The sequence below is a fragment of the Rhinolophus hipposideros genome (assembly GCF_964194185.1).
Source record: "Rhinolophus hipposideros genome assembly, chromosome: 18".
In the NCBI taxonomy this organism is placed as follows: Eukaryota; Metazoa; Chordata; class Mammalia; order Chiroptera; family Rhinolophidae; genus Rhinolophus; species Rhinolophus hipposideros.
In genome coordinates, this window is record NC_138064.1 from 14,958,506 (window position 1) to 15,101,926 (window position 143,421).

Consider the following 143,421-nt stretch of genomic DNA (forward strand, 5'->3'; position numbering starts at 1 on the left):
AAGTACATGTATCAACTTGGACAGGTCTCAAAGACATCATACTAGTAAAAAAGAAATCCATAGAAAACCAACAGATCAGTATGATTCCATTTACATATGTTTCAAATACATGGAAAACTTGTTTTAAAAAGCCGGAGAATAATAAGCACAAAATCATGATCATGGTTACTCTGGGAGTTAAGAGCGGCATGTAGTAGCAATGTATTTCTTAATTTAGGTGGGTAGATATGTAGACATTCATTTTAATGCGAAGCTTTATAACTCACATATATTATGAACTTGTATTTTAACTTTTTTTTTTAAAAGTTCGTCAATGAAGAAAAAATAAAACCACTACCTTACTTGGAGTCCCACGGCGTTTCTCTCAGGTGGCGCTCCCACGCACATCTGTGATGGCACAAATTTTTACGGCCCCAGTTTCTCCTCTTCAGTGTGCCAGGACACTCTTCTGTGGGTGCTTTTCTCTAGGGATATGCAGTAGGGCTCAGTCAAAAGGGTATTCTGCCTTTATGAGTATTTGTGTTTGTTTTCTTAATATAAGAATGTAATATCATGCCAAAATGATCTGGACACCTCTTCTCACAAACGTTACTCTACCTATCACCCCACAAGGCAGAAGATGGGTTTGTTTTGATATTTTGCAAAGAAGAGATGGAAACACAAAACAATCCTAATCCTACCGCCCAACTGTTACAGTCACTCTGCTTCCTTCAGGCGACTTCTGTTCTGTTTACCCCCAAAGGTCCCATCATGCCCTTCCTTTTGCCTCCACAAACCACCCACAAGTTCTTTTGGAAGTTGGAGAGCTATGAATATTAAATTAAAAAAAGAAAAAACAATAAGGTAATGGCACCTCTGGGATTCAAGCCCAACTCTCCTGATTACAGGTTCCGTAACTAAATTTCCTCTAAATGGGATTTAAATCCATATGTGCTGTTCATGATACAACAACCAGCAAGATGAGAGCTGGGGAGGGAGGCTGGAAGAGCACTCACTTGCAATAATGGGATCTACAAAAGGCCACGGACACCTAGCCACCGGCCCCTCTTTGCAGCCACCCAGGGCTTCTCTTCGCATTATTTATTTATTTCTAAGACTTGCGGGTGGGAGAGGAAAGAGAGGAAGAAAAGGAAGTGATTTTTCTTCTTAATAGGTTTGCTCTTCTCGCTCTGGGTGGAACACACTCCCTAATGTCCCCTCCCCTCCAAACTGCTTCCTTCCATTGTAAATAATTCAGACAAAATAAAATAATCATGTGCTGGTAATTACCACCTCCCCCTACCCCCAAAACGAACGATCACTGCAAGGCTGCCCTCCTGGACATTGTGGTGGCCAGTAATGGGGCCCGTGCTGGTGGCAGGCTGGGGCTGGATGTGGGGGGCATCCGCAGAAGAGGCAGGAGGGCTCGGGGTCGTTATTCCTGAGCAGAAGGGCTATGCAGTGAGCCGCTGTGCTTCTGTGGAAATGGCTGGCATCCAGCTAAGGGGCCTGGAAGCAGCACAAATTTAGAATGGCTGCTCTAAACTAAATTTTCCTTATTTTTCATTCAAATTTCCATCTGTGTGCATGAGAATAAAGCTTTTATGAGAGGCTCCAAGGCACTTCCCCACACCCCTCAACAAAAGAATATGCCCTTTCTCCCAGCTTCACCTTTTCATAGAATTTTTATTTAATGGGTTTATTTGTTTCTTCATGTAAACACCTTGCTTACCTATGTGGGCCTCATTAACAAGAATCTTTAGGGGAAGAATAAGTGCCCCTTCTACTTCAGAACTTCAGTAAAGTTCAGGCGGAGATGGCACGTTACAATATGAAAATGAACATTCTCGAACTCCAAGTACAAAGCAGTAGCCACTCACCAAAAACATCTCCCCAGGAGAATGGTGTGTGTGAGCAATGGGATAAGGGCTGTGTGGCGGAAGGCATCTCATTTGGACACTAGTAATCACTAGGAAATCACTAGAGGAAATATTTGCTTAATAATAGTGCTTTGCCAAAAAAAAAAAAAAAGTCTCTGCACTCCTCATCTTCATGGAGAATTAAAGGAGCAGTAAGCAAGAATTTCAAAAACAGTACAGACAGGCCTGATCCCAGCTTGTTATTGGTATTCGCACGTGGCCTTCAAAGAAAAAGCTGGGCAAAAGAGACTGAACTCATCAACATGTGACAAAATCCTGGCTCTTTTCTTCTTGCTCTCATTCACTCCTCTGAACTGGTGGGGAAAGCCTTGTGGAGGACAGGGAAGTCACCTTCAAAGCTCCTTTCTCAGGGTCCAGGGTGACAGAGGCTGCCAAGCTATCAATCTGACCTGCCCCATGTGGCAGACATTAGTCACCTGTGGCTATTTACACTTAAACTAATTCACTGAAAGTAAAGTTTACAATTCCGTTCCTGAGTCATACTGGCACATTTCAAATACTCAGCAACCACGCGTGGCTACTGGTTGCCACACTGGACAGTGCAGACATAGAACATTTCCATCATCTAGAAAGTTCTATTGGACAAGTTTCCTCTAATGTCAATACACTGTAGAAAATAGGAAGTCTTTCAAAAGGGAAGGAACAGGTTCTCTAGCCCTCGGTTACTTCCACATTTGGTGCAACTGTTCAAATAAGTAAATAGCCATAGGAAACAGGTGCAACACCCAGTGTTTTAAAAATCCTGTTTTTACCCTAGTGAACCTTAAGAGATGATAGCAGGGAATTTTCCAGTGATTTTACATGGATCCCGTAATTGGGTTTATTTCCCTTTTCTATTTGATGTTCTTCATTGCTAACATAGAGAAGTTTTCAGAGAGAGAAAAAAGAGCATATTCTGGGTGAAATCATTTTTCTTTTCTTATTCCAAAAAGAGAGGAGGAGTGATTGCAATAATCATATGAAATGTTTGCATTCAAATATTGCAAAACACACTATGTGGAATAAATTCCAAGCTACCAGCCTTTCATGAAAAGGTAAGATGTGGTTATCATCCCATTGTATTTTGCACCTAAGAGGGGACTAGCTTCAGCCCTCAGATATTCTGTTCCCCACCTTCCATCCGGGGCCAGGCACTGTAGCTGGCTCTGGGGCTTATGAATGACCCAGAAGGCATCAACCTCACTATCAACTTCCTCACGAGGAAGTGGGAAGTAAAACAGTAGGAGGCCCTGCAAAGGCTCTCAGGGGGGCAAGGGGATGAGCCTAGAGGAAATCTTAATGCCCTGTGGCAACTCACTGGCTGTGTTTCCAGATATAAATAATTCTGACTTCATATTCTTTAAATGCCAAATTTAAATAATACAAATATTAGGATACTGAAAAACACCGGTGTGTTTTACTTTAAAAATCACACAGAATATAGAATAGGGGTTTACTGTCCTTAGCATTACCATCACCAGGGGGAAAAGAGGCATTCACATTTTGTATACTTTGAGTACAAGCAGAATTTCAAAAGACTCCTTCTGACATTGAAAATCTTGCACATTTCTATCAAATGTTATTAATCCTTTATAAGAAACTCTGATATCTGGCATGACTGGGGTCCACCTTGATTTTCAACCTCAGTACTGTACTCCAGACATTTTCAATCATTTATTTATTCATCCATTCTTTATTCCTTTGTTCATCCACACATATTTTTCCTTTCAACAAAATCACACCAACCATCTGCTATATATACGTAAGGCACTGAGTGTGATACTGTGGGAGATTCAAAGATGCATCAGAAACCTCCTCAGCTAGCATGCTAGATAAGACATTCATTCGTTTGTTCATTCATTCATTTTCCCAACCAGTATTTACACTAAGGATTGCTATTTGCCAGGCAGTCACAATGCTAGAATCTCATAAAACTTCTTTTCAGGTTTTTGCAGTCACAAAGGAGAGAGAAACAAGCACAGTTACTATAGTAAAGATGGTGACAATTTGTAAAAGAAGGACAGGCAAAGAAAGTGATTAGGGGTTTAGAAGCAGGGGAGCCACTTCCTGCTGGGAGATCAGGGCGGCTTCCTGGAAGAGGTGGCATTTGAGCTGCATCTTAGAATAGAAAGGCACTGGAGGTGTGCAAACTCAGGAAGACAGAGAAAAAGAGGGACTGGGTTTGGAGAACCCGGGGTATCCCAACTAAGCTGGACGGATTAAAGGGAAGTGAGGGAAGAAAAGGCTGAAAAGGCAGGTCACAGGGGTGAAAGAGGACCTGAATGTCATCGACTGGGCCAGAAACGTACCATCCTAATGGCATCCTGTTTAATAGTGGAATGCAGACTCCAACACCTGCCTTTAGCCATGAAGGCGGCCATTTTATCCTTACTTGTAAATACTTAGGAGCCTCTGTATTTGGTGCTCCATGTTATGGGAAGTATTTGTGTCATCGGTTATAATGCTGGAACCACTGACACCAGAATCCATTTACATTCTCAGTTCCTCTCTGTGGGGACAAAGCCCCAAAAAAAGCAGTTTCCAGGCTCTCGGCCTCACATAGAAAGATGCTGGCTCGGGTAGTAAATGGCCATCAACTGTGATCAGATGGCCATCAGCTGTGGCTAGTTGGCCGTCAGCTGTAACCCGTAAGCCATTGGCCACTAATATAACTGCCGTGGCTATGCTAGCAGAAAAAGAAATGGGGGCTAGCGAGAAGATGGTGGCTGGCAAGCTCGAACTGCTGTTAAGACGGTGGGTTGCAGATTATGTAGATCCTGCTTCCTGTATCTCCAGCCCAGCCGCCAGCGAGAATATATTGGTTTGACTTCTCTATCTATGGCTCCGTGGGTGTTCCTTTTTGGCCTCACCATGTCCTGCGTTCTTATGTGGGGAGCGGGAACAGAGACCCCGCCTGCCGCCCTGCACAACACTCTCCTTTTCCTAAATTTCACCTGATAGTTCAATTTATCTTCTGAGTGATAGATCATTTACAAAAGCCACACAATTACCCCAGGAAAGTGAAGGAAAGGATTCATCCTTGAAGAGCAGAGATTTGTCGGCTGGGTAGTGGGAGGAACCCTGAACTTGAAGCCAGAAGACAAGTTAGGTCTGACTCTGCCATTTAGCATCAGGGACATTGGGCAAAACACATACACGCTCCGACCCTCCATCTCTTATCTTCCTGAAAAATGGGGTGGGATTATTGATCTCCACCCTCACTCAGCTACAGAATACTGGGAACACAGAAGCTGTTATTACATTTATATAAGAGTTTGAATAGTTGGTATTCATTCATCAGCTGACAAAAATAAATCCAGAATAACTTCTTTGTGAATAATGTCCTCTTTCTCTTCAAAGTGCCAATTTTCTTTCTAATTTAAACCTACTATTTCTTTAGAAATAGTTTATATCCATACTGAAATTATTTCTTCTGCTTTTTTTTTGTTGTTTTTTTTTTTCCTTCTTAGCTTTGGAGTCTTTGTTATTTAATTTTGGAGAAAGCAAAGGATTTATTTTGTGATTCAAACTTTGAAACTGATCATGAATTCCTTGTATTCCTACTATGTGCTTAAACCATATTCCTGGCCAGGGAGGATACAGAATTATTGGATGTGGGCTCAGACTGCAAAGACATTACAATCTAATTAGTTACTTAATTTATGTTGTTACATTATATATGCAGTTAGAAAATCAAAATAAAAGAACAACTAAAAGTTCAACTGTAATTGAAACCACATGTGCTTTAGGGCATTAAAAACATACAGAACTCACCTAAGACAGGAACAGAAGGGGAACGTTTCCTTCACTTGGCAGGTTTTGATAAGTCCTGACAAGTAGGTAGGATTTGAATGGAAGACAAGAGAGGAAAGGCATCTGGGCCCTGAGAAGGCAAGATGATGGTTACAAGCAGTATGTGACCACGAGCCAACAAGAACAGAGGCCAGATCTAGTGGATAGAAGATGTTGGAAAATCAAGGGAAACAAGGCTGGGTCAGATTAGGAAAGATTCAGAAGTCTAGCTGCATTGAATAGATGCCTTTTGATAATTTAAACTACTCTGGGTCACACGTAACTCACTGCAATGGGTAGAAAATAAGTAAGATATTCTCTCTGCATCAAGATATTAATAGTCTGGGGCAGAGGACTAAGTCTCCTGACACACAACTACTTATATCCACTGATTTGGGAGAGCCAACGAACCTTCTGGGGAAACCCAAAAAAACAAATCAACAAGCTAGAACTGTTTTTGCAAGTGCTGGTCAGGCAATTTTGGATGCACCCTGAGAGGAGAAGCTAGTTCACAGAGAAGGATGGCGAGATCACAGGACAGAACTCACTGGGTGGGATGGGGTCTGGCAAGGCGAGCCAGGCTGTGAAGAAGGCCTGAGAGCCAGCTATGACTGGTGATCGTGGATAACTGGAGGTGCCTGGTGCCTGTAGCCACCTGAGCCAGCTAACCTGATGGTGTTAACATACCTGTGTAGGAACTGAGAGGGGGGCCTCAATACATTTCTTTAAGACCTCGGTGCCCAAGGAACAATGTTGTAAGACCCCGCTCTCACTGTAACATAATGGAGGGAGCACTTTTACTTCCAGGAGACCACCAAGCAGGCACCGCACCCATGAAAACTGATCATTCGGTGGGGACAAGGCAATCATTTGCTACCTGCACTTAAGAAAGGGAAGAGGGCTCTGCAGAGCAGGTCAGAAGGAGCCATGTGGTAGAGATAACAAAGATCAAAAGAATTATGGCTGATTAGCTATATTATCAAAAACATGTAATTTATCCTCCCAGCCTCCATGGGAGGAGTGTAGCTCCCCTTGGCTTTGGCCATGGCCAAGTGAATTTCTTTGACCCACTGGATGTTAGACAGGACCCGGGCTAAGCTTTAATTGTGCTTGTGTGATGGGGTTTGCCCTCTTGTGCTTCAGTCATCACCTTGAGAAGATTACGTCCCAGTTAGTCTTTTGGTCCAAGTAGGAACAGTCTCAGACCTGCAGGATGAAGCAGAGTCAACCCCAGTCAGCCTGAAGATATATGAGAATTAAATGACATATTATCATTACACAAACTGGGGTCGTCCTTAGTGAGTGCACCTATCAATAACACCGTAACCCTATTGTGTTATCACAACAATAAGAAATTGTGAAGACGGCCCCTCTGCCCCCACAAAATGTTGTTTGGTTTTTTTCCCATTGAACAGACTAGTTTACTACAGCTTTGGCCAAAATGAAACACAACTGTGGCAGAAGCTTCTGGAGCTCATGCAATAGTTTTTCCTTTGGGTGCCTCATTCCTTTTTCATGTAACTTTTTATTTTAAAATAAAGTTAGACTTGCAGAAAAGCTGCAAAACTAGTACAGACAGTTCCCTTGATGCTAACATGTATTTTGATTTCACAGTGTTTCTATTAATGTCCTCTTTCTGTTCTCGGATCCAATCCAGAATTCCACAACGTTTGTCTCCTTAGTCTCTTCAAATCCATGACAATTCCTTGGTTTTCCTTGACATTCATGCCCTTGGCACTTTTTAAGATCACTACTGAGCTATTTTTCAGAATGGGTTTGTCTGATTTTTTTTTTTCATAATTGGAGTGATGTTATGCATTTTTAGTAAGAATACAACAAAAATAATGTGTCCTTCTCGGTGCATCATGGGGGCAGGAAAGTAGAAGGAGCTGTCTTACTACCAGTCATGTGAACTTTGATGACGTGGTTAAGGGAGTAGCTGCTGGGTTTCACTACCGTAAAGTTACTGTGTTTCCTTTGTAATTAATGAACACCTTGAGAAAGATACTTTGAGATTATACACATATCCTGTTTTCTCCTCAAAGCTTTACCCACTGATTTTAGCATCCATCAGTGGCTCCTGCTTGTAACAATGACAGCTGCTGCATTTGCCAAATCGTAGCTCACCCACCTGAAACGGGAGGGAAGCAGCTAATGAACCGTCCTCTCACTTCTCAACCTCAGCCTGACCAAGAATGAGATTTGAACGAAGTGTGCAAAGGGGTAAGAAAGGTCCCGTTCCTGAAAGTAAAGAGTCTCAGCCACAATTTCTGGGCTGCTTTGCGGAGTCCACAGAGCAGCAGTTGACAGATCTTGCTTAGAAGATAAAGAGAACAACCAGGGAGCACAACCAACTTCCATGCTAATCAGGGTGAAGAAAGCCGTGCCACAGAACAGAAAACCACAGGACTCGGTTTAACACAACCAGGGACTAAGTTATTTAGCCGGTTACCTTGTTTTCCACTCATCATTAGAGTCACACAAAAACAGCCTCCTTGGGTGCTACCCCACAAGCAGAATCCCAGACAACATGCTCATTTTCAATAACTCTTCCCCTTTATCTCACTCTGCCTGATGCCTAATAAGCTGATTGCTATTTACTTTGGACCAACAGCTAATCTGTTAATGATTGATTTTAAATTTTTACAGTCATTTGTCTCTGGCAGGACCTGAGACTGCAAAAGGCGGTCTTTTCTTACCTGATGAATTGGCTTTTTCTTTTAAAAGGAAGAAAGAAAGAAAGAAGGAAGGAAGGAAGGAAGGAAGGAAGGAAGGAAGGAAGGAAGGAAGGAAGGAAGGAAGGAAGGAAGGGAAGGAGAAAAAGAAAGATTTAAGTCAAAAGTCTTCATGCTTGCCTTCTACTGACAGCTGACATTCAATGAGAAATTTTCTTTCAACAAAGGAAATGGCAATTCTTCTTTTAAAATTCATCTGCCTTTGAAATTGTCAGCAAATAATAAAAGTGGACATTTGGCTAATGCTGGCATAGGATAAAGACTCTTTTCCATATGAAGCAAATTGTAATTGTACTATAAATTCACAGAGCCTAAAATTCTCAATTAACAAAATTGATGCTCATGGCCCTACTGGAATGGGACATCTAACGCCAATGGCATCACTCTCCTTTAGAACAATCTAAATTGCACACCACATGATGTGTGTAATTTTTGTAGGACATATGCAGAAAAGTAAATTTTGCTTTCCATGAAAAACAGAGATGTTGAATAGACAATAGTTAGTTATTTTAATTAGTACCACCCAGCAGCCCTCTGCAATTTAAGCACTGCTTCCAAAAATGGAGCCGTGGATAACTACTGTGTTCCGAAAAGTAGAGGGAGCGCCATGCATGACAGCACTGTGTGCATTTATAAACACTGCTTCCTTCACAAAGTTAAGCTTGCCTCAGAGACACCATCTCTAATTTTGTAAATAAAAATGATCCCCAAGGCTAGCATTGCCATCAAATAGTTATTAAAACGCACCCCAAGACCTCTCATCTCAAACTAGAATTAAATCCATCCAAGTGTCGCTGAAAGATGAGAGTGATTTAACACGTGAACCAGCACTTCTAGGAAGAGGAAAGAGAGGGCACTGATCTCAAGTGATGTTTTGGTATCTATAAGCAGTGGCAGGTCTTCCTGGAGAGCCAGTGTTATAAATTAACAGGTTCGACATCTTGCAGAACCTCTAAAAGGAAAGGCTAAACTGTTTGAAGGATAAAAGCCCTCACCTTATTAATATTTTAGATCCTGCAAGACGTGGAGGCTCCATCTGCTGTCAGCAATACCTGAGAAAGAATCAAGGCAGCTGGGGGACAGAAACCGCGGCCTCTCAAATGGTCTGCTGACCTTCCTGAGAGGCAGATATCATGTGACAGCGATTGCCTATCTCAGCAGACATGCTGGAAACAGGAGAAAGTGTTAAATATCACCAGGTAGACAGTGATGAATTGATATGCTGAACAATCGAACGCTTCAGTAATCAGCCTAAGGATCTGATATCAACAACATTTTTCAGTTTTGTCCAAATTCATTGAAAGGTGTGCTTTAGCAAGTTCACTTCTCATTGGCAAGACCTTTCATCTTGATGCTGCTTTTCTGATTGGATTCTGTGTTATCATGGGTTTGGGTGGCTCTGTGCACAGGAAGCCCATGGAGATTGTTCACTCGTGAAAGAAGGCTCATCGAGAAGGCCTAGATGAGCACAAATATAAATGGCTTTTACTCCAACATTAATTAAAAACTGTAAAATATCTATCAAAATGGTTATTTACAAAGAATTATTAAAGCTATGGTATATGAACACGCATCAGGTACTGGGTTCTAACAGCAGAGCAAACCTGAAATATTGAAATGTTGCCCTCTATTTTGCAGTAGGAAGCTTCTATAACTATAATTCTAACTATAGAACTCTAATTAATGTCTACATGGCTTCAGATTATTTCATTAAATGTTTGGAATATTTATATTATCCGAAGACAATCGCTATCCATTACAATAAAGAAATTCTTTAAAATAACTTTTTAAACTGCTACTGATATGCTTTTCTTTTTGTGAGACACATTAAGTCATACAATTTACCTTCAGATTTCATTCATCTCTATAGCAGTGCTCCATAAAATTCTTTAACTCAAAAACATCTTTTGGTCTTGGTACAGATGTAACTAGACTGAGGTCACTCCCTCCTTTGAGATTTAAAGAAAAACTGACTCAAGTGTCCATCCCAAATCTTGTGGGAAGTCCAATGCTCTCCCTTCAGTTTCTGAGAATTCCTGAGAGCTTATATTTTCAAAGTCACTTCTCTTTCCCTCTCCAATGACTTCTTTGGGCTAGATTCTTGATCTCACTGTCTCTCATCTCTTATGGGTGCCCCGTGCCAACTTAGATTTTGAAGCTAACCCCTTTGACTTGGTTTCTGTCAAAACACCACTCAAAGATTATTCATGTTGAGCAGACTGTCTATTTCATTAAAGTCTCTCACCAGGTCCATCACTTTCCACCACCTTGCTTTCTCCCTTTCTTCATCCTTCTCCCCTCTTCTTTTTCCTCTGCTCTCCCCCATTTCCAAATTCCTGCCAACTTCTTCCAGAGAGCAATTTTCTGTCTCCTAGTCTAGCTCCAGACTGTCCCGGCTATCTCCTGAGGGCCTTATCTTCATAGACAAATGCTTCCATTAAAGTGGTAGACAGTCTCCTCCCTGAAAGGAATTCCTGGCTAGCTCTTAAAATAACAGATTTTTCCTCTAGGCTGCTCATATATTACAAGAAAGATCTGACTCATTCCTGCAAACATTCAGGAAAAGAAACACAAAGGACAGCTAATTCTGTGATAAGTACCATAGGAAAACATGGAAGGTCTACAATAGATAGGAATATTGAATCTGAATTTGGGGGCACTATACTTGAGGGCAGGGCTTGAGGGGATTCTGCTTTCAAATTCACCCTGAAAAGGTTCAGAGAAAGGGCTGATTCATAGATAGCCAGGAAGCCATGCTGAGCTGGGAATAAGCCTTCATCCCAATCTCTTCCTAAGACTTTAAACTGCTGGCTTTTCCCAGAAGTTCAATGTGGGGGTGCCATATGGTGCTTTGTGTGTGGCTGACTTCCTCTTGCAGACTAAGCTAGAACCTAAAATGAGACAGTCTCTCCTGCTTGAATGTGTAGAAAGAATTTCAGGAACTGACAAGAAGTCACCTGCTTTCCCTTCACTCCCAGGCTAAATATGGGAGCTACAGCAACTCTCCAAGACCCATAAGGTTCAGGCCACTCAAAACTATACGGATAATAACGTAGCATCTAACCCACATGCCCAAATTAGAGCAACAGCCTTACAGAGTGTTAAAGTCCCATATCCATGAACACAAATAAAGGATGATTCAATCCACTGGCAAATGCAGACACATTCTAACACCTCTACTGGGATAATTCATGCAGAAGAATTTCACTTAAAAATACCTAACTAGGTTGCTAGTCAATGCATTTGTTTTTTCTGGCTCTCGTGACAAAGTAATGATGAGTTCTAAACAGATTTAAAAAAAAAAAAGGAAGAAGAAACAGTAAGTCAATTAGGTTTAGCACTGAACAAGAATTTTCATCTTAGTTCAATGCTGGAAGTATATACTCAATGTCTACTATGTTTAACTCAGTGAGAGACAAAAGTGAGAATATTCATCATCGGTATCCATTGGAATTAAATTATTGCAAACTGCTTGAGAGGAACTGAGTAGTTAATTTTACTAAAATCTATTGCTACCCATAGAAACATACCCAGCTACAATATGGCTGCTCTATCAAAATTTTGCATGGACAAAATTTTACCATGCACTGAGGAAAGTGTTCATTTCAAGGGACCTGGAAAGAAAGTGACTTGCAATTGGTCAAACATTGCCCTTTAAATCACAAGATATATGAAGTGATCTATTTATATTCACATATTCAACATATGATAATAAGTAGCAAACATTTTTATACTTACTATAAGCCATAAGAACTGTATACATACTAACTCATGTATTCATAACACTAAAAGGTAATTACTATGATATTATACTATTATTCCATTTTACAAATGGGGAAACCAAGACATGGAGAGATTATGTAATTCACCAGAGGTCACACAGATAACAAATAGTCCAAGTAGGATTTGAATGCAGGAAGTCTGGCTGCCCAGGCTTTGACACTGGGCTTCTGGGCCATGTAGAGCTTCCATGTGGGCCCACAACTGACCCTCAGCAACTTCACAGGAAAGCTGGCTTCCTGTGACCTGATTATCACTAACTAGTTGAGGTTTGAGGACACAAGAACACCTCACAAATCCAACCTCACTGCAGGGAGGGCAATGGCTGAATTAAAGGTATTTGCATCTAAAATACAAAGTGTTTCAGAATGTGCTGGCTTGATTAATTCCAAATTCATATAGCACCTTTAACCATAAGCCATGAAGTGCATTGAGTATAGGTTCCAGGGACCTGCTTAAATCAACAAATTAATATTATTTGCATAGGAGGTTCCATATGCCAGAATAGTAAAAACAGTTTGTTAACACATTCTCTATACTCCTCCTAACTTGGACTATTCATTTTCTTTTCAAACCATTTCTCCGTTGAAAATACAAGGAGAAATCCTAGCCAGGACAAGTGAACTAGCGCACTTTGAATTAACAGTGGCTGCATTAGTGAGATTATACTGTAACAATAACGTTGGGTCTGACTCTCTAACCTAATCCATGAGACATTGCAACACTGCAAAATATATGTTATTCTACTTCATCTTGCGTTTATGCACCCTGTTTGACATAGCCAGTTGGCAACCCTAAACATATCTGTACTTGAATCAGGCAGTTGGGTAGGGTACACTCCTCCAATTCTCAAAATGTAATTCTCTCTTCATTTATTATCCCCAGCCCTTAATTTGCATATGACATAAACACTTACTAGTTCATGCATTTGTTTAATTAATTTTTGCTTAATCATTCTTTTTTTTCCCTAAGACTCCAAAGAGTAGGTGTTATCCAACACAGTTGGCTGCCCTGTGTTTTTCCTCTTGCCAAAGACCAAAATCTGTTCAAATATCTACCCCTCCTACCCGTAACTCAGTGAGCCAAGCTAGTGCATGCAAGTGAGCAAATGTCAGCTGGAGGGTTTCCAAAGAAAGGCAGCTGAAGGGTTTCTGGGTTTCCGTGTGAAAAAATATAAAAGGAAAAAAGAGTCTTTCTCCATTTCTGTTGGATGTTACTATGTCAAGATGTGACGCCTGAACTGCAGCAGCCATTTAGGACTATGAGATCAGCTAGCCTGAAAATGACCAAGCAGAAAGATGAAAAGGATCTGGGCCAGGCATGACATCAGTGAGCCACTAAATTAATCACAGAAACCCTCTACTTCCAAATTTCTAGTGGTAGGAAATGAGAGATGTCCTCACTGATTTAGCAGGTTGAGTCAGGGCTTTCTGTTGTGCAGAGCTGAAACATGACTGTATAATTCCCCTTAATTAATTTGTTCGACACGTGTTAATTGAGCATCCACTGTCCCCAGGCATTGTTCTATAACTTGGGGATAGAGCAATAAATAAGATAGACACGTCCCTGCCTTTATGGACATATGTTCAATGGGAAATTCACTTTGTGCAAGGCCTTATACACTTACACAGCGCAGAGTGGGAAGAGAGAAGACATCTGATGCTGGAAGGAAGGGAGCAAAGGCATATCTATTACGCATCAGAGCACTTTCAAAAGCCGGATCATCTAGTCATCACCACTGCATGGCGATGTTGGTGTTATGGCCCCATTTTATAGATGCAGATGCTGGAGTTCAGAGGTCATAAGTGGCAGAACCAGGAGAAGAATCCAGATCTTCAACACTAATCAGAGTCTTTCTGCTCTCCTGATACATTAAACCAGCAAGGTAGTGAGAGGGTGGACGGTGCAGCAGAACTAGACCCACCACATCCTGGTGGGCCGGCATGTGGCCGAGTCATGGATACGCGTGTCCTACCTGGGCCATTGTGTGCCCTGTGAGGACTGTAAACAGGACAAGGCAGTAAAATTCAGGACAATCCCGAACAGATGGGCATCTGGCAATGGTGAGATAAACAATCAGAGCTTTTGATGAGTTGGTGACAGTGCAGGAAGGAGTGGAGATCAGTGATCTGAAGGGTCTGTGATTTCCTGGCCTGTCGGCTCTGATCCCGGCTGCCCTGCAAGGGATGTAGAAGATAAACCACCCTCTGTAGAAGATAAACACAAACAGCTCCTAGATCACAGATAGGCTGTAAAAAGGGGGACTGGGAGGGAAGGGAGAAGAACTGTGTGTTTTGTAATAATAATGCATAAAGGAATCCTTCCAAAAATTTCTATTTGGGGTGCGATTGAGTGACATGCGAATGATGGTGACTTCCATTTATTGAGCATCTGATACATGCCGGGGAGTACACTAAGTCCTTTCTCTGTAGGATCATATTATGAAATTAATTCTATTGTTATCCTTGATTTTACAGATGAGGAAACCAAGGTACAGAGCATTTTAGTAATTTGTCAAAGGTCTCAGAACAAACAAAGGGCAGAACTGGGATGTGAGCCAAGTCTGTCTTGTAATTAGTGTTCTACACTCCTCTCTACGAGGGTTTATGGAGTTTGCAGGCCCTGCACGCTTGCGTTCTCCACTCAGATCCAGGACAGTGCTTCCCAGGCTATCCAGAGCGAAGGACTGGTTTGTTGGCTTGTTTGTGTGTTTTGTCTAATCTCCCATGGACTGAAACAGAGTTCTAATATGCCTACAGAGGACCACCATACAGAGTCCTAACGGAACCCACAGCCTAATAACCAAACCCACTCAAATTCCACTAAGTCCATCCTCTGACTGTTTCTCAGATGGTGTAGCAATGTCAAATCACTACAAAGGATTTAGTTCTAAACCCTCCCTCTTGGTTTCTGTGTCTCCCTCATTGTGGACCAGCAGAGAACAGTTCACAGACAGGCAACGGTCCACAAACCACACTGTACCCAGCACTGACCTAGGACACTTAGCCTGCAGCCCCCAGATCCTGAAAAAGTAAGAGGGCCATTTAACAATGATGAGTGTTTATATGTACAAGCACACAAGCACATCTCAGAGACGGAAAGCCAACTTTAAAAATCCAAATGAAAAAGGAAAAGAAAGGAAACAAGGACATTGAGAAAAAGTCAGTTCACAGACCTAGAAGCATCGTTCGTATTATAAACTGTTAAGATGCAATTATCTTTTTATAGGAGAACAGCAAAATAATTCTGGTGAAGCCAGTGAGTGGAGGGACACAATCATTGGAGGGATAGATATAATGTGAAAAACAGGATCGACATACACAATCATATATCCGGTATGATTCCGTCTCTAACACATCAAAATCTTCTATCAAAACGGGACTTTATAAACTATCTTGTCCTTAGTTGTAATTTGGTAGATGATTTTGGCTGGTGGCTAGCATCAAGTTTTTCCTTAGCATTCTTATTAATACCTCCTGAACTTATTTTAAGAAAGCTATTGTAAACTCATTCTTACTAGTATAAATGACTGATAAACTCTTAACATTTCCCAGGGAGCATTTGCCTTTTAATAGGACACATAGTTAGCTAAAAGGAATTAATTGTCAGATTTCAATCCGCTATGCAATAGGAATATTACTTTGAAATCAGGCAACAGATGAAGCAGACCAGAATCCCTGACATTAGATGTCACATGCCTCACAAGCTTGGTTCCAGCTCTTCACCTTCCAAAAGAAAAAACAAGAGTCCTTGCCTACACCCATAAACCATGAGACCAAAAATATAGATGGCTGCCTTGGTCACCCATTAGGAGGTATATATTTGAGCGCTTTTGAATTATTTAGGATTAAAAATTCGTCTACTTCTTGAAACAGTTTGAAACACTAATGAAAATTTAAACAATTCAATTTTTAAAAAACAGGATAAAAATAGTTTAGAATATCCAAAAGATAGATATAAAGATATTATAGAGCGAAGAATTCAATTTACATTTTCCTCCCAGGGCACAGCATTATTTTTACTCCACAAAAATGTACTGATTGATTGTATCTCCCACAGCACTTCCCACAGTAGGTGTTCAAAATGAACAAATTTAATCAAAGAGCATCAACTTCAAGGTTTAATTATTTTTTCCTAAAGGAAACTTGTGGAAATCAATCAATAAATTATGAAGTATTTGGGAAATTCCAAAGCAACAGCATATTCTGGTAAGCGTTTGTTTTTCCGCTAAGCCATTTAAAGCATCCCAGACCTGAAATACATTTTGTGTTATCACTTTATAATGTATTTAGAACTCAGCAGACTCCCCTTTCCTTCACCTCACCATCAGATGATCCACATAGGTCAAATTTAGTGTCAAGCAAATTAAAAGTGTTATTTTATTATCCAAAGTAATTGTTTCAGTATTAAAAGACCATTATGCTGAATCGGTTATGTTGGTGATTATGCCATTAAGTCTGTGGAGCTAACTATTGGTTTAGCTGAGTGCCCATGCTTGTGAAAGCCTTCTTTAAGCTCTCCAGTATGTGGCAAATCATTCTTAACTGGGCACTCCAAATGGTCTGTGTATCTCAGATGTATTTTCCTAAGCCATTAACACATTGCAGCCCCTCCCCCAATTCTCCAAGAGACCATTACTTAACAGTTGTAAGAAGAAAGAACCAGGCACACCATGGTGCTGAGGCTGGGGCGAAACCTTTCAGCAGCGTTGGTGCTCAGATGCAGACACTTATTGGGTGAGATTTCTCATTCACCTCCAATATGCTATCACGGGAAGGGAGGGTGAGCAGGGAAGGCTATCAGAATAATGCTTTTTTATCAAGAGCATGTTTTTTAAATCTGCTGAATACAAATACGTTTTTGAAAGCCTCAAGGAATCTCAGCCTTGTAAGGAATTTTGAAATGAACTGTTTAGCCTGTCCTCAAACAGTTCCCATATCTGAGGATTCACAGAGCACTAAGCCCCACGTTAGGGGATTCAAGTTTCATCGCTGATGCTTACACATCCTTGCCAAGGTTTCCTATTTCACAGATGGGAAAAGAAGCTGAGAGGAAAATGTACCCAAAGCCTCATAGCAACCTGGAAGTCACATCAAAGATCTACATGGGTTTGTCACCAAAACACAGGCTCCTATTGCATAGCGACTCCCTAAAACACAGAAAGCCAGCTCCAAGCTTACATTCTATGCCAGAGAGCAGCTTGTTTAAGCACATCCCTAAAAGCCATATAGTTAATCGTAAAACCAATAAAACCTTGTGAAATACCCGGACACAAACTTTAAAAGAAACAGGCGAAATCTAGTTGTGATACACCCACGCAGAAGGATATTCAAACAAAGGCTTGAACAATTGGGAAATCATGTCTCCTTCTCCCACAAGACTCAGAATTGTGAAGCCAATTCGCCTCCCAAATTAATCTATAAATTACGTGCAACTCTAACGGAAATCCCAGCAAGATCTTCTCTGAAACTTTGAAAAATGATCCTAAAGTTCATCTGGAAGAATAAACATTCAATTATAGCCAGGAAAATTCTAAAAATGAATAGTAAGGAGATACTAAAATGTGTGGTCCTGGCACAAAAATGCGGAGTGATCAAATGACCATGGTAGAGCCTAGAAAATATATATGGACATTTAGTATCTAGTAGAAGTAGCATTTTATATCAGTGGGAATAAGATAAATTATTAAAGAAATGATATTGAAAAAAACTAGCTAGCCATTTGGAAAGAATAAATAGAGCTGGATCCCAGCCTCATTCTTTAATACTGAGTTAAATTCCAGAGGGTTCAACAATTTAAACGTAAAAATTGGAACTATAAAAGTAATAGGGGGGAAAAGATGAAGATTGTTATTATCCAGGGGAAATGGCAGTCTTTCTCATATCAAAAGTCAAAGGCCATAAATAAAAAGGGGAAAATCTGATAAATTTTATTTCATAAAAAATGTAAAACCCCATCATTATTTTAAAAAGGCAAATGGCAAACAGAAAAATATTTGCAACATATTGATTATTAAAGAGTTAATATCACTAGTCTAAAAATGATACATAAAATACTTTCTTTTTGATATTTTTTCAACACTGATTTGTTTATCATGAGCATAGACCATTTTATACTGAGCAAAACAATAAAGCTGGTTTTATTTTTAAAAATAAGTATTTGTTTAACCATGCCTATTTCCTCTAGCATGTAACTTCCAACCTTTAAAGGAACCAACCAGTAACTTTAGATCACACTATTGCAACCCCTAACCACAGGGGTTCTCAAAGTTGGCTACACTTAAAAATCATCCTGGGAGGTTTTATTGCTGATTTCAGGGGTAAAGGAATTTGCCTTTAAAATTTAACAAGCATCTTGATGTGTCTCCACTGCTCACCTCGCTTTGAAAACTATTGTAGTAGCATATCCAATCACAGAACATTTTAATCTCCTAAAATGTACACTGGAAGACGATCTCTCACTTTACCAGGAGTGGTAGAAATATCCAGTGCTTCTTACAGCAGCTACACTGGCCATTGAAGAACTACTTTCTCTGTTTCATAGCTTTGGTGGCCCCTTAAGATCTGACGTTAAAATGTTGGCGCCATATGAAACTTATTATCTGGGTTTTATCCTCAAGATCTCTTAGATTTTACGCCAGGAAAACAATCCTGGGTATGACACTGAATTCTCAGCCGCCCCTGGATGTTGAAGTTTGGGGACTCTGTCTTCTGCAGTTAAATTATCTTACGGAATTTAACCTTCTGTGTGGGGTCTGAATTTCATTTACTGAAGATGCCAAATATGTTTTCGAAGGCGGAAAAAAATTCTGATTCCTTATTAGAACTTTTCTGCTTTATCCTGACAATCTGATTTTCTCATAAATATGGAATTAGCTTTGCAAGTTTCTACAGGTTCTTCTTTTCCTCCTCAGTTTTCACTTCATTGTTAGGAGCTTCACAGGCTTTAAGTATTGAGACGCTAGTATAGTTCACTAGGTATGTGTGACTTATTCAAAGTTATCTTGTTGGATTAGAAATTAAACATTTCAAGACAATTGATGACATGTCTAGATGTAAATATAGTCTGCTTTAAGAGGCCTTAGAAATTGATCAGTTTTTCTGCTTTTCTTTCATTTTTTTTTTCTTTTTTCAACTCTTAGTGACAGGTAGTCCTAACTTAGTGATGGTAGGACCTACCTACCATCTACATGTTTAAACTTGCAGTCATTTCTCTATTCATATGTACGTAGGTGTTCTCATACTAGATAAAAACAATCCTGTCACCTTTTTATTGTTTAACATTGGGTCATTCCTTCCTTCTTCACTCATTATTTGATCAATTCTTGTTGAGCACCTAGATATAGTCTCCTTACTTTGCTACATCATAAGCGCATAAGAATTTTTGGACACGAATTCAGAGTGATATCATTTTGTTCTTTCCAGAGCTTCCCTAAGAAGGAACCAAACTTCAGAATCACAACATAGCTCCAGAAATATCAACTTGTGAAGTTATTCTCAATAATCTTGGTAAATGGCCATGAAAAAATTTTAGGATGATGGCTTACCAATCAGGGACTAACAACTAGCATTACTTTCATCTGTTGTTCATGGGCCCCAGATGGGTACTTTTGGACCTCCTGTTCTTCACTGGTGTAAAAGTACGTAAGGTTCCTGATATCCAATGATTATGTGACAGTTGCTCTACCTCCGACTAGTAAAGGGACACACTCTTTCACAGTGACCATTCTTCCAAAAAGATCTTTACTCTCCTTCTTGAATCTGGGAGTGCATCATTGATGAAAGAGTCTGCTGCCTGAACAAGGAGTGCCTGTCCACAAAATGCTGACGGTGATTTGGGATTGCCACCTACTCACCCAAGCAGTAAGAATTCTCTCTTCATACTCTCAACAACCTTGTATTGCTGTTTGAGTTCTGAGAAAATTAGAGATGTATTCTCAGTGTCCAGACCTTGCTCCATGCCAATGAAAATATCAAATTTGGTTCTATCAGGAGTTCCTCTTGGAGGTCGTTACCATGGATTCCACATGAGATAGTCTCACAGGAAGCTATTCTGGAAATCCCCAATATCGACATGTGTGGCAGATGGCTCGACTCTGTGAGGTTTCAGCAGGGCCTCTCGGACCTCTTGTTTTCATTTGTAAAATTCAAGACTCTGGACAGTGACCAATAAGGCTGGCAAGACATCCTTCTTCAATAATTCAGTAATTTCACCAAACTCCCTGGTCTTAGGCCAGTCACTGCTCACAAGAGATGCTATTGTGACATGTGTTTAATGCTATGGGGAGTCAGCTTATCTTTATTTTTGTTTGCTTCTAGATAGCCTCAAATACAACTTGGAAAACACTGAGCCTAAAAATTGGGGGAATTACATAAAGTTCATCTATATGTCAGCACAGACTAAACCAAGTCCCTCATTCTTCGGGGCAAGAGGGGCTAGGTAATAATTCTCAGAATATTTGTGTCAGCTTGAAGGGAAGTCTCTAATCAATAGGCCACAGAGTTCTCTGTGTCTTTAGACATTGCCTCAGTCATAATGTTTCCCTCTGCAACAGATGAGGACATGGATGGCATGCTTATCAATCCAATGAAATTCATTCAGTGTGTAAATCCCAAGAAATGGGACACTTGACATCCAACTCTGCAAATACTTCAGTGAAACCATTTAAGCGGTGTCTGTGCAACTTTCAGTGAAGACAGGATTTAGTTGCATATGAAAAGTAATTATCAAAAGATTTATAGTACCTGCTGTTGTTTTGTTTTCTTCTTCATTCTCATTAGGGTTTGTTTGTATGTGTGTGTGTTTGTTTTTCTTTTGGCCAAAAAACTAGTTCAGTCTTTGGAATCACAGTAAGTGGCCAAGGTAGTTAGTTCAGGCAAATTTTAACCAGCGATTTACTACCATCTTCAAGGAACACCCCAACGTCTCACACAGTGCTCCTTGGCATCCAGAAAAGAAGATAAGGTCCTTACAGGCAAGTTCAAGTCCTGCAGCTTACACACCATAAAATTTTAGAGCTGATAAAAATATGATCTTGCCTAGATAAATATCCCATTTTACAGACGAGGCATTTTAACACTATAGGATTGCCACGGCTACCAAATACCCCACTACAATTCAGATAGCCTGAATGAGAACCACACTCCTTCCCTATATCTCACTTCCTTTATGCTCCAGGACACCTAACTCAATGCCTCCTCAGAAGTAGGTGGGGCCTCCCCTTCTGCTCCCCTTCCTCCCAACACACACCCCTGTGAGCCATTCATACCAGAATCCCCACAAAGCTCCACTCCATTCATTGTGGTTTCCTCTGTCTGGCAGTCCTTCCTTGTTGGTCTGGAAATTATTCCCTAATCACCTTCCAAGATCCAGCTCAAATATCAAACTTTGGGGAAACTATTTACTCCATCATGGTTAGTTGCTCATTGTTTACTTTGCTGTATTATGTGAATTTTCAGACTGATTTACATCTCTCTGTCTCTCCCACTGGGAGCTGGTGGGAACAAGGATTAAATGTCAGCCATCACGAATCCCCAGCTTCAGGTAAAGCTAGGTATATAGTGGACAATCAACAGCCAAATTAAAACAAGCAAATAAATAGCAGTAACACACACACACACACACACACACACACACACACACACACACACATTAGGTGAGGCCCATTCCATAATTCTGCGGAAGCCACGAAGATAGACAAAGTTTTACTCTCAGGGGGCTTACAATCCAGTGGAGAAGTCACTTCTAACTTCCCCCAAAATATTTGCTGACAGATAAATTAAAAGGGTCTTATTCCAATTCTCCCATATTGATATGCTATTACCAAATTCAACTACTCTCAGTGTGGAGCAATCATGTTGTATCAGGACTAACAAGATGTCCTACTTTGTAGCCTGACTGCTACTCTTCACTGCATTTATCATAGCCCCCAGCGCTGGCCTTTCACCATAAAGCTGTGCAGGGAACCTGGGGGAAGATTCCCTCATACACATTAGAAGTATCCTCCATGCTAGAATGCGGTGCTGGCCTGGAGTGGGAAAACAGCCACGCATAATGTTAGCTGGATACTAACTAGTTGGAGTACAAGGCAGTACAATCACTGTGCTTATCAACTTGGCAACACGTGTCAACATTTCCAGTGTACATCCGTTGGTCCCAGCATTTCCACTGCTAAAAATGTATCTATGAACATATGGGGACAAATTTGCAAATCTGTAAGGATATTCATTGCAGTGATGGTTGAAAAAGCATAAATGTAAAAATTGTTACATCTACCATGTTTCCCCAAAAATAAGACCTAGCTGGACAATCAGCTCTAATGTGTCTTTTGGAGCAAAAATTAATACAAGACCCGGTCTTATTTTACTATAAGACCAGGTGTAATGTAATGTAATGTAATGTAATGTAATGTAATGTAATATAACATAATATAACATAACATAACATAACATAACATAATATAATATAATATAATATAGAATACTGGGTCTTATATTAATTTTTGCTACAAAACATGCATTAGGGCTGATTTTCCAGCTAAGTCTTATTTTTGGGGAAACAGAATATACCCTGGAATTCCTAATTATTTACAAAGTATGCAAGAGATCTAAATGTGTTGAAAAGGAAAGGTGTTCAATATATTATGAATTCAAAATACAAGGCATTGAAGAGTAACTTTTGGTATTAACCCATTTGTGTAAGCAGAGAATAGATACATATATTTATATATGTATAAAAGTTACTGAAAGAATATATAAAAATATTAACAGAAATTATAATGATAGAAGGCATAAAACAGAGGAAAGGATGGGAGAATTCTATTTTTTATTTCATACACTTTCTCAGTGTTTGAATTATTTTACTATTGAATATATTACTTTTATGATTTCCAAGTGTCTTCCGTCTTCTTGCCACCTTCCTGTTTTATCTATTTCGGGTTCACCAACTAGGTTTTCTCAGGACTGAGGTTATTTATTCCATAGTAACTCTCCCTCAAACTCACATGCATCTCCCAAACTTATTTTCCTCAAACCACTTTTTAACTTTAAATATGACCTTTCCGAGGTTTTTAGCTTGTTATTAACCAGATGAAACCATCACTACATTGGACCTCCCCCAATCCAGGTATAGAATTACAAAACGTGCAAAAAAAAAAAAAAAGCTAACTCCATTGAGTCAGTGAAACCATCGACAAACATTAGCAACGCCACACTCTCATGTTGCAGGAGGTCGAAGACCCATGAACTCTGCACGGGGCATCACAACGGGACTTAACTGGGGCAGTTCTGGTTCTGCCATTAGGACCATGAGCACTCCAATCTCAACGAAAGTGCCTAAGACACCGTCATTATCCCCGGATCATTGCCACGATAGACCCAAACAACTCCAGTCTATCGTGTCAATGTGTATTTAGGGAGTCTTTAACGCACGGATCATTGGCGAGCTGCGCCATAAAAGCCCTGTAGGAGCGGTGGCCGTGTGTGGAGTCAATGCACGCCCAGGGACTCCCCCCTGTCTGCATCATTTGCAGCGCATCGTGTCAATGCACACTCCGGGAGCCCTTACTCCGCCGCCTGTGCATGCTCAGGAACAATACACCAAAAATACTTATGAGATAGTTGTTACAGTGCATACACAGTATTCACTTTTCTAAACGGCATGCCAGGAAGTTTAGTGTGCGACAAATAACTCCTAAAAGGCACAAAACTCTCCTAGAGGCCCAACATCACACACAGACGGTTGGGCCATGGAATTGTGGCACAACTGTGGCGAGAGAGTGGGTCTTTCTTTACAGCGAACAACAAAGAGAAAGGAACAGCCAGCTCGTGCAATCTAAGCCTCCGTTCCTACTCAGTGTTGTCAAGGTTTCCAATATAATCCCAATTATTTCCTAATTATTTTCTGGGGCATTTGATGCTTTAGATCCAAGAACCTTTCTTCTTCCCTTGCCCTGTTCCAAAGCACCTGCAGAGTAAGGTGAGAGGGTGAGAGGAAAGTTCCTTGTGTGTTCAGCCTCTAAACCAGCACCGTCCAATAGAAACGTGAGCTGCGCATGCGCATGTCATTTTAAATGTACTACGTAGCCACATTTTTTTAGAAGGGGAAAAAACTTAGACTTAATAGATTTTAATAATATCTTTTCTTTCACCCAATATATCCAAAATATTATCATTTCCATAGCCAGTCAATATTTTTAAATGATTAGTGAAGCAGCTTACACCCTGTTTTCAGTCTTCACAATCCAGTCTGTATTTTACACTTAGCACATCTCAATAAGAATTAGCCACATTTCAGGTGCTCAAGGGCCATATTGTGCCCAAGTGGCTGCCCCAGTGGACAGCACAGCTACAGAGGCCTAGGAAAATGAATCCTGGTAGTTTAAATGCTGGCTGTCGTTTGTCACCTATCTCAAAGCAGGTGTGTGTCTAGCTTTCCACTTCATTTCCTAACCAGACCTGCACTTGCCAAACAGACTTTTCTTAACCGCCTGAGTGGGTGGATACGTTTTGGGTTTTGTCATCACAAATATGCATTCAGACTGGGAGGAAAGCTTCGGGCAAGGTGAATGTGTCAGTCTTGGGTCTTCTTTCTTGGAGATGGACATGAAGAGGAGAGCCAGGGCCTGCTGGGGGAAGGGAAAGGGCGGGAATGGCACGCGTGAGGGTGGTGGCCTCGCCGCCACTAACTCTTCCCCAAATGTGCTGTCAACCGAGCAGCTGGGGCGTCTGGGGTGTGTGGGGTCCCGGGCAGTCAGCCCGGGTAGGGTCGCTGGTATCTGATGCGCTTTCCCTGAGACACAAAGGAGGGGGTGCGAGGAGAGAGACAGACAAAGACGCGGGCGGTGGGGGTGGGGAGGAAGAGAGCGATGGCGACGGGCGGAGAGCGGGGAGCGGAGCCCCGGCAGACAAAGCGCTCTTGGCCGCCAGGAGGAAACGGGGCGCCGCGCGCTCATCCGGGGCTCGCGGGCGGGCGGGGGACAGGACCAACCGGGTGGCTCTAGGTATTTGAATGTCAGGCTCTGCCACACTCGGGGCGCCGCTGACAACTTCATTACCTCCGCGTTTAAAAATGACTGCTGGCGAATGCAAATGGCTTGCCCGTCTCAGCCGCCTGCCTCCGCTCTGCCGCGGGCTGGGGCGGTGGCCCCGGGAGCCGGGAGCCCCCGACTTAATGAACGGCCCGCGGCCCCTCCCCCCGCGGCCCCTCCCCCGCGGCCCCTCCCCCCGCGGCCCCTCCCCCCGTGGCCCCTCCCCGCGCCCCTCCCCCCGCGCCCCTGCACAGCTGGGACCCAGAGCCGGGCCGGACCCGAGGGGACCCGGGTTTGAGAACAGAAATGCGGGTAGCGGTGGCTGAGAACTGAGGATCTGCTAAGATTTGCTCGTGAATGTTAAGCAAATGCCTGGTCTGTGAACTATCATCTAATTAACGTGTGGACATGCCAGGGAAATCGAGTATACCGTGGGGAGGATTCGTCACCTTGAACCCTGATGGAAGAGGGTGAACTCCACTGGTCCCATGGTGATTAAATTGGACGACAGCATCCCTAGCGCCCCACTTGCGGCTACTCAGCAAGAGGTGACGGTGTGTGCAGCGCCCTGCTTCCCAGGCCTTCCGGTCCAGCTGCCACCAGGACCAGGTGCCACGCTGTGCAGAACTCCCCTCCCAAATTCCCGGCCTAGATGCGCAATCCACGCGGAACAGAGGCAAGTCGTGTGCAAAAGGAGTCCTTACAGAGCCTCTCCTTCCTTTGGCATAGAAAAAGAAGACTTCTCTCACTCCCTGGGAAGAAGTCACCTCCTGCCTTGTGACAGCACCGGTTATTATTACATGTGACCTCCACGCGAGCTCCTCAAGGACGGGAGCTAGATCACTTTCATTAATAATAACAACTGCAGGAGGAACAACAATACTAGTAAACATTTACTGAAGGCTTTTTATGCGCCAACCGTTAGGCCAACTGCTTTACCCAGATGATTTTTGCCACAACAATCCTATCGTTCTCCTGGAAACTGAGGTTTAGCGAAGCCTTGCAAGGGGCTCAAGGTAACACAGTTAGGAAGGGGTGGAGCACAGATGAGAAAGCAGGCCTGCCTCCCTCCAGAGCCTGAGCTCAACCGCTATGCAATATTTCCTTTCTGGCCTTCCCTGCAGTTTACAGGGCTGTCCCACACTCTCTTTTTCCCTCCCTCCTAACCTCCAAGCCATTCCTTCCTCTCCTTTGTGACCCAAGGGTAAATCCTAAATAGAGTAAATGTGTTGATCAACCCCTTCTTTTGTCCAGGGCTTGCTTCAGAAGAGAGTATCTGACCACTCCTGGCCAACACCATGCAAGGGGACATCTGCTGGGGGGTTCTGGGAAGTGCTTCCCTGCTCTAAAACAAAAGACACACAGAAGCGATTCCCATTTCTTCTGCTGGATGATATCTTGGCGCTGTGTGTGGTTTGACGGTGTTCACCACCTGGTAATCGTGAAGGAGCCAGCCAGCAAAGCTACTCTTCGAGGACCTAGATTTACAGGATTTAGTACTCTTAATGAGAGGGCTAAAGTTTAGGCAATTCTCGTTTTAGTCTATCTCTACCAGTAGGGAAATCATGATGCCTCGTGTTTAGCCACGGTAACATTTAAGGTTAATTCCCTTTGGGTATAAAAGAAACTATAAAGAAATAAGCAAATGAAAAATTCCAGAAATTTGAAAAACTCTAGCTATATCTCTTCCCTGCTCTGTTTCCTTTTCTTCATCAGTAAAATGACAGAAGAGGATCTGCTCCAGGCACTTAAAATGGAACCTCACACTTGCAATTTCTCTTTCTGGGCACTCACCTCCAACCTCATTCAGTCTCAAGGTTGTAAGCCGCTTTTCCCCAACTCTCTTTTCCATCAAAACGTCTCTGCCAACACAGGCAAGGCCCCTCTTCCCTCCTAGAGCATTAGCCCCTCCATCTAACTGTCGTGCCTGCTAACATCTGGGTGTCTGAACTTGACTGCCTTCGATAACCTTGTTTTCTGGCCTTCACATAGTCTCTCTAGAGAACTTGCATCTGGTTTTGAACGTTTGGGAAAACAATGGCTGCTTAACCAATCAGTAGTTTCCCTTAGCAACTGTTTTAAAACATAGACTCCAAATTAGAACGGAAATTTGATTTTTACTGTTTCATTAAAATCATGCACATTTTTCATTAAAATATGCAAAAAAAAAGCTATATAAAACACATACTACATGCTTTAACAATTCACCCAGAATCAATAAGTGGTGACCAGCTCAAGTATCTCTAATTTTCCCACCACTGAGGAAAGGAAGCCCAAAGTCCTCAGCAAGACATTCAGGACCACCCACAGTCTACCCAACCAATTCCAGCCTTATCTGCCTACCATGATATATCCCCAAAACATACTGTTTACACTTCAAACTCTCTAGAATGCCCTTGAACCCCATCTCCAACTGTTCAAATACCACTGATCCTTCCAGGTCCTTCCAGGTCTCTTCCAAAAAGCCTTTCCCATTCCTCATGTTTAGTGACACAAAATGTTGAGTGACCTAATATTTGTTTTCAGTTATATTTAGCAATGTTATACCCAGTATTCTTAAAATAATGCACATGTCCAAATAGCAGAGGACTTAAATATCATCATGCAAACAAGTAAAATGAGTGATAAATATTATCAGCAAAATGTATAACCCTCACTCCCAACATAAGGATTATCTGTTCTCTTAGATGTAATAAAACAAAGCTTCTTACACTTCTTGTTTTTGTTAGGATAACTTTGATGAAAGTAATAGAAAATCTGTCTCTACTAGCTTAAACAAGGAAAATACAGTCTCTCATGTAGGAAGTCTCAAGATAGCAGGTGTTGAGGTTGATTAATTCAGTGGCTCAATAATGTTTAATACTGTCAAGGACCCAGTTTCTTCTCAACTTTCTACTCTGCCATTCTCAGCTTGTTGAACGTGTGCTTAGCTAGTTCTCAAGGTTTCAAAATGGCTGCCATTGTTCCAGGCATTACTGGAAGACATGAAAAGTCCAGCCATAAAATTGGCTCTTCTTACCTTAAACTTCTTAAGAATGGGAGAATTAAGAAGACCCCCACCTCTGAAGATCTTTTCTCATATTTCACTAGCCAGAACTAGGTCACATGCCTATCTCTAAACTTTCACTGGCAAGGGAGATGAGTTGACCATCACTGGTAATTAATCAGGATTTACCCCTGAGTTTTATTGGGGGTGGGAAGAAAGGCAGGGGATAGGACAGGCAATATCAAAACAAAAGCTGAATTTCAGCCAGTCTCTCAGTCATCTATCTCTTCCTATATACCCTGTTTCCCCGAAAATAAGACCTAGCCGGACAATCAGCTCTAATGCCTCTTTTGGAGCAAAAATTAATATAAGACCCAGTATTATATTATATTATATTACATTACATTACATTACATTATATTATATTATATTATTATTATAAGACCAGGTTCTTTATTATAGTAAAATAAGACGAGGTCTTATATTAATTTTTCTCCAAATGACACATTAGAGTTGATTGTCCGGCTAGGTCTTATTTTCGGGGAAACGTGGTAGAAACCATCCCAAAACTAACTGGTTTAAAAAAATAATTTATTCTTCTCAAGAATCTGGACTTGGAGCAGAAAGGTGTGATTCCCCAGAAAGAAGGGAAGATTGTTGGGTAGGCAGATAAAAGTATCTCTCTACAACTTATGATGGTTTAGAGTTTAAAAGTAAAAAATAGTCACTTTTAGATTATTTTTGTATCGGTTCTTTCTAAAAAAATGGTATATATGGCTTTAATCAATAGTAAATTGATTGGCTGAATTCAACTGGTAATTTTCTTAGTGGGTGGTAAAATCATAATTGCTTTTGCTTTTTTTTTCACTAATTAGCCATAGTATGGATTCCCCCTGGAGGTTTCCTTTAACAATATTTATGCTTGACTGAATTCAGCCATTTTTACCTTAAATTCTGTCTCTTTTTTTTTTTTTTTTACTTTTTAATTACAATTGACATTCAATATTATATTAGTTTCAGGTGTATAGCATAATGGTTAGACATTTATACAACTTACAAAGTGATCCATATAAGTCTAATACCTCCTTGACATCATATATAGTTATTATAATATTATTGACTATATATTCTATGCTGTACTTTACATCCCCATGACTACCGACTTTGTAACTACCAATTTGTACTTCTTAATCCCTTCACCTTTTCCACCCAGCATCCTAACCCCCCTCCCCAATGGCAACCATCAGTTTGTTCTCTGTATCTATGAATTTGTTTCCATTTTGTTTGTTCATTTATTTTGTTTTTTGGATTCCACATATAAGTGAAATCCTGTGGTATTTTGTCTTTCTCTGTCTGACTTATTTCACAAAGCATAATACCCTCTAGATCCATTCATGTTGTTGCAGATGGCAAGATTTCATTCTTTTATAGCTGAGTATTTTCCACTGTACATATGTACCACCTCTTCTTTATTCACCTATTGATAAGCACTTACATTGCTTTGATATCTTGGCTATTGTAAATAATGCTGCAATGAACATAATATGCATATGTCTTTTGAATTAGTGTTTTAGGTTTCTTTGGATAAATACCCAGAAGTGGAATTACTGGGTCCTTCTCTGTCTCTTGTTCTATCCTGTGTTTTAAAGTCTATTTTGTCTGGTATAAGTATTGCTACCACAGCTTTTTGTTGTTGTTTCTATTTGCATGAAATATCTTTTTCCATCCCTTTACTTTCAGTCTGTGTGTGTCTTTCAACCTGAAGTGGGTCTCTTGTAGGCAGCATATGTATGGGTCTTGTTTTCTCACCCATTCAGCCACCCTATGTCTTTTGATTGGAGTACTTAATCCATTTTTATTTAAAGTAATTATTGATAGAGAGAAGAACAAGACTGGAGACCAGCCAAGATACTATTATGTTTTACTTTATTTGCATGCTGATCACTTTTCCTTTTAACTATAATCTTAACACTTAAAATTAAATGTTTTCCTCATATGTAAAAAGCACTTATGTATCAATAAGAAAATAATCACACCAATAGCAAAGCATGAATAAGCAATTCAAAAAGAGGAAGTACAGATATCTGCTCAGGACGGCAGAGTAAGTAAACCCTGTGCTCACCTCCTCTCAGAGCCACATCAATGACAACTAAACCACAGAACAATCATCATTGAGAATCATCTGAAGTCTAGCTGAACTGAAGCCCTACAACTACAGACACAGAGAAGAAGTCACCTCTATTGGTAAGAAGGGTAGAGATGCAGAACGGACTGGTCCCACATCCGTGTGTGACCGTTAAAAATTGGGAGGGATATCTCAACTGTGGAGGGACCCCAAGGAGTGAGGGGTCCCAGCCCCACCCCAACCCAGGGTTCCAGTGCTGGAGAGAGGACTCCTCATAATTTCTGGCTGTGAAAACCAGCAGAGATGGTGACTGAGTGAAACTGAGGATAGCTACTCTCCCAGGTGCCCCTCTTAAAGGGACTGTGCACAGACTCACTTGCAGATGGACTCACTTACTCTGAGCTCCAGTACTGGGGCAGCAACAGCTGGAAAGTTGCTGGGGACATTCGGGGAGGAACTGAATTGTCTAGTTTCAGGGTGAAGGCTGAAGGGGCAGTTTTCTCCCAGATGGGGGAGCTGACAGAAGCCACTGTTTCTTTGTTGAGCCCTCCCCTTCCCTGCGTGCAGACACAGGTCAAAGCTATATCTGAGAGGCTATATCTGAAGCTTTCATTTGCCCCACCCTAACGGTTCCATGAGACCATGCCCCACCCAATTTGGGGGCATACCCTAGCTGCTTTCAGTGGCTTTTCTGTATAAATGGCCTGCCTTAGCTCATGCTGCAAACTTTCCTAAAATCTCTCAAAGGTTCACAAAACCCAAACAAGCAGCATCTGGCTTCCATGTGCTCCATACCTCTGGCGAAGCAGCCCTATGCCTGGCAATAGCAACAGCCAGCCTTGGTTCATGGCTTGGCCTCTCAAGGCACCTCCAAACACAGTGTGGGTGGTGGCCACCTCTGGATTGTTTTGTGGCTCATGTCAGGTGACCCCTGGCAGGGCATAGATTGTGAGTGAACTTGGCCTGCAGCGGGTCCCCTCCCTAGAGGCCCTGGGGCTGGTAAGCCCAGTGGCCAACTTGGGACTGGGCCAAAGCATCACCCGGCCACCTCCAAAGACCACACAACCAAAGGGCAAACTGGGCAGGCACCAGGGTCCCACTAAAGCAAACCCTGCTCTGTATGGTCAACCCCTATACAACAGCTCCTCCACTTTAATCACAGCCAGTCTTCACAACCAATAGCCTGAGAGTCAGTCTCTCCCACTGACATGCATAGAGCAATAAAGCCCGAACTACCACAAGAGGACACACACAACCAACACAAGGGACACATCTGGAGACCTGGCTCTAGTGACCAGGGAGAATGCACCACTAGTTCCCACAGGACACCTACTAAATAAGTCCACTCTACCATGACCAGGAGGCATAACAGCCCTACATAGAAGCAAACACAGGGAGGCAGCCAAAATGGGGAGACAAAGAAATATTTCCCAAATAAAAGGACAGAACAAAGATCCAGAAAAAGAACTAAACAAAATGTAGACAAACAATCTACCAGACACAGAGTTCCAAACACTGGTTATAAGGATGCCCAGTGATCTCAGGGAGAACTTCAACAAAGAGATAGGAAACATAAAAATGCAGATAGAAAACATAAAAAAGAACTAGTCAGAAATATAAAGACTACAATAACTGAAATGAAGAACACATTAGAGGGAAACAACAGTAGATTAGATGAAGAAAAAAACTTAATCAGAGATTTAGAAGATAAGGTAGTAGAAAACTTCCAATCCAAACAGCAAAAAGAAAAAGGAATCCAAAAAAATGAGGATAGTTTAAGGGGTCTCTAGGACAACATCAAGTGTACCGACACTCACATCATAGGGCTACCAGAAGGAGAAGAGAGCAAGGAATTGAAAACCTATTTGAAGAAATAATGACTTTCCTAACCTGAAGAAGAAAATAGGTCTACAAGCCCAGGAAGCATAGAAAGTCCCAAACAAGATGAACCAAAAGAGGCCCTCACCAAGACACATCACAATTAAAATGCCAAAGGTTAAAGACAATATTAAAAGCAGCAATAGAAAAGCAATTAGTTACCTACAAGGGAGCTCCCATAAGATTGTCAGCTGATTTCTCAAGAGAAACTTTGCAAACCAGAAGGGATTGACAGGAAATATTCAAAGTGATGAAAAGTGAGGACCTACAACCAAGATTACTCTACCCAGCAAAGCTATCATTTGGAATAGAAGGACAGATAAAGACCTTCCCAGACAAGAAAAAGCTAAAGGGGTTCATCACCACGAAACCAGTATTACAAGGAATGTTAGAGGGACTTCTTTCAGACAAAAAAAAACACAAAAAGATAAAAAATATGAATAATAAAATGGACATAACTGCATATCTATAAACAATTACTTTAAATGTAAATGGATTAAATGTTCCAATCAAAAGACATAGATGGGCTGAATAGGTAAGAAAAGAAGACCCTTACATATGTTGTCTACAAGAGACCCACTTCAGATCAAAAGACACACACAGGCTAAAAATAAAGGGATGGGAAAAAAAGATATTTCATGAAAATGGAAATTAAAAAAAAAAACTGATAGCAATACTTATATCAGACAAAATAGACTTTAAAACAAAGACTGTAACAAGTGACAAAGAAGGACCCAGTAATCCCACTTCAGGGTATCTATCTGAAGAAACCCAAAACGCTACTTGGGGGGACATGAGCATCCATATGTTCATTATAGCATTATTTACTATGGCCAACAGGTGAAGACGGCCTGGGTGTCCATTGATGGAGGAATGAATAAAGAGGAGGTGGTACATATATACAATGGAATATTGCTCGGCCATGGAAGGGAATGGGCTCTCACCATCTGTGGCAGCATGGATGGGCCTAATGAGTCTTGTGTTGAGTGAAATGTGTCAGACAGCAAAAGACAGACGCAATGTGATTTTGCTCATACGTGGAATCTGAAGAACAAAAAAAATAGAAAAAATGAATGATAGGTATGTGGGTATTGCCATTTTATTATTCATTTTTTTTTTATCTTTTCTTCTTCTTCTCCTTCTCCTTCATCAAGACTCTCACATTTCTCATAAAACTGGTTTGGTGGTGATGAATTCTTTTACCTTTTTCTTGTCTGGGATGCCCTAAATTCTTTAGTTTGTATATATCTGAGAATTAAGGTCAGGGAAATAGTAAATAATTCCTTTGATTTAGCAAATAATTTGATAACTGAATTATTCACCATCAGAATATTACCCTTTTAAAAACCTGTAAATCACAGAAGCTTTTGAGGATAAAGTTATTAAATAACCATTCCCCTCTTTTAACAAAGGCAGGTAGGAAAATTGCAAAATACATTCTGTTTTGTAATGTCACTTCCTCATCCTAAATAAGCCTTCTACTTCTCTTTTAACTTTTATATATGTAAGGCTGAAAGTTCTTAAGTGGTGGCACTCGTTAGATTCATATCATTTACTAAAATAATACATGGGCTTCCTTTTGTGATTATATCTTCCTCTTCTATTAAATGTATAACTGTCTGTATAACAATACCCAGTCAGATGATTAATGTTCATACAATAATACTACCTCTCTCCCCCCCTTTTTTCAAGAAGCTTATAGAAGTGCTTGCACAAAATCTAATGTAGTTCAATATCAGCTCTGTGAATCATAAACCACCAAAGCCAGAATTACAGCCCTCTAATTTGATAAGTGAAGAAAGTGAGGCTCTAGAATTTAGAGAACTTTCTGGAAGTTTCCAGGCTAGTTAGTGGTATTGTGGGATTTCATTATCTTATTTTTGGGTTGATTGCCATTTACACCACACAATGCTATTAATGATTAACATTAAGGACAGAACTAAATCTAACCGGTTATCAAGTCAAATTCTTTAATACAGAGTGGTGTCACCTACTCAGCCAGGTCTCTGCAGCGGCAGGGCTCACACTATCTCCTTAGGAAAAGAGATCATGTCCTCTAACCTCCAGCCCATCATATCCAGAGTTCCCACCTAGTACCACATGCCATCAGGTCCCATTCACAGGTACATGAGTTCTCCTCAAGTCTATTTCTTTAATTGTCCTAGTGGCCCAGGCAAACCCAGGGTACAAGGAACATAGTTGAGAAGGTGCTTTTCTCCTCCACTCCCACACAGCTAGTGAAGGAAGGGGGAAATGGAAGAGTGCAGCTGATAAAGCATTGCTTGCCATCTTTTCCTCATCAGTGAATTTAAAGCCAAATTTTAAGATTAGAATCTGACTGTTCAATCATACAAGTAGGTTTTTCCTTTCCAAACATTAATTGAATTTTCCCCATTAAACACTTGTTTGTATTTAGAAATCCTAGGGCCTGTATTTTTTTCAATATGGAATTATTCCATTTGTAGCATTCATTCAAACCCACAAGTCATTTGTTCAAATCATACATTTCAAGACAGGAAAAAAGAAAATGTGTTCTAATTCACTAATATTTTGAAACAATTAAAGCACAACTAAGAAAATGTAACCTAACTTCCCCTCTTCATCCCCCTTTTTCTCCTTCTCCTCTTCTTCATCTCTGACCAACAATTGCTATAATCCACACTAATGAGGTAGATTGTGTTAAGAATTTTCTTCGCTTACCATTTCTCATTATTAATAAATTTTACACTGACAACTATAAAGTGAACATTTTGGATTTATGCACCTAACCTAATTACATATGCTGCATGTACGCATTTCATTATTTACTTGACAGATTCATTCCTTGATATCATAAATAATTAAACAAGAATCAAATATTAACAATCAGATGCATGTTAATTCTCCTCGAATCTGTAGAAACAAACTGTATTTTTATCTTCAGTTCAACAAGCACTGATTAAAATTTCTTCATTAGGCAAATTTCATAAGCAAAGTTCTTGATCTACTTTTCTTACTTTCACTGAGAATTAAACCTGGAGCAAATTATTCCAGGATTCATTCCTGGGGGGAGAAAAAAATGAATATAACAGTATTTCTAACAAGACTTTGCATTCGTAATCTTTCTCAAGCACTGCTGTATCTTATATATGAAACATTAATCTGTATGTTTGTTAGGAATTTTCAAATATGGTTTTTATTATAAACTAGGAGCCAGCACCATATTGGTTGCTGGTAGTCTATTTCCAGAGCTTCTTGTCTAGGAAGATGATGGTTTTAACCAAACAATTATTTTATAACTTTTTTAAAGAATAATTTCCAGGCACTATGGAGCATTCTCGAATTATATTTATTGGGGCTGAAAATTTACCCAGAGGTCAATGTTCCTTTTTCTGCTTTAATGAGCTAGGTTTACACTTTTTTATTCATGTATATCAACATCTTCATTGATCAAACTATTCTCACATTTTATCAAATTTGCTTTGGTAGAGCACATCATACAATTTCATCATTTAAAAAATATTAAAGATTCATAGATAGCCACATTATTCATAATACAAGATTAATGCCAGGCTGACAGGTTTTTGTAAAGATCTGACTCTTTTTTTTTCTAAGTGCATATACCATATCTATGAGAAATGTACCTCTGATGTTGCATATTGATTACTCCCTTCTCTTCTCTTCTAATGCTAAAGAGAGAATATTATGGAATGATTGTCAGGGTTAGTGTGTCTCTGACCTACACATGTACTATTAATAATTTATGAGCTGACTTGAAATACAGCACCAAGAAACCAACTGAGGACCACTGCTGCTGCCTGGAATGACATATACTCTGGGTTGACAGCATGTGCCCTGTGATTTTGAGGTCTGTTATTAAAATACATAGAGAGACACACATGCTCTATGTGCCAGAGCTAACTAAATGGAAGGAAGCCATGCTTCTTTGTTAGCAATTTCAAATAGCTACATTTATCTCTTGGTATCCTATACTTTCCATGACATGAGATTTCCTTTTTAAATCATTTAATCCAGTTGTCAAGTGAACTCGTAGTGTCTATAAACATCAGAGAATCTAAATGCAGATAATATGGAGATAAATAAAGCACACAATTAGGTATTTCTTCTTGTTTCCCCTATCCCTTCACACCCAGAGGCTGTCTGGTGTGTATCCTTCCAGATGGTTCTATGCTCATACAAAGATAGAAGACGTGGGGAGAGAGAGTTCCCCCACCCTCAAAAAATGGTATCACACTTGCTATACGGAGCTGCAACTTGCTTTTTTCATTCAGTAATATATCAAAGACATTCTCTATATCAGCACATACATTTGCAGCTCATTTTTAAAACAACAATATAGTATTCGATTTTATAGAGGTACCATGGCTCATTTATCCATTCCCTTATTAATTGATTGTTAAGCTATCTCAGAGTTTTCACAATTAAAAAACAATGCCACATACACTGAACATATATGCTGTGCACTCGCTCAACCATTTCACCAGATAGATTTCACTAATATAGTCCTAGAATTAGAATTGCTAGGTCAGTGACTGATTTTTTGCAATTCCTTGATCCATTAATTAGGCAAGAATCAATAAATATTCATAGTAAGGGTTTAAACAGTGTAACATTTCATTAATAGATTTGCTCATAACACTTAAGTACATTTTTTAAAGTATACTTTTAAAACTTCAATAATGTAGAGTGATCTAGGAAAAGATTATCTAAAGTTTTAGTTACATTAATTTCATGTGTGAGTAGCTTCATCCAAAAGCAAACTAAAGTCTAAATTGCTTCTAATGGCTTAGCAATATGTCACCAAGCCACATGTCGGTAAATATTATTTTTAACAACAATGTCCAAAGTAGCCCGTTTTCATTTTAGCATGCTACAAATAACTACCTTTTAAAAGTGTGTTTATAGAGCTCGACAACTGTTAAACCACTGGATGCTTTTCAAAACGTATTCAAAATTTTTTATGTCTGAAAACACTTCATCGAGGAAATCTAATTAAAAACAATGTATGTTTATTTGAAACCATCACAAGTGAGTATATTTGTAAAATTCTTTGCTTTCCACCTAAATTGTTTGAAACCTTGAAGCTTAATGGTTACCTAGTGTGTCTGTCATGTTCTATTATGTGAAATGGAATATGCTTTCAGCAAAGATGCCTTGTATCCGATGACAGGCACTTCCTGTCTGCTAGGGTTCATAAAAATTGGAAGATTGATCATTTCATGTAGAGATTTTCTTTAGCAGGAAGATAAAGGGAAACCTTGTTATGCCAAATGACTTACTAGTCAAAAGTAGCCGGGACATTGAAAACTGGAAACTAGTTAATGGTTTGTAACAAGTCAGAAATAAAGATGTTGAACCAAGAAAATGACATTAAGCAGCACCGGTTACAAGAGAAAAGAACAGCCTGTCAGCATCAGGCGAGGACTGTGGTGACAGGTAGACAATAAAATGGGATGACACCAGTTCCTCTCGCTGGGGGTGTTTTCAACAGCTTTCTCTTGGGAGTTTCCATGTATTTCCTTTGTAGGAAACCTTCCCTCTAAAAATGGCAGCAGACCTTTTGGAGGTCTTATTAAAATTCTCCTTCTGTGTTATAAAGTATGTTGTATAAGACAGATGGCAATACCCGAACAGTGAATTCTTCATTGTATAAAGGAAAGTGGGGACAACAGTATAAAGGAAAGTGGGGAGCTACCAGTAAGGTAGCTCCATGGCTGACATCTCCCAGTAATATTGCACAGCAGGCATCATGCAACAGGAAATAAGTCAGAGGGGAAAATCAGTCCACCATCCCACCTAAAATGGCAGACAGCATGAGTCCAAACGGAAGCAATATGGCACATAATGAATATATCATATTCAGATTGGTACCCATTATATCTACAAATGAATTTCATATACTATTTTAAACCTCCACAGTGTATAGTCCAACTGCACATTAGAATGAACACTGTTTTCATTTTTAAGAGACATATTCTTTCATTCATTTCTCCACCACATAACTGCAGCTGTAGCAGTGTACCTTTACCTACCTCATTATAGACTATAAAGGCTATGCCATAAAGAATTGAAAGAAAGCAAAGAACCCAACTATTGCTCAATGAGTTCTTTAATACCAATGATTTCAAAAAAAAAAAGAATCCATTTTATCTGAAATAATGCTATAACTGTTTTTTACTTAACCCTGTTCTAATGTAAAGTTATTTCATATATGTCTATTTAAAGTGTTATAATACCACTAAACTAATTTCCAATAGAGTAATAGCTGTTAGAACAATCTTCTAAACCATTTCTCTCTTTTTTATTCTATTCCCAACATATTTCAGGTTGTACGACAAAATAAACATTTTCATAAACTTTTTCAGCTAAATTTTTTTTTCTATTACTGGCATTGCAACCAGAGTGAGGTCTATATTTTCCACACTGCGGTTCTACATGTAAAATTATTTCTGATATAGATTAGCTGTCCTTTAGTGAGCTATGAAAGACAAAAATCTGGGGCCGGCCTGGTGGCTCAGGTGGTTGGAGCGCCATGCTCCTAACGCCCGCCGGCGAGAGCTGCCGTGACTCCTACACAACTAGACTGAGAAATAACGGCTTGAACCGGAGTGGGGCGGGGAAGGAGGAGGAGGTGGAAGAAGGGGGAAAATAAAAAATAAAAAACGACAAAAATCTTAGCCTCTTTAAGCCAGTTTTGCTTGACAGCATGCACACATTTACATGAAATAAAAAGCAAATATTTGTTGTTTTCATACCAGCTGTCAACACAAACTTGGGTTGTTTAGAACCTGTTCAGACAACCAGAATTGGCATTTACTACATGACATATAATAAAAGGTCAACAATAGGTAAAATCAAAGATTATTTAAAAAGAAGTGAAGAGTTGACAGGCATTTTTGGGACTCAAGGTGATCGTGATATGCTGTGAATTACATGGTACATTGACAATTAAAACTTCATTGTTTATTCATTTGATTGTTTGTTTAAGAAAGCAGGGGCTTAATTTTAGTTGCTTACTTACCAGAGTATTAACTTTGGATCCGCAGTACTGAAAGGTATAAGAAAATACTGTTTGTTACCCTAAGAAGTTTCCAATTAAGGTTGATTTTCAGCCCTTTTCTCCAGGGAACTTTCTAATAGCTGTTAGGGGTATATTCTGGAGTCAGGCAAGCTGAGAATCCCTGATGTTACCATCCCCTAATCAGGGCCACTGAGCCACCACTTCCAGTTGCCCAAGAAAGTCACGCTTCTGCTTTAAGAAACTGGTGGTTCCTGGATATGCAGGAGCCGTGGTTCACCAAAAGATGCTTTTAGGGGCAAATTTACTTTCCTCCTGCCTTTAGGATTTGTGCTATCACAGCTTCCCTGGGGAAGGCCTCAATCCTGAGGGCAAATTTCACCTGCCACCAGACACACTCTGTTCTGAAGCCACAAGGACAGAACTTGTTCTGCTTCCTGTGGACAGCGTCCCATCTGCTGAACACACGTTTTAATAAGTAAACTCTATTTCCAGGCAAATACCTATTGGTATTAACAAGAAAATAGCATCTCTACAAGATTCTCTGAAAAGAAATCCTGTCAGTGCCACTCATTCTACCTTCAAAGACAAGTCCCTGTAATTACTTTCTCCTCTTCATTTCCTTGTCTGGATAAAGCAACAAGATCGAGAGAGCCTATCCATTTCCCCCAGATACCTTCCAAAATGTGCGTAGGCTTTTCAGGCTGGGATCAGAAATTTCATTATCTGTGTTTGTATTAGTAATTCACTGCACAAAGAGAACAGGGGGCAGAGGAGGAGAGCAAGCAAGGAAGCAAACATCAGACAGACAATTGTATATATGCAAATGCTTGCAAATTTCTGCCAGCATCTCCCTATCTATAACCAAGCAACATGGAAGCCTATTCATCCCTCAGCTTCTTTGCTGCCAAAGACGGGTGTAGTTTTGAGGGAAAATATTCAGAAAATGTTAAATTTTCAACCACCGAGAGTAAATCTAACTCAAAACTTGCATAAAAGCCAAATTTGTAAATAGAATCAGTGATTTTTCTAGCAAGACTCGAGATATGCAACCTCCAGGCTACAGAAGGTGAAAAACAAGATGCCCTGGGAGGGGGTGGGGGAAGGGAATGGTTGCAAGCAGCTCTCCAGCCCAACTGTCAGAGGACTGAAATGTTGCATCTTGGTTTCAGGGTTGTGTATTCCCATAATACACAGGAAGGGGCAGGAAGAGGCATGGAAAACCAGAAACAGGCATTATGAAAAAAATGCACCAAATTCAAATTCAGAAATACAAAGTGCTCAAATGAATATGCATGGTGTTTGAAAATGACAGCAAGAAGCATGCATTTTGTTTTGTCTTGAAATCAATTATTCCTGAATAATAATAATGCTACGGAAATTTTCATGACACTCTTTATTCTTATATATGTACTCTATATTCTTCTACTCCCTGCAAATCAGTAATAATGGTAATAATTCACACATATATATGCCTTTCACATACAGCAATTCAGCTCATCAAAATTATGCTTTGAGGTAGAGTCAGTATTATGCCCATTTTACAGGTAAAGAAACCAAGACTCAGATGTTCCGAGAGTTACCCCAGTTTACATCACTAACAAATGGCAGGACTGGCACTGCAACTCTCATAATTGACTGAATTCCAGGTGCTACTACATCACGCTGCTGAACGAAACTACCAAGGACAATTCACTCCAGGTGTAATGGTCTTGGCCATTTTTGATCTCTCAGCAACATCTGACCCTGCTGCCCACAGCTGCCTTCTTGAAACCCTCAGCTTTCTATATTCTTGGGGATTGCTGACTCGCCTTCTGCCTCTGAGGCTTTCTCAGTTTCCTCCAGGATCTCCTCTTCTTTGGCCTTCTGTCCACCCTACTCTATCATTTATCATTGCCATCAGTGAGCAATCTCATCCACTTCTAGTCCTTCATTTATTCATTCAACAAATATCTTTTGATCACCTCCTAGGCACGTGGCATTCACGTGAACAACAGCGATCTCCCTGCACAAAACGGGGTGCAGAGGAGACGGATAAAAACAAACAGATAACTAAAACAGACATAGGTGGTAAGCGCCATGGAGAATATAATGCAGGAAAGAAGGGGAAGGAGGGAGGGGGTAAGGGAGTCGAGAGGGGATTCATTTTGAGTCAAGGAAGGCCTCACCGGTATGACATTGGTGCAAAGATGACTGTTGTCAATTTTCCTCTTGGAGGATTTCCAAATATAGGAATTGAATGCAACAATGCAAATGTATCTTTGACCTCTCTCCTGATTCCAACCCCATATTTACACCTCTGAGCATATCGTCTCTCCCTGTACCCACAACCCAAAGTCATCATTGCCACACTTGAACTCATCCTCTCCTCCACTCCCTTCTGCACCTCTTCCTGTACTCACTACTCTGGTTAACAGCACTGCCGCCCTTTATGTCACACAACTATGCACTCAGTCAAAACACATGTGAGGGGCATCTTCAAACCAAATGCACTGTTCTAGGTGCTAAGAAATACACTGGCCCATAAGAGGCATTTTCTCCTTAAAAGAGAAAGTATTAAGAATTTAGAAACAGACCTGTGTTCAATTCCAACTCTTCCATTAATTAACAGTAGGCTCATCTATACAGTGGGGGATAATTGTCCCTACCTCATATTAATGTTATAGGAATTTAATGCAACAATGCCAGTAAAGTGAGCAAGTGAGTGAATAAGTGAAGAAACCAGTGAATGATGTGTTTACTGCAGTGCTTGAGATGGGCCGTATCTATCAGATTTGCAGTATGTCATCAAGGCCCATCCTTTTGTCTCTCATCCTCAGGCAGGCATTCCCCTTCCAGTAGCAAGATGGATTCCCAGAGTTCCAGCCTTGCATCCTATCCCAACCGCCCCAGAAGAGGAAAGAGAGTTTCTTTTCTCAACAGTTGCACAAGGCATTAGTTCTGATAGAGTCATGTGCCCACTCCTGAACCAATCACTTGGGCCAGGAAAATACCATTGCTCTGATTGGCTTAGGCTTAGGTTATAGCCACATTCTGGGCATGGAGGTTGGATCAGCTCCACTGAGAACTGACAATGAAAAGGGCTGGCCTCTGAGGAAAATCAAGAGATTTGCAGGAAGAGAACGTACAGTGGGCAGGTAAACAGTGGATGTTCACTACTCTCAACTATGGCACCTCATTCGTTCAGTCTCATGTTACTCGTATTACGGTTAGCTATTTTCATTTGTATCTGCCCTCAGATTGAGAGCCCCTGAGAACAAGGATTATATGTTTATCATTGTATCCCATGGAGGACCTAGGACAATCCTCTGAATATAGTACATGCTCAATAAATGTTTCTCGACATGAATTAATTCATTAAGCTAGTTTAAACTAGTTCTTTTTTCTTTGCTCATTTGAAGTTCTGTGGTGTCTTCTTTTTTTAATTACATGAAAATACATAAAGTCTCAAACATACACCTTTTAACACCTTAAAAGACAAGATTCCAATAGCAGAAGCAGATAGACTTTCTTCATAATTTATACATATATCGACTGTCCTCTAAAATCATTTTCTCAGCTATGTTTACACAGGTGAGAAAAAGAGCATGACTTTGGGTCAGCCTTCTAAGCTACTTCATTTTGCTGTTCTGTTTTGGTTGAGCAAATGTTGAATTTGTTGAAAATTCAAGTGCATAAGACTTACTATACGTAGCCTTTCCCAAGGTATCATTATGTAGTTGTCATCTCTGGATTTTACTGCAGTGTAAAAATGTTCTTAGTCTTTCCATGAGTAATTTAATTTCAATCCCTATGGCCTTTTTCAAGGACCCCTCTCAAGTCCTATCATCTCAAATGTGGCATTCTCTCCTCCTTCCCAGACACACCGCTGCCTAGCCAGAGACTTTACCCAGCCTTGTTTGCAGCCAGATGTGGCCACGTGACTGAATTTTTACCAAGTGATGTAGTTATGTATGCAACTTCCAGATCATCTTCTTAAAGAGGTCTGGGATTTGACTTAAAGTAACCCAGGAAAGGGGGAGGGCCTACTGGGAGATATAAATGGTACACATTTGACCAGATGGAGACAACTTTAAGTTGAGTGACAGGCATAGGGGGATGTATTATACTACATTATCCCTACCTTTGTGTATGTTTGAAATTTTATATTGAAAAATAAATTAAATGGTGCTCACCCCTTTCTTCTTTCTGGCTGGAAATACGAATTATGAGAACAATCTGGAAAGCACATGTTGAGGATGGCAGAGCCACGCCACCAGCCTGGATCCCTGAATGACTTCCTGACATAGGGCTTGTTCACCTGCTTTGGAGAGTTACTGAAAGAGAGGTTGATTTCTCCCTCATTTGATCCACTCTTTGTTATACAAAGTCTGACAATTAAGTTCGTGAACTCATCCTAGAAGAAGTGCTACATACCTCATTGCTGAATATCACTATAGTCACCTTCGAAGTCCTCCCCTTGGGAAGCTATTCACCAATGCCAGCGCCTAGTCCACCCTTCAAAGCAATTTTGGAACTCTTTCTGGAATGGCCATCAGAGCTGTCTTTGTATTACCCTTGATGTCCTGAATGTCATCCAAATGTATTCCTTTCAATATTTCCTTTATCTTCAGGTAAAGAAAGAAGTCATTGGGGGCCAGATCAGGCGAGTAGGGAGGGTGTTCCCATACAGTTATTTGTTTTTTAGCTAAAAACTCCCTCACAGACAGTGCCGTGTGAGCTGGTGCATTGTCATGATGCAAGAGCCGTGAATTGTTGGCGAAAAGTTCAGGTCGTCTAACTTTTTCATGCAGCCTTTTCAGCACTTCCAAATACCCGAAAATAAGACCTAGCTGGACCATCGGCTCTACTGCGTCTTTTGGAGCAAAAATTAATATAAGACCTGGTATTATATTAACTATATTGTATGATATTGATTATATTATATTATTATATTATATTAATTATATTATATTATATAAGACCCGGTCTTATATTACATTAAATAAGACTGGGTCTTATATTGATTTTTGCTCCAAAAGACAAGACGCATTAGAGCTGATGGTCCAGCTAGGTCTTATTTTCAGGGAAATACGGTAGTAAACTTGGTTAACTGTCCAGTTGGTACAAACTCACCATGAATAATCCCTCTGATATCAAAATATGTTAGCAACATCACTGCAACAAGTTCTGGAACTTAATTGTCTCACCTCATAGTTAGTGTTCTCTTTATAATTCCAGCTCCTCGTTTACATACACTCTGTTTCAAAACAGTCTCCTTTACTCTAACAGACAGTATCACATCACCTGCCTTCACCATTCCTTGACTTTTTTTTGGCTGTTTTATAGGTCAGCACAGTGTCAGAAGCAACAAGTGTTTACTATGGTTACATTTTTTTTGTTCCTCTAGAGGTCAAGCTGAACCACAGGCTACACAAATACCTAGACTGCACCAAATTCAATTGCTCACAGTACAACTTACTGTCAAAAACCCTTACGAAAACGTCACCTTTGAGTTTGGAGGTCTACTATTTAATATAGTACTGGACAAACCTGATTCAGAAAAGAACCATAAGAAAGTTTTAGGGGTTAAAACTGGATTCTTTTGGTGTTTTTTCCGGAGACCTTAGTAAAGCTTTGTTACTCTTCAATTACTTTTTAAAAGTCAGACTGGGCTTCAGCTTTGTATGGGGTTCTGTGACATAGCAGCATAGGTTTGGAGAAAACACTAACCCGTCCTCACCGTCAACTATTTCAACTTAATCACCAACCTGTATTTATAGAGCGACATACTAAGCACAGTGCCTTAGCAGAAACAAGTTGAGCAAAAGAAATATTTCACCAAAATTTTTGTGAACTGTTTCAACGAATGGTCTCTTTGCTCAATGAAAAGAGTAATCTTGAGCAAAGCAGTTATTGATGGCCACAGAGACCTCACGCATGGACAATCACATTACCATTTGGAGGTCTACCACCGGAGAGAAACAGGAAAGGAGGCACTGTGGCAGAAGGTTCCTGTTCGCCCTCAGGACGATCCAAGTTACCCATTCAAGAAGACAAACATCTGTTACCTATTACCATTCTCTAAACTTTTCTGCCACTTCTCCTGTTTAAAGAAGGGTCTGGAGGCCCTTTGTGCACCTTGTGGCAGTAATTCAGCATTGACTCTAGAATGTGCTCCAGTTAAACTGTGGACTGGTGCTGGGTGGTGGGGGGTCAGAGAGGAAATGCAGTCCTTGCTCTCCAGGGGATACTGCCTGAAGAGAGAGACAGACAGATGGGTGACCAATCATGCAGGGGCATGAGTGCTGCCAGTAAAGCATGCAGGGACATGAGGTTTGTCATGCCACACAAACACTGTGAAAGGGCACCTGACTTGTAGTGGGCGTGGTCAGAGTGGGCATCAGCTCAGAGGAGACATTTCATCAGAATAACTAGCAGGAATTAGTCAAGTCAGAAAGCATTGAGAGGGGGAAAGGAAAAGACCCTTCCAAGCAGAGGGAACATGAGTGATTTTGTTAGCACATCACTCCTGCCCTCATCTTGTGAATGAAGAAGCGAACTCCAAAAGGTGGAGCGCATTCCCCAGATCACTCATCTTTTAAGCAGTGGACTGTTAGCACCATACTCCTGACTCTTTACAGAACCTGGTCTCTAAAGGGGAATCCTTCTCACTTAGTGAATCCACGCTTTCCTTGAACCCTGGCCTCAAGTTGAATGTAAATGTCCCTTAATCATTCTGGGAATGAATCCTAAGTATTATAGATTCAAAAGATTATAGAATTTTAGAGTCTCTTCTTTGAATCAGTTTAAGAAAACTGTATGTAGTACCCCCAACACACACACACACACACACTTAGGCATATGAAAGGCACTGAGAAGGCCGGTGGAAAATTAATGTGAAACTCTGTTCAACCCAATGTATCTGAAATGTAATTGACCATGGAAACCTCTACCCACCCTCCCTTTCTTTAGTAACACTTATTAACACCTTTAAAGACATTCTGTATTCAATCTTTTCACTGGACTGATGAGGAAACTGCAGTACAGGGAGGGTGAGAGCCGTCTTTTGGTTTGTGCTAGTGGCAGAGCCAGACCCAATTCATCAGACTTCCTTCCAGTCAACACTCTCTCCAGGAAATCACGCTTCAATATGTCCATTCTATAACTCTAATATATAAACAGTACACAGAGCATGAGTTGATAACCTTGTAATTGTCAACTTACAAATTACCCTTTTAAAAAAATACAAAGAAATCCCTAGGTGAGAGCTGAGATCGTGTATACAAATTTGAAGTGTGTTTATACACACTATTAATCGCCCTTGTCATGGTTTATACTAGTTAACCAAGTCTTGCTGATATCAATTGTTTATCTTCACAGCCTTCCCACTGAAATAATAATACCAATAACAACTACTAGCCCTCTTTTTGCTCTCAAAGTGAAGGATAACATTAATATATCGATGCAAATTTCTAGTGTTTATCTTCATGCATTCAGTTAAATGGAATCAAAGCTGAAGAAATCACTTGTTAACAAGATAATCACAAAACAAATCTTTGTACCAAGTTTTTCATTGCAAGATCAAATTCCATAATCGCTAACTAAAAAGAAAATTCTTTCCTTTGGAATTTGGTTGGAATCAATTCAGGAAAAAAAGAAAAAGGAGGTAGGAAGTGGAAATTTCCAACCCTTCAGGATTGGACATCTTTTTGTTTTTGCAAAGATTTATATAACAATAGTATTTGTTATATTAAAATTTTAAGTTATGTTTGAGTGGAAATTTTTAAAAGGTAATATACAAATTAAACACCATTTCAGGAGCAGTCAACTTTGAAGAGTATTTCTTAATAATAACATGTTAGGAAAAGTCAGTGAGCTTTCTGCCTGAAAAGTTAAATGTTCAGTGTTTGTGTTCTGCATTTGTTACCAAAGCCTTATCAGCAGAAAGAGGCAAATGATACCCTGAAAGTGTTTTAAACGTGCAACTTTGCTTATCCGCCTGTATTAATGATCCTTACTGCAGTTGTTATATTAACCTTATCACACAGCACAGCAATAGGGGAAAACTATTGTGAAAGAAAGAAAAAGAAAAAGCATTTAGTTTAATCTTGTGACCATTTTTTTCAACCTAGCAATTTTCTGATTGTCAGTGGTGGTGAGGGGAGGGGGATGAATGTTAGATTTTTACTGGGTTTTCTTAAAATCTCAAAGAACAAACTAGACATTTCTAAATGGGTAATTCATTAAACATCACATACCACGAAGAGGACACAGATTAGATTATAGATGAAATGCTCATTATGTGAGTTCTGGAATTAGTGGGGTCCACAGAGGACCTCTCACCAGGAGACAGTAAGTGGCATCTGAGAAAGCCAGTCTCTCCTGCAAGGCTCTGAATTGCTCATTTGTGGCTATGACATTACAAGAAATACCATTTGCCCCTCCTATGACTTCTATTTCCTTCTTCATTCAGTTTCCTTGTACACAAAGAGGAAATTCAAAGGCTCAGTCGTTTAATCCCTTTTCACTTTGACAACAATACCAAACCTGACCCTGAGACCCTTCTACCTTCCCATTCTCTCAAGGTGCTTGAGAAACCACCTAACTTTAAGGTTGAAATTAATGTTTTCAACTGCAAATTCTTGAGCTCAATATACATACTAGTAGAACGAGCACGAATGAGCCCCTTCGGCTCCTTCAGCCAGGTAATATGCTTTTTCCTTTTTTTCCTCTTTTCTTTTTTTTTCATTATGCCTTTAATGCAGAGCAGGGCTACTGATTACAAAGAGGCAGTTTGACTCCAGCAATAGGTCTTCTTCACTAATCCTCACTGTCATGGAAATTCCAGCTGCTACAAGAATAAGAGGCTCAATCCATATTTGCCAGCTCTAATATGAAATCTGTCAGAGCCCAAATTAATGAGTTCCAAATTCCTTACATCACGATAACAGGTTAAGACTGGTCAATTAATTACATAAATCCTTCCCGATTCATTGTGCGTTTGCAGCACAGATTGTCTTACATTACTCCATGACACAAGGCCTTTTGGCTCCTGTTGTTCCGCAGAAAGGCCCCATTTAAGGGGAGGCTGCCTGCCACGGCGAAATGTTAAATGTCACACGTTAAATTTGCACTTTTCTGTAATTGCTTTTGTTAAAAAAAAATTAAATTAAAGCACAGGGCTCCCAGTACACCACTATGCAGAGCGCTGGAATTGTACTGAATGGATCTCAGGGTAGACAAGTCCCTATCTTGCATCTCTAAGGGTTTACACAGTCTCCTCTGTACCTGGGCGGCCAGGAGGCAGCAGAAACGACCCAGAACATGCATTTTTTGTGAAAATAAATCAAGCTTCCCCAAGCAGCAAAAATATATATTCAGGAAATTCTTTTCTTTATGAAAGGATTAAAATCGGATTCTTCACATTGCCAGTTTTCCTTTTACCAATGAAAGTGTTAGCTATACAAAACACTGTTGACCTAACCTTCTTTTCAGGTACATATACGGTACGTGTGTGTGTTATACATGTGCAAGGATGTTGCTGATGGCTTTGCTATTTGGATTTGTAACTGGTACACACCTCCAGAGGGAGAATAATTGAGGATTAAGATCTCCAAGGACATTAAAAATCATCCTGGCCAAGCCTTTTCCCTTTTAAAACATCAAAATGCGCTTGGAATCACAGCTTGTTAGAACAATTGTAGACCTAGAACTACAGGCTCCCAGACTCCTAGCGCAGTCTCTCTTCACTCCACTACAGCTACTGTGGACCGGCCTTTGTACTTAGGTGCTCTGTATGGAATGGAACCGGTCCTGGTACGTTTCCTGCACCACCTTATTGCCGGCTGGGGCTTCTGAGACTACGTGAGCGAGCAGATGAAGCTCCGAAGCGCAGAGTGAAATCTATGCGGGTCGTAGGTTCTTTCCACTTGGAAGCCTCCCCACCCATCCCTCCAACGCGCCGCCGCTAGCCAGACCCGGGCCGAGGCGGCAGGCGCTCGCCGCGCTGGCCTCGCAGCGCCCTCCTCTGTCCTCCCGCGGCGTTGCACCCGGGATGCCACCAGCCGCACACTTCTTTTCTATTTCCCAGGGCAATGAAAGCTCGGCTCCCGACCCCAGGCCCAGAGGGGTCCCCATCCTCTACACACACATCATAAACCCTGGCCTGGGGCCGTCTCCCGACCCGGAGGCACGCACTTCCCTGCAGCCCAGTCCCGCCACCAGGTGCGACTGTGCCCTCCCTCCCCAGACCGAAGGGAGCGGGTGAACACGACGGCACGTCCTCCTGGCGTATTTTAGGGTCCTGCAGAGACGAGAGGGGAAAGGGGTTAACACGTGTGTGCGGTGCGTGCGCACAGAAAACATTTGGGACACGTGGGTTTCGCCCAGACCCGCTGGTACCCCGAGACGCTCGCGGGGACCTCCAGGCCTCAGCCACAACCAGGACCGAGCGGCGGTTCGTCACCCGTCTCGGGTGGGATGGCGGGGCCGGGGGTAGCAGCGGCCGCACGAGCATCTACAGAACAAAGACTCGGGCCCGCTCTAGACGGGGAGAGGCCGCCGCCGCCTCCCTCAGCCCCCGCGCGCCGGACCCCGACCCAGCGGCCCTGGAAACCCACCCGGGCGGCGGGGCCCCAGCTCCACGCGCGCGCACCCATCGGGGTCCCGGGAAACGATGCACCCGGTGGCCTGCGGTGGAGCGTCACCGGTAATGCCAAGCTCTCTCCCGCACCAAACCAGCCGTCCCAGGCCCCTCTGCATTATGTTTTATTATTATTTGTCTAGGAGCCAGAGTTGTCATTTGAACGCTGGGAGGGGGCCTCCCGCGCCCCTGTGTGGAGCAGGCTGGGCCGTAAATCGCTGCCTTTTTGCGGTTGTTGTTCCCCCTCGCCACTCGCCGCCCCCTCCACCCGGTGTTTTTTTTTTTTTTCTTTCCTGCTCAGTTGCTATGGGTTACCAGGGCGGTTGCCATGGGTTACAGGACCGAGGCCGGCTGGCGAGCTACCTGCCACCCAGTCGCCGCCGCTGGCGGCGGAGCGGAGCGGCCCGGGAGGGAGGAGGCGGGAGCGCGCGTGTGCGGGACGCGGCGCGGGGGGTGGGGGTGCGCGAGCGGCGGAGGCGCCGCAGCCAACAGGCAGCCGAGGGGGCACCGCGGGGGCGCCCCCGCCGGTAGGGTGGGGGGCAAAGCTATAAAGAAGGCCCAGAGGTAAGAAACTAGCAAAAACACAACCACAAGTTATGCCCGTGCTGTGCCTCTAGCAGCAAAGACAAGCGGTGTGGGGTTTTGGATGAATCTACTCTTCTCGTCGGGGGAGAAAGGGTATTTTCCTTTTTAGCATAAGTCATTTTAATAGTGTCTTTAGACCAGAGTTTAAATTCAGCAGAAAATTGTAGCTTTTTTTATTTTCCCCTCTTTTCCTGTGTATCTTTTGAAAAGAAAAGTCTTGGGAATTTAGGAGAAAGAGGAAAGGGTCATTAACTACCAGTTTGCTCAGCTAAAGAAAATTTAGTGTCCAATGCACTGTTCATGATCTAGAAAAGTTTCCAGGAAGAGTTAACAGCCATTGTGTCTGACTTAAAGGGACTCGTTTGTGACATGCATATGGCAAAGAAGAGAGCCAAATCCTTTGTAAATATTTCAAATTTTAAAGAAATTGTTGCTTATTTACATCCTTCTAGAAATTTTTAACTCCACTCTATTAAAATGTATTTTCTTATGACCTTTATTTGCAAAGAATTGTATCTATGCTTTGAATGTCAAATTGCAATAACTAATTTCAGACAGCACTTTGTATTTGAAAATGTGTTTATATATACTAAAGTAACAAAAGGTCTATGTTCCAAACAAAAGCAGAAAATTGTATTGAAATAAATTTTCCTCCACTGAAAAGATGCTGCATTGTATTCATAGGATAGGATACCAACAAAGTAATTTAAATATTAAGAGGGAAACTATTTAGAAACAGAATAATCTTTTGTTTTGTTACTTTTGTCTTAAAATTTTTGAGGCCTTTTGTGAAGAAGTCTTCCTTTATAGCTGAAATACTGAAAACCTCATTTGTACCACAGTAGTCAATAATGATGAATCCTTAAGGCACCAAAGAAACATAAATTGAGTTCAAAACAACATTCAATTTATTGTTATAATGTAATTGTGGCTAGGCTAAAGAATTTGTTTAAATTCTTAATAGCCATAAAAAAAATTTAAGGTTTTTGCATATCTCTTGTTTGTATTTAATTATTCAATAAAATGTGAACTCGGCTTGAAAAGCTCCTGCAAGATACTTAATATGTTAAGGGACATAACCACTTAAAGATAAACATTTGTTAGTCCTTAGTAAATTTTTAAAACGTGAAATTTTAACCAGAATTTAAATCACCTTTTTCCAAGTGAGACTTTAAAAGAAGCCCTAAGTAACAGGTTGTTGACTTTCATTGTTGACACCTTTGGGTTATGTATATATATATAAAACAAGTTCTCAAACAAAACACATAAACTGGCTTTATGGGTGAATAGTTTACACTTTCAGAATTAGCCAGGGAAATACAGTTTTGATGTACGTAAATCGTAAAAGACCCAAGATTAGAATTCTTTAAGTTACATTAAAAACAGTTTTAAATAAACATCTATTCTATTTAGTTTAGTTACTTAAGTAATTATTTTCTTTTCCTAAAGAAAGCTTTATAAACATATGCCAAAGAAAAATAAGAGACTTGAACAAAGCAAGAAAGCCACTGGGGGTTGAAGTTCATCTAAATATCTCCGCTGCTGGGTATCAGTTTTAACAAGCCAGTGCTTAGATTTCAAAACAACCAAACCAAGGCTAAAAGCCTCAAAAGTGTACAATTAGAATGAATATTAAAACAAATTTTACCAAAGTTCTTCATTAAAAATTACCAATCATTCAAATACACTGAATTTAAATCTAAGTCAGAAGAAATATGGTCTCTTGTATAAAATAAGTGATCCAACAAACTAAAGTTGACTTTTTCATGTTTAATGTGAAAGCAATGATCTCATGAAGTTTACATACCATATAGTATCAGGCATTACTTAATATCCATTTTGATGCCTGTTACATCATATAAAAATAATATGACAATCGGTGGCATATTGCATGCTTTTCAAAAGTGCTGGAAAACAATGTGAAATTCAAATACATGCTGCCAAGGAGTGGGGGAGCACTCTTAAATGACTATATGGCAAACTTTACATGTTAACAAGATAAAAAAGAAACTGCTAAATCTTTTGTTTTCTGTATTAAAATAATGAGTCCTAGATGATAAAGTAATAAGATCCTGCATACATTAAATCAAAATATTTGCAAATGTTCAATAATGTCTTAGACCAAACAAAAAACAAGAAAATAGATTACGGAAATCATTCTTATTCTAAATTTAATTTTTTTCTGTTGCTTCTTAGTTACAAGCATTTCAAAGACTTTTTAAAACTCCTAGTTAAAATAAAATGAGATACCATTTAATTAAAGCAACAAGTTATCCCAGTTATGTAAAAATGTCTTCCTGTTAGTTTCAGAGATATTTTGTACCATTCAACAAGGAAGAAACTTTGTAATTATCTCAAGAAAATGGTACCTCATCTGACATTTGAAGTTCAATGTAGTTTACCCAAGACATTTTTCAATTTGGGCCACTAAAAAAAAAAAGAAGAAAAAAAAAAGATTTTATTAAATTATACCAATTTTCCGGCAGATGCCTATAAAGAAAGGGCTTTTTAAAAATGAATAATTAATTCTGAAATTAGCAAGCTGATATCCTTTTTTAAATTATGGGAATACTTATTGGTAAAATTAAATTTATTAATTTTTATAAGATGCTACTTCTAACTTAAAGAGAAGTAACAAGTAACCACCACTGACACTGAAAGTTATCTAGTGATAAGGAACTGCACATTTAGTCAGAAAAATAAATCATTAACCTATAATTCTAATTACGCAATGATAATGAAAACAAATTATTTGTTTCCTGGAAACCATATGTTAAAGCTGATTTGGAACAATGAAACTGTATTTCTGAATCTACATATTGCAAGTATAAGCAAAATTACTAGCATGATTTCTGTTTTCTCTAAGATGTAAACATTATTTTAACATGTCTCTATTCATAAGATACATTTCCCATCTAAGTGTAAAGTACAATACCGAAAAGGTTAAACATTCTTAAAATATTTCAAACACCCAAAAGCAAAGTGTTTTCCCAGTGCAGGGGAGGTACCCACAAAATACCAGCCGCATGTCTGAACGAAGCAGTCTGGTCTCCACTGTCAGTCTTAGTGGTGAAGCTCATACACGCTGTGTTTACAGTACCACTGCCCCACTGAGCCAAGAAGAAATGCTCTATCTGGATTGTAAACGCTACCTATTTACCTATCTTTTCAAATTCAATAAAACCAACTAGGCTTTTTTAAACATATACATTATTTCATTTGAGGGCAGGGTCTTGTTTTACCAATAATGTTTGCCTATAAAGGAGTGTTGCATTCACAGGCTTTTAGCTTTTTACAGAAGCTTAGCCAAAATAAGACAACATAAAAACACTACTAATAAACAACCCAACATCTTGAAATATTTAAATACCTAATGTCATGACAATGAGCGTTAGATAAGAATATATCATTAGCAAGCTTTCTTCACGATGACTGGACATAATTTGCTATTCCTAAGATAGTAACATTAGAATTATTTTTCAGGATTCCTGTGGAGCTGTGCTCATTTTACATCCATGTGAACTGCTGTCATCACTACTATGTCCAAACCCGGAGGATGAACTGGAAAAGAAGAGAGGGGGAAAATAATAAAAAGAGGAAATTGGTTTTCACAACACACTCAAAGCCTGAGTAACAGAGGAGAACTTTAATTATCTCCAGTCACAAAGAGAGACAGGAAATTTGGACTTTTAATTAGCCATTTGGAGTGCAGTTGGATATTTTTTTAGCTAGATAATTTAAAAGCGAATAATTCAAGTCTGACTAAATGAAAGTCACATAATCAGAATGCAGATAATTGAATTTCTACTGCATTCATTAATTCAGTGTGGAGGTGTGTGTGAAGACTACTATGATGAGCTGTCACAGCTCAATAAAATCTCAGTCAATTAATTTTTTCATTATCTTAGTATTACATCAACAAAAAAGTGAAGTGTGTGTATCTATCCATATGCATGCATATGAGCACTATGTGTTATATAAATCCATATAGTGTAAATCGTAATGCAAGGAAATACCTTTCCGAATCATAATCTATATCATTTTCTTTTTTTCCTTCTTCATTTTCTTCAGGGAAACGTCTGTACATCAAGGCAAACTTGTGAATTGCTTCTTCTACAGAGTACCTAGTCTGCCCAGAAACACATGCCTCGATGTCTTCTGAATTCAGATGGCTCTGTAAGAAGAGGTGAAGGCTGCTATCTGAAAGTAAAAGTGCATTCTGTAGGACCCTGTGCAAGAGAAGAAAAGGAAAATAATAGGTGAACGGGGATGGGTAGGAGAGAGAAAAACACTAGAAATGTGCCACCAAAGTAATTCCTCTACTATGGCAAACTTTGCATCAATTATGGACTCTGCCTATTAAAGGGATGAAAGCATATATTAACTTTTACTCAATTATTTGGAAATTTAGGTGAGTAAAAACATGAAGCTAATAGTTAAGAACATCTGTTAAAAGAATAACTTCAAGGACATTTCTTCAATTTAACCATCTGTTATGATCATGTGGATTAATTATGGAAATATTTTGCTTATGTAGTCATAGAAATTTATTCTACTTAAAAAAAATTGACGTGCCATCAAGCATGTCAATTCTGTGATCTTTATTGGCTAGACTGTCAGGAAACATCAAAACTTTCAACTACTATTAAAAATTCTATAAAAAGTCAATACGTTTCTTTATTGGGGGAAAAAAACTTTACAAGTACACTTATATACAAGTTTACAAGGGCTCAGTTGAGAGGTGGCTCTTTTTGAATACCTAAGATTGACTAGAAATTTCTCCAAATCTCCCGTGCCACTGTGTAATTCTATGTTGTTAAAATGAGCCGCCAAATAAAATTGCTCCAGCCAATATTACCATATATATAATTAAAATATAATTTTGTGATAAGTACATACTAGCCTTCCACATTCAAGATACAAGTTTACAAAGAGAGGACAGATTTCAACTAGTGCCTCAGAACTACAGGGAGGAGTAAAAAACTACCCTGAAGCAAAATCTACAAATGTGCAAATTCATATTATCGGTGAATGTGTTTTTTTCTGAAATGCATGTCTTAGAACAAGAAATTAAGTCAGATTACACCTTTACATATAAACAAAAACTTTTTACCTTTTTAGCAAACCGTTTTTTGTATGATAATTTAGTCTCTATTAATAGTTCAATAATAATATAACAAGATACTAAGACCAGATATAGGAGACAAAAACTAAAACACTTAAACCCAAGTATAATTTTGCCCGACATGGGATTTTTCATATAGAGAGCTAAGAAAAATAGATTATGTATTTCAGACTAAATGAACCTTATGTTATGTTCTGCATTTTTAACAAGTAATTAGAAAAGTAAATCTCTTTGAGCCATTCATATCAATTTACTTAATCCAAGGTAATTAGAATATTTCCTTTCTTCAAAATAAAACAATTATTTTTTTTTTCAAGAAGGCAAACGTCTAAAAATGCACAGTAGCCACACCAAAATCTAGCTGTCCCTTTTGTTTCAATAGGCTTACAAATGTAGTTTGAGAAAATATTCTTTACTGGCCTACACAAAAGGAAAAGTAAAACCTTTGGGCTTTTTACAAGGCAAAATCTCAAGCACAGCAGCTGAATACTTCCTGTCCCTCCATGCTGTGTGCCCTGGGTTCTCCAAGATGACCATATCACATGATAAAGATTAATTTACCAAACACAAGTAGTAAATTCCTGTTACTACCCTTTGAGATTTATTTTCTACATTTATGAATGTTTACCACTCTTGTTTTAAATACTTCAAAATCAAGACAAGATTTATATGGCAACAACCCATTAATATTAACTTGCATTCGCTGTGAAGTCTGAACGGAGTGTTTCCTGTGTCCTTCTGTCAGTGGTTTCCTGCCAGCCACGGTACACGTAACTGTTCATAGGATTATACTTACTGCTTTGTTTCTGTTGGAAATGTGTTTTATTTTCTTTATAAAATAATGGGTGATCTTTACAATTGATTTTAGATGGTTCAAGGCATTACACCACAAAAGTAATGAGTACTAATGCCAATGATATTGGACACAAATTCATTTTAGCTTTATTTCATGTCTAAAGCAATTCTACTGAGCCTTGAACTGCTCACGCACTGTTATTAACTTGCTAGTAACCTAACACATGGGTACAGCAAACAAAAGTGATCAGAGTCCAGGGTGATCGGGACCTCAAGGCTACTGTCTTTTTTTCTTGAGCTATAATTCAATTTCCAATTTTACTGTACATTAGACTCATTATTTCCCAGTGTTTTCCGCTCAATACTGCCATCTGGAGGACACACAGGTGAAAAGCGAAAGGGAGCCCGACACACCCAGCTCACAATTCTAGAGTGGGAGAGAGAGGTGTCTGGGGAGGGAACATCTGACACCCACACAGGCCTGCAGTTCAAAAACAGTCTATCTATTTAGGCACAGTGCTGGTGTTTTGAGTTCCCTGGGTCTGGCTGGCTAAATTGATGCCACCGTGCTCATAATGGGTATGAGTTCTAAATAAGCAAAAAATGATTTTTAATGTATTTGATTTTTATTTTTAGTCAGAGATTTCATGCTAAAATTAAAAGTAAAAAATTTTTAGAATGTTTTCCCATCTGCTTCAGTGAGCATAACTAGTTCATTTGAAGTAATATCTGGTTTAATATATACCAGAAAGGGCTGTGACTGCCACCGTCATCATATCAAATCCTATTTTTACCTGAGTCATATTTGTGCCACATTTCCCACAAACAAACCTAATAGCAGTACATCAACTTCAAACTTAATATAAAGAGTACTTTGTAAAGCAGTCAATAAAATGTCATCTTTATAAGCCTCCATAAAAATAAATGTATACAATTTTCAAGCCTTTATAAAAGGAACAAAAAACAGCCTCTAGAATTTTAAAGGAATTTGTGAAAGGATATTTACAACATGAGTCAAAAATTATTCCTTTCCCCATAACAACTTTAAACAAAGCAAAACCTGCTTATCACTTGAATTGGATACAGTTGAAAATCTGGTTTTCCTCCGCATGATTTTATTAGGTGTATTATATATCGGTTCGGTTGAAAACAATATATAGCTATGCAAAAACATTTAACCTAACGAAGGACGCTCTGGGTCTACTGTACCTAATATAATGATATATATACACATCTGTATAGCATGTGGAAGGTTAGCAGTTTGATATAAGTAGGAAAAAATTAATTCAGTTTGTTTACCTCTTACCATGAGAAAAAAATAAAACCCACAAATCTTCATTAAAGACATTCATGAACTGTGCTATGGTGCCCTCTATTGAACATAAAGACAGAAAAATGTGTGTGTGTGTGAGTGTGTGTGTGTAAAATTAGCTATTGTGTCTCCATGATATCCTTTTGTATAAAATACCCATAATATTCCTTAAATTTTTAAGAAATACAAAACCGTAATACAAAAGTCTACACTGTAAGGTAAATGTAGTTATATTAATGAGATGAATTCAATAAAGCAGGAAAGCTGGCTCCCATTTGTGATGTCAATCAAACGTAAAAAAATTAGTAGGGATGCCATATTCATAGTTGGGAGTCTTATCAACGGAGTTAATAATTTTAGTCTGTAACTTTTCTTTTCCATAACTACTAGAAGAAGTGATTTATAATTTATAATTAGGTGGAAAAACCCAAAAGGGAGATTATAGCCAAGACTGAGGGAAAACGAATATATTTGAAAAATCTCACAATCATACTGACTAAATTTAACTAATATTTAAGATTTCTGCTAATTATTAACTATATTAATCCCAGGAACTTTCTATAATTTCCTTGTCTATAAAATTAAGATACCCCACTCCCAATATTATTGTAAGTATTGAGATAAAACATGTAAAAATATAGCAAGTATTCAATAAATTATTCTTTTTAGCACCTAGTCAAAGAAACAACTCTCTAATTCCTCTATGAAGATTGGCCTGGATATGTGCTTTGCTATTAAATATACATTATTTCACAAATGACCTTAAAATGAAAAAGGGTTTTATTTATATTACATACACGTATACTCAGAGACAGCAACATTTTGTTTTCAAAGGGTTGAACATACCAAGTGTTCTCGGTTCATAACTTCAAAATTTAAATAAAACCCAGAATTTTAAAATTCATGCTAAAAATCTACCACACAAGCATATTTCATATTTAATATCGTGGTGTCTTTCCTCTCAAGTTCCTAAAGTGCTCTGCAAACAAGGTACTTATTTGTACCTACAGTGGCCCTACTTAATGGGTGACCAATGACCTCCGGAGATATCAAGTTCGGGTAAGGACACAGTGCGGAGATGGGCAAGTTGTATGTCGCTTCCAGTTCCCCCAAGTGGGCTTGGGTTGGGGAGACACCAAGGGCACCAACCACATGGAAGGTTGCTACGGCTACACAAACCAGACAAGGGACGAGAGAGCCATGTCTCAGAATCTGAGAGACACAGAAAGGAGAGTGGGGACGCTCAAGAGGGACCACAGTATTCAGGTTATTCAGGTGAGGCCTGAATCCAACCATTGGGTATTGGACTCCTAGCCTCCTTCAGGTTCAAACCACACGAAAGCACCACCAGCTTGGAGACTAATGTTCATATAACGTAGTGGAACAAGTGACGTCACGAAAGAACTTGGTGTCTAGTCTATGAGTTGACTGCTGGAGAACCCAGATGCAAGTTTAATGAATCTAGCCATCCCCTGATAGACATTTAATGCTTCCCCACTAGAATGGAAGCTTCCCGAAGACAAGGATTTGTGTCCATTTTGTGCAGTCCTGTATCCCCGGTACCCAGCCTGGCCCAACGCAGTCACTTAATAAATAGGTTTTCCTTTCTGATGCACCATTTGAACGACACGTCCACTCAGCAGGTGGGCAATGCATGGGTAACATTACTGCACTCTTTATTAGCAAACCAAGCCTCAAGGAATTAAGTTACTTTTCCATGGTTGTATAACCAGAAAAAAACCAGGAGCCAAGATTTCTGGGAGACCTAGACCTCAGCTTCTCAAGCTCCTGATCCAGGATACTTTCCACTATGACATCTGCATCAAATTCAGTCAGCAAACAGCCAAACAACACAGTATGCAAAAATAACTGAATGCAAGCATAACATCACAGTGGCCGAGTGACACTCAAATCACTAATTTGGTAGGATCAGCTGTGGAAGGAAAGGTGTTCAAAACAATGAAGTAATTGCTGGTCAAAAACACATGCCCTGTGCTTAACTAGCAATATAAATACAGAGACACATGCTACCCTTTGACCTCAAATAAGGAGACCTCTGTACAGAAGTGGCTCCCCAGTGCTGATGGGAACTGCGGGATTTGGCGTCCCTCACAAGCCCTCACTGGCAGTTGCCAGTCTGCAGCTTCCCCGAGAAGCTTCTAGAACAACAGGACACTGCAAACTTGGACGGCAGGGACCACATCTTAATGGACAGGCCATCAGCCACCGGGGTCTCTTCCAGACAACAATTAAAATTGGAGCTGTCCCCAAAAGGAAAGGGCAGAAAAATGTTGCCCAGGTCTTTGTTCTGCCATGCCTGTGATACCCAAGAGAACACACTGTCATGTTTTCCAGGACTTGGCTCAGTTACTCTGTTCTTCTGGTCTCGTGTCATTTTTATTCCCCTGGCTTCTTTTTCTTTTCTGGCCCTCCCTCAAGTTACAATCTTGCATGTTTCTGTATGTCTCCTTTACCCCATTCAAAGGAAAGGCACTATATCAATCTAATAGAAATAAATAATAATATTCATGTGCATATTTAATACCCATACCCTTTAAGAGTGAGCCGTATGGAGAGAAGGCAGTATATTATTTCAGGCTAGCAATAAGATACCATGTAGTGAACTCAAAATGAGATTACTTCAGGTCCTGAAGCTAGAAGGGAAAGAAAGAGTTCAGGTAACTGAGTTCTGCCACTAACTAGAAGTCATACGACTCAGCCTATTTTCTTACCTATAATATAGGAAGTTAGAAAAATTAGCTCAAATATATTTCATTTCTAAGTGCATTAAACAAATAATGGCCAATACTTAGATAGCACAAATTATATTCTAGACTTGTGAGTGCTTTACAGTTGTTGACTCATTTAATCCTCTCAACAACTTTAGAAAGTAGGTACTAGTATTATTAACCCCATTTTACAGATAGGAAAACAAAGGCACAGAGGAGGTAAAAGACTTGCCCAATCACCAGTTCATAAGTAACAGGACCAGGATTTGAGCCCAGGAAATCTGGCCTCAGGGTCTACGTGCAGACCAATCTGCTATCCCATGGGAAGGGTATTCCAGAGTGGAAAAAAAGAGAAATTATAGTAGTGTGAATACAAGTCGCTTTAAGTGCAGTACGTACCTTCACCAAGTAATCCAGAGTTAATCACCCACTGAGACTATCAAATGCCAATAAATACTCCCTCATAAACATTCCCTCCAAAGAGGAGAGTTAACCGATTCATTTAGAGAAGCCCAGAAGGGCATCAGCAGCCCACCGCAGAGCTGATTTTCATCTGTCAATCCTACATGTTGTAAATAAGGACAGTTTTTAAGAAGTGCCTTTTTTAATGGGGCACAGCTGTTTCCTGGAAATTTTTACTTGGGTCAGCTAAACTCCCTAGCAATGTGGCTCTGCTTTACAGCTTAAGGGACCGTGTATTTATTATCTGAACTCAATTAGTTCATTGTTCTCTTACTAGGTGTGGTCTCGAATATGCACCCCGTGATGTGAGCCACAAGATGGCGCTCTAATATAGGAAATGAACTAACGAAATTAGCGCTGGAGCAGATCATTAGCGTTTCAGTAACAGTAAGGGTCTACCCCGCCTGATCATAGGACACTCAGTTCTTGCAAAGCATTTTTCTAGCATCTCCTGTGTGGTCACAAGAGTTTCGGCACACTTACTTTCTGAGGAAATCTTCCAAACCCTGGCGCCGTTGATCTACATGCTGGCGATTGTTCATGTTGAAAAATAGGTTTTTAGATGGAAGTTCCGGCAGTTGTCTAATTATTAGGAAAGAAAAAAAAGTTTTTTATAAATTGCAATCAAGAAGAATGCCCATAAAATCCTTCATAATTTATATGCCTATAAATCTTATGCCTATCAAACGTCTAAATATTGAATATAATAATGAAGTTTCCTCAATAGAGTCTTTTAAAGCACTTACACCAGCAATGCGTTACTTTGGAGTCTCTGCCTCAGCCATACAAATTCTCTGTATCTTCTTCGTACACAGGATGTTTTCATGGTAAAACACATGCTATTGGTCTGTTTAGAGAAAAGACAAATATAAGCCTCACTTGAGGAAAAAATGCTTTTCTTCTAGCTACAATTCACTATATGCCCCCCAAATATTTTTAAATAGGACTTCAAAAACCAAAAATACATTTGTATTTATGCCAGACTCAAATCTTGCACGTAACCCACCACTAGAACAGCCCTGAAGACAGCTGGGATGGCACTGAGTTGGCAGGGGGCAAGGCGAGACCCAGACATTCACTGAGTCCGGAAGTAGCCTCCTGCTCACCTCTTAGCACTGCTTTCAAAGACAAATCACAAAAATGAAACAAATTCTGAAGCATAAATGACCAATAAGAACTCAGGGTCATCCGTTGTATTTTAACACCTTTCATCTGTCCATGCAGGTGGAGGAGCCTTTGGGGATTAGACACAGCATCTCCTGGCCCCTGACATGAGATCAAGGGAAACCATATGTCCTCGAAACAGCCATCACTACAGATCACACAAATCACCGGGAATCCTGAAATCACTTTTAAACTAGAGAACAGCATCTCCCTTCTTTATGAGATGTGTGAGGGAGTGTGATCAGAGTGAGAGAGGCATGTGGTACATAGGAACAAGTATCCGCATGGAGACCCAAATTCCAGTCCTGGCTCTGCTATAGGACAAGTCACTTAAACTCCAGTTTCCTGAATGGTTAAAATGGGGACGAAATAGTACACACCTAATTCACTGGATGGGTGTGAGGACTGATAAACACTTGGCAAATGTTATCTACATACTAACACTGTTATTAGTTACTCATGTTGGTTTCCTTCCAGCTACCCTATGGCAGACATGGGGCTTCCTAAGCAAAACAGCAATGCTTTTCCTTTGGGTAACAAGAGACTGGCAAATATTTGTCTACTAGTTTTGTACGGTCTTTATTCTTTGTTCATTTCAAATCTGTATTTCACCTTTCCATTGACAAATGAGACATTTTTTTGACCCCAAGATTTATATTATTTCAAAAATTATTATTATTTCACCATTTAATAAGCACCCAGCAGTTGTTTTCCTTGGGAAATATAGTGATTACGTGTATTAGTTCTTAAACTGTTCCCATGAAATGTATGGCACAGTTTCTGGTATTCCTCAGAAAACCTCAGGGTGCAGAAAGGTGAAGAGACTTGTCCCCAAAGTAGCTAGTGGTCCACATCCCATCACCTTTGATGATATGGTAGCAAAATGTGTTGGACGGAGGTTTATGGCACAATAACATTCTGTGCGTGGATTTCAAAGCACACCAGGGCCTCCCTCTAAGGTGATCCTTGGGGACTAAGAGAGCAGGTCATTTGCAGCAGAATTAGTGTCCTAATGAGGCTTGGGCAGGTGTCCTCTCAGTGCTCCCTCCTAAGAGGGTACCAGGTCCCTGCAGGGACTCCAACAGCTCGGGTACAGAATGGGGCTGTTTCAACTCCCTTTCACTTATGTGTATTTCTCTGTTCAGAATCACTGTAGATGTCAATACTGGAGTTCCATCTGGTACCCACACCAGACAAAGGTCTTTCTATAAGTCCTTCACTTGCAGGACAAGGTCAGAATATATATGAGGGACTTCCCACCTCTATAGTCTAGTTTAAAACTACAAGTAAATGCTAATGTTTCAGAGTCACCTGAAATCATTTCCCTTGAGGTTAATTTAAATGAGTCAAACACCAGCTTCTCTACCTGCAAAGCTCCATGGGTATAGCATCCAAGGGAGGCCCACTGGAACTCTCCAGTCCCCCCATCCATTCGCAATCATAGAACAACAGGTGGGAGCCTCTTCAGGATCAGACTACACTGAGATCACTAAGTTATTAGTTCCTCTCAATCTATTTGCTTGTTTCTACATCTACCAAGCCAAGAAGATTTAGTCATTGTCAATGTATTAGCATTTAAACGCCAAAACGCCAAATAATATTTGTGGAACCCATCATTTCTGGCTCAAGGTGGACAGGTCTGAATTCACATCATGTTATTTATATAGCAGAGGAAAATCCACGCTTTCATTAACTCCCTGAGGATAATTAAATTTCATATCATCAAGTATGTGACATGAACCCAAACTTTTTTGAGCAAGTTAAAAGGCAGCTAAACAATTTCATTTCACTTTCAAATGCTTAGCCTTATATACTCATGTTGTAATGTTTGACACAGAATGCGTATCTGGTATGACTTTATGAGTAAAACCAAAACAAAATCAAAATACAAGGCATATCTAGGCAATGGCTTCCAACACAACCTCAAAAAAGCAGTTCTGAGTTTCTACTTTATTTTGTAAATAGGAAAACTTGAAAGAAAATAGGGAAGGAAGGAGAAAAAAACAAGTTTTATGGCTGGTGATTTGGTGTCCAATATACCAATGTAGATACTTACCATAGAAAGATTAAAGGTGGCTAAATTTTACTTCACTCATGCTATGTAGTTTCAGATAAAACCTGAGCCTGTTTCTATGCTCCCAAGAAAAGTCTGGACTAAATCAGAGGGGGATATGACGATCTTTCTGATCAGGGCCAAAAAACTCTTAATGTGTGGGCCAAATCCGGCCCGCCACTTATCTTCACAAATAAAGTTTTATTGGAACACAATTGCACTCATTCATTTATGTATTGTTTATGGCTGCTTTCACCCTATAAGAGCAGAACTGAGTAGTTTCAAAAGAGACTGTATGGCCCAAGAGCTGAAGACATTTACTCCCTGGCCCTTCACAGAAAAAGTTGTCTGACGCTCCTTCAAGATGATCAGAGAAGGCCACACACCACACGCCATTGTTTAAGAGATCATGATACAGTATTATGTCCAAATAAAGTACATCATTTCTGGTTATTCACTTATGTTAATTACTCAGAATCTAGACTAAGGCAAAATAATTGCACACATTCATTTCCTACTTTCTTATTCTACATATAAAACACTGCACATATCTTCTCTAGAAAACTCCTCAGAAAACTTAAGGTTTATCAGGTAATACCTGATTACCCAGAAATATGCTATCAAGGTCATAAAGAAATACCATTAGTGAGGTATAAATATTCTTTAACTGTGAATTTTAGACAGAGTCACATCTTCATACATGAAGGCAATAAACATTAAAATATTAATTTAACAAAGGTACAGTAAGGAACTCAAATAAGTAATTTTTCTACTTTAGGAACCATCTTACTACTTCAAGATACAAGTACGAGTTGTAATCATTAAAATTCAATTCTTTGAATTAGGAAAACTTCACAAATTTCAAGTCTATCACAGTATCCATCAAACATATGCTACTAAAAATTACTATGATTTCTATAACTATTGACTGCATACTTACATGAATACATATCTCATAGTCGATGTAAGAATGCCAAAAGTCCTCCTTCTGAATCCTAGGATCTCGAACCCAGACACTTACAAATTCCTGTAAGGGCATTACGAACAAAGAAATATGTCTCAGAATTACAAGTATGGCTGGAGAGAACTGAGAGAAATGATTACACTAGAACAAAACTGAAATGAGTTTTGTGATCCCTTAAAAAACAAGAAGTTAATGAATCAGGCACCAATAGGAAGTCCAACAACAACAAAAAAAAAGCCACTTTTGCCACAAATGGAATTTTCAAAATAATGTAAAACCAAGCTGGGTTTTGGAGAGTTTCACAGGTCATGTGAAAATAACAAAAAAGTATACTCTAAAACAGATTTTTAAATTTTCAATCATAAAAAATTACATTTGTATTTTTCCCGAATTTTAAAAGTGGTCATTTCTTACTTTCTTCACCTCTCTAAATTAAAACTACAGGCTCTGCCTGATAAATCACTTCCTAGAACACAAATGAAAACGAGTGGCAAAGGTCAGGTGAAAAGCAAGCAATGAAAGTTGAAAAGGACCTACTGCATGTATTCACCCCAGTGTCATGAGATAAGCTTAGTTTAAACATATGATAACGTGTACAATAAAGTATCATATAAAGTAAAACAATATATTTTAAAATATAATTTATTCACTTGGTGATTAAAATTTGCTAATTGAATTTACTTTTAAATACTTTACCTTTTTGTTTAAACAAGGGGGGGGGGCTTCAAGACTGAAATTTTAGCAATTTCTTACTCTCTTACTTTGGCACATCTGACAGGCAGGCTGTAAATACTCTACACAGAGCAGAAGAAAGACTGGGGGGTTTTCTGGACAGAGCACGTCCATTCTATTATGTAGATAAAATGTGAATTTTCAGTGCAGAGGACTTAAAGAAAGGAGAAAAAATAGACCACATCCCCTGAAAATAGTTTTTGCCACTTACCAAGTTCACTTTCTATAACAACATATGCTTTGTTCTTGCATTGGAGACCACCCCCCCAATCCCCTGCTTGCCCTCAGTAGGTATTATGAGTTACTGTTCCAAGAAAGGCTTACATTTTTAAAAAATCTTTTCATTATGTACTCTGAAAGTCAGTTAGAAGACAGAGAGACAATAAAAACAAAATAAAAATACAGCAAAGTTCTAAATATTTTGGCTATTATGTCTCAAAAGCACTTTCTAAATTATAAGAGGTCTAGTGTGACTGCATCAGAGATAAAGTAGATCCTGCCCAGAGATGGAAACTGAAACAAAACCCGGCACCCACACCTCAGCCACGTGCGTGTGTGTGTGTGTGTGTGTGTGTGTGTGTGTGAGAGAGAGAGAGAGAGAGAGAGAGAGAGAGAGAGAGAGAGAGAGAGAGAGACTCATTTTCCTGGAGTCTTTTCCACACACCCACAGTTCTCAGAAGGAATGAATCAATCATCAATGAATCAGTGAACAGGACAAATAGGTTAGAAACAGGAGAGAAGAACACAGTCCAAAGAAGACCACATTTATCCCTCCAAATACTCCACACATTCGCGGCTGCATTCTGACTTTCATGGACCCTGGGTACTTCTGCTTTCATACGCCCTTTCCTTTACCAAAAAAAAAAAAAAATATATATATATATATATGTGTTATATATATATATAAAATATATATTTATATATGTAATATAAATATTTATATATGAATATATAACTACTATATCTTAAAACTTTTTCTTGGACCCAAAAGTTTATTGTAGTTTTCTGATTTAAAAAATATATATATTTCTTGGACCCAAAAGTTTATTATAGTTTTCTGATTTGAAAATATATATATATTTCCATGGGCCTGTAAACGCAGTGTGGGCCCTGGGCATTGTGCCTAATGGAGAGGTCCACCCAGCCTCCAACCCCAGCAAGGTGGAACGTTGCCAACAACCGAGAAGGTTATTCTGCCACACTTTGAGCCAGAAGGCTCCTAGTCATCATATCACATGTAAGCCACGCTCCCTCACAGGGGACTGGCAGTTCCACTTTTCCACTGGACAGACAGAAGTTCTTCAACATACCAAACAAGGAAAGGAAATATTTCCAACAGCTCAATATTCCAGATTAACAGAAGACATGCACCTGTTGTTGAAATAGTGGGCCTTTGCACAGATTAAACAAAAATGAAAAGACAAGAAAACACATTTGTCAACCTGCTACAAACAAAGGATTTTAAAAAAGTGTCTCTGAACTAAAACTATAAAATCCACAGTTACTATAGCATCACATACCCCCTGACCACTCAACACATTATTAATCAACAATGATAGTAATGAAAAATAGTTCTGGAAAAAAATAACAAAACAAAAAAACAAGACATCTTTTCTCCCAAAGTGTTTGCTACTACCCAATTGTTAACATATAAGCTTTGAGTGACATGTCCCTTTTCATGGAAAGAACACTCACATTATGGTCATAAAATTAGGGGAAAATTCTGGCTCACCCACTTCTTAAATTAAGAATTTATGCATTTGACAAGATACAACATCCATTTATGATTAAAACACTTAATAAAATAGGTATAGAAGGAAAATACCTTAACATAATAAAGGCCATAGATGACAAGCCCTCAGCTAATCTCATAATTAATGGTGAAAAACTGAAGCCCTTTGCTCTACGTTCAGGAACACGACAGGGCTGTCCCCATCACCTCTGCTTTTCAACATAGTGTTGGAAGTCCTTGCCAGAGCAATCAGGCAAGAGAAATAAATAAAAGGCATCCAAATTGGGAATGAAGAAGTTAAATTATCACTCTTTGCAGATGACATGATGCTACATATAGAAAATCCTAAAGACTCCACCAAAAAGCTATTAGAAACAATCAACGAATACAGTAAAGTTGCTGGCTACAAAATCAACATACAAAAGTCCATTGAGTTCCTATATACTAACAATGAAATCTCAGAAAAAGAAATACAAAAAACAATTCCTTTTGCAATTGCAGCAAAAAGAATAAAATACCTAGGAATAAACTTAACCAAGGATGTGGAGGACTTATATGCTGAAAACTATAAGACATTTTTGAAAGAAATTGAAGAAGACACAAAGAAATGGAAAGACATTCCGTGCTCATGAATTGGAAGAATCAACATACTTAAAATGGCCATATTACCCAAAGCAATATATAGATTTAATGCAATCCCCATCAAAAAACCAATGGCATTTTTTAAAGAAATAGAACAAAAAATCATCAGATTTGTTTGGAACCACAAAAGACCCCGAAAAGCCAAAGCAATCTTAAGAAAAAAGAACAATACTGGAGGTATCACACTCCCTGACTTTAGCTTGTACTACAGGGCTACCATAATCAAAAAAGCATGGTATTGGCAGAAAAACAGACACATAGACCAATGGAATAGAATTGAAAATCCAGAAATAAAACCACATAAATATGGACAGATAATTTTTGACAAAGAAGCTAAAAACATACAATGGAGGAAAGACAGACTCTTCAATAAATGGTGCTGGCAGAATTGGATAGCCACGTGCAAAAGAATGAAACTGAATTGTTATCTGTCACCATGTACCAAAATTAATTCAAAATGGATCAAAGACTTAAGCATAAGACCTGCCACAATAAACTGCACAGAAGAAAACATTGGTACTAAACTTATGGACCTTGGGTTCAAAGAGCATTTTATGAATTTGACTCCAAAGGCAATGGAAGTAAAAGCTAAAATAAATGAATGGCACTACATGAAACTTAAAAGCTTCTGCACAGCAAAAGAAACCATCGACAAAATAAAGAGGCAACCAACTGAATGGGAGAAGATTTTTGCAAACAGTGCCTCTGACAAGGGGCTAATATCCAAAATATACAAGGAACTCATGCAACTCAACAACAAAAAAACAAACAACCCAATTGAAAAATGGGCAGAGGACCTGAACAGACATTTCTCCAAACAGGACATACAAATGGCAAATAGACATGAAAAAATGCTCAACATCACTAATCATCAGAGAAATGCAAATAAAAAACACAATGAGATATCACCTCACCCCAGTCAGAATGGCTATCATCAACAAGACAAATAGTAACAAGTGTTGGAGAGGCTGTGGAGAAAAAGGAATGCTCATACACTGTTGGTGAGAATGCAGACTGGTGCAGCTATTATGGAAGGCAGTGTAGAGGTTCCTCAAAAAATTATGAATAGAATTACCGTATGACCCAGCAATCCCTCTCCTGGGTATCTACCCAAAAAATCTGAAAACATTTATACATAAAGACACGTGTGCTCAAATGTTCATTGCAGCTTTGTTTACGGTGGCCAAGACATGGAAACAACCAAAATGTCCTTCGATAAATGAATGGACAAAGAAGTTGTGGTATATATACACAATGGAATACTATTCGACAGTAAGAAAAGATGACATAGGAACATTTGTGACAACATGGATGGATCTTGAGAGTATGATGCTAAGTGAAATAAGTCAGACAGAAAAAGCAGAGAACCATATGATTTCACTGACATGTGGTATATAAACCAAAAACAACAAAAGAACAAGACAAACAAATGAGAAACAAAAACTCATAGACACAGGCAATAGTTTAGTGGTTACCAGAGGGTAAAGGGAGTGGGGGGAGGGAGATGAGGATAAAGGGGATCAAATATATGGTGATGGAAGGAGAACTGACTCTGGGTGGTGAACACACAATGGGATTTATAGATGATGTAATACAGAATTGTACACCTGAAATCTATGTAATTTTACTAACAATTGTCACCCCAAATAAATTTAAAAAAAAAAGAATTTATTCACTGAACCTCTATTTCTACATCCGGAAAACGGGAATAATGCCTGTCCAATCTATCTCATCTATTTATTAGGAAGATCAAATTATAAAAGACGGATGAAAACACTGAGAAGTTTTTTATTAAGTGCTACATGAATGTATTTTTTTTTTAGAAAGGGAAATGCTTATGAACCCAAAGCACTGAGGTCTTCTCACAGACATTGGCAATAAGCAATTAAAAAAAGTTAAACCAACTGTATACCTTTTTTTAAAGTACAAATCTTTCATTTAAAAACCAGGTAGCAAACACTCTAACACTAATTTTTCAGTGAAAGGCAGAGGGACCTAAAAAAAATCTCATAGTACTTGCTCAGAGCAAGCCCTTCCTAATATTTGGAAAAGGAATGGACAGCTTAACGACAAATTTGTAAAGAATGTCTTCATGGCAATGGGTTGGCATTTTCAGACGGTACCCTTATTATTACTCATTAAGTCTAATCTTTAATCTTCTTAGGGAAGGGTATACTGAATATACTAAAACCATTCTGGGGGGAAAATGTCTTCTAAGAGCACAGCATCGCTCACCACACTAATTAGAAAGCACCCGGTTTCCCATTTAAAAAAATAAAACACACAACAATGCATTTTAAATGCACACTCAAAATTAACTATGGTGCTAAGACTCCAAATATTTTTTTTTCAATCCTGAAAATCTTTAACTTGTTTGGAGTGCAAAAGCTCACTAATTCTCTTGTGGAGGGTAAACTTTCTTCCTCCTCATTCTCGTAACTGCTGCTGTGGCCCTGAGAGCTGTCCCCGCTGCTATTCTTCACACCCTGTTGCATGTCCAGGGTGACCTCATCCTAACATATGGTCTCAGGCGCCCAGCATGAGCTGATGATTCCCTTTCCAGCCCAGCCCAGGCCTCTCTGCACGTATCCAGCCTCTTGCCTACACGGCTGTACTGGGAAGTCCCACGAGCCCACACCCTTCCCACACCATCCTGCTCCCATCTCATCCTCAACATCCAAAGCCAGAAATCCAGTTACCCCAGACTTCTGCAATGCACCTCCCAAATCCACACTGACCAAGTCCTCCAGACTCACCCTCCTTTGAACCCACACTCTGGTCCTTCTGGTTCAAGGGCCGCTTGCACTTCATGCAAGAGCTGCGAGCAACCAATGCAATGCATCCCCTACACTAAGACAAGAATGGCTCCAAAGCACACAGCTGATGGTATCATTTTCCTGCTGAAAATCCTTCAAAACCTGCCCTGTAACCTTCGAGATCAAGTTCAAACTCCTTACCTAGTACAACAGGTCCTTTCACGATTTTCACTCCCCTTACCTCCAAAGGCTACGCTTAGGTCCCCATAAACAACATATCATCTCATACCTCCATGCCTTCGAACGAGCTGCTCTCTGCCCGTACTGCTGTCCCCACCCCACTTTCGGCTTTTTTCTTCATCATCGTCGTCATCTTTATTTTCTGCTAACTCCAATTCACGTTTCAAAATGCATCTCAGTCTCTGGAAAACCTTCTGGAATGCCTCTGGACATCCTCAGATTCATGCAGGCTGGTTTCCAAGTCTGACCGTCCTCTGAGCTCCTGGTGCCTCTGGGCAGACCTTGGGTACCGTCCCCACTCACCACACATTACCGTACTGTAATTCCCTGTAGGTCTCCTTCATCAGATGCCAAGCAACTTGAGCGTAACTTAGGCTGCCTTGTACAACTTGAGTGCCTGGCACATTGAAGGCATTCTATTAATATTGCTTGATGAATAAATGAGTGCCTGAAGAAATGAATGAATAAATTGCCTTCAGGAAAGAAACGAGATCAAACTTCAGCTGAAAGAGAAACCTCATCCACTTGGGTTCTGGGACTCCATGAATTAATAATGATAAGTTATTTAGCAGCTAGTCTAAAGTTTATCTTAATTTAACAAACCCCTTCCTCTAAGTGTGTGCCAATTAACAGCACACGGCTACAAGCACAATGTTTAAGATCTATGAGAACAAACTGTTTGCAAGCACCCTAAGGAACTCCAGAAGCACCTATTTACATAGAAATAATTGAAAATCATTCTGATAGCTTCAATAACTGGGGTCCCCAAAGACTTGTACCTCACAACAATTTGTTTGCCACATTGGAGTTAAAATATATGCTTGAAAGTAATAAAAGTACACTTATTTTAAAATATTCTATAATTCAGATGGGCCTCCCCTCCCCCACCCCGCAATTACTAGGAATTAGTGACGTTTCACCAGACTTCCAGCTACAAATAGTACACCCAGGAACCAGCGCTCACCTACAGTCTCCTAATTAGACACATCTCTCACAATGGTGCCCCCCATCCTTCAAAGGAATGTTGACAGCCTGTCAGCCACAGAGGACAGCTCCGAGTTCCATACCTAGAATCATATGGATTTCCTATGAAAATTGCCTCAGCAGCAGCAGTTACTCAATTTAATAACCTTATTAAACACTTTAATGACTTCTTGGGCCTAATGACTATATCTAGTATGAAGGAAGAAGCCGGGCAGAGTAGAATTAAAAATTTAATCTAACGGATCCCTACAGTTCTCCATGTGAAAGCAGGCTTCTGAAGAGAGACTGCAAGACTCATTGCAAATCTTCCTGTGTTCTCTTAACAATAATCCCTCTTTGATTTCAACATATTGTTCCCCCCACCCACCACCGGTTCAACCTTGATCGGCTTATCCCTCTACCTTGTCTTTTTTCCCTTAGCCCAGCTACAAGATGAAGTTAACAATACAAATAACTGTATTGGACAAGGCACTGACACATGCCACGTACTGCGGTAAGTGTTTTACACACGTTTTCTTCTCATCTTTACAACAATCCTCAGAGGTCAGTAATACTACCATCCCATTTTACAGGTAAGAGAAATAAGGCTTCTAAAACTTAAGCAACTGGCCTGAAGTCCAATGGCTAATAGGGTGAGCTAGGTTTCAAACTCAGTCTGCCCTGCTCCAAAGCCTGTGCTTTCAAACATGTTCTATCTAGTGGTTCTTTTAGGTCATTTCCAATTTCACTGTAAGTCCATATTTTTGAGGGGGGAAAAAATACCATCTTTGCGACTAGCTAAAATATCAGTTGAAAAAGCATGTTCTTCTGAAGCTCTGTCCTGAAAGGCTCTGTATTTTATTTTTCTACTTCTAGCACCAAGCAGAATATTAGCACATAGTAAGTGCTCATGAAATATCTGAAAATTCATTTGATTGCCAAGAAGCTTCAAAAACAAAAAATGCACAGGTTCTGTACGCTGAAAATTATCAGATGCTGTTGAAAGAAACCCAAGAAGCATATACTTTTTTGTCTATGTCTATAGAATATAATGTCTATACTGTGTTCATATACCGGAAGACTCAACAGAGTAAAGAGACAAATTCTCCCCAAACTGATCTACAGGCTTTAATGTAAGTCCTGTAAAAAGCTCACTAAGAGTTTTTTGAAGAATAGATGAGCTTATTGTATAATTTACATGCAAAGGGAAAGACCCTAGAATAGTCCAAACAATTTTGACGAAGAATAAAGTGGGAAGAATCCCTCTCGCTGATGAGAAGGCTTACTATATAACCACAGTAATCAAAAGAGTTTGGTATTAGTGGAGGTACAGAGATCAATGGAACAGAATAGAAAACCCAGAATGAGACCTATACACAAATGCCCAACAAAACAAAACAAAAAAATGCCCAACTGATTATTGACAAAGGTGTGAAAACAATTCAGTGGAGGACGGACAGCCTTTTCAACAAGTGTTCTGGATCAATTGGACATCCACCACCAAAAGAAGAACCCCAACCGACACCTTGCACCTTATACAAAAATTCACTCAAAGCGGATCAGACTTACATGTAAACATAAAATTTTAAAATCATATGAGAAGAAAATCTTTGGGACCTAGTACTAGACGAAGAGTTCTTGGACTTGATACCAAAAGGACAATCCACATAAGAAAGAAGTGATACACTGGACCTCACCAAAACTAAAACCCTTCGCTTTGCAAAAGAACCTGTGAAGAAGTTGAAAAGATGAATTACAGACTGGAAAAAAATATTTGCAAATCACATATCCCTCAGAGGACTTGTATCTAGAATATACAAAGAATATACAAAGAACTGCCACAAGTCAATAGTTTTAAAAGCAAAGAACACAATTAGAAAATAGGCAAAACATACAAAGTGGCATTTTACCAAGGAGGACAGACAGATAGCAAACAAGCACACGAAAATATGTTCAACATTGTTAGCCATTAGGGAAGTGCAAATTAACACAACAGTGGTATATCACTGCAGCTATCAGCTTCTAGTGATGTTACCAGTATACTTTAGCCCTTTTGATAGGTGTGTTTTTAAAAATTTCCACTGTAGTCTAGCTTTAATCTTTATAGTACAATAAACATGAACTATGTGCTAATCATAAAAATATTTACTCAGATTACAAAAAGAGAAGTAGAGACAAAAGCTAATAAAGCAGACTCTCTAGGGGTTAGTATTCATTTTTCATAGCCTTGAGAATTTTCTATCACCAAAATGAAAACTTGTTTCCTTTTGTGCTCACTTTCTCAGGACTTATTTTTCCTCTTCTAAAGTAGTGTTTTACATGTTTATGTAAACTGGAGATTCATTCATTCAATTAAAATGTACTGAGCATCAACTCTGTGGCACCATTCTACACAGCCAATGCTTACACAATTTAACCAATGTCTTATTTACCAGGCTTCCATTCAGGACTCAAACACAACAATCTCAAAACTAAAATTTCACCTGTTTTACACACTACATTCTTTACAAATAACAAGCATGAAAGGCAGAAGGAATGTATCAAGTAACTCTCCCTTATTTCCCAGTAATAGTTATGACAACCTATAAGGGCTGTTACTTGCCCCTTTATAGCTTCAGGTGTATTTAATGCCATGAGCTGATAGGTTTGAATGTGGATTTTTAAGAAAGTTTTTGTTACTTCAGCATAAACAACTGTCGATGAGACTCAGCTAAATCTGCCTTTTACATGACTTATAATAGTTCATAACGTTGCAAGTTTCTTTACACAAGTAGTGTTGGAAATTAAGAAGCTACCTTTTTGTATCACATAATACATCAGGAAAAGTGCAATGGAAAAACTCATCTCTTACAACAAGAAATAACTGCTAGCCCGTGTTAAACTGCACCACAAGGACATAATCAGCAAAATCCTGAATGTGAAATCCTCTACAGGACAAAAGATGCAGCTTCTTCAACAAATACATTGCAAAGCGGGGAAAAGGTAGAATAAGAGACTTTAAGCAACATATTGAGATGCAATGTGTGGTTCTCATTTGAATGATGATTAGAACAACCAGATATATAAATTTTTTTCAGCATAATCAGGGAAACTTGAATACTGGCTGAATATTTGATGGTATGAAGGAATAATGGTAATTGTGTTAATAATGTTAATTATTTAAGGTGTGGTTTGTTTCCAGGAAGGGTCAACTGCTAGAAATGCATCTGAAATATTTACAGATGAAAGTAGACACTGTCTAGAATTTGTTTCAGAATACTTCACTGTGTGGTGGCAGGAGGAAATGGGTGGGGGTGGGGATATAGCTTGGTCACGCATTAATGTTTTAATTGTTGAAAGCTTAGGTACATAAGGGTTCATTAAATTATTCTCTCTACTTTGTGCATGTTTAAAATTTCATAATGAAAAGCTAAAACCAGAAAAAGTAAAAGAAACGCTGGGAGGAAAGGAGGAAAAGAGGAAGGAAGGTCATCCCAAGCAGACTGCTTTATAAAAAGGGACAAATGTAGCACTTGAAAGTGAAAGTAAGTCAGAAAAGAGACTCTAAAAATGTTAACCATTTGTTTAACATGTATTGACACCAGTAACATAATGCTATCCTAATACTTACCTACCTTTAAAAAATAAGCTTTTTTCATTATAAAAATAAAACATATGTACTTAAAAATAGATGTAGAGACACATATAGATATAGTATAAATATAGATATACAGATATAAAAATTTTATATATAGATGAGTACACCAAGAAAATGAAGTTGCCCTCCTACGGGGCTCCCAGTTTTTTGTCCACCTAGTCAGGACTTTTATATATATTTTATATTATATATAATTGGCATATATATAATTTTTAACACAAATGGGAGTATATTCTATAAATACTGTTTTAAACCTGCTTTATTCACTCCATAATGTTTTAGAAATCTTTATATTTCAGCAGATACAATTTAATGTTATTTGTTTTAAAAGTTTATTTTAGAACAGTTTTGGCTACACAGAAAAATTATGAAAATAGTAGAGAATTCCCATATATCCCGCACCTAGTTTCCCCTATTATTATATCACATCAGATAGGCAGGAAGGAAAAGAAGAAGGAAGAATGACAAATTTAGTTCTCTGGAGTGGGAGAGTATTTGTCTTGTCTTGTCACTTCCCTTCAAAATCCCCAGCATCACAGGACACCAGGTGGATGCCTTGCTTATGGGATATTCTTTAATGATATTCATTGGTTGCAGCCTGGTTAGTTTCCAATCAGTTTCCCAATATCAAAAACCATGCTTTCCGAGAGCAAGCCCAAAATATTAGCATCAGTCAGCATAAGCACACCTCGAACGTGTAAATGTTAAGCTTAGAGCCAGCACATCTAAAACAGCAGCACATCTCCCACTGCCCATCTCTCCCTGGGGGGCCTTGTCCCCTCTCTCAGTGGCAGGGTCCTCACGGTGTCTGGAGCTCTCCCAGGCCCCTTGGGTCTACTCCACTCAGGGTATCCCTGCCATGAAGCTGATGGATTCATTGTCACTAAAGTGTCAATAACTGATAGGTGCCATTATATCCAGTATGAGGATTAACATTTCTTTTTTTTCAGGCCAGATGGATTGTTAAGATATATTTTTTTATTAGTTTCAGGTGCACAAGACAAGGTAATAACATTTTGAAGGAGAAAAAACCCTTATCCAAAAGATCTGAGTCTCTAAGGGTAGAATTCGGCCATCGCACTGCAGGAGAGCAGGGGAGACACACACACACAAGAGGGGGTTTCAGCCCACCCTATCTGACACGTGACACAGGTAGGACCCTCCCATTTACATTGAGAGAGCCCTGGCCAGAAGAACAAACCCACTGCCTTTTTGGGGCTAGAATGTCGGACTCCATGAAACAGACCATCCTGCCTCCCAAGAGGAAACGGCTCATTCACACGTCACAGAAGACTAGTTCAACGTGGCTGGAAGAAACAACGGTCTTCAGTAATGCAGAAAAAATCAAACTGCTTATTCTGGGCATTAGAATACACAAAGAACAAAAATGCCTGACTCCACAAAAGACACTGTCAGAAACGTGTTTCCTGTCACAGCCACCTGCCTTTTCATTAGGGTTCTGGGTTCTGTCTCATTAAACAGAAGGGTTGATTCAGTTGGGTCCATCTAATTATTCTTATTAAAATATGTAACCATAATATTTTAATTGTAAATTAAAGTTGCATGCATGAATGAATCTGAATTCATTTTAATTTTACAATGGCCCACTGCCAAGGCCATTTTTATAGGGAAGATCCATCAGCTTGGATACTGCTCTCCTGGGAATTCAAACCAATGTGCAAATGGAACATGTTTAAGTAACAAGGGATACTCGCACTCCCTGTTCTCCTCTCCCCAGATTTATTAGAGTAATAAAGCTATTTTAAGAAGAGAGACTGCATTTGATTGTCACCCCCCAAATCTTTAAATAAAAAACAAATTTACCCAACTTCTAGGCTGCCACTACCAGTGAAGGTGGAACTGAGATGTCCCTCTTGGGCCATTTGAATTTTGAACAAGGAATAGTAAATAGGTCTCAATCCAGGTGCCACCCTCAGGATTAATTAGTAATATCGGCTGTGGCGCCGTATGCTTACACACACACACTGTCACCTTGGTCTAGAGTCTAGAACAATTGGTGACATTGCATGCAGCCTTTCCATGTGCAATTAGGTGGGACCCGCATTATTTTCCACTAAACAACAACCAGCCACGAGGATATTTAAAGGCTCAGCCAAAACCTCCTCCACTTCTAACTGGCATTGAGGACCGGGTGCTGCTGGGGTAGGTGGTGAGATAAAAACACCTTTTATAATTGAGGCTTTAGGAAAACTTTGAATTCTAAGCTGCAGCCTGATGAGTAAGGAGGAGTTAGCCAGTCAGTGTGGTGGGAGGGCTGGGGGAAGAGAGATTATTCCAGGCAGTGGGAAAAACATCTGTGAAAACCGAGGGGCCCAGATTGCAGAGCATTCAAGACTCGGAAATAAGCTCCCAAATGAGGAGTAAAAAGGATGCTGGAGTTGGGGAGGGGCAGAAGATGAGCCTGGAGAAGGAAGCAGGGTCAGATCTTAAAGGATCTTAGAAACCACATCTAGGAGTTTGACTTTGTTCTAAGAGCAATCTGTTAGGAGCCCAGGGATCATTCTGGCCTCCTGTAGGAAATGGATTGATACATGATGAACAATAGTATATTACCATACATCCAAAATCTAGTCTTGTTATTTCTCGCTGAGAGGCTAACGGAAACTTGTGAACATTATATCTCTTTCTCCCTACAGCATTTTTTTCCTTTTCCACTGAAGGACTTTCCAGTTTAAAATTCCTTAATGTTATAATATTATTACATAACTATTTATAATAAAGGACTTTTGCAAGATCGATAAAATGCTTTCTTTATGTCATTTGTTAAAATTGGGGTCTAGTTTTTATTAATTGAAATGAGTTTATAATAAAAATCAAGTGATTAAACCAACCAAGCAAAAAAAAAAAAAATCCTCTAATTAGAAAAAAGTCTTTGTGGTGTGGCTTTCATTGGTACTTTCTTCCCCCCAAGAGAACAACTTTTAAAATGTGCCTTTGGAACACGAGAATGGCATGACCCCACTCCCATGGCACAGCCTGCCCAGTGGTCGGGCCCATGCAGGTGTGTAGAGAAGAATTTACCTCAGGGAGGTCTGGCCTCTGCCCTTGGCTCCCGGGACGTGCTCTCTAGACCCCTGACAGGAGTCTCTCTGTTTGCCTGGCTTTGGCCACTAGACAGTCTAACAATGTGAATATGGTGGGGACTTAGGGCCACACTGTATCAGTTGTAACTTCTGGAGGAATTGGAGACTGAAGGTGTTAGCTCGACCCCAAGAGGAGTGGAGACTAAAGGTCAGCCACACAGTAAAAATTGAGCCCCAATAAAAACTCTGGACACCAAGGCTCAGGTGAGCTTCCCTGTGTGCACGGTCACACATCAACACCAAGAAGGTAACTCCACGGGAGAGGACAAGCAGAGGCTCCACATGTGGACCCCTCCCCAACTTTGTTTGCCCTACGTGTCTCTTCCTTGGACTGTTTCTAATTGGTATCATTTCCCTGTAAAAAACTGTAACCGTGAGGATAATAGCTCTCAGTGAGCTCTGTCTTTCCTGTGAATTCTCAAAACTGAGGATGGTTCTGGGAATCCTGGAACTTATCATTGGTGTCAGAGTGAGGGCAGTCATACAGGGACTTGCAGTTTGGCCAACTTCACAGAGAAGGTATTTCCTGAAGCTAGCAGCTTGGTCCCAGTATTTTTTAGCAAAGGGACAGAGAAAAAGTATATCTGGTCTTGGTATTGTGTTGTTACCTTGTGGGGAGGGCGGGTAGCTAACTGGAAAAGGGACACAAGTGCCTTCTGGGGTGCTGAAAACATCTATATATACACCTTAATCCAAGTGGTGGTTATACAGTATACATAAGAGAAAACCCACTGAGCTGTACACATAAGATCAGGGCATTTTATGCATTTTACTGTCTCCAATACATTATACCCAATTCTAAAAAGTATAAAAAAAAACCAACAAACGAAAACACTGTCTTTGAAAATGGGGGAGCCCAGCCTGTAATTAAAGGGTAGAAGTGGGCTGGACTACTGAGGAGGACCTGAACCCAAAGTCAGGGCTAAAAGAAAAGATATGAAATCTAGCAAAGAAGTTTCTGGAAGGATTCTCTAAAATAGATTGTTTACTGCTTTAAACTTGGACAGGCCATGTGGCCATGTGGCTGTGTGTGTGCGCGGACGTGCCTGCTCCCTACAAAGGCCCGAGTGCCTCTGGTTCAGCTTCAGTAGGCTCACCTAGTGACGATATGTGTGGTACAACAGGAGGCAGGGGAGGACCAATGCATACTTCTGAGGGACGGCCACTCAGCCAGGAGTTGGCATGGTGATGGCCTATCCTCCCAGTCAGACAGAAGTACAGGAAGCTGGGATGGGAGGTCTGAGAGGCCACATTGGATTTGGAAGGGACAGCCTTCCCTAATTATGTGACACCAAGCCAAGAGATCCAAGAGGCGACAAGCTGGGCAAAACTGAAACTAATGGCAGACAGTTTCCCTGGGTTGGTACCAGAACTGTCTGCCAGTTCTGAGGAAACCAAGAAAGCCAGCCAGAGGGAGACTGTCTAAAGCGAAGGGTGGGAGGTAGCGTCTGGGAGAATTCTGAGTCATGGAAAAAAATGCTTTTATAAGCCGTGGGTGGGAGTGAGCTGAAAGACAGCTCAGACACTGGAATCAAAGACCGAGGGCCACGGACGCAGCCCTGCTGGGGAGTGAGGCAGTGGGTGCAGGAGGGTGGGTGTTTTGTTCATGCGTAAGCCCTCCTCTACGATGCCCTCCAGTATCTGGACTCCACCACAGATTTATGGTTAGTGAATAAAGAACTAACCGGCAGTGAGTCAAAATGCAGAGACTATTTATTTTTGGATTTGTGATAACATACCTCTTTCTGTTGTTCTGGAAACATCTTATTTTTCAGGACACGATCAATCTGAAAAATAAGACACCAACACTCAGTGATGTGAAAACTCCATCCTGGAGCACGTGAGCCTCTCATGACCTCCCCCACAACTCTCCCTCCCCCCGGAGGGAGCCTGCCCATCTGCAGTCTCTGGAAGGGAACCCTCCGTGACTCCCTCCCTCCTGTCCCCTGCTGACCAGACCAAGGTGAGCATCGGGCCACACTGAGGATGGGGAGTTTGGGACATGGTAGGTCCAAGGCAGGTGGGTGATGGGAGGCCCTCCAAGTGGAAGGCCAGGAAGAGTCCGGCTGGAGCTGCAGCCTTGGTGAATGAATCAGAGGAGGGTGGAGATGTGGGGGCGCAGCGGGGCCCTGAGGAGCAGCGGGGCATGCCCGGCATAGAGGGAGAGAATGGAAAAGACCCCACAGAGACCTACCACTGAGAATAGCCCTGCCAGCTTGATCAGCAGCCCAACCTTTCAAGGAACGGGTCACTCTTGCGACATTTAAACTACTCCAGAATTCGGGTAAGAGATGCTGGAGCCTCAAAGGGACCTGCCTTCTGACCTTCCGGTCAGTGCAGTCAGCCAAGCAGCTGATTCCAGGCCCTGCACGTCCTGGGGTTGTCTACTGTTCTTTAAACCCCCATTTGTTACAAAAGCTCGTTGAAGTAACATCTGCTCCCTGCCAAATTAAAATAAAAATTAAATCCCCTGACTATATGCACGCATATGTATTCCTACCACTGAAAGGTAGCTATGGCTGCGTGGTCACTATTTTCCATTATTTTGATAATATTAAGTCTGACCACGTTTTCCAGGTAATTATTATCATCCTTAAATATTTCCTGAGTCTCTACTAACATCCTTGGAAGTGGAAGGAATATGTGGAAGCAAGAACACTAGCTCTGGCCTCCCGTCCCACATGGTGTCGGAAGGAGGAAAGGAGCTCCTGCAGAAGGCGAGAGAAGCACCCACGAGCAGCAGGTGGGCTTCCAAGGGGAAGGAAGTTCCTTTCACCTTGAGTGAGCAGGAGGACCCACAGAGAAGGCAGGGGAGAACGGGGAACCTCACTGTTCACAAAAAGAAGAGGAACAGGTATGGCAATGGCATGCACAGAGGATGGAAGAAAGTACGATGGACCGTCCAGAGACAGTGACCAGGTCAGCTCAGCTGAGGGAAAGGGCTCCTGGAGGGTGGCGTGGGTTGAACTGTTGCACCGGAAAGTCTTGAGCCTGTGAATGTGATCTTATTTCAAAAAGAGGTCTTTGCAGGTAGGTGGGCCCTGAATCCAACGACGAGTGTCCTTCTAAGGAACAGAAGAGGAGAAGACACCCACCACACACAGAGAGGCCCTGTGAAGATGGAGGCAGAGACTGGAATCACACAGCCACAAGCCAAGGACCCCTGGAGCCACCAGAAGCTGGAAGAGGCAGGAGGGACACCCCCCCTAGAGCCTCCAGAGGGCGCACAGTCCTGCCGACACCTTTATCTCAGACCTCAAAATCACGACAGAATACATTTCGGTTGTTTAAAGCCACGAAGTTTGTAGTAATTTCTAATGGCAGCCATAGGGAATTAATACAGAGGTTTGTGGGGATTAGACTGGAAAGATCAGCTGGGGTTGTAACTGAAGAGTGAGGAATTCATTCATTCAAAATATTTATGGAGCTCCTACTATGCGCTATCTGCCGGACAAGAAGTGGGACATACAGTGATGTGCAGAGCCGACTCAGAGCTTATGAGATGACTACATAATTATAACGTGGAAATGATAGGAAAGGAAAGGAAAGGACACCCAGAAGGACTGAATGGGGGTGGGGGGGAGTGCTGGCCGGGAAGGCTCTACTGAGAAAGTGTCACTTAAGCTAAGGCCTAGTGTGATTTCACCAGGAATGCAGAAGGAGAAAGACACTCTAAGCAGAGGGGCTGGCATGTGCAAAGGGGCAGAGTCTGGCAGGAGCAGCAGCTCAAGAGTTCGAATTATTGACGGGATTCCTGAGTCAAATGAAAGTCAGGCTGAGGTGGCCTCCACCTCAGGATCTGGCCGTGTTCCCTGCACACACCACGCTGCTCTGCACAGCTAAACCTCTGCCCGGTGGGGCCTCTATCCTCATGCCTCCCGCCTCGCACATTTCCTGCAAACTCCCACTCCTCTTCCACAATTCTGCTCAGAAACCAGTTCCCTGCTTTCCCCTCCTTACACAGCGCGTGGTACAGGCAGTCCCGTAACGGAACCTCACTGCATCACAGTATTTGCATGCTCTGTCTCCCCAACTGATTGAATGTCTCCCTCAGAGCATATCTGTCTTTCCTTGTGTAATTAAACTTCACAACCACCTGCTGAGCAAGACTGGCATGTCCGCACTGTACACAACTTAAGAAAACAGAAGTGAAAGGATTAAGTTGCCCAAGGTCATATAGCGAGAGAACTCAAGTCCAGTTTCAACTCAAGCCAGTCTGCTTTTCAACCCTGTCCCTTCTCTTGCCCAAGGCTGCCTCCATGACTGTGTGATATGAACCAATACTTCAAAGTCTGGGTCTTAATTCTCCCCAGCAGGCTTGGGGTTTTCCCAGCCAGGCAGGACTCTGCAATTCCGAAAGGGTGTTGGCCACCCTCAGATGCCTCAGACCAAGCCAAATGGTGAAAGAAGGAAACTGAAAAGTTTAAACCAAAACATCGCAGAGAACCACATGGTCAACCTTTAGTATCTTAAATCTGGATAGCAGGATGTGACGGGTGGTTGAAAGGGGAAAGACTTCCATTTTTTACACCACGTATATCCATATTGTTTGAATTTTTCCAGTTAACACGAACTATTTGTATACTTTATGAAGTAACAATTATCTAAAATAAACATCATAATTCTACCAGAAGAAATAGTGACTAACAAATTATGGGAGATTTTGATTTCATGTAAATTAAAAAGCAGATTCAAATGTATGACAAGATGCTGCTTTATAACACAACATAAAATGCTGTCTGGTACTGGACCTTGCCATGGTATTTACTGATGGGGAGAAGGAAACGAAACATAGCACAACAGTGTGCTTTGAGGTAAAAGGTCAGCTGTCCACAACTGGACAAAACAAAGCTGCTAATCAGAAATCGCCGCCTGAGCAAAACTATCCCCACCTAGTGCATTGTAAAGTTTTAGATTTGTTTAAGATTTTCAAATTTCCCAGCCTAGCCCACGTGTCTGGGAGAGTTCTTACCTCACTGATAGGTTTTTATGCCAACAAGTATGGAAATCTGCCCCCAGGTGACCATCAACAAAGCTGTCCTTGGAGCATTTTCTGTCCCCACCCCCATCGGGGAACCACAGCACACCCTGCAATCCCCTCTCCCTCCCATTCACCTTCCTCCCAAGAATTATTAAATCTCACAACCATTCCAAACGACAGGGTTAACTTCTGAAACGTGTAGTTCAAGTTAGGGTTGAGTGTCCACAGATGACAGGTATATGCGTTGTCCCAGCACTGGAACACATGGCACGCATGCCTTCACAGCCCTGAGAGTATGATCTGCCAAAACCAGAAACTTGAAGAGAAAGCTGCCTCCATTTTCCGCTTTGGAATATTTTTTTTTCTATAACATACAAAATGTTATAACCTAACAACGAAGTTAGAATTCTGTAGAGCTGGGGTTGGCAAATTTTTTCTATAAAGGGCCCGGTGGCAGATATTTGAGGCTCTGCATGTCACACAGTGTCTGTTGCAACTCTTGAAGTCTGTAATTTGTAGTGAGAAAGCACCCACAGATGATACGTGACCAAATGAACATGGCTGTGCTCCAGTAAAACATTATCTACAAAAACAGGAGGTGGTGGTGGTGGTGGTGGTGGTGGTGGTGGTGGTGGTGGTGGTGGTGGTGGTGGTGGTTCACAGACCCTACCTATGGGGGAACCAACTATTTTGTGTTTTCAATTCTACATCTTAATAAAGCCCGTTCTTAGATCCTACCAGGAAAAAACCTTTGCAATGCTAAACTTCATCTGCACCTATGGGCGGTCTCCTCTCTGACAAGCAAACTACTGACCCAGAGTTTGTAGACTACACATGTGGGGGCAGTGGATTATATACTTTCCCAGCAGTGAAATCAGGAATAACGAGTATGGTTTGTTTCACTCTTTAAAATGAAAATGAAGAAGGGGGCTGTTAAGTAGCACGGTGTGGGGATTTCCTACCATCCCCTGTCAAAGGCTGATTAACCCAACAAACTTGTTAATCATGAAAAGAGAGCTGAATTTATGTCAAAGCCACAAAGACATTCTAAACAGAATGAAACTGGTTTTATAAAACATCTAGTTATTGACCCACGGTAGTAATATTTAATTCCATAAACCAAACACACATGTATTTCCAACACAAAAGCCAAGAGAAATCTCCCAGAAGAAATGCTCCTCGAAGAAAGTGTCGATGGATTCATAACTAACCTTATGGTGACCAAGGCCTTTCTAAGAGTAAGAGGAGAGAAGTGTATTTTTATAAGGAAACTACTTTTGTGTCTCTGCTGTGTTAGAAGTAGTCAACACTCAAACAAAATACTCTTAACTGCTTCTCCTTTCTGGAGGTGGGGCCTGGTTCCAAGAGCTAGGGGCTTGAGGACGGGGACAGGCCTGCAAGCTGGGTGTGGAGGAAGCAAATAAGTAAAAAAGGATACCATCTTTCTGTCATTTCTCTCCACGTCTCACCATCTTGCTTTGACACTGCTTCTTCTAATGCATTTTTACCCTAGTCTTGGAGCCTTCAGGACAACACGTTATCTTCTTAATGTTAAAGAGACTCCACGCTGGAACAACTATGCTTAGGGGAAGGCATCGGTGACCAGGTTCCTTTCCTATTACCATTCTGCCTCTAGAGAGGGCTACTTTATATGAAAGTTAGATAAGAGCCTTGGTATTGAGTGTGACAAAGGTGTAAGGTAGGAACCCCAGTGAGCACTTAAGAGGGAGGGGTTGGCTGAATAGCCTGGGTCAGTCTCGGAGGTATCTCAGGAGGTGCGGGGAGAGGGGTGGCTACTTCCAGGGCACCCAGGAGCTGTGCTGATTTGGGGTTCTCAAAAGCTTAACCCCACCCTTCAAGAGGAGAACCTCCTCCTGTCTGTGCCGTCATACGCCTGTGGCTCCTCCAGCGTGTACAGAGGGAGCTGTGTTTTGTCCACACCTGTGTCTCACCAGCTCACTGCCTAGCAGAAGAAAGGCTGGCCATGCCAGGGAGTTTTGTCGTAGACCTTGTGCTGCCCTGTGAAATGCCCTAGGGCACTGAAGGCCACAACGGGTCCTCTGGGACACTCAAGAGGGACCAGTCCTAGTACTGTGGTTAGTAAACACTTCTCCACCCTCACATAAACATAATAGCAATTTTTAAAAAAATTGAGAGTATAGTGATAGACATAACCATACAAAAATGTAAACCTGCTGTATCTTTCAAAAGGGATTTAAAGACAAGTGTCATGTAATAGTTAGAATATATGACAAAGGATTAATACTTCTTAATTTATGAAAAGCTCTTACAAGTGCACACCAAAGAATATTTTTACAGAAAAGTGACCAAAGGTTATCAATGATCAAGTCACAAAACAAAAACGATACAGGTCAAACTCAACAACAACAAAAAATCTGTCTTAAAAATGGGCAAAGGTCTTGAATAGACATTTCTCCAAAGGTAACATATAAATGGCCAAAAAAGCATATGAAAAGATACTCAATATCACTAATCAAATGCAAACCAAAACCACAATGAGCTATCACCTCGCATCCATTAGGGAGGCTACTACCAACAACCACAAAAACAGCAAACAAGTGTTGGTGAGAATGTGGAGAAACTGGAACCTTCACGCTGGTGGGAATGTCAAATGGCGCAGCTGCTATGGAAAACAGTGTGGAAGTTCCTCAAAAAATTGAAAATAGAACTACCGTATAATCCAGTAATTTCACTTCTGGATTTATATCCAAAAGGAGGGTCCCTGAAAGCAGGATCTCAAAGAGATATTTTCATCCCCGTGTTCAGAGCAGCATTATTCACAAGAGCAAAGAAGCAGAAGCAATCCAATTGTCCGCAGACAAATAAAGGGACGGATAAATAAAATGTGACACACACCCAGTGGAACATTATTCAGCCTTTACAAAGCAGGAAATTCTGACACACGCTCCAACACGAAAGAACTTTGACGTGAGTATTTCATACTCAGTGAAATAATACAGCCACAAAACACAAATACTGTATGGTTCTACTTACTTACATGAGGTTTCCAAAGTAGTCTAATTCACAGAAACAGAAAGTAGGATGGTGGTTGCCAGGAGCTGAGGAAGGGGGAAATGGAGAGTTCTTGTTTCATGGGTACAGTTTCAGTTTTGACAAATGAAAAAGATCTGGAAATCTGTTACAGAACAATGCGAATATACTTCACATTATTCAACTGTACATTAAAAATAAATAAGATGATAAACTTTATATGTTTCTTAGCACAATTAAAAAGAAAAGCTTTTGTAAAAACGGTCATTAATGTATTTTAAATGTTTAAACTTCCTATAAACAGAAGTGCAAATAAAAATAAGGTACCATATATTTTTCTATTAAATTAGAACGTTTCTTTAATGATAATACCCAGTGCTGGCAAGAATCATGAGAAATGAGACTGAATACTGCTGGTAGGAATGTGGGCTATTTCAGTCTTTCTGAAAGACAATTTGGCCATATGTTTCAAAAGCATTTTTAAATTGCTTATTTTCTTTGACTCAATTACTCCACATCTGGGAACTCAACCTAAAAAAAATCTGTTAGACATATGCAAAAAAAAAATGTTATATGAAAGAATGTCCACAATGTAGTGTTTCTAAAAAAAAAACAATGTCAAATATATGGAAACCTAAATGTTCGTAAGTAGATTAGAAAAAAATTATGGCAGAGCGGCATAATAGAACACCTTGTAGTTACTGCAAATTATGTTATAGAAGAATATTAAATGATAGGGATATTCAAGAAGTGTCATTTAGCTGTATTTTTAAGTATGTTTTTATTTCTTTACTTATTTAAGAACTGGAGCCTACATCTGACAAGTTAACAGTGATCATTTATGAGTGATGAGATTCTGATTGATTTTCATTTCCTTCTTTTCTGTATTTTTCCAAAAGTTTACAATGCATGTTACTTTTAAAGTCGGAAAACCATATACTTTTTAAAAGAAGGTAAAATTTAATGTACCAAAAAAAAAAAAAACCAACAGCCAAGTTAATTTCACTTTCTGTTTGTTTCATTTCCTCCTATGATGTTCAACAATTTTTCTATTTAAATAAAAAAATCACTGACTTCTTACTTTCACCTCATAAGAATATGCCGTCAGCAAGGTTATTTTAAATTCAAATTTAAAAGTAGTGCCAGTTTTTCGCAGCCCTGCTCTTGGAACAACCTATGTCGTTTGCTCTGCATTGGACAGGTCAGGGGTTGCGGGGTGGGAAGGAGGCCATGGCCCAAATCTCCTCTAAGGGGGAAGCTCTTGGCCAGGGTCCTGCTGGAGGGGCAGCTCTATAGTTAGCCCTGCTTTGTGTCACCTGGGGGTGGAGGGGGTCCCTCCCAGACACAGGTGACAGCATCAGTGATGGGCATTGAACTCTAGGGAAATCAATCTCCAGGTTAGTCAGGTGCCTAAGGCAAGGCCTGGCACGGAAAGAAGGAAGGGCTGGACACCGGTTCCCTCCTAGCATGTAGACTAGGAAACACGGCGAGATTTGGCAGTTCTCTGGGACCTGAGTCTGGGAAGTGATGCAAGAGAAGCTGGAACAGATAACAACGTCACAACAGGAGCAGAGCCTATACTGACACTGAAGCCATGATGTAGATAAAAGATTTCATGGGATATTAAAGAAACTGACCACCAGAAAAGCTGAATTATGGGAGCCGGCTTCAGCGGCTGGTGTGCCCAGAGTTCTTCCTTTCCCAGTGGCCTACGTGTCCAGGGTCTCCTGGAGTCCCATGCACAGTGTCCTCATGATAAGCACCGCTTACTCAAGGTAACTTGAAGGAGATCCTGATGGGTACAACCAAAAGAGCTCAATGGAAAAGAAAAGGAACAAGAGCTGCACCAAAACATGAGACCTGGGGCAGCCATGCACTTCCAAGGCCCAGCAGGAGGTGCAGAACCATTGCAAACCAGGCCCAGGTACTTCTCTCTCGGTCTCATCTCAGAACTTTAAAAAAACAAACCAAAATGCAGCAGAAAAGCAAGCCGAGACCTGACATTACATTCAAGTTGGAAAGACAAAAAAAATTACCACTGAAGTTTTCCAGCATTTATCACAAAAAAAAAAAACATATTAAAAAGGATTAGCAGTCTAAAAAAAAAAATACTGGTTCATAGCACATAAAACAATGAAGCCACTAACGTGCTAATCTCTACAACATAATCTCTACAACGCCTTCCATTATGGTCAGAAACATGATGCTAGGTCAAATTTAGTGTTTCGAATCCAGGAACAAGAAACAAGTAACACTTTAGTGGCATTTAGGAAAGGTGCCACCTGAGGCTCATAGACATTCTACACACGTAGGCATGTGTGCTGAACCTGCCCGCTACCTCCCTTTATACACACACACTAAGGAAAGCCACTGGGTGTGGGGTGCGGAGGAGGAGCAAAACATGACAGAATGAACAGAACTGAAGGAAATAAGCCATAAAAAGCAGATGTAGGAGAGAGGAGCCAACCACTACATCAGGCCGGCAGGTCACACTGGACGTCCTAACTTGTGGTATCCTCTCTCCTCAAAACAACCCTGACCACCCAGATCAAATCTAAAAATATTTTCCACTCTTTCGAAACAGTCTACTTCCTTTTTTATGTTACTAAGTTTCTCCCAATTCGTGATTCATCTGGGCGACTCATTTTCCACTTTCAGAAAAGCAGATAAATCCCAGAAGTTAGGGGAGGGGTATTAGTGATTTAAAGATTAGTGTGCATTAATTAGCCCAATCGAATTACATTCCTGTTAACCTAAGAGCAATATATCTCCAACTACTCACTCCGCTGCCCCAAGCCCACCACCACGCGGAGTTTTGATTAGAATGGGAAAGAGAGAAAACCACTGGGACCTGGGAGTATGGAGTTCTGCAGGCTGATGTATGCTTAGTGCCCTGTCACAGGACCGATCTGAGAACACAGCCTGCTGAAGGACAGCAGTAAATGCCCCCCTCTTCTCTCCTGCCATCGACTAGACAGATGTTTTTTCAACTCTCTGTTCACACTACCCATTCACCTGGTACGACTTGGCAGAAGTACTACCATGACTTCCCATTAAAATAGTACCGGAAGTATGGCAACAAAAGAATAAAATACCTAGAATTCAATTTAACAAAAAAAGTGTAAAAATATATGCTCCGGAAAACCGCAAAACATTGTTGAAAGAAATTAAAGAAAATCTAAAACAGAAAAACGTCCCACATTCATGGATCAGAAGACTTAACATTGTTCAGATGGCAATTCTCCCCCAACTGATCGATCTACAGATTCAATGCATCTCTGTCAGAATCCCAGCTAACTTCTTTGTACAAACTGACAAGCTGATTCTATAATTCATATCTAATTGCAAGTGACCCAGAATAGTCAAAACAATCCTTAAAAAGAACAAAATAAGAGGGCTCCAATTTACTGATTTCAAAACTTACTACAAAGCAACAGCACCTAATACAGTGTGCAAATGACACAAGGATAAACAAATAGATCAACAAAATAGAACTGAGAGAGTCCAGAAATAAACCCATACTGCTATGGTCAACTGATTTTCAACATGGGTGACGAAACCATTCAATGGGAAAAGAAGTCCTTTTAATAAACATTGCTGGGACAAGTGGATAGCCACGTGCAAAACAATGAAGATAGACCTCTACCTTATACAACATATAAAAATTAGCTCAAAATGGATCAAACACCTAACGTAAAAACAAAAACCACGAAACTCTTAGAAGGAAACAGAGCTAAATTTTCAATGCCTTTTATTTAGCAAACAATTCTTAAATATAATACTAAAAGCATTAAAAGAAAAAAACCAGATAAATTAAACATCATGAAAATGAAAAACTTTTGTGCTTCAAAGGACAACATCAAGAATGTGAGAAGACAATGCATAGAATGGGAGAAGATATTTGCAAATCATATATCTAATAAGGGGGTTGTATCTAGGATATATAAAGAACTCTTACAATTAAATAATAAAAAGACTTCACAATCTAATGCATAATATGGTGACTTTAGTTAATAACACTATATTGTAAAATTGAAATTTTCTGAGAGTAAAACTTAAATGTTCTCGCCAAAAAAAAAGAAAAAAATAAATAAGTGAGAGGATGGATGTGTTAACTCGGGGGAAATCCTTTCATCACGTGTACATACTAATCACATTGTACATTTTATCTGTCAGTTATACCTAGAATGATAATAACAATAAAAAGACTAATAACTCAATTCAAAAATGGGCAAAGGATCCTGAGTAGACATTCCTCTAAGGAAGATTTACAAATGGCCAACAAACACATGAAAAGATGTTCAACATCATTAGTCATCAGGGAAAAGCAAATCAGAACCACACTGAGATACCATTTCAACCCACTACGCTGACTAGAATCAAAAAGTCAGATAATAACAAATGTTGGCAAGGATCCAGAGAAACTGGAACCCTCATACACTGCAGGTGGAAATGTAAAATGGTACGGCCCCTTTAGAAAACAGTCTGGCAGTTTTTCAAATGATTAAACATAAACTTACCATTTGACCCAGCAATTTCACTCCTAAGTATATATACCCAAGAGAAATGAAAAGGTGCCCACAGAGAAACTTGTATATAAATATCAGCGTTATTCATGATAGCCAAAAGGGGGAAATAACCCAAATGTCCATCAACAGACAAATTGGTAAACAAAATGTGGTACGTACATCCATACAATGGAATATTATTCAGTAATAAAAAGAAATGAAGTGCTGAGACCTGCTACAACTTCGTCCACCTATTATAAAACTTCCATTCATATGCAAGTCCAGAACAGCGAACACTATAAAAACAGAAAAGAGATTCCTGATTGCTCGGTGGGGTGGGTGGAAGGGTATAGGTTAGGAATATAGGGGAGTGACAGCTAAAGGGCAATGAAATATTCATTGGGTAATAAAAATATACTAAAATTGACGGTGATGATGGCTGTACATACAAGTATCTGTAAATATACTAAAAGCCACTGACCTATACACTTTAATTGGGTAAATCGTATAGTATGTGGATAGCTCAACAAAGCTGTTAAAAAAAAAAAAAAAAAAAAGACTGCCTGAGCCCCTGAGCCTGCTCTGTTTCATGCCCTGTCCTAATGCCCTTAACCCTGCAAATGGAACCCTTCCCTCCATTGGGATCACTCAGCTTGAGAGCCAGCAAATGCTCCACATTCCAACCCATCTCCGCACCATTATCTTAGCAGGGGCCCTGGCTTCTCCACCCTCCCCTCCCCTGTAACCCTCCCAGGTCAAAGCACTCCCATTTCTCAGGACCTAGTCACATTATCTCCAGACAAGAACCTACTAAGAAGTTCCTGGAATCCAGGCATGTGAGCACCTCCCTCCTCCTCGCTTCCTGGCCGGACTTCTCTCCAGGTTCCACTCCTCACTGCTACATTTTTAGGGACCTCCGCCCGCCCCGTGCTTTTCCTCACTCTTTCCTGATCCGCCCAGGAGGACCTTATGCCTGAGGCATGACTTAGCATTCCCTAGGCTTGCCTTAGCCTAGCTCCTCTCTTGCTGTGACCGAACCCTCGTTACCAATAACGCGTTTCCCACAATCCCAACCTGGAACAGTTCTCTGAAGTGTAAAACCAGACGTCCCCTCTCAAAGTCCACCCTTCCTAGCTCACTTCCTCTTTCTCACCCAATCTGCTTTTCCACTTGAATGAAAAGCCATCAGAACTTTGATCCTACACTTTCTATTGTCCCTCTGGACTTTACTGCCTTGTACCATTCAAATACTGTATCTTCAGCACCTTCAGTTTCCTGTTTCATTGAGACACCAGCTGCTTCTATCTGTCAATCCCCCAAACACGGCTCAATTTACCCTCTGTCTCTTCCATTTTCTCTTTCGTCCTGTCCACTACACTGAAGAAAAATCTGTCATTTCTGCTACAGGCTCCGTCACCAGGTTGAGTACCAGCTTCAGTGGGGTTCTGGAGTCTCCCACTCACCCCCGCTACTTCAGACCTTTACCTCCAGTCTCCTAGCTCCTCCCAGGTCTGCTCTCCCTCTGTCATCTGATAACTGCATCTCCCACTTCATCAAGATAGTAGGACCAACAGGTTTACATTCTTCATCCTGGTTCTCTGCCCCCTTGAAACCAACCCATATATTCACCCACTTCCGTCAGTCCCCAAAAAAGCATCAAACTCCCCCATCTTCATGATCTCCCCTACCTCCTTCACAACACTGGTCCATCAACGATCCCACCCCCTTTATAACTCCAACTTCTTCCTTTTCACTAGTCCCTTCCTCCTGCCTCAACAAACAAGCTCAGGTTCTCATCCCAGAGAAGATGGGCAGCCCTGGCTAATTCATTCAGCCTACTATTAAAGACTCTGCTGCAGCCATCAGAGACAGGGCAATGAACGAGATAGCCAGGTCACTGGTCTCACCTACAGCGTAGTGGGAGGACGAAAGCAAATGTGTAAATAAGTGGGCAAGATAATGCACACGCTTACTGGAGAAGATGAAACAGGATGATGTGATTGAGAGTCACTAGGGGGGCTTTGTCGGGCCTACTTCACATTCCAGTCATCACGGAAGGCTTCTCTGAGGAGGTGACATTTGAGCCGAAACCTGAAAGGCAGGAAGGAGCCAGTGGCAAGGCAGTCTAGGGAAAGAGCATTCCAGGAGGAGTGACCTGTCCGTGCCAAAGCCCCGACGTGGAACAAGCTTGGAATAGCTGCAGAAGCCACGGAAGCCATGGAAGCCATTGTGGCTGGAGTGTGATGAATGAGGGAGATGCGCTCAGAGAGGCAGGCCGCGGCCTGGTCACGTGGGCCTGGACCCAGTGGAGCACCTGGAAGCCCCGGGAGCCTTTTCAGCAGGTGAGTGACATAATCTGATTTACGTTTAACAAGATCCCTCTGATGTCTGTGCGGGGAATACACAACAGGGAGGGGGCCAGAGCAGAAGCAGGGAGACCTGTCCGCAGGCCACTGGCAAAGTGCGGCCGAGGTGACGGAGGCTCTGACACAGCACACGGCAGGAGCAGCGGAGGTGGGTATGAGGTGAAGTGGTGGCTGGTGTGCTTCCTTGTTTGCGCTCCAGCTGAAGAGGCAGAAAGTGACACAACACACCTGCTAGGGGAAAGGGGCCAGACCACCTATTCAAGAAGGGGTCTGTGAGATATACTGCAGAGGAAGGAGACATACACTTGATGCGGCTCAGGCCTGCAGCTGACGTGGGTGAGGCCCACAATGGGGAAGCGGGCGTGCTTCCCCCACTTCTGCACTGACACCCAAGGGCTGCTCTTGAACGGCAGACACTGAGTGGTGTGTTCTTGATGGGAGACATGCACAGTTTCAGTGGTGCGGCACCACACGTGGCTTCCCAGCAGGAGTCACAAATTCACTGTCACCTTCTGCTTTTTACTAAGGGCAGTTCCCCAACGGGGCGCTGACAGCCCTGTTCTCTTCAGCTCTACACTCATTCTCTGTCTGGGCTACCACTCCCGTGTCATACGCAAAATAGTCCAGAACCAGAACTGCCGTTGAGGCCAGCCGGGCGACCTCCTCGGGGACCTCTCCATCCAGGCATTTCAAACTCCGTGTCCAATCCAGGCTGCGTGTCACACAACACCTTTTCCTTGCCCTTTCACAATCTAACCAATTCTATCGCTTCCTGTGTTATTCATTTTAATTAATAGTGTCAATAGCTACATAGTGGCTCAAGTGGGAACCCCAGGAACAATCTTTGATTTCTTCCTTTCCCTTACTTTCCAAATCCAATTGGTCAGCAAGCCCTGCCCATCCTCTCTCTGAACTCCTCGTAAGTCCACTCCCTTCTTTCAGTCTCCAACGGCACTGGACTGGTTCCAGGTCTTGTCATTTCTCTTCTGGACCCGAGCTGGAAGAATGGTAGATTCCCAGCACCCAACACACTTAACCAGTACTTAGGAAACTATTTTTGAATAAACAAGAGAGAATGAAAGTAGATGAATGAACAGAATGATTGAGTGAAAACATGGGTGGAAACCAATGAACAAGGAAACCAAAGAATTGGTGCACGGTGTAAAGAAACAAAGAGAACTGAGGACTATACAGTCTGATGGAGGAATGCAACCTGCAGGCCCAAGGCATCGGGTGATAAACAGAGTGCTGCAGGGGAAGGGGGATGGAAACTAACACTTGTTCAGTGTCATCCGGGTGTCAAGGACTAAACTAGGCACTTCACACACAGTTCACAGTGACTCATCCAGCAACCACATGAGACATTGCACTCCAGAAGGGGAAACTCACATTCAAACACATTAAATAACCATCCAAGGTCACCCAACTCGTAAGTGGCAGGGTTCAGATTCAAACCTAAGTCTGGAGGCCCCCTTTCCCATGTTGGTTAGTGGACACAGGCTTACAGGACAATAAGGACTGTACCAGCTAATAACCAACATAGAGAGTGCTTCCGATGAACTGTCACTGTTCTAAGAACTTTACATATACCCTCATAAAAAAATCCTATGAGGTAGGTGTGACTATTACCCCCATTTTACAGTTAAAGAAACAGAGGCACCAAGAATTTAAGTAATCTGTCAAAGGTCATCCAGCTACTTAGAGACAGAACTGGGATTTGAACTCAGGGAGTCTTGCTCCAGTGTCATTGGTCCTCCCTTTAACCTTATCCTCTATTGTCTTAAATGATGGAGGTAAGGTGGCAGAGAGTGGGTTCCCGGTGGAGAGAACAGTATGATTACATGCAGGGAGACAAGAAGGTGCAAGTCACGTTTGGGAACCAAGTGGTTTGCTGGGGCTGGGATGGAGGGGATTCGTGAAAAGTGAGACTCCAGAGAAAATATGGGATCAGACATGCGGCTTCCTGTGACCTGGTCCAGGGCCATTGGTCGTCTTGTCTGATATTTAAAGTGCCTCCATCTTTCACAAGGTTGTATACAGTTGGAGGAGCAACTGTTTTCTCAACCAAGGTGTTTAGTTCTCTTGCATTTGACAGTGGAAAAGCTAAAAGGCACAGGAATAAATGACTTCTTCAAGATTTTGCTGTGAACTAGATGGTACAATGTCCCCTACATTCCATGGAGATAAACATCGGCACCCTAACCCTTTGGCATTTATTTTTGATACCTTTTTAGTTTGAAAATAGTGCACAAAGCTTTTTTTTTTCATCTCTATTTTTGTTTCATAATCCTTCAAGAGTGAGCCAATAAACTGACATCTTTATGGGTTACTATTGTGAGGTTAAAGTCAAGTCGGTTAAATATAAGTTTGTATTAGGAAAACTTTAGTAGAAAAAAAAAAATAGAAGGCAGGTCCCCAAAACCAATCTGTAACTCTAATACTGCTTTGGGAAAGGAAAAGAACAGGCCTGTCAGGTAATCTAAGCAAGAACTGAGGTTCATTTTGAACCTACAAGGACCCGAATCACATCGGTCCCAGGAAAAATCACCTTGGAATCTGCAAGTGTTATTCTAGTTCCTTCCTCCCTGAGCACCTAGTGGGTAAAAAGTATAACTGCAGCTTCAAGGTCTCCCGGCTTAAGAAGACCACCATGGCCATTCCGCATGGTCAGCGGGAGAGACCTACGTACTACGTGAAAGAGCCCAAAGAAATGCTCTGTGACCTCTGAAAAGTAAATATTCTAAAGCAAAATAATTCTTTTTACATATCTTTAAATTTGAAATAATAATTCAGGAAGTTTGAAAAACAAAGCAAAAATATCATCCATAACTAAGGTGACTGTGAATAGCCTGTTCTCTTCTAAACCTACTAACTTCCTCATTCTTCCCTTTAACAAATATTTATCGAGCACCCACTATCTTCAGATGCCATGGTAGGAGCTGTATGGAGACACACCCCGTTGGCACTACTTCCAAATGTACCCTACATTTCATCAGCATCTGTCCCAAATGACTTTCCATTTGCCCCATACAATCTTATTCTTCACATATTCCGCGCGCTCGTAATGCAAAATTCAGACCAAACATCTCTCCTGCAGAAAACCCTTCCATGGCTTCCCACTGCAATAAGAATAAACACCAAACCTCTCGGATGACTCAGAAGCCCCACGGCGACTGATCCCAGCCTGCCTTCCTGCTTCACCTCCATCCACTCTCCTCTCCTCTGTGCTCTTTCCACTCTGGCCTTCTCGCCATGTCTCATACCGACCAGCTCCATTCCATCCCAGGGCCTCTGCACTTACTGGTCCCTCTTTTCAGAATGTTTTCCCCTAGGTCTTTTCTGTGTCCTCAGCTCAAATGTCACCAAAGTCATCTTTGCTGCAATTCTCTTCCCAACTGCATTGTTTTATTTCCTTATGGTACTTACAATCTGAATCTTTATTATTACTTTTTTTATATGTGTTTTTCCCTATAATGTGAGCTCCAAGAAGGCAGAGACTCTGACCAGTTCACTGCGTCACCCCTGTGCCCAGCACATAATAGCAGATGGGCAACAAATAACTGGAACGAAGGAACGAACAGTGAGCAGGAGAGTCATCGTGAGAATTCATCCTTATTTAATCCTCAAAGTATTAGAAAACCTTTTCTGTTATTCTGTAAAATAACCAACTAGCACTATTACGTAGAAATAAAAAAATGTTCAACCACGTACACATCAACACCAAGAACCTGTATCACCTGCATTAAAGGAATTAAATGTTTGCATTGTAGGACTTGCCCCAAGATATAAAGAGAAAAACCTCTACAGTCCGGAATTAATAACAGGAATCCCTAAATGGTATTTAGGTCCATGACCAAGTTTTTAGTGGTCCACAGCAAAATGGGAAAAAGGAAACAGTGCACTGAACCTTTTATGCAGCCAAAATCTTTCCATTTAAAGGATTCTCCTTCATTCTTAGATTATGTCTTTGCTGCTTGGGGGTATCAGAATATTCTCCCTTTTATAAAATGACAGGGAGTGTGTCTGATAGGTTTGGGGGAGGTTTGTGTGTCTTTTATATAAAAAGCAAAAAGGTAGCAATCCTGTTCAAGACCCTAAGTAATCTAGTAGAACCTGCCGCCTGGAGGGCTTCAGAAAGACCTTCAGGGTTTGTACGGCTCTGTGGGAAAGGGGCACAAGCAATCAATTAGTGATGTCCACCATGGTGGAGAAGAGGGTGGTGAGCAGATGGGAGATGAAGTGGACGGAGAATGACATGGGCGACGAATCTAGCAAAAATAGCCTCTGTCCTAAGATATGTCAGAGCCCAATAGTAAAACACAGTACATTACATCTGGGAGATTTAAGTGACTTGTTCAGCCCTTTGACATAAGTTGTTGCTGAACAGAGAGCAGTAGAGGAAAATGAAGTCACACATGTGCCCAGGGGTCAGCTCACTCACTGCCTCCTAGTACGTGATTCATTTCCTGCCTCAGCCAAACCTTGGGAAGCTGTCAGTGCTGAATCCATGGCTTCATGGTCTGCAGTACATAGACCAAAGGAACCTTGGCCAAGGTCGTTTGGCCAGAAAAGGGCTCAGGGGGAAGGAGTCACAAAACTGACCAAACTAAACAAAGCCAGTGAAAGTCTTTTTCAAAGACTTCTAATCTCATGATCTTGTCAGGGATTTAAAGTCCAAAGGTTAAGAAAAGACCAAGGAAAACAAATGCAGGGGGTTGGGAGGTGGGAAAGAAAACCCAGGCTGGCTTTATTCGAGGAGCAGACTTGACAGGTTCTCTGGGAAGACATCTGGATTGAAGCAAAAGTCAAGATTTAAACATCATTACCTGTATAAATTTGAATGGAGAGAGCTGGGAGAATCAGCATGCCCACTAACTAGCTCTACCCAGACACGTGGCCCTGGGCTGCATGCCACTCTGCCCACCTCGTGGAAACAGAAAACAATACAGAAGACATGATTCCATCGGAGTCAGGTTGCTGTTCACACCCTGACGGGAATACAGGATTACAGACTCCAAAGACTAGAGCTCACACACCTTCCCACTCAGCATCCCTACTTCTAGAAGAAGAGCCTTAAGAAGATTAGCACCCAGGGGCAAAGCCACAAGTGTAAGGCTGCTCACTGTAGCCGTGTTTATCACTGAAAAAGCTGAGACAACCCGAATGCCTATTAGTAAGGGACTAAGGAAATAAAGTAAGGCGCACTTGCGGAATACCTTGCAGTTGTTCAAAAAAAGACGAAAATCTCTAAGTGCTGAGATGGGGGAATGTTCATGATGCACAAAGTGGAAACAACAAATTGTGGAAAACGTGAGTGTGATTCCACTGCTTAAGTGCATACGTATATGTGTATACACTTATATGCTTCAATGTACAGAAAAAGATTCCAGGAAGATATATGCCAAAGTGAATGCAATTGGGCCGGGGATGGGAGGAACGTCCCTTTTTTTTTTTTTTCTTCCCACTTTATAAACTCCTGGATTGTGAACAACTTTCTTTTTTTAAATATTATTTTTGAAAATATAGATAAAATATGCAAATACACATAACATACATAAATATATGGCATAAACAAGAGCCCCCCACTCCTCTTTTGCTGCATCAGGAAAAACCAATTAGTAGAAAAGGAAACAAGGCCTGGAGACGTGAATGCTTGACTTCTCTCCAGCGGTGTTTGATATTCCTGCTTCCCTTAGCTGACACATCAGGTTGTATTTTTATTCAGTTCTAATCTGTCAAAAACAATACTTAAGTTTTGAAACAGGATTTGCATTAGCAGAAAAACAAAACAAGAACTGCAGAGCAAATTCAGATGGCTTAGAAGCGGCACAGCCCAGCTCCCCATAAGTCTGTGGCAGTGCCAGGAGCTGAAAGCCAGCTGCTTCATTGGGCAAAGGTCTCACTGATCCGTCTTTCCAACTCTGCCCATGTTGTCTACACCCATTTCTGAATCCAGTACTTATTTGTAATTCATTCTCCCCTGGGTTCCAAATGAATTTGAAGCAGTTCCCATATAGCGTCAAGGCGGCGAATAATAGTTGACCTAACAATGGTAAAGCTATGAATGTAGGAATTGAGGAACAGAAATGGAAAGAATGAGGAAGAAGTGAAAATATTATTTTAAGTAATGAACCTGTCACACTCATAAGCATATTTAAGTTGGGGTTGATACACACTCTTACGCAGACACTTTCCAGGACAAAAGCTTTTCTGAAAGAAAGGGTTTCCTGAGCCATATGTTAGCCAGAAACAGGACCAGGTCCTGGGATATGTGTCTAAGCCAGCAGCAGCAGGGCGAGATGGAGAGGACAAACATGGCCACTGTCCTGGAGCTGGCGGGGCTCCTTATACAATGGGTTTGGGTTAGAAAGATGAAAGCTGTTTTGAAAGAATTTACATTGGCTACAGATAAAGGTGGGTGGGAAGAGGTGAAGCGGAGATGGTTCTGGAATAGGTGCACAGCCAGTAAGGAAGAAGTGTTTGCTGCTTTTGGATTGGTTGTGGGCAACACTGGAGAGAGTGCATGGCAAGCAGGATGCGGTAGCTCGCGTCTGATGGTCAGCTACCCCTTTTTAGATGAGAGCAACATAGCCACCTGGAAGTTGATTCTGCGTTTCAATACACATTCAGGATGAGAGCAGTCTCTCGTTGGTTTCTGATGCAGCTCTGTTAACAGATTAACCTCCCTTGTTTCCTCCTGCCACCCTCCTGCCTGCTGTCATTTATTTTAGGATAGCTCAAAATTTTTCTCTTATCAACACTAGTGCTCCTTAAGGTCTGAACTGTAAAACCAAGGCTTGTAACAATCAGGAAAATAATCCAGAAAGACACTACTACAAGACTACTTCTGCTGATTCAGTAAATAAATTGAAATTCAACAAGCTTCTCCAGGCTCTATAAACGTCACTAACATTTCTCCTAAAGTCTTTCTCACGACCATACAAGTATAATAAGTCTTTCTGGCACACAGGTTTGATAATCTTCAATAACTAATTTGAAAGACAGCATCAAAGTGTTTAGAGCTCAGATTTGGAGATATTCACATCTGGGTTCAAATCCCAACTGTGCCACTCATGGCTGTGTGACCTTCGACAAGTTAATTAACCTCTCTGAGACTCCATTTTCTTATAGGGGGAAAAGGGTTCTTAAGAGTGTTTACCTCATAGGGTTACCGTGAGGATTAAATCAGATAACATACTAAAAGCACTTAGCAAGCATGCAACAAAATTTAAGTATGACCACTGGTGGAATTCTTGTTACCTTTTTCTTCAAAATGTAAGAACAATGAAAGGTGCAAGAAACTGCTACTCCAGTAAAAAGTTGGATTGGACATTTGCATATACATGTATAGCTAGAACTAGCTCTACAGATCAGAGAGAGAAAAGCCAGACTCAGAAGACGCACATTTTATCTACGAGAAATATCCATACATAACTATAAACACTGCAGCAAAACTCACTAGGCAAACAGAATATGGTATGGGTACCGAAAATATGCATTAGCCTAGCTATTTATGATTAACTGCCATACGAAATGTAGCAGGTGTGATCTAACAATGCTTGTGTCTTAAAATCCTAGTGTATTAAAAATGCTTCCACTGGCCCATCCTGAATGTGAGCTCACACCAACGCCTCTACAAGAGCCTTAGATGCTGAGCACAAATGGCATAACTGAAGATCATTGTGAAATCTCCCTTCCATTCTCCAAGAGAACTATTCTCAAGTATTTAGGGGCTCTTGCTCACCAGAACAAGGAAAGATTTAACCAAGTATCTTTTCAATGTTTCCAGTAAAACGAACAGAAGACACAAATAGTAATAAAAATAGCTACCATTTACGAGAGCTTACCGCGTGCTGGCACTGTGCTGAGTACACTATGCGCATCGCCTCGTTTAATTCTCACAACCATCCAGTTTAGAGATGAAGACACGAAGGCTTAGAGAGGTGAAGTAACTTGCTCAAGGTCACCACCACAAGGTCACCAACTTGCCCAATGCCGATGCTGGGATTCAAACCCATCTGCCAACCTGGTTAACCAGGACTCGCTTTTCAAATCTCAGTTCCAAACTCACTAACTCAGGGAGCTTGCCCCAACTCCCTCTAGCAAAGTCAAATCCCCCGAGTAACACTTCCCTTGCACCATCGTCTTCCTCTGATTCCAGTGTTATTTTTACCCTTATTCGTGTAAAAATTGATATCTGTCTCCCCACCGAACTGTAAAAACAGAGATGGTAAAGCTCCTCACTGTTCTGGTTTACTTAGGATCTCTGGCCTCTGCCACTGTACCAGGCACATAAGGGGTTCTCCACACACATTTACAGACTGAGCGAAGAAGAAATGGGGAAAACAGTGCTCATTAATCACCCCATCTGAGGGATAAGAGAACACTTAGGCAAAGGTCTTCTTCACATCTGGAAGAGGCTCTCACGTACAAAACCTCGCAGTGGGGAGACACAGCAGCCTCTCCCCGTTTGAAGGAGGGCAGTACCAGCTATGAACTCTTCATTAATCCAATTCATACATTATTAATAATAAATCATTTTTCTGACTCATGTTGCTTGACTCTTTCCACTTTATATGACTTATTTCTGTTTTATTTTTTCCTTCTATTTTAATCTGATTTTCAGTCCTTGAATATCTTTTTCTTAAAATACTTTAAGCAGAAGAATCACACGCCATTTACAGGCTACTTTCTTAACACTCAACTACGAAACTGAAAGCAGCTGGAAATAAAGAAAACTATACACAACAAAAAATTCTTGGTAAATCTCAGCACTTCTTCCCAAGTCACTGTGACAAGGAAAAGTGAAAGGGTTTGAGAGAAATACACGAGGTCTGACAAGTAAGTTCGTGAACTTGTTGCAACCATGCTGCTAACCTTTTTTGCTATCAGAGGGATTATTCATTATGAATTTGTACCAGCTGGACAAGCAGTTAACCAAGTTTACTGTTTGGAAGTGCTGAAAAGACTACGTGAAAAAGTTAGATGACCTGAACTTTTCACCAACCATTCCTGGCTCTTGCATCACGACAACGCACCAGCTCACACGGCACTGTCTCTGAGGGAGTTTTTAGCCAGTAAACAAATCACTGTATTGGAACACCCTCCCTACCCACCTGATCTGGCCCCCAATGACTTCTTTCTTTACCCAAAGATAAAGGAAATATTGAAAGAAAGACATTTTGATGACATTCAGGACATCAAGGGTAATATTCGGTTGGTGCAAAAGTAATTGCGGTTTTTGCAACTTTTAATCTTTTAAACTGCAATTATTTTTGCACCAACCTAATACAATGACAGCTCTAATGGCCATTCCAGAAAGAGTTCCAAAATTGCTTTGAAGGGTGGACTAGGCACGGGCATTGGTGCATAGCTTCCCAAGGGGAGTACTTCGAAGGTGACCATAGTGATATTCAGCAATGAGGTATGTAGCACTTTTTCTAGGATGAGTTTGCAAACTTAATTTTTGACCTTCGTATTTTAAGCAAGTCATATAATGTCCATCCCAAAGTATATGCATCCATAATATAAAAATATTAAACTACTAGAAGCATTAAGTCCTTCACAAGAATGGACTATACTTTGAGAACACATCCATAGAAAGCTATTCTAATCTAACAAGACAAAAAAGGATTAACTTTTTAAAAAAGAAAATTACATTTGCTATCTGTCGAAAACTCAGGTTCTCAAGGGCTCAGGATTTGATTATCAGTCTGATGACAGGTTCAATTTCACAATACTTTTTATTTTTATACCACAAGTGAACATGAGCTTTAAGAGGAGAGAAGGTGGAGATAAGCAGGAGGTGGGTTTTATTATGTGAATATTCAGGAAAAAAACAAACTTAGCCACATTGGTTTGGCAGACCCCCAAATCATGGAAGCCCTAAACTATTTAATCCTTTTTTAACATGCAGTCTTTACAAGTATATAATTCCTTTGAATATTCTTTTCAGAGAGTCACAGACATAGCAGGTGCTCCCAGGCTGGCAAAACAATGGTGAAAAGCCCCGTTAAGCAACCTCTTAACCAAGAAAAATGCTTCAGGTGAGTGAAACAACAGCCTTGGAGAGGAAAGAATTCAGTTTATAGGTTCTAAGAAGATCAAGTACCTCCTTGATGAATAAATTCCAAAGATCTGTTGTACAACAGTGTAACTATAGCTGACAATACTGTATTATACACTTAAAAAGTTATTAAGAGGGTAGATCTCATGCTAAGTGTTCTTACTATAATCAAATAATTATTTTTAAATCGTCAGGTATCTGCTAGGTGGTTTACCAGTTAGTCCTACAGGGAGGACCGAGAGAGAAATTCTACGATCCCTATAATAGTGCAAATAGACTCTTCTACACACACACACACACACACACACACACACACAAATGACTTTCTCATGGCCCATCACTAGTAAAAGGCAGAGCCAAGGTTCAAGCCCCTAGTCAGCACCAGTCTTCCTCCCAGCACAACTCTGACTGGCGCCTCCTCCCCTAGCCTTCCCTGAGCCCCACGTGGACAGCTCCTTGCAAATAAATCTCCAGGCCACATTCACTTGGCATGATGACTGGCGAGGTTCTTGTGGTCTCTCCCCTCCAAGATTAGAAAGCCCATGAGAGCAAGGCTTCAGGGTCATTTCTGTGTCACCTTTGTGTTAGTTTCCTATTGCTGCTATAACAAATAGCCATCAATTTAATGGCTTAAAACAAAAGTACTCCCTTTCAGTTCTGTAGGTCAGAAATCCAACACAACTCTCTCTAGGCTAAAATCGAGGCATCTGCAGGGCTGTTCCTTCTGGAGGCTCCGGGGAGAACCTGTTCCCTTGCCTTTGCCAGCTTCTGGAGGCTGCCTGCATTCCTTGGTTCATGGAACGGGCCAATTTCTTTCTCCATCTCAACGCCAGCAACACATCATCTCTGTGCCCCTTCTTCTGTGCTCACATCTCCCTCTGACCACAGTCAGGAAAGGGTCTCTGCTTTTTAAGGACCCATGCGATTAGATTGGACTCAACTGGGGAACCCAGGATCATATCCACGGCAAGATCCTTAACCAGATCATCATAGTTCCTTTTGCCACGTAAGAAAACATATCCACAGGTTCCCCACAGGAATCAGGACGTGGGCACTGGTGGGGCCCACCACTCTACCCACCGCAATGTCTGTATATAAACATTGGACACACCGGTCCCCTGACAAGTATGGAACTGAATGCCCATCGCAGTTCTGAGCACTGGCCCCCCTTCTGTCTTATTTCACAGAAGAGCACAGCAGCACCCAAAGAGGTTAAATGACCACCCAAAGCCACACATGGTCCAGACTCAAGCTGAGGACTCCTGAATGACAGCAGCTGTTCTCTCCTCTCCCCTACGCTGCCTCTCTTAACAAAAAGGTGACATCCCCATGCATTAAAATCCTAAGGGACATCTCCAAAGTCATTTCTAAATAACTTCAAAAGAATGGGAATAATAACTTTTCTATTCAAAAAACAGTATTTACTTAAGTGGGACACACAGTGATCCAATTAATACACTGACTCATCTTCAATGCCCATGCCAGTGTTCTCAGCACCGGATAGAATTCCATGTTCCTTTGGTGTGCCTCTATGACCCTGCAAAAGTTAATTGCAAAGAGATGTAAACTGAGCGGATGGATCGTGACGGGCAGTGCTTCTCGATGTGGGGGAGGGGAGAAGAGGCGGTATATCCAAATCACGAAGGGCTCTTTTCAAACTATCACTCAGACTCCAGCCTTCACCATCACCCACTCACAACAGTCCCACCCCAGGAGTGCATCTCATGTCCTCGCAAGTGTACAGATGACAGAAAATGTTTGGGAAACCACTGTGCAGGGACTGCATTTGCACAATCCCTATAAACCACTCTCCTTTGTTCTCCGGCCAACCCCTTGTCCCCACTCTTCTGCATACTGATGGTGTCCAGTGGCCCTAACCAGGTCAGTTCTGAAACTCCCGGCTCAGGCCCTTTGCGCTTTGTGCCTCTTGTTCCCTCTGATGTTCCTCCCACCCAACCCACCAAGGTGGCTCCTTCCCATCCTGCAGGTCTTGGCTTAAATGACACCTCCTCAGTGAGGCCTTCCCTGACCACCCACTAAAGCCAACTCCCCCAGGAGGGCTCTCTCCTTTTCTTTTCTCCTTAGAATTTATCACCAGGCTCTATTATTTAATCTATTAATCTATTTTCCTGCTTATTGTCTGTCCTCTCAAAAGTCCCAGAAGGCCGGGGGCCTTGTCCAAATCATTCATACTTTATACCCCAAGCACTCAGTAGAGTGCCTGCCACATAGTGAGTGCCCAATAAATACTGGGTCCATTGAATTAGTCCCAGCTAATCGTCTCCATTTCTGCATCACCATCGAGTTTCTTAACAGCCCGACCCTGTGGGCTGGGAGGATGGAAACTGGAACAACACCCTGCCTCTTCCACCAGCCCACTTCCTCCCACTCACGGTTAATCATCCACCTTGGGAGTAAAGACAGCTTTTAGCCAGCAAGAACCCCTGCCCCCGCCCCCCAGAGCGGGATGTCTGGAAGGCACATTGTCTTCCTACGTTGTTTTCTATCTTCCTTACTGACCCAACTCCACTGCACTGTGGAGGATAAGATTAGGGAATAATGTTGAAGTTATACCATTAATAATCAAAAACAGCAATCAAACCAAGAATAACTGATTGTGAACTGTGTGCCAGACACAGAGTGGATGCAGCTTGTAATACCGATTATCTCATCTAAGCCTCAAGATCACCCCACAAGCCAAGTATTATTACCCCCGTTTTACAAATAAGGAAGCAGAGCCCAAGGTCATGCAGCTAGTAAGTGGAGGAGCCAGGATCCGAACCCAGGTAGCTGGGCTCAGGAAAGCCCTCACTCTTAATCATCACACGGTACCCCTTACATCTAACTCGGCACCCACGCTACCTCCTTCGAAGTAAATGCTTAAAAGATAGCAATTAGTACTATCTTTGAGTTATTCATGTCTCCAAACCTTGAGGGATGGGGCAGAGTTCTGCATTGCACACGACCTGGGAACACCAACGGCCACAGGCCTGGAAAGGACTTCCTCGTTCTCAGGAAGGAGGTAATGCTAAGAGAAGCGGAGGGCCTTCACGTGACAGACCTCTTTAGGGTCATTAGCTGCGAAGGATCCCCTAGGAACAACCAGACGACAAGGACAATTCAACTCACTAAGCAATCACTGCGAGCCTACTGTGCGCTAGCTCTAAGTTTGGTCCTGGTGAGGGGTCTTTTTTTAATGGCTAAGTACCACTCCCGGAGTTCTAAGACCCAAAGCTGCCCAAACACAGACAGGAAACGTTCACTTGTGCTGCTAAGTGCCCTGTGTGCCAAAGGCACCAACACTGTAACAAGGCTACAGGAAGAAGGAGGATGCAAAGGGACAGGCTTCACGGAGAAGGAAGGATACGTACAATGAGGCCGCGATGCTTGCATTAGCACAAGCAAAGAAAATGGGGCCGGCCTGGGGTGATGAAGCAGCAGCGTCACTGTCAGGACATCTCGGGGTCCGGCCCCCCAGGAGTGGAGGGCCTGTGTCAGAACATCACAGGAGGTAAGTGTAGAAAGGCTCTGGTGGGCATTCGAGGATGACGAAGTCCCTGAACGATGCGAGGAAGACTCCGAAGGCAGAGATACAGTAAGTGCAGGCTGGATACCATGACCATGACTCATCTGGGTGGAGGGTGGAGGACAGACTGACGGAGAGAAATTACAGGCCGAGAGCTCCATGGGCAGGCGGCGTGGGGAGGGGAGCTGCTGGAACACACCAGGCAGCAGAAAAGATCACGGACTCAACGTGGGCGGGGAAATGGCAAAGCACACATGAAAATAACGAGGAGCAGAGCACAGAGGATTTGGGGGACCAGTGAAAGTATTCCGAGATGCGATAATGGTGGCCACATGTCAGATATTTGTCCAAACCCATTGAGTGCACAACGCCATGAGTGGACCCTGAGGTGAAGTGTGGACTTTGGGTGACAACAAAGTGTCAATCAACACAGGTTAATTGATTGTAGTAGCAGATGTCCCACTCTGATGCTGAAGTTGTGACAGGGAGGGAGGCAGGCAGCATACAGGATCTCCCCCCCCTGCACTTTGCCTCAATTTTGCTGTGAACTTAACACTGCTCTAAAAATATTTTAAACGTTAAAAAATCAAACCAATTTAAATATACTATGAATGAGAAAAATTTGGCCACAGTGCACAATGGTGAAAGGGGAGTCGAGGATGACTCAGCAGACGGGTGACTGGAAGAAGACTCGTGTCACTGGCAGAGGAGGAAGTTGGAAAAGGGGGCCTGTTTTTAGAGGTAAGAGAGAAAGAAGATGAGTTCAGCTGGGAACAAACTAGGATGGTGCAGGATATCCACACGGAACCGTCTTCAAGCATCTGGAGAACAGTTTGGGGCTAAGATAAGAAAAGGACACAGGTATACAAATTCGGGACAAAAAGTTAGCTTTCAATGGTCCTCTTTTAAGCTGAGTGATAAATTCTCTCTCCAAAAGGAAAAGTATTGCAACACCCTGGAAATAACAATCTTCCACAAAGCTTCCACCCTCTGTTGCAAAGAGCTGACGTGGGGAAGGCAATTTCAGTTACTTGTGAGAACAGCAACCCCAAGAATTGTGACCTACCAGTCAAGTTAAAATCTGCCCAAAGTGGCATCAGTCCGGATATAAAGAACTGGCAAGTGACATAAGAGGCAAGCAGCGAGATTTCAGTTTTAAGTAGGAGTGCCCCCTAAAAGGAGCAGGAAGGACGCAGTGAACGGGAACGGCAGTGTAGTTGTTCAACGCCAGCCTGGTGTGATTTTCTTTTTTTTTTTTTTAATATATTTTGGGATGGAGGGGCAGCCAGTTGGCTCAGTGGTTGGAAAGCAGTGCTCATAACACCAAGGTCGCTGGTTCGATTCCCACATGGGCCAGTGAGCTGCACCTTCTTCAACTAGATTGAAAACAAAGACTTGACATGGACCAGATGGGTCCTGGAAAAACACACTTTTCCCCAATAATAATTAAATATATATATTTTCTATTATTATTAGTTTGTGTACAAAACAATGTAATAATTAGACATTTATACCCCTCACAAAGTGATAATCTCCCTCCTAAATCTACCACCCCTCTGACATCGTATATAGCTGTTACAGTTCCACTGACTCTATTCCTTATGCTGTACTCCACAGCCTGTACTCCACAACTATATATTATAGTTGACATTCATTATTATTCAGCGTCAGGAGTACAGCGCAGTGGTCAGGCATCTACACCGTTCATTAAATGGTCTCCCTAATAAGACAAGTACCCATCTGACACTGTACAAAATCTTTACGTAATTGATTATATTCCCCAAACCGTCTTTCTTATCCCCATGGCAATCTTGTGGCTACCAATTTGTGCTTTCTAATCCCCTCACTTTCTCCCTCATCCCCACTGCCCTCTAGCAACCCTGTTTTTTCTCTGTATCTCTGAGACTGTTTCTGATTAGTTTGTTCACTTATTCTATTCTTTAGATTCCACATATAAGTGAGATCATATGGTATTTGTTTTTCTCCATCTGACTTATTTCACTCAGCATAATGTTCTCTAGGTCCATCCATATCGTTGTAAATGGTAAGATTTCATTCTTCCTTATGGCCGGTTAATATTCCATTGTATAAATGTCTAGTATGTGATTTCTTATTTTGCCTTTTGCCAAGGGAAACTATTTAACCTCTCTGTGCCTCAGTTTCCTCACCTGTAAAAAGGGGATAACTGCCGATTTCATGGATCTGCTGTAAAGATCAAATGGGCAAATATGGAGGCGTGTATGTGCCTGGAGCTCGCTGTCAGCTACTGCCGCTGTCCTTTATCCGTCCTAGACTTCTCCACGACCCCTGTGGGGAAAACTGCGAGGTCTCGTTCCTCAGGATCACAGAGCACTTGTTTCTTTAAAAAAATGTTTTCTATTCAAGTATCTGTTTCGTCAGCTGAGACTGTAATATTTGTGGGAGGAGAAAATTTTAGAACTATATGGCCTGAAACAGAGCCCAGGCACGTGAAATGCTTAGCTTGGCCTTTCCTTGCGGCCAATCAGTTACCCGGTGATGTCTACTGCCTGGCCTTGACCCAAGAAGGCTGAGATAAGACATAAAGAAAGTGCTTTTAAAAGTAGGTAAAAGGCCAAAGTTATTCCTTAAACTATTTGCCTGAAGTGCTGACTGTAATCCAAGCGCATCTGACCCATGTTATCTACAGACTCGGTTTGGCAAAGTTCTCAAAACAGAGGTCAGTTTTTCAAGGCTTCCCAGCCGTCACGGAAATGAGCTAACTAGAAACAGTCAGCATCCGGTCTGTATCTCCTTATAAATCATTAAACTGATTTCCTGGGATTTTCACGTGCATTTGGGCAGAAGGAGCCCGGATCCCCAGGGTCTGGGCCTCCATGGGTAGCTCACTAAAAGTCTCCGCATCTCCTGCTCTGAGACACCAGAACCCAGAACACTGCCTGGTTAACACGGCACCCCACCTCAGGCAGTGACACGGGGTGCTGCGGAAACAGCCGCCTCCTCCCAGCCCCTCCTAATGCCACTCTACAATAAAAAGAACTGCTATGTCAGTAAGAAAGGGGAAGATAATTATCATGTAATAGCAAACTCTTTTTGACTGTTAGTGTTTATAATTTCTAAGGAGTATCAGTTCCCTACATACAAAGCCCCTTGTTCTGTTCTACACTTTGAACCCTTTGGGTTTGTACATTTGAGAGAGGAACTGGGAATATCCACAATCATGAAGGGAAAAGACTCTTCGCTCCTGGGAAAGTGAAGAGGAAGGGAGGGCAGGGCAGGGCTGAGAGGCGGAGAGAGGGAACCAGGAGCCCCCCAGCTGACTTCTCCACTAATTTAGGAAAGTCTACTGGACTAGCAAAGCTCAAAGTGAGGCGGACTTCTCCATCAGTACGTGGGGGCTGACACCAAGGTGAAACGGAAAGAGCACCTGAGCTCTAAAAGATTATCTGGTTGCCTCTGGGAAATTGGATTCGAGGGGAGCAAAGTGGAATAAGAGAGACTCCATCAGAAGCTAATGTGAAAGTGCATGATGACAGCTTGAGGTAAGATGGAGGCGGGGGGGGGGGGACCACGGGGAAGACAGAATGGGACAATCAACCAAGAACGTGAGATGGCTCCGATGTGAGGTGAAGACAAGAAGTGGCTCCTAGGTTTGTGGCCTGGACAAATGAGTAGAAGGCAGTAAGAATTTATTCCAGTGGGGAAGGCTGGAGGAGAATGTACTGGGAGTGAGTGGGCAGCCACGGAGGAAGGACCACAAAGCTCCAGAAGCTCGTTTCTGAGCCTGCGTGCACAGACCACCTCCACAATCCTACACCTCACTTGGCATTCACAACGCTATATTCTTTCTCTTCAAGGGGACCCCAAAGTGCCTAAGTGTCAGGCCCCACAAAACCAGGCAGGAGATGATCCGTAATGTGTGGCCAGTACCTTGAAGATGTCTGTGACACATTCAAGGAGCCACGGTCAAATTCAATGTTAATGTATAAACCTGGAGTTCACAAGACAGAGCCGACGTCTGCATCAAGAAATCAGTGGGATCAAGTCACAGAAATGAATAAACCCAGTGTGTCCGGTGTTGGTCACTGCGTGATCACCTGGGACTCCAGGTCTCATCCTAGACCAGGGTGTCCAACCTGCGGCCCGCGGGCCAACTGCGGCGCGCAATCCATTGTTACTTGGCCTGCAGCAAATTCCAAAAATACATTTAGTTTACTTAAATAAACCAGATGAGGCAATACATACTTCACCTCGAGTGAGTGGCCCGGCTGTTTGTGTATTTTACCGCATATGGCCCTTGGTGAAAACCATGGAAAAAAGTTTGGACACCCCTGTGAGCTAGACTGAATGAATTAGAAGATTTAGGAAGTGAAGCCCAGAAATCTGCTTCAACAAGTTTCCCAGGTAATTCTTATGCATAACAGTGTTTGAAAACCACAGATCTAGCTAGAAAGTATAGAGAAAAGGAAGAGGACCCAGGACAGGCCCTGAGGAGGGGTCAGGGGAGAGCGAAGGAACAGGCAAGGGAAGGGACAGAGCAGAAGTGACCAGCGAAGCCGAGGAAAGCGGAGCAGTCCAGTGTTACAGAGCAGCGCGGGGAGCCCTGGGAGGCTGGATCTGAGCTCTTCAATGAGCATCTGAATGGAAGCAGGACCAGGCCAGCTGTTCTGAGCCATGTGTACGAAGACAAACCCCAGCGAGGAGAGATGGGTCCAAGAGGGCAGCACAGAAGATCCTGAACTCACCCCCTCCCACGAACACACCAAATATACACCTACGTACAAAGCAACTCCCCCTGAAAAACAACTGAGAAACCCCAACGAGAGGCACAGAGAGGGGCATCAGAGACCTTGCAGCCCTTGGGGATTGAGGGCAAGGGTGACTTGTAACTTTCCAGTTCCAAATCATTGCCTCTGAGTTGCCTTGGTACCCTTCCAGTAAGCCCCCCATTGCCAGGGCTAACTTTACGGGGGTCTCTCTTCCTTAGAACGAGCAAGAGCTAAAGCACAAAGGGATGAATGAGCAAGAATACTGTAAATCGTGGAAAAAGAACGACAAAGCCTTTCAAAGTCCTGAGGTGACCTGCCACCAACAATGCGTTCCAACTCCCAGTGGCCAGTTTTAGCTGAAGGAATCCAAACCAAAGTGTTACTTCTGGTCCCCCTTTCCTTTAGGGTTCTCTCTCTCTCTTTCTCATTTCTGAGACTATCAGAAATACATTCTGCCCAGAGATGGCAAAACGGGGCTTGACGGGGTCGGGGTTCCAAGCCCAGCCCTTGTGGGCGTGCAGCAAAAGAGGTCACAGGAATCAGAGAGCAGCGAGTCACAGAAATCCAGGTGTACTCTGTGGGCAGAAGATGCATTAGTGCCAACAAGAGTAAGAGCACACAACACACCAGATGAGAAGTGATCACACGAGGGTCCCACTGCTCTTAATATACAGACATGCTGGAGTTGTGCCGCTTACGAGAGAGAAACTGTGCAAAGATGTGAAAGAGGAACCTGGCTGCAGACAAAAGGGAGTCCATCTGACTGGCAAATGTGGTGCTAATGTGGGGTTCGTCTCAGGTAACATGGGGCTCGTCTCGGGGCCGCAGAGGAGGCAGCACTGACTGTCACTGCAGGTGTCACCCTGGGTAGGCTCTGTTTCCTGCACACAAAGGAGGTGGCTCTCAAGACCATGTCAGGGCAAAGGCCCCACACTGATTGACAACTGTGCAAAGTTCTGGGCCCACAAGGCTTGAGCTGTGTCTTTCCGCATGTCCTCTGATGCCCGGGAAACTTTGGCCAAAAGCTGCAGGGGCCTTCATGGAATCAGGGACACAAAAAAAGGCACAAAGAAGGAAAATGCACACCTGAGAGGGAACATAGGAAAGGAGATTGGAAAAAAGAAGAAAATAACCTTGTGCCACTGATCTCAAAGCTAAAATGCTCTGACGTCTTCCGTCTGCCTCATGGCTTTTGTAAGTAACCGGGACAAAGCCCTGTTACCCACCCGCAATGTCAGTGAACACATTCACGATAACCCAGCCCCCAAATTACAGTCATTTATAACCTGCATGGAATATGTTTGAGGCTCAGAAGTGGGACTCTCAAAATCCTGTAGTTAAGAAGATAGCCATAGGACTTTGGAGATTTTCCCTGAATCGTTTTATCAGAGAGGATGCCACCTTGGCCCTCAAAACAAACACAACGGTGGGAATCTTAAAACAACTCACTGAAAAAAAATGGCATGGGAGCAGCTGTGGGTTCCATCATGAACTAGCTCCAGACAGTAGGAAATGGCTGTCTTAATACCTACCTGTTTCACAGGATTAAATGCTGTAATGGGCCCAGGGCAGTGTGCGATGTGTGGTGAGTACTGCATAGGTATCATACGGTCCCCATCTCTTTCCAAAAGTATGTCACCATACCAAACATGGCTTTACCACACACCTGGACACAGGACTCGTCCTAGGGGAAGTCTGTCTTGTCCTTTGGGTCCCTCTTTATTTTCCCTCATCCCTTGTCTATTCATCCATCTCCAGGAATCCAGGGCTCCCTAATGGAGAGGACCAGCTATTAGAAATTTAATGAAGACTTTCCAGTCTGAATAAGAAAGTGGCCCCAGACTTCCTTTTCTTATCTTCCTAAGGATATCCAGGCTCTTTGGCAGGGGCCGGAAGGGGGAAGAGATACATATTTAGTTTATTGTAAGTACTGCTGTTAATCAGCCAGATTTCTTGAATGTAAGACAATATACTTCTCTTAAATTCTCTTCTGAAAGAGAATATATTCTCAAGAGAATATGTCTCTTGAGTGCAGTTTTTAACTGCACAGGGAGGTAGCACCTACAAGAGCTGGACTATCAAAGCCAGAAAGCCCAGGTTAGACATTTACTCCGGGTAGGGAGGAGTAGGATAGGGGTAGGCTGAGAAAATAGCAGTGAAAGGGTATTTCGCGCTATATCCAAGAAACAAATCTAAATGGAGAGATCAAGGCTGATGTTTTTTAAATGCTTAAAGACCAAATAATGTGGTCTAGAGTTGAGTAATTTTCTTGCTACATACAGCTCCTGCCTTCAGGCGTGGAGGCTGGGGCCAATCTTGGGGAACAGTAGCGGAAAAGGTGGCTGGGAACACTCGCCTGGAAATCCAGAAGACTGGGTCCTCCACACACGGAGAGACCATCGCCAACCCAGGCAGGAGGACCCCATTAACACTTGTAGTCATTTATGTCACCTACTTATCACAGGCATTCTTGAGTATTGCCTTTTTTTTCAGTACTACATACTCATTGTTCTTAAAAATAAGTGAGTTATGATTTTGGTGAGTTTAAATTTATTCCAAAATTTGAAAGTTTAAAACCATAGGAATCTATTGATGAAATCCTCCATCCTACCATCCCCTTGCTAATCCCACTGTCCAAAGGCAATCAATCACTGTCTACAACTTGGGGCATAGCCTTCCAGACTTTCTTTTTTCAAAAAATGAGATCATACTATACCTACTGGTCTGCATGTTATTTTCATTACTTAAATATATGATGGACATTCTCCATATCAGCTCGTTTGTAGCACCTTCCTCCTTTGTTCAAGTAGGCAAGTATTTCTGAGGGATAAAGTCCTAGAAATGAAACTGATGTATCAGAAAGAACACAAATTTTTAAATGTTCTAAACACTGCCGAAGTGCCTTTCGAAAAGGTTGTACCAATTTACACTCTCCACAGAAATATATGGTGACATCTATTTTCCCACACCCTCACCAACACCAGATGTTATCAACCTAAGCAAAAATGGTTTCATGGTTGTTTTTAATCCACACTTATCTGATTACTAATGAGGGTAAGCATTTTTATATACACATGTGAATTACCTATTAATAACCTATGCCCAAATTTCTATTGGATTATTGTTTTTCTATTGATTTCTCAGAGTTCACATCTATATATATCGTCATTATTTGCTTTATTACTTTGTCATCTGTCTTTTAACTTTGTTTATGACCTCTTTTTTCTTTGAGAAGTATAATGTTTCATGAAGTTCTATCACTATTTTCTATCACTATTTTCCATTAAAGTTTCTGAATTTTATGAAACTTGGTGAAGTCTTTACTTCTCCAGTAGTGTTTTAAAACCATCTTATTTATATATGTATATGTACTTTATGTACTTTAAGATATGTAGTTTTGGTTTTGACATTTATCTTTATTCTACATAGAATTTACTTGTGTAAATGGAGTGAGGCATGGATCTCATTTTTTCCTAAGGACAAACAAACTTTCCCACAGTCAATTTTAATTTGCTCAATTCCTAGTTTTACAATGGAACCATTTCTGGACCTCTGTTCCTGGTTATAGGGACATATTTCAATGTCTGACTGAACAATACATTACACATGAATTGCCTATTAGTACAAATCTATTTTTCCAGGTAAACTTTATCAGTTTGTAAAAATTAACTGACGTTAAAAGACTGGCCTAAACTAATACATAAAGGTCTCATGACCTGTTAAGTCTTATTTAGTCTTATTAAAGCATCAACCATTGACCAGGAGGTAGCCTTCCTTCCAGTGATTCATACACTATGCAGAAATTTCAGACTTCATGGAATTTTGTTTGAATTTACAAATCGCTCACCAAAAACTTTCCAACATGACAATTCTACCAAGAGTCCTGAGTGTCCTCCTTGTGCATGTTCTGAATCTTTCCCCGTCTTTTCCCCAATTTTTGTGCTCCCGGCTCATACCTTTCAGAGCTGTAGATTCCCATCTTAAATCCCAGTAAAGAGGCCCCGCTAACAGGACGACAGGCCAAAGGAGGTTGTATTTTGATAGGCGCTTCCTCTGCTGGTCTCTCACACACTGCAGCAAAGCAGTGGGAGAACTGGGAGATTTGGCAGCTTATAATTTACCCCAAAGGGAAATACTGGGGTGTGATGGAAAAAATATGAGACTGGAAGTCAGGAGACCTGAGATTTAGTCCCCTTTCTACTTCTCATTAGCTGCCTAGTTCCAATTAAGTTATTCAGCGTCTCATTAGGCCTCATGTATAAAACGAGATTGTTGGAATATCATTATTAACCTTTCTTTCCACCATAGGTGACCCTTTAAGAACCTAAAGCAAGCTGTGGATTCTCTCCACCAGAGTAATGCCCTTAAGAGTATGAAATCATACATTTTCAGGGGGTTGACAGACTCCCTAAAACCTATTCTGTATTCCCAAGGTCAAGTTCACTGAGACGTACCACAAGCTATTACAAATAGCAGAGAATACAACAGAAATGTATACAGAATCACAAAACCTTAAGCAAAGTTGAATCATTTAAAGAACTAAAAGCATCTCCTCTGCAGAGACTGGGAGGAGGGGATGGTTATCAGGGAAAATAAAGTGCCAAGTAAGAGTTGCGCTTGACTGAGGCCTGCTAAGCCCTTTACATACATTCACAGAGAAGAGTACCCACTCCCAGGCCAAGCTGCCTAGTTCAGACCTTGGCTGCAGCATGTAGTAGTTGTTTGACTTAGGCTCAGTACCTCAGTTTCTTCATCTGTAAAATAAAGGCAGGGGGCGGGAATAAAAACATGACCTAGCTCAAGGATTGTTAATAGACACAAGGTATGTAAACAGGGCCTGGTAACAAAGCCCTAAATAATTATTAGCTATGACAGAAATCTGGGACACACTCGCTGGGTGGTTAAAATTGTGAGCTGAAGAGATGAGGGAAGTCATAAAGATCTGGATGCCTTAGTTTCCCAGTTAAAATAAAATCTGCTTCATAAGTTTGTTGTGAGGGTTAACGAGGCAGCCACACCAAACCTCTTTTCACAACGCCTAGCACATAATAAGTGCTCAAAAAATTTCAGCTATTGCTGTCAATAATTATGGGAGACAAGGATAATCATGACCTTTTTAAGTTTCTGAATAAAGCATAGATGAGACTTAGAGAGGTGAAGCGCCCTGCAGATAGTACGTCAGCTAGCAAACGACTGGGCCAAGATTTCCACTGTGATGAGTCTGAGACCAGAAGTTGTAACCACCACCATGCACAACCTCTTATTTGAATAAGGCTTAGAGAACAGAAGAGCTGAAGAATACCTACTGGATTACTACTAAGAGAAAGAAACAACTTGGTGATAACCGTCCAAAATTTGAGGTATTCTCCATGGAAGTCAACCACGACTTTGGCCAAAAGCTCTTCTTTGCCACTCTTAGAAATGAAAGACTGCAAAGGCTGGACCCTGCTTCTCAACCAGTTCTAAGCCCTTCACAAGTGGTTGTTAAACCACAGCCCTGCCACCCAGAGGGAAAACAAGCCATTTCCCACAATAGCTTGCGTAACCCAGTGAACCCTTCAAAATGAAAGCGGAGATCCTCAAGCTCAGGAAAGAGATCATGAGCGCTCCAAAGTCACGGAGAACTGCTGTAGTACACTAGTGTTAGTCTTTAACGAATACACATTTACTTGGGAAAGAATGAAGGTGTTTATTTCTAGTTTTTCAGATACCACGCTCCGCGATGTCTTCGTAAAGTAAAATAAGAGGAAGTTCGTACCACAGCCCAGCATGGAGTGAGCGGAGCAGCAGGCAAGAGAGACCTGGTGAGGAGCGGTGTCACCTAAGATAGTTCCCCACTCTTACGACACCAACTTCCTCACCTCAGTGAGATAGTAACCTCGAAAATAAGAATGAAATAGACTGGCAGAAGAAACAGCACGATCCAGTTAAATACAAGTCAATGCTAATCACTTTACTTCACCCCTTCATGTACTTACTTCTGCATGTATTTTATTTTTGTATCTTTATTCAAAACAGCCCTATTAGTCAATTTTAAATCTACCATGCGAAGGAAGGAAGGAAGGAAGGAAGGAAGGAAGGAAGGAAGGAAGGAAGGAAGGAGAAAGAAAGAAGGAAAAAGCCTCAAGAAAGAAAGAAAGAGAGAGAGAGAGAGAGAGAGAGAGAGAGAGAGAGAGAGAAGAAAGAAAGAAAGAAAGAAAGAAAGAAAGAAAGAAAGAAAGAAAGAAAGAAAGAAAGAAAGAAAGAAAGAAAGAAAGAAAGAAAGAAAGAAAGAAAGAAAGAGAAAGAAAGAAAGAAAGAAAGAAAGAAAGAAAGAAAGAAAGAAAGAAAGAAAGAAAGAAAGAAAGAAAGAAAGAAAGAAAGAAAGAAAGAAAGAAAGAAAGAAAGAAAAGAAAAAAGAAAGAAGGAAAAAGCCTCAAGAATAAGCATCACTGGAAGTGAGGGCAGAAGCAGCAGAAGAGATTAAGGAGCTCCAGCTAAGCTTGGTCAATGGCTGGAAGAGCCATTAGTGGCAGCCATATCACCCCCTCTAGCCAACGAGGGGGGAGGGAGTTCCTACATTCCAAGCCTACACCCACCCCATGCCCCCAAAGGCGGTGAAAACTCTGCAGAGGGAGAATCTAGGCCTCTTTCTGCTCCCATCTGGCTGAATGACTCCCCTCCCCAGGCCTTAATTATCCTGTCACTAAAATGAAAGGTTTGAATGAGATCACAGGAAAGCCTCCTTTCTGCTCTAAATTTCTAATCCCCATATTCTTACATATTAATGCTTCTTGCAGAAATAGAAGCCCTTCCAAAATGGAGTCACTTATGCTAAGGCCCACGTCACCAGAGACAATACCGAACTTAATTACAGTTTCTGCCTCTCCCAGGAATGGATCTTAAATCAGGCAATCTGGAATTACTTGGTCAGTCCCGGTGAAGTAGTCTGCTTGACAGACCCCTGCCCTCCCCTAAGGAAGGTTTCCTTTCCACAGCCAATCATCATTTTGCTAGTATAACTTCCATGTCCCACTCCCTTCTGCCTATAAAAGTCTTCCATTTTGTACTTCCTTGGAGCTCCTTTCTATCCGCTAGACAGGATGCTGGCCGAGTCATGAATTATTGAATCAAGGCAGTAAGATCTTTAAAATGTACTGTCGGATTTTTTTTAACCCTTTCAAGCAGGACATGTCGCTCTCAATATAACGCGTGTATAATCTTAACATAAGTATGATGCATCAGAACTGAAAAACTGGTTGTTGCTTTCCTGTGGCACCAAACCCGGTACTCAGTCAACGTGGTTTTCCTCTAGGGCCTTTTCCCTCAATGCCACAATCCCTGCCCACCCCTCCCAATGCCTACACCCCAAGCTCCCCTTTCATGTGTAACAGCATTCCCACCCAACCCGGGCCCGGTGGCAGGTGCCACAGCACTCTTTCTAGCATCCAGGATTCCACCTCTGCCCCACCCTCTCCTCTTTCACCCGAGAACCCCCGGATCAACACGTTCCAGGCCCTCCCCTGGCAAACGACCATTTCTTCCTCCCCTGCCCACCCCGGCTGGAAAGGAGGCAGCTCCCTGCTCCAATCCCAGGAGACCCAAACCTCTTCCCAGCCCGCAGGGAGCGGCATGTGGGCACCGGGAAGGGCCCCACGCCTCCGCAAAGGCACGGGCAGCCGGCTCGCCCCAGCCCCACGCCGGCTGCGGTCCCCACCCCGGCGGCGCAGGGGAGACCTCCGCGGGAGGTCTGCTGTCACTTACGCGCGGCGCCTCCGGGCTGTCAGGCACAGGACCACCCGCGGGCTGCGCAGTTTGCTGACTCCAAGGCGCGGCGGCGAGCGCCCAGGAGCGCACACGAGCGCAGCCCCGCGCACGTAGCGGACCCGCGCCCGCGCTCCCCGCCCGCCGCGAGGCCTCGGGCTTCCGCGGACCCGGCGCCGCCACCACACTGCCCAGCCCAGGTGCGGCCCCGCGCCGCCCGCTGCGCCCCGCCCTTCTGCCCGCCCGCGGGATGTGAGGCCGACCCGGGCCAGCGAGACTGCGGCGAGCGGGGCAGCCGCCGGGGGGCGCCGCTGTGCCGGAGCCCTGTGCCTCCTCCCGTCCATGAAATCGGGCTGGGGAGGAAACACAGCAGCTTGCCTGAACGCTGAGGCTGAAGGTGGCAAAGTGGCACCCTTTGGACTCAACACGTGAAAGCCACCTTGAGCTTGCTAAGCCCGCCTCCTTAGTTTTGGGGAGGACTGATTAATGGGGAGAGGTAGAGATGAATAGAGCATGCGATGAACAAGGGTGACAGCTGTTAAGAGTGGAATCCAGGTGCTGGGCATATGGGTGCGTACTGTAAAATTCTTCTACCTTTTCTGTATGTTTGAAATCTTTCACAATAAAACTTTTTTGGGAAAAAGAAATGAGATCTGTCAAGGGGCCTGAATCAGTAAACCATTTTTCAAATGGCACCTTGGGCTGTGCCTGTTTGCATGGAAAATAAATGACTATGTTACTGGTTAATGTATTTACTGTACTATACTTTAAAAAAAAAAAAAGAATTTATTGGGGAAGGGGAACGGGACTTTATTGGGGAACAGTGTGTACTTCCAGTACGTTTTTCCAAGTCAAGTTGTCCTTTCAATCTTAGTTGTGGAGGGTGCAGCTCAGCTGTTGCTAGTTGCCTTCGGAGTTAGGAGCATGGAGCTCCAACCTCCTGAGCCACCCGCCGGCCCTATACTTTTTTTTTTATCATTATTTTAGAGTGTACTCTTTCTACTTATAAAAAATGGTTTGCTATGAAACAGTTGCCTGCCACAGCCTCATACATCTCATGTTTACCACATCTTTTAATTGCATCATTTTCTCTTGAGCTTGACTTAATCCCATGTTGTTCTGTACAGTAACAGGCTGTATAGGCTTGTAGCCTGGAAGCAGTAGGCTACACCACCTAGCCTAAGTGTGTAGTAGGCTAGACCATCTAGATGTGTGTAAGTGCACTGTGATGTTTGTATTCATGATGAAATCGCCTAAGTACACATCTATCAGAATGCCTTCATTAAGCAACATATGACTGCAATCACTAAAATTACTAACTGGTGACTACATAGCAGAGTAATATTTCATTTTTCAGGCAGCCCAATATTTCATTTTTCAAGCAAGAATTTTCCCCTTAGATACAGCGGCTGCTGACTATCATTCAGGGCCATCCCAGGCCACCTGAAATGTCCATCCTCTTCACCTAAATTGGCTTTGCATAACAAGGCTTCCAAATCTACAATGTTATGTCTTAATTTCTGGAATCCTGAATTTGCATCACTGAATCTTGAATAAGGTATTTAATTTTCTAAAATTGCACCCAAGTCATAGCACACAAGTGAATGTAAACATAATCACTTTTGAAAGTCAAATTAAAGTGTATTTTTCAAATTCTTGACCCTATGGTCTGCAAAGAAAAACTGACTGGAAAACAAAATGCAGGAAGTGTCTATGGTCCTAAAAGATTATGCAAAATTAAAATCTTCCTGAATGTTTTAGAGTCCAGAACATAACCATACAACTGTGGACAGAGCAGCAAAAACCTTTGGAGAGTCTATTGGAAGTCATTTAAACATGTTAGAATTATTGCCCTAACAGAAAAGAAGACTATGAAAAGAATTCAGAGTAGAATGAAGCAATAATGGGTTATTTTAATCCAGTCCATTAGTGTAGAAGCTGGGTGGTGTTTCTGGCTTAAGAATTGTAATGTGCAACCTGAATCCAGGGGACTGAGCTTAGTGACTGCCACCTATTTTAGGTTGTGACTTTTTGTCACCAGTGGGCAGGTAAACTGAGACTCTCTGGTGCTTAAGAAATCCTAGCCTGCTAATAAAATCACCATAAAATTGCTTTCAAGAAGAAATTATTTTACCTGTCCAAATCCTGCCTCAACAGTGACTTATATATTAACTAGATTCAAACCCAAACTTTACCACATCTCACTGTGTGATCCTGGGAAAAGAACAAACCTTCTGGGCCTCATTTTCCCATCTGAAAAATGGGGAAGATAATATAACACCAGCCTCATTGAGTTGTTGTGGGTGTTAAGTGAAGTAACTCAGGTAAAGTTCGGAACTGTGTTGGGTACATAATAAGTGCTCAATAAATTGTATTTATTATAACTGTTATAACTTGATCCTCTTCTCTAATTCCTTCCATCTCCAAGTTAAGTGCCCTTAGTTAGACATAGTAAGGAAAGCCACCTCCGTCCCCTGCCTCTAACTCAAAAATCAGTAAGAAGCACAAAGAGTCCTTCCTTCATCTCCCATCATTTTGGGAAAATAGCAAAATCCACTGAGAGTAAAAACTATCTAGAGTCAGTGTTCAGAAATTAAAATTAACTGATACTACGTATATATAACATTACATTAAAAAGTATAACATTTACATTTAGAGGCTGTTTTCTTGAGGAAACACTATCATGGTAGATATTCATAATGTACAGGAAATGGTTTTTATTATTCATCAAACAACTAATAACGGGAAGTGAGCAAAAAGTTTAAACAAATAAATAATTTGGATTTCGATTTCTGATCTTTACAATTATAATCTTTTTTCAATAGTATGAAGACATACAGATTAATGTGAATAAAAATAACCACTCTTGGCTATCAATCTAATGTGTTTTTTCAAAATACCTCTCTTATGCATCCATCCCATAACAAGACTAGCAAAAAGTTTTGAGCCCAATTACCTATTTGTTAGATAAAGAAGTATAGATTTCTCATCCATCTACCTACCTCTCCATCTTCCTTACTTCTGTTAGTAGACTACTAGTCTCTCAACTAACTCCAAACCTACTAACTTTGACACTTTGCCTTTGACCTACTCCCTTCCCCTGATCCACTCAGGTCCGAGTCCCAAACATTTTATGTGGTCAGATCTTGGTGTTATTATATCTTCTGCTTTCCATTCTCCTGCCCAAACTGACTCTCTCAGAGTCACAGTGGTTTGATTTAGTGGTTTTCAAGCATTTTTAGCAATGGGATCCTTTCTTCAAATGAACTCCATTTATAAAATAGGGAAAACAGTATTTGATTACTACACATTTATTTGAAGAATTTGATTTTGTAACAACTGTTTATCATAAAGAAATCCATGACCACCGGAAGCTGCTTTGTTGAACATCAACATTTGAAATCAGGGGTTTGTTAATGATTGTTGGAATGTCCTATCAGTGTCAACATCCAATTTATTTCTTAATTCCATTGCTCAATACTGAGAAAATTCTAAACTACTCATAGAAGTCTTTGTAACATTTATAAACAGTTTAAGATTTTTTTTTTAATCTAGGCCATTCAGAAGTTTGAAAGAAGAGTAGTTGAATTTTTTGTTTCAAAGATGAAATACTGGAGACTAGACTTTAGGTGGCAAGCACACAACAGGCTATATATACAACAGGTCGTATTATAAAGTTGTGTACCTGAAATTTATATAATGTTATTAACCAATGTTACCCCAATGAATTTAATATAAATAAATAAACAAACAAACAAACAAACAAATAAATAAATAAATAAATGGGGAAAGAATGAAGCACTAAGAATATATAACACATTCTCATGCTTTATTGCCAAGAGAAAATGTTGGTAGGAAGATCAACATTTAACGAAAGTGCTAACATGTCAATAATGGGAAATATGGTCATACAACATGCTATGTGTTCAGTTGTCTTTGCACAACAGCCATACAAAAAAAAAACTGTTTCTCCTTTTTTCTCACACTACTACCATACTCGCAACACTTCTTACACCCGATGTGTGACGGGTTTTCCATGCGTCAAGCAATTCTGCAACACCAGCTGGATATCCTACAATTCAACTCAGTTCTAACACTGTCTACCTGGGGCTAGCATCAGATCCCACAGTTTAAGTGCTCAAGACTGCCCCACTTCAGATGCCAATCACAAGCTCCAGGTTGTCACCTGTACTTCTGACCCATTAGCTGTAGATCGGTGTTTCCATGACCCCCTCCTGGGGTTTAATAATTGCTAGAATGGCTCACAGAACTCAGGAAAACACGTTTACTGGCTTATTGTATAATAAAGGCTATGATAAAGGATACAGGGGAGGAGATACATAGGGTGAGGTCTGGAAGGGTCCAAGCGTAGGAGCTTCTGTCCCCGTGGAGTTGGGTATGTACCCTCCCGGCATGTAGATGTGTTCATCACCTCAGAAACTCTTTGAATCCCTACTTCCAGTATTTTTATGGAAGCTTCTTCATGCTGGCATTATGGATTGTTAATGCAGTTTCCAGTCCTTCTCCCCTTCCTGGAGAATGAGGGGTAGGGTGGAAAGTTTCAGGCTTGTAATCAAAGGTATGATCTTTCTGGTGACCAGCCCTCATCCTGAAGCTATGGAAGAGCCCAAGAGTCACCGCATTAAAATAAAATTCTCTCTGAAGGATCTTGGAAATCCCAAGGGATTTAGGAGCCCTGTGTCAGGAAACAGGGACAAAGACCAAACATTAGAACAAAAGATGATCAAATATATGGTGATGGAAGGAGAACTGACTCTGGGTGGTGAACACACAATGGGATTTATAGACGATGTAATACAGAATTGTACACCTGAAATCTATGTAAATTTACTAACAATTGTCACCCCAATAAAATTAAAATAAATAAATAAATAAATAAATAAATAAATAAATAAATAAATAAAATAAAATAAAATTCTCTCTGAAGGATCTTGGAAATCCCAAGGGATTTAGGAGCCCTGTGTCAGGAAACAGGGACAAAGACCAAACATTAGAACAAAAGATGATCAAATATATGGTGATGGAAGGAGAACTGACTCTGGGTGGTGAACACACAATGGGATTTATAGATGATGTAATACAGAATTGTACATCTGAAATCTATGTAACTTTACTAACAATTTTCACCCCAATAAACTTTAATTTAAAAAAAAGAACAAAAGATACTCCTAGTGTTCTTATCACTCAGGAAATGACAAGGCTTTTAGGAGTTCTGTGCCAGGAACCACGGGGGAAAGAGGTGGACAGCTTGCCCCTTATTCCACAGGAGCCACCCACAAGGAAGCATGCTGTCCATTCTGCTTTATCAAGAGCTTCATTCCTTAAAAAAAAAAAAAAAAAAAGAAAGAAAGAAAAAAATGGAAAGGAAAGGAAAGACCAAAAAAGCTTCACAACAAAAACTAAATTTTAAAAGCATTGGTTTCAATGGCAAATTTTATTTTATTACTACAAACTAAAAATAATAAATTGGTTGCCTACAACTGACCCAAAACAACTGACCCAAAGCTTAGCATTACTGAACATATTTTGAACATAAGTCCAGTCCCAAATCATCTAGTTTCTAGGCCTTTGATATAAATTGCAGTATGGTTTAATTAACACTAATAACAGTCAACCAAAGAACAAGACCAATGGAGAAGCCATCATCTTGGTTGGAGCAGCGGGGAGTTCCTGCTTTGCCTATACAGGGGCCTTTATTTTATGCACATGGTACTAGTTCTGGATCATGGGTGCATTACAGTCAGTAACCATGCGGAGGTAGTAGAGGGCAGTGGTTAAGGCTCCAGAGCCAAAAGCTCCATTCTAACCCCAAAGCTTATGCTTAATAGCTAGACGATCTTGGGCAACTGACTTTATCTCTCCAAGCTTCAGTTTTCTTAACTGTGAAATAGTACCTACCCAACAAGGTTGGATTGGGAGATAATGTACATAAATAACTTAGCCCAAGTACTGCAGTGGAGTAAGAAAGAGCTTCATAAATATTACTTCAACATTATTGTCTCTAAAGCACATCTCATCTTTCTTGAATAAATAGCTGCCTAATATCCAAATCTCATTATGACAACTCTTGAAGAAGAGAATATGCTTACATTCATTTATATAATTTTCTGTGAATGGACATGTACAAGCCTAAATTTTTTAAAATAACCAGCCCATGCATATGTATGAAATATCTCTAAAAGGAAGAGGAAGATTGCTTTGCACTCTATATCCTTCTGAGTCTTTCAAATATTATAGAGTTCATTAAAAAAATATGTAAACAAAGTGAGGAACAAGCACTAAAGACATGAACAATTCACAAAAAAGAAAGTACCAATAGCTAATAAACTGTAAAAGGAGAATCCATTTTTCAGTGGTTAGCTTAGTCAATAATTTTTAATCGAGAGTATCATCTATTGACAACAGGTTATTTTCATGCCCTGTTCATGAAAACAGACTGGAAAAGCAATTTTGGAGAGCAATGCAGTGGTGTCCCATCAAAACTAAAATTGTGCATGTACCCCCATAGGCAGAAATTTGGCTGGAATGTGATACTGATTCTTTCGACTGACAACTAAATTGGCATTGAATGTTAGAATTGGGAAGAATTTTGTTTGTATGAAAATATGAAATAACATTTCATTAATTTTTCAAGAAAATCAAATTTCAAATAGTCAGTTTATTTAAATAACTTAATTAAAATTTTTGTTTATTAAATATACTTTAGTTTGGCTTTTTAATTTTAATAGGTGATATTGAATGTTTTAGAAGAATAACTTTTGGAAGACACCCGAAACTTGATAAAAATATATTCATCTTATTTTTAATTCTTTAGATCAATGACTGTCAGTAGAAGACGAATTATGTGAAAATCTGGGTTATAATAATAAAATTGATGACTTGGCTAAAATAAAGAAAAATAACTTTATGGAATAAATGTGTAATAATTTATGAATCTGAATGTATTTTATTGCTCAGACAAGTATCTCCAGTCCATCAAAAGAACAACCAGATATGTGCAATAATAATGAAATTCAGTCATCTCTGATATTTTACCAAACACCAATCACATAAAAATATGACTATGAACATATTTTCCAATTTTGACATTGTTAAGGTAGATCTGTCAAGGTAAAATAGATTATATTTTATTTAACAGTTTGTCAACCTGATTTATAACTTGTAAATATTTAGATGTATGATACGTATGTCTCCATTTTACTCTTGGCCTAAGACCTATAAAGATTAGGGGCACATTTATGGATATTTGTGCATATCCATAAATATATATACAGAAAATAAAGTTAACATCACAGCATACAGTAAAGTACAGCATAGGGAATACAGTCAATAATATTATAATAATTGTGTATGGTGCCAGTTGGATACTAAGCTCAGTGGGTGGAAATTACTTCATAAGTTACATAAATGTCTAACCACTATGTTGTACATCTGAAACTAATATAATATTGAATGCTAACTGTAAATGAAGATTTTTAAAAAATAAAATAGATCACATCATACAGAAATATCATTTCAAGATGCATCCGAGACCTAAATGTGAAAGGTAAACTATTAAGCTTCTAAATGAATATTGAGGAAGCTATTTGCTGAACTTTGAGGTAGGCAAATATTATTTAAAACAGGGCATAAAAAGCATTAATCACCAAGAATAAGTTGTAAAATTGGACTAAATTAAAATTAATTAAAATTAAGAAGTTCTGTTCCTTAAAGGATACCATTAAGAGAGTGAAAAAATTAACCAGAGTGGGAGAAGTTATTTGTAATATATAAATCTGACAAAGGACTTGTATCCAGAACAAGTAAACAGCTACTTGAAATCATTTTTTAAAAAATCAGACAACCCAATAGAAAAATGAACTTGAACAATATGACTTCCATGAAGGTCTACATTCACCAGAGTAGAATTTTCCCTGGGCCAGCATAGCCTGGCTTTACAACCCTGTGAAGCATGCTTCAGCCAATAACAAATGACTTTTTTTGGGTTGAATCCATCACAGTAGAATAAATGGTTTTTGTGAGCATATTTTCTGCATTCTGAACTAGATGTGAGTATTGCGTTAATTCCTGTGCAGTGATGCATTTGTTCTCATTTAACACACCTTGTGTGCAGTTTCCTGAGTGCTGCCAAGCCACCCTGATCCTTCTGATTCAGACACACAATTGATAACCTACTGCAGCATCATTATCATTATCACTGGGGACAGCAGGAGATTCCTGGAGCTAATCGAAAGGAAAAGAATGTACTAATAGAACGGAGCAAGGCGCAGCGATGGGGTGGGATAGAGTATGGTTTCTTTTGTGTGTATGACTCAATCTTTTTTTTAAAGGAAAACTAGTTTTCCTTTCAATGGTTTGTTATTTTGTTTACGTGAAAGGAGGTTATGTTCAAAACATCAACATTAGTTTCAACTAGCTGGCATCAAGATAAGTATGTTAACAGGATCACACACATAATGTAATAAAGAGCCTGATACCACCCCCACCCCCACCCCCTCCTTAATGTTTCTAACAGCTTTTAAGTCTCACACCCCCTCCTTCTCCTTGTGTCCCACATCTGGGCAAGCAGATAAGAAAGTGTGAGGCTCTCCCCTTTGGCACCAGCAGGAAGTTCAAACACATAATAAATCCTCTCCTGGCCTTACCCCCAAACATCCTAATACCCTCAAAGCTAGTCTCCTTTCCCTGCTCTCTCTCAAGCTATTTCAGACCTGCTTGGGAGCTATCCTAGCCTCCCTAGGGAGTAATAAACCTTTTCATGCACTTGGGGTGTCATCGCTCTCAATATCCCAAATAAATTTTATTTGGGGATCCACTCTATTTCTGCTGAGTAGCCACAACATACACCCTTTGCAAATATCTTTTGTCTCAAATAAGTAATGGTAGAAACAAAAGTTCAATTAACTATGTGGGGACAGAGTCCCAGAAAGCAGTTTCCAGGCTCTCGGCCTCACATAGAAAGGTGCTGGCTCAGGTAGTAAATGGCCATCAACTGTGATTGGATGGCCATCAGCTGTGGCTAGTTGGCCATCAGCTGTAACCAGTGAGCCACTGGCCACTAATATAACTGCCATGGCTTTGCTAGCAGAAAAATGGGGGCTAGCAAGAAGATGGTGGCTGAGCTAGCCAGGGCGGATTGCAGTTAGCACAGCGGATTGCAGCTAGCGAGGGGAGTCGGTCAGTTGGCAGAAAAGCGAACAGCAGGTCGCATGTCATGTGAATCCAGTCTCCAATGAGACTACAGTGGTATGACTCCCCTACCTATGGCTCCGTGGGTGTTCCTTTTTGGCCTCACCACATCCTGTGTTCTTGTGTGGGGAGCAAGAGCTGAGACTCCGCATGACACCCCGCGTGACAAAGTACATTTGAAGATCTAATTGGCTTTATTAAACAATTTATGAATTGGGAAGCATCCCATTTAGCAACTAGAAGGGACAAAATGGAAGGTTTTCATAGGAAGACGGTGGGGCAAGGGAGCTATTAACAAAAGAAAAGGAAGGATTTTTTCCGACCTGGACATCTTCTGTAGGGAAGAAGGGAACAGCAAGGATTTTTAGCTTAGTGTCTCTTCTGTTTTGGAGGAGGGGGGAAATGAAGAGGGTCCACATGACAGATTACCTCATTGGCATTGGCCAGAAAATTCCAGTCTGGTTGATGAAGATTAGATTTCTGGGAGATGTTGAAACTGCAGTTACATCAGGTACTAAATCTAGGTATGGTATCAAGGGCTTTCTGTCTGAGTAACACCCTTTGGAGACTGTGGTTTTCTCTTTAACAGTAATTAATTTGTACAGAAGAGCTACAGATGCATTAGGGTTTAAAATAACCCCAGATGAAAGCCCCCAAATGAGCTCCATCTGTAAGTATAAAATATGGACCATCTACGTTAATGCCCCAACCATAAGGCTATGAGTTGTCACCTGCTTGAGAGCAGAACCTCAGCTTCCCTTTTCCCAGACCCCTCCCCCGGTTATGGGTTATCGTTGGAAGTCCCCAAAGAGTGGCCTCGGTCTCCACCTGGAATCACATTTTTCCTTTCCTGCTCTAGCAATCACATGTTGCTGCCAATTGCCCATAAAGTTACTTCAAAGAAGTTCCCATTCATTGCTGTGATGGAGGCTGTTAAAAAATAAAATTCAACCTGGTAAATTTGGAGCTCTAATTGGCTTTCTTAAGTGATTCATGAATCGGGCAGCATCCCATCTAACAGCTAGAAGGGCACTCTGAGAGGTTGTACAAATGGTAGGCTTTTATAAGCAGAAAGAGAGTAGGACTAAGAAGAGTGGATTGATTAGCTTAGGCAAGATGCCATTCTTTAGAAGAAGCCAAGGGGTCTTATCAGATAGAGAACCTCACTAGAGTGGATCAAGAAATTCCAGGCTGATTGGTTTAGAATTCCACTCCTGGGAGAGGCTGAAACTACGATTAGGTTAGGTATTAAATCTAGGATTTGTATCTTGGGCTTTTAACACAGTGACGTCATTTGGGGCCTGTGGGGTTTTTTTAAACAAGTAAAATTGGGAGCGTAACTTTGTCTCTTTCCTCTCGTGTGAGCATCAGCCCTGAATCAGCCCAGGTGTTCTCTCATGTTGCTCCCCGGTGTATGAGAAAGACCACTTCCATCAAGTCCACCCGCAGCTATGTCACTGCACAGGAGAAGACAGGTAGGCCTTTTCCTCAATACAAGCAGGCTTTGAGGAACATCTCAGGGATTCAGACAACGTGACAGCCTCAGGGTGCTTTCCTGTGAGCTGAGCCTTGGTTTTCTCCCCGGACCCCGGCCGGCACTAGCACCACCGGACAAACTTTCCAACATCACCTGGTCTCTGTCTTCACAACCTGTCCATAAATTGGAGGCCGCTGGTCCTTTTTTACTCATCATTGCCATAATGGGAAACAATTGATTACCAGCTATCTCCATTTCAAGGGTATATAGAGTCCAGATTGGTGAGAAATGGGAGATTTCGCTTCATCTTATAACGAGAAACAGAATTGTAATTGTTCCTGTGTTAGCTCACAAGCAAATAAGGACTGAAAGTGGACTTTGCTTCTCCGTGACCTCCTGCTCCTCAGAGCACTGCTCCATAACGTGAAACCCAGGACCATAACAAAGCAAAGTTCCCTCTGAATTTCAAAGAGAGTCTTTCTTTTCAAGATTAGGGTTTCTTTCCCTTTACACGGAAAGCAGGTACAAATAAGACTTCTTACTATAGATTGAATTAAGTTGCCTGTTGTCATGCAGGGCGGCCTGCGGGGCCTCCTGTCCTGCTCCCCACATAAGAACGCAGGATACAGTGAGGCCAAAAGGAACACCCACAGAGCCATAGATAGGGGAGTCACACCACTATATTCTCGCTGGTAGCATCCGCCTCTCTGCAATCCGCTCTTGCTAGCCCCCATTTTTTTCTGCTAGCAAAGCCATGGCAGTTATATTAGTGGCCAATGGCTCATTGGTTACAGCTGACGGCCAACTAGCCACAGCTGATGGCCATCTGATCACAGTTGATGGCCGTTTACTACCTGAGCCAGCACCTTTCTATGTGAGGCTGAGAGCCTGGAAACTGCTTTCTGGAGCTTTGTCCGCACACTGTTTTAAATCTCTCTACTGGATTTTAAATGACCTGATCCCAGACTGGAGCTTCCAGCCTAAGCAATGCTGTTTCTTTATAACAACAACAAAGATAATAATAAATATATAATATGTAATAAAATGCAATGATAGTAATTAAATATAATATGTAAATGTAAATGTGAAATAGTAGTGTCATCTGTCGAGCCTTTTCCCAGGTGCACTAAATCTCTTAAAATATAAATTCGGTGGTGAACACAAAATGGGATTTATAGATGATGTAATACAGAATTGTACACCTGAAATCTGTAATTTTACTAACAATTGTCACCCCAATAAATTAAAAATATATATATATATAAATTAATTCTTCCGAGCAGCTTTTAAAAAAAAATCACCTCTCTGAGTTTCAGCTGTCTCATCTTTATAACAGGAATAAGAAGTTCTTATCTGCTCATCTCAAAGGTCTGTTTAGAGAACTAAATGAAATCACCCGTGCTGAAGTACTTTGTGAATAGTTAATGGTTGTACAAATGCAGTTTTAGTTTTGACTTCTGAAATGTTTCCAGAACCATTAGTATTCATCTGTATAGCCGTGATAAGCTCCAACCAACTACTAGTGTCAAGCCAAAAATTAACATTTCAGATATAGTAAGAATTATAACTACTTAAATAGAGAATAATAACAACAGCAAATACTATATGTTAGACATTGTTTTGAGAGCTTTATGTATATCAATTTATTTAATTTTCGTAAAACTTTGTGAGGTCGTACCATTATTTTTTCCATTTTATTAATGAGAATATTGAATTATAGGGAGTTTAAAGAGCTCGCTCAAGGTCACACAGCTAGATTCTATGTAAACAGAATTAAACAAACAAAATAAGCTTCTGATGTGATGCAGTCAGAAATACACAATGCAGTATTCTTGCTAAAAGATTATGTACAAAGTATTGCCTTCCTTTATTTTCTCTAAATCGATCTAATTCTTATTGAGTTCTCATCCCTTTAGGCTGGTAAGACATTCATTCTCAGCCATTACTGGGGCTTCCTTACCTTCCCCACAAAAATCTGGAAGGCTTCGAGGTGGCTGGAAAATACCAGAAGACCTCAAATTTCTAGGTCATATCCATTCCGTCAGTCACCACTCAGATCCTCACTTCCAAGCCACCTGGTTCCCATTGAGCATGGCCACCTGCGAAGTTGGAATGGGAGACCAGGAATCCCTGCAGAGGCCAGGATCCCTATATCCAGACCTAGCCTGCCCCGCCTCTGCTGGAGGCACTACCAAGTTTGGAGCTTGCTGCCCACCTCTCCCAGTATCTATTCCAGATCCATCCTTTTCCCTACCTCCTCCTGGATGCTTAGTGTAATCTCTTCACAAAAGGCAGGAATAATGATTTCCAAGCAGTTTCTTTCTTCAAGTCCTGTAAAGAAAAGACACAAAAATACAAAGACATGTAGAGTTTCATTACCTGTTTGGAGTGCCAGAGAGGGAAAGCCGTGGAGAACAAAGCATAATTTAGTAACTCCTTAAGAAATTATCCAGGCCAAAATCTAAGTGGTTCTGTTGATAACTCAAGACTAGATTCTTGCTGGTTCCAACAGATGGTGATAAAATTCCCTATAAGATGACACATGGTCTCTGTTTTCTGATATGGAGCAGATCCACCCACAGCCACGTCATACAACATAAACACCAAAATCTAAAAAAGGATCCTGCATATACAATCTTGATTGATTTATTGTCCAACTAGAAAGAACAATTAAGTAGAGGGCTTCTAAGTGTGCCACCAACTAACCAAGTTCTCACAAAAACGTTTTGGAGCAGAGACCAATAAGGAAAGGATAATTTTGCTTTTATTTTTCCTCTTAAAGATCTTCCTCTGATGGAAATCCTTCAATAGTTTTCCTCCTCAGAATGAAAGCCAAAGTCCTTTCAAAGATCTACGTGTTCTACACTCCACTACCCCCAGTCAATGTTAGCTCTAAAACTTACCATCAAAAGTATAAGGCGTCACCCATCTAGGGTGACAAGTGCCTTGGTGTGGTCACAGCATTTTTGGGGTCTCATGCAGAGATTTGTGGCTCTAGAAATGTGCTTTCGTCTATAACTCAGAGTTAAGCAGACAGACTTAGAAAGGATATAATTTTCCAGTGCAGAGGATAGTCATGTCCTCTACCCACCGTATTTCTTTTCTGCCCAGGGGGCAGAATTGGTGACCAAAAGGCTGTCTGGAAGAATGGAATTGGTGTATGGATTGTATACCATACACCAATAAATAAATTTCTCCATATTAGTGTCAGACTGAAGGTGTTATTTATTTAATCCATGAAGTGGACCCTCTTATATACTTTTGGTGGGAATACAGATTGGTGTATTGTGGGGCAAGTAAGTATAATATATTAAACTTTCAAATACATATACCCTGATATATGTATGGATCTGCTCCATATCAGAAATAAGTTCACTGCTAGGAATATAGTGTGGTTCTCACTTATGCAAAGGACTTATATCCAAAGATACTTACTGTATCATTGTTTAGAAACAACCTAAATGTCCCTTGCGAGGTGGTTGATTAAATAAAGAAATGGAATTTCAGCTGATAAAAACGAATGAGTTAATAATGAACTGAAAAAGAACGACTTCAGAGGTGAATTTGTAACAACTTGGTTAAAAGTTACATAAACTATCCCTATACTTACAAATCCCAGGAAGGACATGTGAGAAATGGTAATAGTGGCCAACAATAAGCACACCACTTGAGGCCACCCCTACCTTTCAGGGGGCTGAGGGATCAGTAGATGAAATCTGTTTAGCATGGCCTAAGACAGAGAATAGTGCAAAGCCCTTTGACTGGCCTTTGTTTCTTTGTTTCCAGAAATTTCCACCCCACTACCATGAAAAAAAATCTGGGGCAGTGTGATTAGATTAAGCAAACAGGTTGTGAAGTCAGACTCGCTGGGTTTGAATTCCAGCTCCACTGCTCATAAATGGTGCAAAGTTGGGCAAGTTATAGAACTTCCGTGTGACACAATGTTCTCGTCTGAAAAATGAGGATCAGAAACAGAACATATTCAGAGAGTTGTGGGGGGTGTGAATGAGTTAATATATGTAGGAAATATAGTAACGACTAAACAACTATATTCCAGTAAACGACTGGAACATAGAAAAGACTGAAAAAATGTGAGCTATTATTAGTATTATTAGACCCAGAGAGGGAAGGAAAACAGTCTCTACCTGGCAATCTTAAGACAAAGACATTTGCTTTTCACTATATAAACATTAGTGATGTGTTTTTTTTCTTTGTTCTTTCAAATCATGAGCATGATTTCTTTCCTTCAGGGGGAAAGAAAATGATTCTACTGAATTTAAAAGAAAATCCAGGTCAGGGTAAATTCGAATGAACTACCCAGCTCCACCCCAAAGAACACGGGCAGATCATTCATTCATTCATTCTTTCGTGAGCATTAGAGCCAGGCTCCCTCTCCCCTCCATAGCACTGGTTAAATGCACCCCAGTTTACCATGTATATCATCCTCCTTTTGTTAATTCTTCCCTTAAGCACAATATAAATGATTTAGTTTGACCTTTCTTAGTTGCAATCCCATCAGACCACACTGCTCAGCTTCATCCTGGTCATCTTAATTGGATTTGGACTTCCCGCACACTCCAATCCCACCTTGGCAGCCTGCTGCAGGCTTGAGTACTTCTCACCTGGTCTTCCTGTCTCTAGATCCCCTCCCTCAAATCCACCCCTCACATTGATGAGCAAAATCCTTCCCTGTTCAAAAGTTTCATCTCTCAACTGCATATAGAATTAAGTATTAATTAAGTCCAAAATAACACAATGAGCTAGGGGTTTTATTTGTTTGACTGACTGGCAAAAATTAAAATGACAGAGTAAAAATGTAAAAATGTTGAGCAACAAGAATTCTTATCCCTTATTGGTGAGACTGGCCATCTTTTCCCATCTTTTCTGGGGATAAATCTGGAAGTATTAACATTTTTTAATGTGTATGTCCTTTGCCTCAGCATTTCCCCTTCTGGAAATTTAAGAAAATAATCCAAGTATACAAAGATGGTCTTCCAAAGATTAAATGTAGCTTTAAATGATAATAATGGAGGATTGGTTAATTATTAATGGTGTACGGTATAACGGAATACCATGCACCTAGTAAAATGATTATGTGGATTTCTATTTATTGATATGGAGAAATACCTAGTATGTAAAGCAGTGTTTGGCATATGGTTGATATTCAATAAATATTTGTTGAATGAATAGCTGTTTATAATATATTACATTAAAAATTATAACAATGTATATGTAAACATATGTCTCTATCTATCTATCTATCTATCTATCTATCTATCTATCTATCTATCTATCTCCACCTTACTATCTGAAAATATCCTGGAAACATAAGATATGGACAAAACAGTGGATAATAAAGTTGGGAAAAGTAGAGTTTTCACTTTCTATTGATTGGACTTTGGTACTGTTTAATTTTTTTAAATTAACATATATCAATTTTATTATTTATTTCAAGTTAAAAAAAACCCATATTGTGTGGAATTTACAAATCAATAGTAATTTGTATGGGTGATGGCAGTGTAAATTCCTGCAATCTCTATAGATGTAGTTTGACATTATGTTTCACAATTCTTAAAAATGTGCATATACACAATGCAGCAATCTCACTCAAAGGAATTTGTACTAAAGAAGCAAATAAAAATTCCCATTGAAGTGCCTAATAATAAAAGGTAGTTAGATAAACTGTAATATCCATATGATGGAATAATATGTGGCTGAAAAAAGTAATTATATTTTTGAGTATTAAGAAATGGTCCCTACTTTTCCTAGAACCATTTGTTCTCTCTCATTTAGTATATGCTGGTCATTATCTCAGTGGAAGAGAAAATATTTTTAAGATACAAAGGTGAAGAAGGTAGTGTGGATAGATGAAAATGAGCTCAGACCAGATATTTGTTTTTTCTTTTCTCTCCCCATCCCCAACCCTGGCAGAGAAAGGAGAGTGACGTTTATTGACTAAGATTAATTTCTACCCTAGAAGGGGGCTTGAAAAAAATATTAAGTTCTATTACATATAGAAGAATTTTAAAAGTTGTAGTTCTTATACAGCTGAGTTTTTATTTAATATGATTGATTCTAAGATTTAAAAAACGTACCTTCCCAGATGGGAGGGGGATTGGGGTATGGGTGAAAAAGGACATGGGATTAAGAAGTACAGATTGGTACTTACAAAAAAGCCTCAAGGGATGTAAAGTATAACATAAGGAATATAGTCAGTAAGTAATACTGTAATAACTATCTGTGGTGTCAGATGGGTATTGGATTTATCAGGGTGATCACTTTGTAAGTTGTATAAATGTGTAATCACTATGTTATACACCTGAAACTAATATAACATCGTAAGCAACTGTAATAAAAAAAAACTTAAAAATATATATTTAAAAAAGAAAAGAGATTTAAAAATGTATTCATGGAAAAGACTGAAAATATGTATTAAAATATTCACATAGTGAATTTAAAATTTTTTCTGCATTTATTTTCGTTTGTTTTTTAGAATGAGTAAGAAATACTGTTGGGGGTGGCCGGTTAGCTAGAACGCGGTGCTCTTAACAAGGTTGCTGGTTCGATCCCCACATGGGTCACTGTGAGCTGCGCCCTGCACAACTAGATTGAAACAACTATTTGAGTTGGAGTTGATGGGTCCTGGAAAAACACACTTAAAATAAATTTAAAAAGTTAAAAAAAAAAAGAATTACTATTGGTATTGAAATAAATAGTTCTGTTATAAATGCTTCTTGAGCATGACTTTTCCTGCTTTGCTTTTAATAACATACTGTAAATACTAAATTTCCACTTTGCTCTCACTGTGAAGGGTTTAGTTATACTAATAGCTATTGACTTTGCCAAACTTATCTTTTTACTTTGTATTAAATCCAGTTTTCTGGGGAATTACCTATCAGTTATGCTTGTGTTTTTCCATGTTCCCATGGTGAACTGGAACCTGTTGTCACAGATATAGGTGACACTAAGTTGGTTTAAAAGTGTGGTGACAATATGATATACAATAATTATGTCGTCTCTGAGACAAAACAGTTCTTTCTTAGAAAAAAAAAGTCAGTGAAAGAAAATTTGACAATAGTTTCCATAGAGTGTTTTATACGTTCATGGTTCTCTTTCAATTATATGGTTATGAGGAAAGACGACTGATAGAGTGAAGGTCAAACCCGGAAGTGACAAAAGCCTCAAGAGGTTGTTGGCAGCCCTTGGTTCCTCGCTGGCTGTTGGCTGTTAACCACGGCTTCTCACCAGGTGGGCCTCTCCATAAGACTGCTCACCACATGGCAGCTTTCTTACCCCAGAGAAAGCAATCTGAGGTTGGGATTGTGGGATGGAGAGCACCCAGATAGACTGCAATCTCATTTATAACCTCATCTTGCAGGTGACATACTATGTCTTCTGCTGCATGCTGTTGGTCACACAGACCAAGCCTGGTGCAATGTGGGAGAGAACTACCTAAGGGCATCAATGCCAGTAGACAGCTGTTGGAGGCCATCTTAGAGGTTGTCTACCACAGCATCTAACAGACGCTCCCTTCCTCACCAACAGGCTCGAGCCTCCTGAAGATTAGTAGAAACAAGGGAACATAATTTCACTTGTAAACAATTTCACTACAGAAATTGTAAACTTACCCAAGGTTTGCCAAACTGTATGTGGTTTGTAGAGGCAAATGTAGCCAGGAGTGGAAATTTCCTTGCTCTCTTGGTGGTAATTGGCATTTTGCTACATTTGCTGTTGTGCTTATCTGACAGAGATATTGTATACTGTTGGTATTAGTTAACTTCATTATAGGTCTCTGATTCCCTATTGAAGTAACTAACCTTACATAAAATTCCATCAGTTCTCTACTAATACTGTGTTTCTCTGAAAATAAGACCTAGCTGGACCATTAGCTCTAATGTGTCATATCTTATATCATATCATATATCATATCATATCATATAAGACCGGGTCTTATACCCGGTCTTATATGATATGATATGATATATGATATGATATGATGATATGATATGATATGATATGATATATAATACCAGGTCTTACATTAATTTTTGCTCCAAAAGATGCATTAGAGCTGTTGGTCCAGGGAGGTCTTATTTTTGGGGAAACACGGTAAGATTACTAGTGTGTGTTTCTTTTTACATTAAGTGCTTTTTATCCCGCTGAAGATTTTCTACTTTATTTTTAACAATTATGACATCTTTTCTTAGTCTTTGTTTTACTGTGGGTACAAATTTATATACTACAACATGTATTAGAAAAGAAACACACAGACCATTGTGGGCATTTAAATGAAGATAAGAACGCAGCTATATAATTTACTCTTGCCTATGCCTAAATAAAAACTTCTATTAGTTAACCTATAATGTAAAAATGTTGTAAATTCAAGCAATTTGTCCTTCCTCCCAATTTGTTTTCTTTTTGAAAAGTGGATTTTTTAAATATCTTTTTAGGTGTCCCTCTCATGTTTATAGATGACGACTCCTCCTGAACAATGGATTCTGTATGTAGGAAAAAATGGGCTATGATTTAGTGATATGGAGTCAATAAATAATCAGACTAGGGCTTCCTTTGTTGCTATGATAGAGTAACACTGTGTGATAGCGATGCATTAAAGGTATTACTTGGAATAATATATATATACATGAACTGCATCTGTTTAGGACTAGAAGTGTCTGGTTTGTGAAGTGAGTTGTAGTTTTGGCCAATGGCAGGTAAGGACATTGCAAAGAATGAGCCTATAAACTTACGTGGAAATGGTCTTTAGGCTCTGGGAGCACATGGATGTCTGTGGTGCTTGAACAGGTAATTGGTTGAGATTTTATTAATATCTTTGCCAATGGTTAATCAGAACCAGTTGTGTGTGTGCTGGGCACAGAGGCTCAGACAATGAACAAAACACAGTCCCTGTCCCCTAGGAGCTTGTCATAGGAAAACTGGCAAATGAACTAGCAATTACAATACTGTGAGCAGTAAGGGGTATGCTGGGGTAGAGACAGGAAGCTCGAGGCAGGAAGTCTAAATTTATTTTTAGGGGAAAATGTAAATGAATAGGTAGAGGGTAACCGAAGGCAGAAAGTAGTTAAGAAATGGAGGTGGTAAGTAAGAGGGGTGAAATCACAGAACGGCAGGGCACATCTAATGGTGTGCAGTGAAACTTTGTGTTTTTTAAAGATTTTTATTAAAATATAGCTAACGTACAATATCGTATTAGTTTCAAGTGTACACCATAGTTATTCAACATTTGTATACCTAAAGAAGTGATCACTATGGTAAGTCCAGCAACCACGTGACACTGTACCATGCTTTCACAATATTATTCACTATATTCCCCATGCAGTACATTCATCTCCATGACTTATTGGTTTTATACCTGGAAATTTGAACCTCATATTCCCCTTCACCTCTTCCCCCGTTTTTAAATTTTTCAACTGAGTGTCATTTTTAGGACAATGGTTAAGTGCACATATATTAAAAGGATGGGAAAGGAGGGCAAAATAGTTTGGTTTTTTACCTTGGAAAAATAGTATTTTAAGGGGTTGGCTGGGGAATATATAACTTTATTTTAAACATAGTAATTAAATTCTACCTCAGAATAAAGACACCACGGGAATCTTTTCCTTTTTTCCACTTAACTACAACTGAATAAAAATACTTTCTTTTGCAAGGAGACTGACTTTTTTCCTTCTACAGATTTCATGGAAGCCTCCTGTGGCCACTTGTTCATGTAGCTATTAATACAACACCCACACTTCCACTCCAGCGGTGACAACACCCACCCACACAAACCACTTTTCCCCACTCAGTGGAGGGCTACATCTCCTTTAATATGCCAACAGATCCTACTTAGGTATAGCTCTGAAAGGCAGGAAACAGGACATGTGGGTTTGAATGCTACAGAAAAGAACTAAAACAGTTCTAAACCAACTTGTAGTCATGGAATGAGTTATTTGAGAATATGTTGCAATTATGGACCATTATCCCAGAAACACACATGCACAGAAACCTTTCACAATGTTTTGCATTAAATTCATGTGGCCTCTGGCATCAGGTTAAGAATTCCTGGTTTAAAGTACAGGCATGGGTAGGTCCCATTAGGGTGCCATGGAGGAGACCCTGGGCAGCCGGAGAAGAACCAGCAAAGGGGAAAGTAAATCTTTAGAAGTGAGGAAAAGGGACTCAAATAGAAATCTCACGAGTTTCCAAACATTGGCCCTGGAAGGCAGTGGCGTACTATCATGAAAATATGCTATGCCATGTTGATAATGTAAAGATTTTTTTTTTAAAAGGAGGCTGCAGATCAAAGTGGTTATATGGGGATTGAACTGGAAACCTTTGGTGTTACGAGCACTGCGCTCTAACCAACTGAGCTAACCAGCAACCCCAAGGTAGAGATTCTTAACCATCCTTTCAGGGAAGGTATATCTATACCACTTAATCCTATAGACTAGAGATTGGCAAACTACAGACTTTGAGCCAAATCTGCCTGTTTTCCTGTGATCCAAAAGCAAAGAATGGTCCATACATTTTTAAATTGTTGAAAATATCAAAAAAAGAATATTGCATGACTTATGAAAAGTATCTGAAATGCAAATTTCAGAGTCACTCACTCATCTATGAGTGACTATAGCTTTCCTGCTATAGTAGCAGAGTTGATAGTTACAAAAGAAATCATGTGGCCCACAAAAGCCTAAAGTATGTACAAGATGGTCCTTTCAAGGAAGTTTGCCAGCCTCTGCTTAAAAATAAAGCTAATAGGCATCAAACGACAGAAGTAGTAATGAGAGTTATTGGGAGGCTTTATCAATGAAATAATTATTGACATAAAAACAGATCACCTAATTTCTTATATACCATTTGGACTAGAGAGATTTTTAAAAAGATCTCATGTACTCACATTTATATTAATCCTTAGGGAACATATCACTATTGCTAAGCCAAATAAAATATGCAATAAGTCTACGTATGAGCTATAATCTACGGGGATTCCTTAAGATGGAAAAAGAAGTGATATAAACATCGAGGTATAATTATATAGTTCACCCATCCCATCTTCTAACCCTTTACTGGAAGTGTCTCTTCACTGGTTGGTATGACGGCCATTCTGCCAGACTTCAGTATGGCTGTAAATATGTATTTATATTAGCATCTCTAGCATTTTCTATGCCACAAATCAGAGCACTGTGACAATCCCCCACCCCCCTAAAATTTAGTTGACCACTTTAGTACAGAAGTCCTTTCAATGAAAAGTGAGGCCTCTCAGGAAAGTTTCTGTCAAAGTCTAAAGACTCTTACGATTTATAGTCTTCTAACTTGAGTCTTTATCCTAAAGATGTTATTTCTTATGCTTGGGAATTAAACTGCTGGCTTATTGCTGCATGGGAACAACTTGGTATTCATAGTCAACTTGACGTATTAGGAGAAATTGTTCAAAAAATCTGCCAGCTTGTTTCAGTAGTTTATTTTAGGGTTTTCTTTGCATTTTGACTTTGTAATTTGTTTTCTGCGGGGCAAGGAGGAAACAGTAAAAATCGATCAGTAAACAAATAGTGAAAAAAAAATAGGTCTTTTTTTTTTTAACTTTCTGTTGAAAACCTGCAAAGTCTGCCAAAGTCCAGGAATTGTTTGGAAGGTAGATTTCACCCTGATTTATTTCTCTTAGCTGGCATTCAGGTTTCTAGTCTGTAGGAAATCACTAGAATCTGAAGAAGGCCAGAATGATCTAAAGGGGGCCCCAAAAGACTTGACCTGGAAGTTGTAGTAATGAATCCCAATCAACAGCCAAGGATGTGTCTGAGCGTGAAACAATATTGAGTCCTTTTGCAGCACTCATCCACAGCACGAGGGTTCTCTGTGGTATAAGCCACGAAATGGCACACAGTACACGTTCACAAGAGTTGACTGGGAAATCTGCCTGTGAGAATGTCTCTCTCATCCCCAGCTCAGTTTTGTGGAATGGAAAGCATGCCAAGATTCCAGCATGTCCCCAATTCAGGTCATCGAGCACCAAACACTTTCGTACTCATGCTGTGTACTCTGTGCGGGTGTAATATCATGACTATTTTATAGATGTGACACCATACAAGTGTGAGGAAGGGAAAACATGGAGGCGAGAGGAGGAGAGACAGTTTCAAGGAGGTGACAGAAAATGACAGCATGATCAAAAGGAAGTTTATGAAGGTGAAAAATTAAGAGGCATGACGTTTTATTGAAAGTATCTTTTTCCGCTAAGAGCCTTTCATGCCCCAGCTTTTTTTTTTAAACAGCTTATTGAGATATAACTTACATACCACGTCGTTCACCCATTTAAAGTGTACAATTCAGTGGCTTTGGATTCATTCACAGGTTTGTCCAACCAGAGGCATGGCTCTTAAAAGTGACATATTCTTTCTTTTGGCTAGCTGAACAAGTTGTCACAATTGCATGTCTGTTTTATTCAATCCTTTTTCAGGCCAACCTGGCGGAGTGTTCTCCAGTGGCCATGTAAAAACGTATAATAAAAACTACCAGGAAGAAAAATGTCTGTCTGAAATAGACATGGGTCCAACACCTAGGACAGTACCAAGCAAGAACAGAACAGTCAACATTTAATTCATAATAATTGTACCATTTTAAATTTGAACCTATTTGTCAGAGGAATGAAAGCAGTAATTTCCATCATGGATTTAATTCATGCCTGAAAATAAACATGTACTCTCCTTCCTCCCACTTCTTTCAGGTCAAAATAGCAAAATAGGAGCATTCTAGTACACTTTTCTTGGAATATATATATATATGCTAAGTGAAGAATGCATATTTGCTACTCAGGACAGATACTTATGTTTTCAGTTAGACAACTGAGAAATAATCGGAGGAATTAGCAACAGTTTAGAAAATGATAAGCACAAGTGAAGCTATTGTAAATTGTGTGGGGTTAATTAAAAGACTTC

General features: G+C 40.7%; 1 protein-coding gene across 4 annotated transcripts; it reads right to left on the reverse strand.

Moving 5' to 3' along the window:
* Nucleotides 1-52,203: 52,203 nt before the first annotated feature.
* On the reverse strand, nucleotides 52,204-120,054 carry SNX10 (sorting nexin 10). Of its 4 annotated transcripts, XR_013995318.1 has the most exons (8): nucleotides 119,809-120,031; nucleotides 80,598-80,645; nucleotides 65,029-65,115; nucleotides 61,618-61,718; nucleotides 61,355-61,453; nucleotides 54,465-54,677; nucleotides 53,819-54,009; nucleotides 52,204-52,875 (listed from the first exon to the last, which is right to left on the reverse strand). XR_013995318.1 is itself a non-coding variant. In XM_081079305.1 (7 exons), the coding sequence occupies exons 2-7, from the start codon at nucleotides 80,619-80,621 to the stop codon at nucleotides 53,928-53,930; spliced, it is 606 nt and encodes a 201-aa protein (XP_080935431.1). In that variant the 5' UTR covers nucleotides 80,622-80,645; nucleotides 119,809-120,054; the 3' UTR covers nucleotides 52,204-53,927. The 4 variants fall into 4 exon arrangements, 3 of the variants coding, with proteins under 3 accessions (XP_080935431.1, XP_080935429.1, XP_080935430.1); XM_081079305.1 differs by having other exon boundaries at nucleotides 52,204-54,009; nucleotides 119,809-120,054; XM_081079303.1 differs by lacking the exon at nucleotides 119,809-120,031 and adding an exon at nucleotides 86,859-86,887 and having other exon boundaries at nucleotides 52,204-54,009.
* Nucleotides 120,055-143,421: the final 23,367 nt, after the last annotated feature.

Bases quoted from the DNA above. Each gene is read 5' to 3' on its own strand.
- SNX10 (XM_081079305.1), bottom strand. From the start codon at position 80,621: ATGTTTCCAGAACAACAGAAAGAG. The intron at 61,454-61,617 runs GTAAGTGCTTTA...CCTAATAATTAG, and splicing joins CAAAGTAACGCATTGCTGGT to ACAACTGCCGGAACTTCCAT. The intron at 54,010-54,464 runs GTATTTCCTTGC...CTTCTTTTCCAG, and splicing joins ATAGATTATGATTCGGAAAG to TTCATCCTCCGGGTTTGGAC.